General features: G+C 45.0%; 2 protein-coding genes across 2 annotated transcripts; both read right to left on the reverse strand.

Annotated features, from left to right (window-relative positions):
* Positions 1–2,450: 2,450 nt before the first annotated feature.
* Positions 2,451–90,061, reverse strand: CETP (cholesteryl ester transfer protein). The gene is made up of 16 exons (XM_089689794.1): positions 89,878–90,061; positions 85,710–85,824; positions 73,526–73,657; positions 70,657–70,727; positions 60,083–60,170; positions 50,995–51,064; positions 43,431–43,491; positions 42,961–43,052; positions 40,911–41,090; positions 14,508–14,558; positions 12,015–12,167; positions 9,083–9,150; positions 7,667–7,709; positions 5,562–5,631; positions 4,105–4,190; positions 2,451–2,633 (listed from the first exon to the last, which is right to left on the reverse strand). The coding sequence occupies exons 1-16, from the start codon at positions 89,999–90,001 to the stop codon at positions 2,559–2,561; spliced, it is 1,479 nt and encodes a 492-aa protein (XP_089545920.1). The 5' UTR covers positions 90,002–90,061; the 3' UTR covers positions 2,451–2,558.
* A 6,566-nt stretch (positions 90,062–96,627) lies between these two features.
* Positions 96,628–119,489, reverse strand: HERPUD1 (homocysteine inducible ER protein with ubiquitin like domain 1). The gene is made up of 8 exons (XM_089689795.1): positions 119,260–119,489; positions 105,717–105,794; positions 105,564–105,608; positions 103,183–103,301; positions 102,981–103,082; positions 101,054–101,389; positions 98,885–98,996; positions 96,628–97,250 (listed from the first exon to the last, which is right to left on the reverse strand). The coding sequence occupies exons 1-8, from the start codon at positions 119,392–119,394 to the stop codon at positions 97,104–97,106; spliced, it is 1,074 nt and encodes a 357-aa protein (XP_089545921.1). The 5' UTR covers positions 119,395–119,489; the 3' UTR covers positions 96,628–97,103.
* Positions 119,490–131,084: the final 11,595 nt, after the last annotated feature.

The following is a 131,084-nucleotide window of genomic DNA, read 5'->3' on the forward strand; positions in this document are numbered from 1 at the left end:
ATTTCCCTTTACTTTAAATCCATAGCCAAAACAGTAAGTGAGCAGACCATCAGAACACACGTTAAGACCATGTCACAGTTGCTATGACAGTGTATTTTGGAGGCATGGCCTCCTTTGTCAAGTCTAGGTCGTGACATGTGTTCCTACATTGTGATCCACCCTCCCTGGGAGCTACCAGATGCCTACGTAGCATTGCGCTGGCTGGAACGAGCGCATACGCGGTGGGGAGGAACGCAAGCAGTCTGTTACTGTGCCTCCAGCATAGCCCTCGCTTGTTTGCGGTCGGCAGTGGATCACCTAGAGGTTTGAGATCCTACAGGGACCACGTGGTGGATCACTTTACATGCAGACATGCTTGATACCTATGTGAAAATGTGAGTGCAATCTGAAAAGTTTTTAATCCTTATTACAATAAAACGGTATTACACTAGGGTGCTTGTGCGCTCTCTGTCTTAGTATGTTTTATAAACCTTCTTTGTAATTTTTTCCCAAAAGCTTGTTCTTGCTTGGGCGAGAAAACCATACATGAATGTAGTCTGCTCTGCATCCACTAGCTTTTTAAGACAGGCATTTGAGGAGGTGTACTGGTGAGACATTCCCTTAAAGCACATATCCCTTTAGCCTTCTCTCTCACTTCCCCTTACCCTTGTTGCTTTGTTACATTTTTATTTTAAAACATACCATTGTAAGTAACTGTATCAAAGGCTGAGCAAGACAAGGCAGTGGAAAGAGGGGACCCAGGAGATGCAGAGTGGAGCTCTTACAACTGGTTTTGGAGATAATCAAGGTGCTAGAGAATGGCCTAACCAAAAGATGGCTACCCAAAACCCACAAATATTTTTGGTGTGCTTAAGCTCTATAGCATAAGTCCAGTCATGTTAGTTTCTAGTTTTGGACAGAGTTGGGGTATGCTAACACCTCTGTAATTTGTTTTCTTTTGATGGTTCCATTAGCTAAACTTGTCCCATTTCCTTTTCCCGGAGATGGAGAATTTTGTCCTCATTTGCTTTTCCCAGAGACAGAGGATTATCTCCTCCGTTTCTTTCCCAGAGACAGAGGATTTTCTCCTCATTTCCTTTTCTCAAAAACAAAGAATTGTATCCTCATTTCCTTTTTCCAGAGACAGAGGGTTTCTCCTCCATTCCTTTTCCCAGAGACAGGATTTTGTCCTCATTTCCTTTTCCCAGAGACAGAGGATTTTATCCTCATTTCCTTTTCCCAGAGACAGAGGATTTTGTCCTCATTTCCTTTTCCCGGAGACAGAGGATTTTGTCCTCATTTCCTTTTCCCAGAGACGGAGGATTTTGTCCTCATTTCCTTTTCCAAGAGACAGAGGATTTTGTCCTCATTTCCTTTTCCCAGAGACAGAGGATTTTGTCCTCATTTCCTTTTCCCAGAGACAGAGGATTTTGTCCTCATTTCCTTTTCCCAGAGACAGGATTTTCTCCTCGTTTCCTTTTCCCAGAGACAGAGGATTTTGTCCTCACTTCCTTTTCCCAAAGACAGAGGATTTTCTCCTCCATTTCTTTTCCCAGAGACAGGATTTTCTCCTCATTTCCTTTTCCCAGAGACAGAGGATTTTATCCTCATTTCCTTTTCCCAGAGACAGAGGATTGTGTCCTCATTTCCTTTTCCCAGAGACAGAGGATTTTGTCTTCATTTCCTTTTCCCAGAGACAGAGGATTTTCTCCTCGTTTCCTTTTCCCAGAGACAGAGGATTTTCTCCTCATTTCCTTTTCCCAAAGACAGAGGATTTTCTCCTCCATTTCGTTTCCCAGAGACTGGCTTTTGTCCTTATTTCCTTTTCCCAGAGACAGAGGATTTTCTCCTCATTTCCTTTTCCCAGAGACAGAGGATTTTGTCCTCATTTCCTTTTCCCGGAGACAGAGGATTTTATCCTCATTTCATTTTCTCGGAGACAGAGGATTTTATCCTCATTTCCTTTTCTCAGAGACAGAGGATTTTGTCCTCATTTCCTTTTCCCAGAGACAGAGGATTTTCTCCTCATTTCCTTTTCCCAAAAACAGAGGACTTTATCCTCATTTTCTTTTCCCAGAGACAGAGGATTTTGTCTTCATTTCCTTTTCCCAGAGACAGAGGATTTTCTCCTCATTTCCTTTTCCCAGACACAGAGGATCTTGTCCTCAATTCCTTTTCCCAGAGACAGAAGATTTTGTCTTCATTTCCTTTTCCCAGAGACAGAGGATTTTACCCTCATTTCCTTTTCCCAGAGACAGAGGATTTTATCCTCATTTCCTTTTACCAGAGATAGAGGATTTTGCCCTCATTTCCTTTTCCCAGAGACAGAGGATTTGTTTCCTTTCCCACTCCAATCAAATCGATGCAAAAACATTTTGGCTTTACAACTCAAGTGAATATGGCATATGTGATCATTATATACTACAAAAGAAGAAAAGAACATGAATGAGTCATGAAACTTAATGGAAATATTGCATTAAATCTTGTTTATTGTCTAGTCAATTTAGAGGCAACATTTTCTATTTTCTTTGATCTTGAGTCTGTTGTGATGATGGATATGTTCGCTGCTACTTTGCCTTCTACATAGCCTTTTTCAGGAAGTCTACAAGCAAATGCTGAGGAAATCCAAAATCCAACTGGACTATTATGTAACCCTGTAAATGCAAAAACAGCAGTGTTAAATAAATGTTAGTTGAAAATGCATCACCGATAGTGTGCATCAAAGGTGTTCCTATAAAATAAAAATGCTTGGGTTGGCCTTTGCAAGTAGTCACATCTCGTCTGAAAATAAGAATCTTTTTTGTTGCTATGAACAAAATAAATCACTTTATTTGAGGCAACTTAGATCTATAGCATCCATTGTCATGGGATATCTCTCAGAAGGAGACATTCCCAGAGCATTACAAGTACTATACATGTAAATCCATACATGGATACACCCACTCCTGCTAAAGATTCATACAGCCACAGTGGAAGTTATGATATGATAAAGTGGTCCAGTTTCCTCTTTCTTTTACTCCTAGCCTACAAAAAGGCAAGAAGAAAATAAACAACTAGTCACCATTATTGCCTGTGATTCCCAGGCAGCTGATCTTTTCTATACTATTTACTAACCATACCTTGCTCTGTACTGTGTCTCTGTGTCTGTGGCCGCAGCTGTTTTGGTAAAGGCAGGGCTTTGCTTCCTCAGATCAGAGCCTCCAGTGAGGAGAATAGTGAGCAATGGAGTAGTGATGTCACCAAATCTCTTGAGACTAGCAGTCAGAGGCAGTAATGCCCTAGACCTCATGCTTGCAGATATACAGCTATGAGACTATAGACTCAGGAATGCCTAGGCACCCTCACATACTACTATTTTTTGGGAGAAATTACACAAAAAAAGACAACTTTTAAGGGTACAGGCTATGCACAATTAATTAATAGTAGTTTCCTATGACATAGCAAATCTTCACTTTTTGAGTATAGGTCCACTTGTAGGTAGGTGCAGCTTGGTGCGGGTAGTAAATATACAGTCCGGTTGCAGCAAAACTTGAAACTTGTGCTAATCAGAATGCCAAGGTTACAGACACCCTGTAGTTGGAAGTGTAGGAGGAGAGGTGCCGACAGCGTCTGTTTCAGAGGCTCGGCTTGGCCTGTCCTGTCCCTAGAGGGAAACTCCTTACCAGGATAGTGAGTCTCTACTCTTTTCTCCAGTAACCTTTCCTTACTACTAGTTACTAACAAGTGGATCTCTTTCCTTACACTAGCCACACGCCAGAAGCGCACCAAAACCTTGGGACAAGGGCTTAAGTAGATCCTGCGGACCCAAGATGGCTGCTGAGAGTCACATGGGTGCAGCATAGCCAACCGGAACGCTGCTCCATTGACCCAGGAAACCATAAAGAAACGTTGTTTCTCCTGGACTTCCTCTCCAGGCTGAGGTGTCGCTCGTTATGAGTGCCACCTGCAGTGGAGAAAACAAACTGCACCTGCCTACACACTTTAATGCATTGGTAGGATTGATATTAGATCCTTTTTTGTCTGCAAAAAAAAAAAATAAGAAAAGCCTTGCTAATTGACACATTTGATCAAAAAGATGTGTTATTTAGTTTTTATCTCAAATATTCTTCACTATATATTCCTTACCTCGTGCGGTATGACTTCCGGATTTATAATTTCAAATAAATTTAGCCCTTTGGTGTTCATCATTGTGGTCAAAGCTGGACCCAAGCCTGTACAAAAATAATTTGCAAAAATTATATAGAGTATTATATACTATGATATAAAATAGGAGGAAAGGTGGCAGTTACTTCATTGTATACACTAAACATATTGTATTGTGATTGCATGTATTGCCTTTGCACACTCATACTGAAGGCCTCTTATTTCCATGTTAAGAAGAACCTGTCAGGTTTGAAAAATGATGTTTTACATATTGCTGTATATATTAAGATCATCCATAATTTAGATGCTGGAAAGATGGAATTGCCTTCCATTACTATGATCAGCCTGACCATGGAGCTCAAATCCAGACTTTAGCTGTTCCTATCCTAAATGTTTTTTTACTGTACAGACTGTGCATGGGATAAGCATAGAATAAAATATTGTTAAAACTATTTCTACATCTGTTGCTACTGGAGTTGGTTAAACATAAATGCTTGTTATAGCTGGTCATCACTAGCAAAAACCATAGTTTGTGGTGGAGAAAATACGGAAGAGCTGTAGATCTCTTTCGGTCCGTGAGACGGCCCTGAAGGTTTTAACCCTCTGGTACTTTACCCCCTCTAGACTTCATGTTATGTTTCTCGGAACATCGCACCTTTGCTTTAGTGGGTGTGGCTTGGCTGGTACCCTTGTACATGTATTTTGGGCTTGTCCTGGTCTTTCCTTGATCTGGAGTAGGATTTCAGAGGTGGCTTCCGCTTTGGCGGGTTCTCCGGTGGAAATATCCTTGCAAATTTGCCTATAAGGTGTATCTCTTTTGGTGATCCCAGTTAACCAAATGAGACTAATTCACACTATCTGCAATTCCACCCTATGGGCCATTGTCCTTTATTGGAAGTCTCCAGTGGTCCCTTTGGCTTCTGTCTTACGGAGAGTTGATATGGTTGTGTTTATGGAAGGTATTCAATATACGTTGCTGGATAGGATGTATTTATTCAACAGGAAATGGGATGGTTGAAGAACGCATCGACACTTATTATTCGATTGATGGTCTATCATGGGTTGTTACTGTATGTATCGAACCTTTTATTGATCTTGTGGTTGTTCTGCCGTTATTATTGACTACCTCTTTTTATACTTTCATGATTGTACTTTGTATTTCTGTTCATTTCTCAAGTTTTTTCAAGCTGTTTATTCTACCTCACTAAACGGTGCGGTTTTTGTAGTCTATCTCCTAATAAAACATTTGTAAAAAAAAAACATAGTTTCTGGACAATAAGTTGTACATATATGAAAAACCATTCTGTTTAACACACTTGCTTCTAGAGTTCTACTATAATTGCAAGGCAGGGAGTGTCGCGAGTAAGACAAGATATCACTGTGGTAAGAAAGAGCCCACGTATCAGAAATGTCACTTTCCATTTATTTAAGAAACTTACGTTTTACAACAGCTGGAATTCCAAGGTTGGCCACTGTCTCCTGGAGAAACAGTCTCACCGATTCTTCATTCTGAGAAAGAAATAACATTTCTGAAAGCTTTCTATAGCTTTTATGGCATTTTCTACCTGGACATGATTAAACGGTATAAAAGGACAATGTCTAGAATAGGGAAAGTGAATATACTACAGTATGTAATAACATTTACTTTCTTTTCTAACAAATAAAGTCATGGTCTAAATCAAAAGTAAGAATTTCTTTTTTGATACCTATTAGTCCAACATCTATTGAAGCCAGATGAAGGAGAAAGGTGACAGGTCGTATAGGTGGATGTCATCAAAGCCAATTTGAGGATTAGGGACACAAAGGTAATTGTATTTACATAAAATACTCTCCTCTCCGCATCACAATTCTCAGGCTCTGATACATTCAGTAATGCAAAGTAGAATAAGTGTAACAATTACATTTCTGATAACGGCCTTTTAAATTAGATAGCCATTGCAATTTTTTCTTCCTGAGTCCAGATTACATGCCAGACCAGCTAAGTAAAATTATGGGGTCAAACGCAACCCTGGTGGAGGATTAGGCTAGGTAGTGATGTGGCATTGCAAATTCACACTCAACTGTGATTATATGTGTACCGGAACCAGACCCCGACTGCACTAGGGTATTTCTGTTAGACTCCCACTTCCCTGTCAAAACACAGATGCACGGACACCACTCTTGAAATAGACTGCTTTATTTTAACACAGACACAAGATGTAAACATTCAAGGGAGCAACCCCGCTCTCTGCATATGGACAGAGGGCGTGGCAAACCAAATCTAGCAACCAAAGACACATCAGCAGACACCCCACACCAAGCCAATACACAAACACATACATCCCATAATAGTTTGCTCCCAAGCAAGACACACAATAGAACAATGGGATGCACCACATGGCAGTAAAAAATGAACAACCCCCACACCCCACCTATACATGTCTACACAATATCAGGACATTCCACCCTGTACCCCTAACAGGCACAGGGTGACTTACACATAAGAGGGATATGGGGAGCTGAGACAGGGGTCTCCCCACCCCTCCAAAGGGGGCTGTGTTCCATGGGCCCCCCACCCAAAGTCACTCCCGCCACAATATGATTGTGTGAAAATAAAACCAGGTATAAATTGTGTGATAAGGGGAATTCAGCTTAGTGCTAGAAACATTTTGTAGTCCATGCCAGTCCAAGCTGTGGTTTTAAAGGCTTGCCAACACGCTTTTAGTTAAAACTGGAACTAAAAGTTCACAAGCAGTTGCCCATGCAGGGGATTTTAGTTTCACATAGCAAAACAAGTAATGGGGAAATACCAAACCACCTAGCTCTCTCTTCTGGTTTTACCTCTCTCTTTTGGATTACTGGTCCCTCAGGTGATCTCACTCAGCTTTTCCTGGCTCTCAGTGCTTTCCTGTCTCACTCAGTCTGTAGTTACAGCTCCCCACTCCTGGCCTCTTAATAGGGGTTCTCCTGACACATCTGGGCCCTTTCACTCCTCTGAGACTTACATATTTCCTTAGTCCCCTGGACTCATCTAGTTGTCCCGGCAGTCTCAGTCTTCCAGAATCTTTCTAGGTCTCTTTGACTCACTTAGCCACCTCAACTCTCAGCCCAATGCCCAATGGACATGGCATTTATCCAACATGGAGTACTGTCTCCTGATTAGACCACACCGGTCTGCTAACAGGAGCAGACAACTGTCTTTAAATGGGAGCACACCTCTTGGCTGGAGCCCTGAGCTTTACCCAAGACTTGCATGCACACTCACATAACCTGCAGGTCTCTAGTAAGAGCTGGACAGAGGATTGAGGGCTTCATTCCACCCTTGAAGCCTTCAAGCTCCAGACCCTGACCTGGGATAATAAAACCTGGAGAAAACTGAATACCCCATTTTCTTTGCTCAGTCACAACACTCCAGAGCCCCGCACTCGGCATTAGTGTGAACCCTGTATCACTTTTCCCTATGCTCGCACAGTGGCAGAGTGCAGCACTGTCACAATTGGTTGCATCATTTTTATTAGTTAGGTAATGTATATAGTCATCAGGTTTCGTTTTTTTATATCCTTACCTGACTTAGTGTCAATGAGCTCCTGAAGTCTGTTACTTGAACTCTGATACAAGGAGAGAAATAATGTAAAATTAAGTATACTTTTTTTTTCCAGGAACATTTACAGGCGATGTACAAAGAAAGGAAATGATTGTTTCCTTGATTAGAATGATATCTCCAATTTATAGAAATTTTTGGTAGATTTGTGTTTACATGTTAAAAACCAATTGAGACATGGGGGAATTGAGTCATATTTTTTTTCATTTAACTAGCTGGTTGGACGAAAATAAAAATTAACTAAAAAATCCCAGCGCCAATCAAAGAAAATATACAAAGAAAATATACAATTATGTAGCTGTGTCACAGCGTTTCGCCCCACCCACAGGGCGTTCTCAAGACGGGGTGGGTCTGTGAGTGGGGCAAAACGCGTTAACGCACTTCCGGTCTGCCGTCATCTTGGCCTATGTCACTTCTGGTATTTGGAACGCACGCCGACTTTTGCGGTTCAAGCGGCCATTTTAGAGGTGGAAAGCTGGTCATCCTCTACAGTGATCCTTAAAGCGTGAGATCCCTATATTTACAATTTGGAAACTTGTTCCTTTGAAGCCTTTGAGGCTATTAAACAAGGCCTGTTATTTTATTGAAACATGTGAGTGTCCTTATTCTATTGATTTATATGGTATTGAGTGGCAGTATTACACTATGTAGCCTTTCTTTCCTTGCACATTATTGAGGACTCAATGGAGAAGTAGAGTGGAGTCGATTGCTGTATCTAAGCAGGGTGAAGAAGGTGATTTGAGTTCCTCTTGAGGGGCTATAGGATCCCTTATATCCTATGAGGCTTATTACTCACCTCCATCTGGTGAGTGCGGTCAATATTATTTTTCACGTGGTGATTAGGTGGAAGCACATTGTGGAACATTGTCTTGAAAATCCTTTTGGGAAAATAAGGACTTATGTTTGAAATATTATATATATATATATATATATATATATATATATATATATATATATTTGCACTGATATTTATTTATTTGTGATTATTTTTTATTTATTTAATTTTTGCGCTGTTTTTTGTGTTATAGAAAATAAAAATTACTTGATTCCCCCATACACACATGGGGATGTGGGAATCTTTCCACTGTGCTATTGTATTCTGACAGCATGTCCTATAACCTCCTGGGACATCAAATGTGTCCTAAGCGGCTGCAGGAGGGGAGGGAGCGGGACAAGGACGTTATCCTTGTCTAGGCAAGGATTGCAGAAGTGGGAGCAGATACCAAAAAAATGAGTATTTGCCCCCCCAAAAAAAACCTTTTACAGTCTGGGGAGGAGCGAACCAACCGGACTTCATATTTTGAGTGAAGATCCACTTTAATCTTCTTCAGCCAAAAATCTAGCAATCAAAACCACTGTTATGAATATGTTGCAACTTACATTGAATCAGTTGGCAGCAGTGTAAGTTTCTTTTCACCATAGGAAGTCTGAATCGTGGTAACAGTTTCCTGTAAAAATGCAAAGCAGGAGAATCATATGCGCTCTCCCATTGTGTTCTGTGTTTATAATAAACTCAGAAAAAATATCAAATTCAAGTGAGCGCTAGGGGAAACCAACTGAAAAGCAGCTAGCACAAATGGTGAAACCACTTCGTCCACAGAAAAAATTAATATACAAAAGTGCAGCGCTCTGTGTTAAAAATTATATACAATCAGATACATAAACAACCACTATGCGTTAACATATTACAAACTCTAAGTATATAGCTGGTGTCAAATGGATAAAATAATATTAGTAAACAGATATAAAGTCCAAAGTAAAGTATCCTTCGGTGTAAATAAAATGTGCTCCTTAAAGTTAAAGTTACATCCACAGACGTTAATGACCCGCAGCCATAAAGTGAAGTGACATCCGTGATGAAAAAACATCCATGACAGTCCTCCACCATTGTGAACTCACCAGAAATGAAAACAACCAGGCTTTAAACCATGAGTGTCAAACTAGCAGCCCTCCAGCTGTTGCCAAACTACAAGTCCCATGAGGCATTGCAAGATTGACAGTTACAAGCATGACTCCGAACGGTAGAAGCATGATGGGACTTGTAGTTTCGCAACAGCTGGAGGGGCGCCAGTTTGACACCCCTGCACAGAAATCCCACTAAGGAATATGTAGCTCCTCCACTGCGGGAATGACATGCGACCTTGCGATGGTAAATCCTAGAAAAGGGAGCTCACAATACAGAGCCTAGAAACAATGGAATATAGTGTAGTATTTACTGAATAAGAGCAAATACATCCACGTGGAGAAAAATATACAACAAACGGCCGCACTTACAAATATGGTCGCCGAACCATCGACATGGACTCAGCGGCGTGACATCAGTACATAGGCTCCCCACTGACGCGTTTCGTGCACACTCATATACACAAAGGAACCCACCTCCTACTAAAGCCATCACAGTCAACATCTTAAATAGCCCTCAGGCGCATGGAGTAACGGGCGCCATTTTCTTGTAGACCATAAAATCTCATCATTACACAAGATCATGTGGAACGGGACACCATTTTCTCAGAGATTAAACAAGCGGCAATTTGAATAACAGAAAAGGTACCAAGCCGCAAAGATGTAATACTCACCTCAAATAAATAAAATAAAAAATACAATCCTAATGAAGATGAGATTAAAAGGAATAAAAATAGTAAAAATAGATAAAAATGAAAAAGCAGGCTATTTAAGAAAACATATTGAACCAAATCAATAAAAATGAATCTACATTAAACCTAAAAACATGCAAAAACATATATAGGCGCTATAAAGGAACAGTCAACACATATCTTATGGGTATATCCCAACCCTATAGACACACAGCCCCCATGGGCCATACTGATATACAAATATGAACCACCTGGTGAAAAGGTCAAAACATATCTCAAATATATTAACTGTTATCAATAAAACAGTTAATGTCTATATTAATATTAAGCCCTAAAGGGGATAAAGTCTGCATCTCATAAATCCACCTTGTTTCGGGCATAGATACTGCTATATGCTTATTATTTCCCCTCCAGTGAGGGCGAATGAGCTCTATCCCCATAAACTTAATACCAGAAGGATTTTTGTGGTGACAATCCCTAAAATGTTTGGACACAGAGTGTTCCTTGACTCCCTTCTTGATATTATAAAGGTGTTCCCTAAGACAATCCCTCAAGCTCCTAGTAGTTCTTCCTATATACTGTTTCTTACAAGGACATTCAAGGAGGTATACCACATATGTACTGTTACAAGTAATCAAAGAATCTATATTCTAATTTTTCCCAGTAGAATGAGACATAAAGGAGTCCAGCCTCCTTTTCCGGGTACCATCACAATTACAGATCATACATTTATTACAAGGAAAAAAACCTTTCAGGTTGGAGAAAAATGAAATTTCATTTGGTGGATCTACTATATTGGGAGCTATTTTGTTTCTCAAGGAGGGTGCCTTGCGAAAAATGACCTCCGGGAAGTGAGGTAAAATACCTGCCAAAACCGGATCATTTTTAAGGACACCCCAATTTTTCTTAACTATTTCTGTGTTGAATGGAGAAATTAGTGATAAAAGGGCAAACTTTATCAGGCCTCTTCCTACTTTCAGCAGCGAACAAAGATGATTTATCCACATCAGCTGCCTCTCTGATAGCCAGCTCTAACGAAGTTTTGTTATATCCTCTTTCAAGGAATCTACTTTTAAGAACCTCCGCTTGAGAATAATAATCATCTAGGGTGTCACAATTTCTATGTATTCTAAGAAATTGACCTTTAGGTATATTTTTAAGCCAAAGGGGGTGATGGTAGCTATCTATAGGAATATAACAATCGGTGGACTTAAAAAAAGATTATTGACAATCCTTGACATTATTGACCAATCCAGATCCAAAAAAATTGACCTTGTCATGGCTATATATATAAGACAACGTAATATTGAGGTTATTATTATTCAAAGTGACAAAGAAGTTAATTAATACTTCCTCACTCCCTTGCAAAAGGAGAAAGACATCATCAATGTATCGCTGGTAAAAACACAATTCAGGCCACTCCCTCGAGAAGATGATGTCTTCTTCCCATCTTGCCATGAACAAATTTGCCAAACTGGGGGCAAAATTAGCTCCCATGGCTACCCTCCTAATTTGTAGATAGAATAACTTATCAAACCAACTTGGACAACCAAGAGTGTGCTACCCAAACTTAAAATGACTCCACAAAGAAATGTCAAAGAGAAGACTATGTCATATTAACTCACTTAGGACACATTAAAACAAAAAAAAAAAATAGATGTACACAGAATAATAAAGCTTGGCAAAATGACTCATGTTTTGCTTTGCTTCTCACTTACTGCTTCAAAATACAAATCTTCAGTAGCAGATACGTCTATTTGGACAGCTACAGATGCTTTAACAATTGTCCCCTTTGGCTTGACCGTGATTTGAGGTCTGGTGAGGCTCCATATTTTAGCCACAGTGTTACTCATTGGAAGGTTGTGGAGGATCTAGCTCATTGAACACCCAAAATAAAAAGAAAAATTAGTACAAGTAAATAACTGTTGTAATTCTAGAAGAATTAAATAAAATTTTATAACTGAATTACTGTGACTGCACAAAGGAGTCATTAAGTACCATGACACAGAGAAAATTCCACTCTAACCTATGGCAAATACCAATTTCCACCAGGCTGTGAATACTTGGATAGGAACACACTTTGATTCTGTATCAGTCCAGGACTGCAGTGATACTTATCTTCACTAAAGTCTGATATGCTAAAGGAGCCATTTTTACACTTATGAGTTAACTTCAAATTCCCATTCAGCTTCGGGGAACTCAAAGAAGTAATGCCTCCTAACTCTGACACAGTACTTGAAGAACATTGTTAGGGTTGTATTACAGATTACTAAAAGTGGTTGTAAACCCTTACATATACCCAGTGAACTGACTGGCCTCAGGTGATACACAGAGATGAAACAAATCCTTCTACCTAAGTTGTACCTGTCTATCTGCAGTCTTCTCTTCTCTACATCCATTCAAAGTGCTGGATTTATAAAGTTTGCTTGAGAGTTCAGAAAAAAGGGGGCAGAGAGCTGAAATTACACACTACAGAGCTCAGTGAAGAGAGCTCTGAGAGCTGATTGGAGGGAAGGGAGCCCCCCCCCTTCACACAGCTCACAGGCACAGAGCTGAAGCTGTCACTCTGCTGGATGTCCTTCTCCTGTCACCATTATTCTGTTGGTGTCAGGAAAACTTGTCAGAAGTGATTCCTACTGATAGCAGAGGAACAAAGCAGCAGACAGAAATGACATTTAGTGCTCTAGATTGAGACAAGTACACATTATAGAGCCGGGGTCTCCAACTTTGTAAACAAAAGGGCCAGATTATTGTCCTTCAGACTTTAGGAGGGCCGGACTATGGGAGTAGAAAATGCCCCAGCATCAGTGGGAGTCCACGATGTCTCAGAGTTGATGGTCAGTGGGATTTAAAAAAAATAGCACATGTGGTCAGTAGAAGGAGTAATAGTGCCTCATTGTTGGTGTCAGGGGAAGGAATAGTGCTCCATCATTGGTGTCAGTGGGAGGAATAGTGCCCTTATTGGTGTCAGTGGGAAGGATGGTGCCCCATTGTTGGTGTCAGTGGGAGGAATAGTGCCCCATCAGTGGTGTCAGTGGGAGGAATAGTGCCCCATTATTGGTGTCAGTGGGAAGGACGGTGCCCCATTGTTGGTGTCAGTGCAAGGAATAGTGCTCCATCATTGGTGTCAGTGGGAAGGATGGTGCCCCATTGCTGGTGTCAGTGGGCGGAATAGTGCCTCATCAGTGGTGTCAGTGGGAGGAATAGTGCCCCATCATTGGTATCAGTGGGAAAGATGGTGCCCCATTGTTGGTGTCAGTGGAAGGAATAGTGCTCCATCATTGATGTCAGTGGGAAGGATGGTGCCCCATTGTTGATGTCAGTGGAAGGAATAGTGCCTCATCAGTGGTGTCAGTAGGAGGAATAGTGCCCCATCATAGGTGTCAGTGGGAGGAATAGTGCCCCATCAGTGGTGTCAGTAGGAGGAATAGTGCCCCATCATTGGTGTCAGTGGGAAGGATGGTGCCCCGTTGTTGGTGTCAGTGGAAGGAATAGTGCCTCATCAGTGATGTCAGTGGGAGGAATAGTGCCCCATCATTTTTATTTATTTTAGGTACTTACTTAGCGCCATCAATACACAGCGCTTTACATATATATTGTACATTCACATCAGTCCCTAACCCTCAAGGGGAGTACAGTCTAAGGTCCCTAACTCACATTCATACATACATATACTAGGGCCAATTTAGACAGGAGCCAAATAACCTAACAGCATGTCTTTGGAGTGTGGGAAGAAGCCGGAGTAGCCGGAGTAAACCCATGCAGGCACAGGGAGAACATGCAACTCCAGGCAGGTGGTGCCGTGGCTGGGATTCGAACCAATGACCCTAGTACTGCCAGACGGAAGTGCTAACCATTTAGCCACTGTGATGCCCATCATTGGTGTTAGTGGGAAGGATGGTGCCCCATTGTTGATGTCAGAGGGAGGAATAGTGCCCCATCAGTGGTGTCAGTGGGAGGAATAGTGCCTCAAGGGCCAGACAAAGGCAAGCAAAGGACAACATCTGGCCCTTGGGCCATAGTTTGGAGATCACTGCTATAGAGGGATATGCTTTGTTCATATTTCATGTCTGAGGTTTACAATTATTGAAATCCCCCTTTATACAGAAGGAGTGGTGCAGTGTTCTACATGTATAGTCTACAATAATCATACTATAGATAGCAATGCCACATCAGCATAAACATCATTTGTTGGTTTAGGATGAACTTACCTCGCTGATGATTTGCTGATGTGATTCTGTTTTGTCATCCTTCAAGATATCCTGAATAGATAAAATTCAACCAAGACGCCATGTTAGCTGCTATTCTGTATTGAAGGTTCATTAGATGACTGCCATAAAAAGCTCCATGTGGACAGCTTTAGCTTACCAACCTCTGATGGTCCAACACGTCATTGTTCTTACCAATCAGTATCTTTGGTTTAATTTGAGAAAGAGGAGTGGAGCCAGAACATTTGGGTTTAGGCCGGCCATACATGGGTTTAAAATCGACCGATTTTTCGCCCAAAAATGAGACCTAAGGATAATCGGACGATTTTAGCTCTGTTATTAGGTCAATAGCACCAGCCGATTTTCGTGGTTCCTCCCCTTTTCGGTGATCAGGCATGTTGGAAAATTTGTGAAAAACGTCTGATTTTCGACTCAATGATGGTCAAATCATATCGTTTTTCCGAAAAGAATGTGCGCATGAGCCATGACCTGGAAGGAACAGAAGTTTTACCTGTTATATGGGGTGAACTTTATGACTTGGTCGGCCGATTTTCAAAATCAATGATGGCACCAATCTTCAGACGAAAAATCGTTTGGAATTCGAACCATGTGTGGCCTTGCATTAGTATCCTACCCTGTAGCAGTTGTTCCCCTAATGTCTCCATACAGTAACAGATCTGCCTCATTAATGTAACCATTGGAACCAATTTTATATGCAAAAATATAACGTATTATTTGTTTTTCTGGCATTGATGAACTTCCTCTGCAGAAATCATCTAATTACACAGTTTAACCAACTCAATACCGGGCAATTTTACACCTTCCTGCCCAGGCCATTTTTCAGGTTTCAGCGCTCTCACACTTTGAATGACAATTGCACGGTCATACAACATTGTACCCAAACTAAAATTTTATCATTTTCTTCACACAACTAGAGCTTTCTTTTGGTGGTATTTAATCACCGCTGGGGTTTTTATTTTTTGCTAAATTAACAAAAAAGTCCGAAAATTTTGAAAAAAAACACATTTTTCTTTGTTTCGGTTATAAAAGTTTGCAAATAACTAATTGTTCTTCATGTATTCTGCTACATGTCTTTGGTGAAAATAACCCAAATTAGGATGTATTTTTTGGTTTGTAGGAAGGTTATAGAGTTCACAAACTGTGGTATAGATCTGAATATTGATCAGTCCTGAAGTACTGACAGCCAATCTAATTTCTTGAGATCCAAGAATGTCAGAACAGTACAGATATCCCCCAAATGACCCCTTTTTGCAGAGTAGACAGTCCGATGTACTTCAGAAGAGGCATGGCGAGTTTTTTCAAGTTGTATTTTTTTTGCCATAATTTTTCGGAAAATGAAAAAATAAAAAAAAATATTTTCACTATTTTTTTTTTACATACTGTCACCAGTGCAGTACAGCGTCATCATTAGAGATGAGCGAATCGAAGTATCCGAAGTGGAATTCGAGTCGAATATCGGAAAAATTTCGATTCGTGCCGAATCCGAAAAACAGCCTAATTCGGACGCGCGAATCGAAATTTTTCCGAAAATGGCGGCTGACATGTGCGGCGACGGAGCGGGGATGTCGGGGAAGGCGCGCAGACAAGGCGCGCTGCCCCATAATGCATTCCTCAACGACGTGATCGCATCAGCCAATCAGCAGCCAGCCAGCCAGCACTGTGTAATGGTCGAGGTATATATAGCGGCCATTTTGGAAATCTTCATTTGCCTGCAGTCATTGAACAGAGGCAGACCGCTCTGTACTAGGGACAGGGACAGAGTTAGGGCCACAGAAACGAGAATTGGGGACAGAGAGAAGTTACTTAGGGACAGAGAACCATTACTCAGGGACACAGACTTGTTAATGAGGGCCACAGAATCGTTATTTAGGGACAAAGAAACGCTAGTTAGGGCCACAGAATTCATACTCAGGGACAGACAGAATTGTTACTCAGTGCCAGAGAATTGTTACTTAGGGCCACAGAAACGTTATTAGGGCCACAGAATTTTTACTCAGGGACAGACAGAATTGTTACTGAGTGCCAGAGAATTGTTACTCAGGGACAGACAGAATTGTTACTGAGTGCCAGAGAATTCTTACTCAGGGCCACAGAATTCATTCTCAGGGACAGACAGAATTGTTACTCAGGGACAGACAGAATTGTTACTGAGTGCCAGAGAATTGTTACTCAGGGACAGACAGAATTGTTACTGAGTGCCAGAGAATTGTTACTCAGGGACAGACAGAATTGTTACTGAGTGCCAGAGAATTGTTACTCAGGGACAGACAGAATTGTTACTGAGTGCCAGAGAATTGTTACTCAGGGACAGACAGAATTGTTACTGAGTGCCAGAGAATTGTTACTCAGGGACAGACAGAATTGTTACTGAGTGCCAGAGAATTGTTACTCAGGGACAGACAGAATTGTTACTGAGTGCCAGAGAATTGTTACTCGCACAGACACAAAATTGTTACTTGCACAGACACAGAATTGTTACTCGCGCAGACACAGAATTGTTACTCAGGGCCACAGAATTCATACTCAGGGACAGACAGAATTGTTACTGAGTGCCAGAGAATTGTTACTCAGGGACAGACAGAATTGTTACTGAGTGCCAGAGAATTGTTACTCAGGGACAGACAGAATTGTTACTGAGTGCCAGAGAATTGTTACTCGCACAGACACAAAATTGTTACTTGCACAGACACAGAATTGTTACTCGCACAGACACAGAATTGTTACTCAGGGCCACAGAATTCATACTCAGGGACAGACAGAATTGTTACTGAGCGCCAGAGAATTGTTACTCAGGGACAGACAGAATTGTTACTGAGTGCCAGAGAATTGTTACTCAGGGACAGACAGAATTGTTACTGAGTGCCAGAGAATTGTTACTCAGGGACAGACAGAATTGTTACTGAGTGCCAGAGAATTGTTACTCAGGGACAGACAGAATTGTTACTGAGTGCCAGAGAATTGTTACTCGCACAGACACAAAATTGTTACTTGCACAGACACAGAATTGTTACTCGCACAGACACAGAATTGTTACTCAGGGCCACAGAATTCATACTCAGGGACAGACAGAATTGTTACTGAGTGCCAGAGAATTGTTACTCAGGGACAGACAGAATTGTTACTGAGTGCCAGAGAATTGTTACTCGCACAGACACAAAATTGTTACTTGCACAGACACAGAATTGTTACTCGCACAGACACAGAATTGTTACTCAGGGCCACAGAATTCATACTCAGGGACAGACAGAATTGTTACTGAGTGCCAGAGAATTGTTACTCAGGGACAGACAGAATTGTTACTGAGTGCCAGAGAATTCTTACTCAGGGACAGACAGAATTGTTACTGAGTGCCAGAGAATTGTTACTCTCACAGACACAAAATTGTTACTTGCACAGACACAGAATTGTTACTCGCACAGAGACAGAATTGTTACTCAGGGCCACAGAATTCATACTCAGGGACAGACAGAATTGTTACTGAGTGCCAGAGAATTGTTACTCAGGGACAGACAGAATTGTTACTGAGTGCCAGAGAATTGTTACTCTCACAGACACAAAATTGTTACTTGCACAGACACAGAATTGTTACTTGCACAGACACACAATTGTTACTCAGGGCCACAGAATTCATACTCAGGGACAGACAGAATTGTTACTGAGTGCCAGAGAATTCTTACTCAGGGCCACAGAATTCATACTCAGGGACAGACAGAATTGTTACTCAGGGACAGACAGAATTGTTACTGAGTGCCAGAGAATTGTTACTCAGGGACAGACAGAATTGTTACTGAGTGCCAGAGAATTCTTACTCAGGGACAGACAGAATTGTTACTGAGTGCCAGAGAATTGTTACTCTCACAGACACAAAATTGTTACTTGCACAGACACAGAATTGTTACTCGCACAGAGACAGAATTGTTACTCAGGGCCACAGAATTCATACTCAGGGACAGACAGAATTGTTACTGAGTGCCAGAGAATTGTTACTCAGGGACAGACAGAATTGTTACTGAGTGCCAGAGAATTGTTACTCTCACAGACACAAAATTGTTACTTGCACAGACACAGAATTGTTACTTGCACAGACACACAATTGTTACTCAGGGCCACAGAATTCATACTCAGGGACAGACAGAATTGTTACTGAGTGCCAGAGAATTCTTACTCAGGGCCACAGAATTCATACTCAGGGACAGACAGAATTGTTACTCAGGGACAGACAGAATTGTTACTGAGTGCCAGAGAATTGTTACTCAGGGACAGACAGAATTGTTACTGAGTGCCAGAGAATTCTTACTCAGGGACAGACAGAATTGTTACTGAGTGCCAGAGAATTGTTACTCTCACAGACACAAAATTGTTACTTGCACAGACACAGAATTGTTACTCGCACAGAGACAGAATTGTTACTCAGGGCCACAGAATTCATACTCAGGGACAGACAGAATTGTTACTGAGTGCCAGAGAATTGTTACTCAGGGACAGACAGAATTGTTACTGAGTGCCAGAGAATTGTTACTCTCACAGACACAAAATTGTTACTTGCACAGACACAGAATTGTTACTTGCACAGACACACAATTGTTACTCAGGGCCACAGAATTCATACTCAGGGACAGACAGAATTGTTACTGAGTGCCAGAGAATTCTTACTCAGGGCCACAGAATTCATACTCAGGGACAGACAGAATTGTTACTCAGGGACAGACAGAATTGTTACTGAGTGCCAGAGAATTGTTACTCAGGGACAGACAGAATTGTTACTGAGTGCCAGAGAATTGTTACTCTCACAGACACAAAATTGTTACTTGCACAGACACAGAATTGTTACTTGCACAGACACACAATTGTTACTCAGGGCCACAGAATTCATACTCAGGGACAGACAGAATTGTTACTGAGTGCCAGAGAATTGTTACTCAGGGACAGACAGAATTGTTACTGAGTGCCAGAGAATTGTTACTCTCACAGACACAAAATTGTTACTTGCACAGACACAGAATTGTTACTCGCACAGAGACAGAATTGTTACTCAGGGCCACAGAATTCATACTCAGGGACAGACAGAATTGTTACTGAGTGCCAGAGAATTGTTACTCGCACAGACACAAAATTGTTACTTGCACAGACACAGAATTGTTACTCGCGCAGACACAGAATTGTTACTCAGGGCCACAGAATTCATACTCAGGGACAGACAGAATTGTTACTGAGTGCCAGAGAATTGTTACTCAGGGACAGACAGAATTGTTACTGAGTGCCAGAGAATTGTTACTCAGGGACAGACAGAATTGTTACTGAGTGCCAGAGAATTGTTACTCAGGGACAGACAGAATTGTTACTGAGTGCCAGAGAATTGTTACTCAGGGACAGACAGAATTGTTACTGAGTGCCAGAGAATTGTTACTCAGGGACAGACAGAATTGTTACTGAGTGCCAGAGAATTGTTACTCAGGGACAGACAGAATTGTTACTGAGTGCCAGAGAATTGTTACTCGCACAGACACAAAATTGTTACTTGCACAGACACAGAATTGTTACTCGCACAGACACAGAATTGTTACTCGCACAGACACAGAATTGTTACTCAGGGCCACAGAATTCATACTCAGGGACAGACAGAATTGTTACTGAGTGCCAGAGAATTGTTACTCGCACAGACACAAAATTGTTACTTGCACAGACACAGAATTGTTACTCGCGCAGACACAGAATTGTTACTCAGGGCCACAGAATTCATACTCAGGGACAGACAGAATTGTTACTGAGTGCCAGAGAATTGTTACTCAGGGACAGACAGAATTGTTACTGAGTGCCAGAGAATTGTTACTCAGGGACAGACAGAATTGTTACTGAGTGCCAGAGAATTGTTACTCAGGGACAGACAGAATTGTTACTGAGTGCCAGAGAATTGTTACTCGCACAGACACAAAATTGTTACTTGCACAGACACAGAATTGTTACTCGCACAGACACAGAATTGTTACTCGCACAGACACAGAATTGTTACTCAGGGCCACAGAATTCATACTCAGGGACAGACAGAATTGTTACTGAGTGCCAGAGAATTGTTACTCAGGGACACCTAATCGTTGAATTAAATAGTATGTCAGACAACATGCAGAGGAGTGGCAGAGGAGGCAATGTTTTAGGAGCGAGCAGACGTGGCAGCAGAGGAAGGGGTCGAGGCAGCAGTATTCGCAGCCAGAGGCCAGTGCTCCCGGTGTCATCCAGCGGTCGTGTCTCCACCGACAACCCTGCCGTCATTGATTGGTTGGCTCGGTCGTCTTCCTCTTCCCAGGTCACCTCTGACACCTACAGCCAACGGTCGGTGGGTACGTCAGACACAACCGTTAGTTGGCATGGCCCGGGACCAAGCCCACTGAAATCACGTGTCCTCTACCTGCCCCTGTCCTTTGCTGTTCCCTCACCAAGCGAAGTATCGCATGCTGTGGGCTCAGCCCCACTGTACAGTGAGGAAGAGCTAACAGAGGGCGGTCAGGAACGGGGGGAGACATCGGCCTTTTCAGCAGCCAAGCGAACAAGTACTGGCGAGGAGAGTGGCTCGGTAGCCGGTCTAGAGACAGGTCTGTCTCCTGACCCAGACGCAGCCGAGGGGGCTAGTAGTGAGGCGGAGACCCTACTTGATGATGAGGAGGTTGATCGCACTTGGCAGCCTCGTCGTCATCAGGCAATTTCTTCCGCATCATCAGGAGAAGAGGGTGGCAGCTTGGCAGCGAGCAAAACAGTCGGTGGGTTGCCCAGGAGACAGCAGCAGGGTCGCATCAGTGTCAGTGGAGCCAAACGTCCACGGAGTAGAGCACCAGCTCCACTGCAGCCTACCACCACGGCCAGTAGTGGTGCCGGTGCGCACGGAGGAAGTAGCAGTCAGCCAGTGAAGAGTAGCGGGGGCAAAGTTTCCTACTCGGTGGTGTGGCAATTTTTCCTCAAGCCGCCCGAGGAAGTAAACGTAGCCGTATGTCGACTATGTGGCCAGAAATGCAAGCGTGGCCAGGGGGCCCATGTTGGGACTACAGCGTTGCGTCAGCATATGCAGCGTCACCATTCGGTGGCCTGGGAAAACCGTGATAAACATACGGCGGTTCTGCCTGCCCCAGCCCCCGCTCCATCACCCGCTCCGTTACTTGCTCCGTCACCCGACGTCGTCAATCGCCCTCTATCAGCCAGTCAAGGCTCCAACACCTCTGCTGAGGGGAGTTGTCGCTCATTGGCATCTTCCGCTCGTTCAGATGCTCCTTCTCCTGCTACTCCTCTTCTCGGATTCCGTCAACAGTCTTTCTTGGAATCCGTATCCAAGAGACAACAGTTTGCGAGCACGCACCCGACGGTGCAAAAGCTGAACGTCCTCCTGTCCAAGTTGCTGGTGCTGCAGTCCCTCCCTTTCCAACTGGTGGACTCAGCACCTTTCCGAGAAATGATGGCTTGTGCCGCGCCGCGGTGGAGAGTGCCAAGCCGTCATTTCTTTGCCCAAAAGGCAGTGCCAGCCCTGCATTCACATGTAGAAGAGATGGTGGGCCAGTCTTTGAGCATGTCGGTCTCTGCCAAAGTGCACGGCAGCGCCGACGTGTGGAGCTGTAACTACGGTCAGGGACAGTACATGTCATTTACGGCCCACTGGGTGAACGTGGTGCCGGCACAGCCGCACCAGCAACTTGGACAGGTCACGACGCTTTTGCCTCCACGTTTGCACGTCCTTGGTCCAGCAAGCATGTCCGCCTCTACCACCTCTTTTTCCGCCGTGTCCTCAGCCGCCACCCCCGTGCCAAGTCCCATTACCCGACCGGCATATCACATGTGCAGGGCGCAACGGTGTCACGCTGTGCTGCACCTGGTATGCCTTGGCGAACGTAGTCACACAGGGGAGGAACTGCTGAGTGTAATGAACAGAGAAATCGACAGATGGCTGTCTCCGCGCAAACTAAAAATCGGAACCATGTTGACTGACAACGGAAAGAACATGGTGTCTGCTCTGCGTCAAGGAAGGTTGTGCCATGCGCCATGCATGGCTCACGTGTTCAATCTGGTTGTCAAGCGGTTCCTAAAATCCACCATCCCACTGCAAGACATCCTTAAAATGTCACGTAAACTGTGCATGCATTTCAGCCATTCCTACACCGCAAAGAACACCCTCATTGAGCTGCAGCGGCAGAACGGAATTCCACAGCATCGCCTGATCTGCGACGTTGCAACAAGGTGGAATTCAACCCTACACATGTTAGACCGCCTTTACGAGCAGCGAAAGGCCATCACCGATTTCCTGATGTTACAAGCGGATAAAGGTACTCCCCTGTGTAACTTAGATGTCAGCCATTGGCAGCTCATGCGTGACACCTGCCGCTTGCTCAGGCCCTTTGAGGAGGCCACGCTATTCGTGAGTCGGCAGGACTATGGGATGAACGACGTCATTCCTCTGTTGCACGTCCTGGAACAAATGCTGTTAACAATGGCTGGTCAGGGTGCGGTAGACGTGGCGCACAGATCTCAACGCCACATGACCCCTGTGGGGGCAGGACAGGAAGAAGAGGAGGAGGTAGAGGAGGACATTTGTGCTCAGGAATTATTGAGTGAAATGGGTGGTTTTTCCACTCAGCGGACAGGAGTGGAGGAGCAGGAGCATCTGGTAGAGGAGGAGGAGGAGGAGACAGAGGACCCAGACGCACCGTGGCAGTATGCTGTGGAGATGGAGGCAGGGAGTCCCTCGCATTCCTTGGCACAAATGGCCCATAGCATGCTCGGTTGCTTGCGTAGCGACAGCCGAATAATAACCATCAGACAGAGGGATGACTTTTGGCTGTCCACCTTGTTGGACCCTCGCTACCGGTCCAAAATGGTGGCCTTTTTCACACCTGCTGAGAGGGAGGCCAAAATTACGTACTATAAAAACCACCTATGTAGTCAGTTGGTCTCTGCCTTTGTGCGCCATCGTCCATCCTCAGACACTGTGGGCCCTGTGCGCTCGCGTTCCGCTGGCATGGCAGCAGGGGAGGGGTGGGGTGGTAGGAGCAGTGGCAGCTCCACCAGCAGCGGCTGCCTCAGTCTGCAGTCGATGATGAGTAGCTTTCTTCACCAGCGCAGTGAGGAAACTACTAACCAGCCGCAGCAGCAGCAGCAGCATCAGGTGGACCTGGAGCAGGAGCTCAAACAACAGGCTTGGGCCTACTTGGACAGCACCCTGCCAACCGAGGTAGACAATCCCCTTGACTACTGGGCAACGAAACTTGACCTTTGGCCCCAACTAGCTGAATTTGCCCTTGAAAGGCTGTCATGCCCGGCCAGTAGCGTGGCATCGGAGCGCGTGTTTAGTGCGGCAGGAGGTATTGTAACTCCGCGGAGGACACGACTGTCCACCCAAAGTGTGGAGAGACTCACGTTTGTGAAAATGAATCAGGCGTGGATTAGTCTGGATTTCAAACCACCAGTTCCTGACACAACTGACTAAATCCGCCATGAATCATGCCTCAAACATGTGCCACTTTCAGGTCTCCTCACACTGCTGGTGTGTTGAATTTTTTGACATAGGGTGCTGGCAGATTACGGGCCTCCTATAGCTGCTGCCAGGCCCCTAATCTGCCATAGGCCCCTATATACCACCTCCTCCTGCTGCTGCCAGGTCCAGAGTCTCTCATGGGTCCCTGTACGGCCTCCCATTGCTGCTGTCTCCATCGCCACACTCTGCTGCCATGTGCCACTTTCAGGTCTCTTCACACTGCTGGTGTGTTAAATTTTTTGACATAGGGTGCAGGCAGATTACGGGCCTCACATAGCTGCTGCCAGGCCCCTAATCTGCCATGGGCCCCTATATACCACCTCCTCCTGCTGCTGCCAGGTCCAGAGTCTCTCATGGGTCCCTGTACGGCCTCCCATTGCTGCTGTCTCCATCGCCACACTCTGCTGCCATGTGCCACTTTCAGGTCTCTTCACACTGCTGGTGTGTTAAATTTTTTGACATAGGGTGCTGCAAGATAACGGGCCTCACATAGCTGCTGCCAGGCCCCTAATCAGCCATGGGCCCCTATACCGCCTCCTCCTGCTGCTGCCAGGTCCAGAGTCTCTCATGCCATGTGCCACTTTCAGGTCTCTTCACACTGCTGGTGTGTTAAATTTTTTGACATAGGGTGCTGGCAGATTACGGGCCTCCCATAGCTGCTGCCAGGCCCCTAATCTGCCATGGGCCCCTATATACCGCCTCCTCATGCTGCTGCCAAGTCCAGAGTCTGTCATGGTCCCTGTACGGCCTCCCATTGCTGCTGTCTCCATCGCCACACTCTGCTGCCATGTGCCACTTTCAGGTCTCTTCACACTGCTGGTGTGTTAAATTTTTTGACATAGGGTGCAGGCAGATTACGGGCCTCACATAGCTGCTGCCAGGCCCCTAATCTGCCATGGGCCCCTATATACCACCTCCTCCTGCTGCTGCCAGGTCCAGAGTCTCTCATGGGTCCCTGTACGGCCTCCCATTGCTGCTGTCTCCATCGCCACACTCTGCTGCCATGTGCCACTTTCAGGTCTCTTCACACTGCTGGTGTGTTAAATTTTTTGACATAGGGTGCTGCAAGATAACGGGCCTCACATAGCTGCTGCCAGGCCCCTAATCAGCCATGGGCCCCTATACCGCCTCCTCCTGCTGCTGCCAGGTCCAGAGTCTCTCATGCCATGTGCCACTTTCAGGTCTCTTCACACTGCTGGTGTGTTAAATTTTTTGACATAGGGTGCTGGCAGATTACGGGCCTCCCATAGCTGCTGCCAGGCCCCTAATCTGCCATGGGCCCCTATATACCGCCTCCTCATGCTGCTGCCAAGTCCAGAGTCTGTCATGGTCCCTGTACGGCCTCCCATTGCTGCTGTCTCCATCGCCACACTCTGCTGCCATGTGCCACTTTCAGGTCTCTTCACACTGCTGGTGTGTTAAATTTTTTGACATAGGGTGCAGGCAGATTACGGGCCTCACATAGCTGCTGCCAGGCCCCTAATCTGCCATGGGCCCCTATATACCGCCTCCTCATGCTGCTGCCAAGTCCAGAGTCTGTCATGGTCCCTGTACGGCCTCCCATTGCTGCTGTCTCCATCGCCACACTCTGCTGCCATGTGCCACTTTCAGGTCTCTTCACACTGCTGGTGTGTTAAATTTTTTGACATAGGGTGCAGGCAGATTACGGGCCTCACATAGCTGCTGCCAGGCCCCTAATCTGCCATGGGCCCCTATATACCGCCTCCTCATGCTGCTGCCAAGTCCAGAGTCTGTCATGGTCCCTGTACGGCCTCCCATTGCTGCTGTCTCCATCGCCACACTCTGCCATGTGCCACTTTCAGGTCTCTTCACACTGCTGGTGTGTTTAATTTTTTGACATAGGGTGCAGGCAGATTACGGGCCTCACATAGCTGCTGCCAGGCCCCTAATCTGCCATGGGCCCCTATATACCGCCTCCTCATGCTGCTGCCAAGTCCAGAGTCTGTCATGGTCCCTGTACGGCCTCCCATTGCTGCTGTCTCCATCGCCACACTCTGCTGCCATGTGCCACTTTCAGGTCTCTTCACACTGCTGGTGTGTTTAATTTTTTGACATAGGGTGCAGGCAGATTACGGGCCTCACATAGCTGCTGCCAGGCCCCTAATCTGCCATGGGCCCCTATATACCGCCTCCTCATGCTGCTGCCAAGTCCAGAGTCTGTCATGGTCCCTGTACGGCCTCCCATTGCTGCTGTCTCCATCGCCACACTCTGCTGCCATGTGCCACTTTCAGGTCTCTTCACACTGCTGGTGTGTTTAATTTTTTGACATAGGGTGCAGGCAGATTACGGGCCTCACATAGCTGCTGCCAGGCCCCTAATCTGCCATGGGCCCCTATATACCGCCTCCTCATGCTGCTGCCAAGTCTAGAGTCTCTCATGGGTCCCTGTACGGCCTCCCATTGCTGCTGTCTCCATCGCCACACTCTGCTGCCATGTGCCACTTTCAGGTCTCTTCACACTGCTGGTGTGTTAAATTTTTTGACATAGGGTGCAGGCAGATTACGGGCCTCACATAGCTGCTGCCAGGCCCCTAATCTGCCATGGGCCCCTATATACCGCCTCCTCATGCTGCTGCCAAGTCCAGAGTCTGTCATGGTCCCTGTACGGCCTCCCATTGCTGCTGTCTCCATCGCCACACTCTGCTGCCATGTGCCACTTTCAGGTCTCTTCACACTGCTGGTGTGTTAAATTTTTTGACATAGGGTGCAGGCAGATTACGGGCCTCACATAGCTGCTGCCAGGCCCCTAATCTGCCATGGGCCCCTATATACCGCCTCCTCATGCTGCTGCCAAGTCCAGAGTCTGTCATGGTCCCTGTACGGCCTCCCATTGCTGCTGTCTCCATCGCCACACTCTGCTGCCATGTGCCACTTTCAGGTCTCTTCACACTGCTGGTGTGTTAAATTTTTTGACATAGGGTGCAGGCAGATTACGGGCCTCACATAGCTGCTGCCAGGCCCCTAATCTGCCATGGGCCCCTATATACCGCCTCCTCATGCTGCTGCCAAGTCCAGAGTCTGTCATGGTCCCTGTACGGCCTCCCATTGCTGCTGTCTCCATCGCCACACTCTGCCATGTGCCACTTTCAGGTCTCTTCACACTGCTGGTGTGTTTAATTTTTTGACATAGGGTGCAGGCAGATTACGGGCCTCACATAGCTGCTGCCAGGCCCCTAATCTGCCATGGGCCCCTATATACCGCCTCCTCATGCTGCTGCCAAGTCCAGAGTCTGTCATGGTCCCTGTACGGCCTCCCATTGCTGCTGTCTCCATCGCCACACTCTGCTGCCATGTGCCACTTTCAGGTCTCTTCACACTGCTGGTGTGTTTAATTTTTTGACATAGGGTGCAGGCAGATTACGGGCCTCACATAGCTGCTGCCAGGCCCCTAATCTGCCATGGGCCCCTATATACCGCCTCCTCATGCTGCTGCCAAGTCCAGAGTCTGTCATGGTCCCTGTACGGCCTCCCATTGCTGCTGTCTCCATCGCCACACTCTGCTGCCATGTGCCACTTTCAGGTCTCTTCACACTGCTGGTGTGTTTAATTTTTTGACATAGGGTGCAGGCAGATTACGGGCCTCACATAGCTGCTGCCAGGCCCCTAATCTGCCATGGGCCCCTATATACCGCCTCCTCATGCTGCTGCCAAGTCTAGAGTCTCTCATGGGTCCCTGTACGGCCTCCCATTGCTGCTGTCTCCATCGCCACACTCTGCTGCCATGTGCCACTTTCAGGTCTCTTCACACTGCTGGTGTGTTAAATTTTTTGACATAGGGTGCAGGCAGATTACGGGCCTCACATAGCTGCTGCCAGGCCCCTAATCTGCCATGGGCCCCTATATACCGCCTCCTCATGCTGCTGCCAAGTCCAGAGTCTGTCATGGTCCCTGTACGGCCTCCCATTGCTGCTGTCTCCATCGCCACACTCTGCTGCCATGTGCCACTTTCAGGTCTCTTCACACTGCTGGTGTGTTAAATTTTTTGACATAGGGTGCAGGCAGATTACGGGCCTCACATAGCTGCTGCCAGGCCCCTAATCTGCCATGGGCCCCTATATACCGCCTCCTCATGCTGCTGCCAAGTCCAGAGTCTGTCATGGTCCCTGTACGGCCTCCCATTGCTGCTGTCTCCATCGCCACACTCTGCCATGTGCCACTTTCAGGTCTCTTCACACTGCTGGTGTGTTTAATTTTTTGACATAGGGTGCAGGCAGATTACGGGCCTCACATAGCTGCTGCCAGGCCCCTAATCTGCCATGGGCCCCTATATACCGCCTCCTCATGCTGCTGCCAAGTCCAGAGTCTGTCATGGTCCCTGTACGGCCTCCCATTGCTGCTGTCTCCATCGCCACACTCTGCTGCCATGTGCCACTTTCAGGTCTCTTCACACTGCTGGTGTGTTTAATTTTTTGACATAGGGTGCAGGCAGATTACGGGCCTCACATAGCTGCTGCCAGGCCCCTAATCTGCCATGGGCCCCTATATACCGCCTCCTCATGCTGCTGCCAAGTCCAGAGTCTGTCATGGTCCCTGTACGGCCTCCCATTGCTGCTGTCTCCATCGCCACACTCTGCTGCCATGTGCCACTTTCAGGTCTCTTCACACTGCTGGTGTGTTAAATTTTTTGACATAGGGTGCAGGCAGATTACGGGCCTCACATAGCTGCTGCCAGGCCCCTAATCTGCCATGGGCCCCTATATACCGCCTCCTCATGCTGCTGCCAAGTCCAGAGTCTGTCATGGTCCCTGTACGGCCTCCCATTGCTGCTGTCTCCATCGCCACACTCTGCCATGTGCCACTTTCAGGTCTCTTCACACTGCTGGTGTGTTTAATTTTTTGACATAGGGTGCAGGCAGATTACGGGCCTCACATAGCTGCTGCCAGGCCCCTAATCTGCCATGGGCCCCTATATACCGCCTCCTCATGCTGCTGCCAAGTCCAGAGTCTGTCATGGTCCCTGTACGGCCTCCCATTGCTGCTGTCTCCATCGCCACACTCTGCTGCCATGTGCCACTTTCAGGTCTCTTCACACTGCTGGTGTGTTTAATTTTTTGACATAGGGTGCAGGCAGATTACGGGCCTCACATAGCTGCTGCCAGGCCCCTAATCTGCCATGGGCCCCTATATACCGCCTCCTCATGCTGCTGCCAAGTCCAGAGTCTGTCATGGTCCCTGTACGGCCTCCCATTGCTGCTGTCTCCATCGCCACACTCTGCTGCCATGTGCCACTTTCAGGTCTCTTCACACTGCTGGTGTGTTTAATTTTTTGACATAGGGTGCAGGCAGATTACGGGCCTCACATAGCTGCTGCCAGGCCCCTAATCTGCCATGGGCCCCTATATACCGCCTCCTCATGCTGCTGCCAAGTCTAGAGTCTCTCATGGGTCCCTGTACGGCCTCCCATTGCTGCTGTCTCCATCGCCACACTCTGCTGCCATGTGCCACTTTCAGGTCTCTTCACACTGCTGGTGTGTTAAATTTTTTGACATAGGGTGCAGGCAGATTACGGGCCTCACATAGCTGCTGCCAGGCCCCTAATCTGCCATGGGCCCCTATATACCGCCTCCTCATGCTGCTGCCAAGTCCAGAGTCTGTCATGGTCCCTGTACGGCCTCCCATTGCTGCTGTCTCCATCGCCACACTCTGCTGCCATGTGCCACTTTCAGGTCTCTTCACACTGCTGGTGTGTTAAATTTTTTGACATAGGGTGCAGGCAGATTACGGGCCTCACATAGCTGCTGCCAGGCCCCTAATCTGCCATGGGCCCCTATATACCGCCTCCTCATGCTGCTGCCAAGTCCAGAGTCTGTCATGGTCCCTGTACGGCCTCCCATTGCTGCTGTCTCCATCGCCACACTCTGCCATGTGCCACTTTCAGGTCTCTTCACACTGCTGGTGTGTTTAATTTTTTGACATAGGGTGCAGGCAGATTACGGGCCTCACATAGCTGCTGCCAGGCCCCTAATCTGCCATGGGCCCCTATATACCGCCTCCTCATGCTGCTGCCAAGTCCAGAGTCTGTCATGGTCCCTGTACGGCCTCCCATTGCTGCTGTCTCCATCGCCACACTCTGCTGCCATGTGCCACTTTCAGGTCTCTTCACACTGCTGGTGTGTTTAATTTTTTGACATAGGGTGCAGGCAGATTACGGGCCTCACATAGCTGCTGCCAGGCCCCTAATCTGCCATGGGCCCCTATATACCGCCTCCTCATGCTGCTGCCAAGTCTAGAGTCTCTCATGGGTCCCTGTACGGCCTCCCATTGCTGCTGTCTCCATCGCCACACTCTGCTGCCATGTGCCACTTTCAGGTCTCTTCACACTGCTGGTGTGTTTAATTTTTTGACATAGGGTGCAGGCAGATTACGGGCCTCACATAGCTGCTGCCAGGCCCCTAATCTGCCATGGGCCCCTATATACCGCCTCCTCATGCTGCTGCCAAGTCCAGAGTCTGTCATGGTCCCTGTACGGCCTCCCATTGCTGCTGTCTCCATCGCCACACTCTGCTGCCATGTGCCACTTTCAGGTCTCTTCACACTGCTGGTGTGTTTAATTTTTTGACATAGGGTGCAGGCAGATTACGGGCCTCACATAGCTGCTGCCAGGCCCCTAATCTGCCATGGGCCCCTATATACCGCCTCCTCATGCTGCTGCCAAGTCTAGAGTCTCTCATGGGTCCCTGTACGGCCTCCCATTGCTGCTGTCTCCATCGCCACACTCTGCTGCCATGTGCCACTTTCAGGTCTCTTCACACTGCTGGTGTGTTAAATTTTTTGACATAGGGTGCAGGCAGATTACGGGCCTCACATAGCTGCTGCCAGGCCCCTAATCTGCCATGGGCCCCTATATACCGCCTCCTCATGCTGCTGCCAAGTCCAGAGTCTGTCATGGTCCCTGTACGGCCTCCCATTGCTGCTGTCTCCATCGCCACACTCTGCTGCCATGTGCCACTTTCAGGTCTCTTCACACTGCTGGTGTGTTAAATTTTTTGACATAGGGTGCAGGCAGATTACGGGCCTCACATAGCTGCTGCCAGGCCCCTAATCTGCCATGGGCCCCTATATACCGCCTCCTCATGCTGCTGCCAAGTCCAGAGTCTGTCATGGTCCCTGTACGGCCTCCCATTGCTGCTGTCTCCATCGCCACACTCTGCCATGTGCCACTTTCAGGTCTCTTCACACTGCTGGTGTGTTTAATTTTTTGACATAGGGTGCAGGCAGATTACGGGCCTCACATAGCTGCTGCCAGGCCCCTAATCTGCCATGGGCCCCTATATACCGCCTCCTCATGCTGCTGCCAAGTCCAGAGTCTGTCATGGTCCCTGTACGGCCTCCCATTGCTGCTGTCTCCATCGCCACACTCTGCTGCCATGTGCCACTTTCAGGTCTCTTCACACTGCTGGTGTGTTTAATTTTTTGACATAGGGTGCAGGCAGATTACGGGCCTCACATAGCTGCTGCCAGGCCCCTAATCTGCCATGGGCCCCTATATACCGCCTCCTCATGCTGCTGCCAAGTCTAGAGTCTCTCATGGGTCCCTGTACGGCCTCCCATTGCTGCTGTCTCCATCGCCACACTCTGCTGCCATGTGCCACTTTCAGGTCTCTTCACACTGCTGGTGTGTTTAATTTTTTGACATAGGGTGCAGGCAGATTACGGGCCTCACATAGCTGCTGCCAGGCCCCTAATCTGCCATGGGCCCCTATATACCGCCTCCTCATGCTGCTGCCAAGTCCAGAGTCTGTCATGGTCCCTGTACGGCCTCCCATTGCTGCTGTCTCCATCGCCACACTCTGCCATGTGCCACTTTCAGGTCTCTTCACACTGCTGGTGTGTTTAATTTTTTGACATAGGGTGCAGGCAGATTACGGGCCTCACATAGCTGCTGCCAGGCCCCTAATCTGCCATAGGCCCCTATATACCGCCTCCTCATGCTGCTGCCAGGTCCAGAGTCTCTCATGGGTCCCTGTACGGCCTCCCATTGCTGCTTTCTCCATCGCCACACTCTGCCATGTGCCACTTTCAGGTCTCCTCACACACTGCTGGTGTGTTGAATTTTTTGACATAGGGTGCTGGCAGATTACGGGCCTCCCATAGCTGCTGCCAGGCCCCTAATCTGCCATGGGCCCCTATATACCGCCTCCTCATGCTGCTGCCAAGTCCAGAGTCTGTCATGGGTCCCTGTACGGCCTCCCATTGCTGCTGTCTCCATCGCCACACTCTGCCATGTGCCACTTTCAGGTCTCCTCACACACTGCTGGTGTGTAGAATTTTTTGACATAGGGTGCTGGCAGATTACGGGCCTCCCATAGCTGCTGCCAGGCCCCTAATCTGCCATGGGCCCCTATATACCGCCTCCTCATGCTGCTGCCAAGTCCAGAGTCTGTCATGGGTCCCTGTACGGCCTCCCATTGCTGCTGTCTCCATCGCCACACTCTGCCATGTGCCACTTTCAGGTCTCCTCACACTGCTGGTGTGTTGAATTTTTTGACATAGGGTGCTGGCAGATTACGGGCCTCCTATAGCTGCTGCCAGGCCCCTAATCTGCCATGGGCCCCTATATACCGCCTCCTCATGCTGCTGCCAAGTTCAGAGTCTGTCATGGGTCCCTGTACGGCCTCCCATTGCTGCTGTCTCCATCGCCACACTCTGCCATGTGCCACTTTCAGGTCTCCTCACACTGCTGGTGTGTTGAATTTTTTGACATAGGGTGCTGGCAGATTACGGGCCTCCTATAGCTGCTGCCAGGCCCCTAATCTGCCATAAGCCCCTATATACCGTCTCCTCATGCTGCTGCCAAGTCCAGAGTCTGTCATGGGTCCCTGTACGGCCTCCCATTGCTGCTGTCTCCATCGCCACACTCTGCCATGTGCCACTTTCAGGTCTCCTCACACACTGCTGGTGTGTTGAATTTTTTGACATAGGGTGCTGGCAGATTACGGGCCTCCTATAGCTGCTGCCAGGCCCCTAATCTGCCGTAGGCCCCTATATACCGCCTCCTCATGCTGCTGCCAGGTCCAGAGTCTCTCATGGGTCCCTGTACGGCCTCCCATTGCTGCTGTCTCCATCGCCACACTCTGCCATGTGCCACTTTCAGGTCTCCTCACACTGCTGGTGTGTTCCATTTTTTGTCATAGGGTGCTGGCAGATTATGGGCCTCCCATAACTGCTGCCAGGCCCCTAATCTGCCATGGGCCCCTATACCGACTCCTCATGCTGTGACGTTGCAACAAGGTGGAATTCAACCCTACATATGTTAGACCGCCTTTACGAACAGCAAAAGGCCATCACAGATTTCCTGATGTTAAAAGCAGATAAAGGTACTCCCTGTGTAACTTAGATGTCAGCCATTGGCAGCTCATGCGTGACACCTGCGCTTGCTCAGGCCCTTTGAGGAGGCCACGCTATTCGTGAGTCGGCAGGACTATGGGATGAACGACGTCATTCCTCTGTTGCACGTCCTGGAACAAATGCTGTTAACAATGGCTGGTCAGGGTGCGGTAGACGTGGCGCACAGATCTCAACGCCACATGGCCCCTGTGGGGGCAGGACTGGAAGAAGAGGAGGAGGTAGAGGAGGACATTGGTGCTCAGGAATTATTGAGTGAAATGGGTGGTTTTTCCACTCAGCGGACAGGAGTGGAGGAGCAGGAGCATCTGGTAGAGGAGGAGGAAGAGGAGACAGAGGACCTAGACGCACCGTGGCAGTATGCTGTGGAGATGGAGGCAGGGAGTCCCTCGCATTCCTTGGCACAAATGGCCCATAGCATGCTCGGTTGCTTGCGTAGCGACAGCCGAATAATAACCATCAGACAGAGGGATGACTTTTGGCTGTCCACCTTGTTGGACCCTCGCTACCGTTCAAAAATGGTGGCCTTTTTCACACCTGCTGAGAGGGAGGCCAAAATAACGTACTATAAAAAACACCTATGTAGTCAGCTGGTCTCTGCCTGTCTGCGCCAACGTCCATCCTCAGACACTGTGGGCCCTGTGCGCTCGTGTTCCGCTGCCATGGCAGCAGGGGAGGGGTGGGGTGGTAGGAGCAGTGGCAGCTCCACCAGCAGCGGCTGCCTCAGTCTGCAGTCGATGATGAGTAGCTTTCTTCACCAGCGCAGTGAGGAAACTACTAACCAGCCGCAGCAGCAGCAGCAGCATCAGGTGGACCTGGAGCAGGACCTCAAACAACAGGCTTAGGCCTACTTGGACAGCACCCTGCCAACCGAGGTAGACAATCCCCTTGACTACTGGGCAACGAAACTTGACCTTTGGCCCCAACTAGCTGAATTTGCCCTTGAAAGGCTGTCATGCCCGGCCAGTAGCGTGGCATCGGAGCGCGTGTTTAGTGCGGCAGGAGGTATTGCAACTCCGCGGAGGACACGACTGTCCACCCAAAGTGTGGAGAGACTCACGTTTGTGAAAATGAATCAGGCGTGGATTAGTCTGGATTTCAAACCACCAGTTCCTGACACAACTGACTAAATCCGCCATGAATCATGCCCCAAACATGTGCCACTTTCAGGTCTCCTCACACTGCTGGTGTGTTCCATTTTTTGTCATAGGGTGCTGGCAGATTACGGGCCTCCCATAGCTGCTGCCAGGCCCCTAATCTGCCATGGGCCCCTATACCGCCTCCTCATGCTGCTGCCAAGTCCAGAGTCTCTCATGGGTCCCTGTACGGCCTCCCATTGCTGCTGCCTCCATCGCCACACTCTGCCATGTGCCACTTTCAGGTCTCCTCACACTGCTGGTGTGTTCCATTTTTTGTCATAGGGTGCTGGCAGATTACGGGCCTCCCATAGCTGCTGCCAGGCCCCTAATCTGCCATGGGCCCCTATACCGCCTCCTCATGCTGCTGCCAGGTCCAGAGTCTCTCATGGGTCCCTGTACGGCCTCCCATTGCTGCTGTCTCCATCGCCACACTCTGCCATGTGCCACTTTCAGGTCTCCTCACACTGCTGGTGGGTTCCATTTTTTGTCATAGGGTGCTGGCAGATTACGGGCCTCCCATAGCTGCTGCCAGGCCCGTAATCTGCCATGGGCCCCCGTACCGACTCCTCATGCTGCTGCCAGGCCCGTAATCTGTCATGGGCCACTGTTGTCGCTTGTTGGCATATTCCGCTCGTTCAGATGCTCCTTCTCCTGCTACTCCTCTTCACGGATTCCGTCAGCAGTCTTTCTTGGAATCCGTTTCCAAGAGACAACAGTTTGCGAGCACGCACCCGACGGTGCAGAAGCTGAACGTCCTCCTGTCCAAGTTGCTGCTGCCAGGCTCGTAATCTGTCATGCGCCCCTGTACCGCCTCCTCATGCTGCTGCCAGGTCCAGAGTGTGTCATGGGCCCCCGTACCGACTCCTCATGCTGCTGCCAGGCCCGTAATCTGTCATGGGCCCCTGTACCGCCTCCCCATGCTGCTGCCAGGTCCAGAGTGTGTCATGGGTCCCTGTACGGCCTCCCATTGCTGCTGCCAGGCCCGTAATCTGCCATGGGCCCCTGTACCGACTCCTCATGCTGCTGCCAGGCCCGTAATCTGTCATGGGCCCCTGTACCGCCTCCTCATGCTGCTGCCAGGTCCAGAGTGTGTCATGGGTCCCTGTACGGCCTCCCATTGCTGCTGTCTCTATCGCCACACTCTGCCATGTGCCACTTTCAGGTCTCCTCACACTGCTGGTGGTTTCCATTTTTGTCATAGGGTGCTGTATGGCCTCCCATTGCTGCTGCCTCCACCGCCACACTGTGGCTCCACACTCTGGTTTTGGCCCCGTGACTGCCCAAATGAGTGAAGTGTGCGGTGATTCTAAGATCGACGGCACTCATCTGCATGTCATACTGACTGACAGTATTATTTCTCTTCCCCAGCAGACTCCAAGGGCATTTAAATTAAAGGTACAGTGTTCTGCACTAATATTAAGTCTCTCTGAAGCCTAGAAACACCCTTTTTTAAGTTAAATTCACAGCGAATTTATTCGACTCGAATCGAATATTGTCCACGAATTCGCCGAATCAGTCGAATCGAATTTTTCATTTCTTCGCTCATCTCTAGTCATCATATAACTGGCATGGCGGTGATCAGGGACACTGGTGACAGTGTGAAAAAAAATATTTTTTTTTTTATTTTTTATTAATTTTGTTTTCTTTTTTTTAAGATTTTTTTTTTCATATTTCACTATGTCCAAAGTAGTACAGTGTTACCATAGTAACATTGTACTACTTTGGGGAACTGATCAGTATTTTTTTTTTTTTACACAATTTGCTTATAGCAAAGAATTACTTTGCTATAAGCAAGCATTTACCTGAATGACATCGATTCATTCAGGGTTTTTTTTTTTTTTTTTTTGTGCTTAGCTGTGATTTGGCCACAGCTAATCACATGACATGTGCATGTGACCTGCTGTGACCGTTCAGAGCTAGACACTAGTATACAATGGATGGCATGAATGAAGCCATCCATTGTAAACAACTGTCATGTGACCTGCTGTGATTGGTCACAGCAGGTCACATGGTACCGGCAACAGGGGCCGGTACTCAGATCTGTCATCGGCCGTGTCCGAGGTACACGGCCGGTGACAGATCGCGCCGCTGTGCAGCTCTACAAGCGCGCGAACTGCACTTGTGCGGGAGGACGCCATATGACGGCCTCCGGGAAAGCCAATACATTTTTACAAATGCCATTCGGCCATAGGCCAGGCGTCAAATGGTTAAATACATACAGTATGAGTTATATTTCTTGTAAAAGTTTTTGTAAATCTGTCTATCCAGTCCTGCAATTTACATAGTCCTTCCTGACAGCAGAACAAGATTGAAGAGTTGTTCTACAGTTTGATCCCTTCTCTGCTCCTAGTCTGCTGACTGATTATTCAAGGAGCAGCAGAACACCGACCAGGTCATCCCTCTGCCCATTCTATTCTCTCCTCCCTGGCATACAACACCTGATTGGCCTCTAGACATGTGCAGTTCTTTTCGTTCCGAATCGAAATTCAGATGAATGTGTCGTTATTCGAATGTTCAGATGTATCCAAATTTCCAAATTACAACGGTAACGGATTTAAACAAATCCAAAATAACAAAATTACATTATGTCCGAAATTAGAATTGAGATTAAATACAAAAACTAAATCAAATTTGAAAACAAGAATAGAAAAGAATAGAGTAAAACAGAACAGAATAGAAAATAAAATAATAGAATAAAATAGAAACTAAGGGAAAAAATAGAAAATAATAGAGTAAAACAGAACAGAATAGAAAATAAAAGAATAGAATAAAATAGAATATATCAGAAAGGAATAGATTAGAATAGAATAGAAAATAAAAGAACAGAATGGAATAGAAAAGAACAGAATAGTAAAAAAATCGAATAGAATAGAATAAAATATAACCGTCTTCTGAAATTCAAATTTCAAAATAGAATAAATTTGAGGTTGAATAGATTAGAACAGAATAGAAAATAAAAGAATAGAATAAAATAGAAACTAAGGGAAAAGAATAGAAAATAAAAAAGTAAAACAGAACAAAATAGATTAGAAAATAAAAGAATAGAATAAAATAGAATAGTATCGAAATTAATCGATTAGAATAGAATAGCAAATAAAAGAACAGAATGGAATAGAAAAGAACAGAATAGTAGAAACAATAGAATAGAATAGAATAAAATATATCCGTCTCCTGAAATTCAAATTTCAAAATAGAATAAATTTGAAGTCGAATAGATTAGAACAGAATAGAAAAGAATAGAAAACAAAAGACTAGAATAGAATAGAATAGAATAGAAAAAAAACAATAGAATAGAATACAGTAAATATAACCATCTTTGTAATTTTGAATAGAATAAATTTGAATTTTTCAAATTTGGTCACATTGAATTCAATTTGACCGAATTAGGAAATTTGAACTTGAATAAACGAAATTAAACTTATTCCGAAAACGAATTAAACGAATTTAACTAAACTAAATTATTTAAATAACGAAGCGGAGCAAATTTTTACATTCTGCATGTCTATTGGCCTGTAGTGCTGCCTCTCCTAGTTTGATTTGTATTGTACTGTAGAGGTTAATAACAAGTCAAATTCAGTTATACTAGCGGAAATTTAAAAAACATTTATTGAGTATATAACTGTAATAATTGAAGCATTTTATGTCTGCCTGTAGATAAAGTGTTACTAAACCCACAACAGTAAAATCAGTCTGTATATGCAGTAAATCATACTTGTTATACACACTGTGGAACCTAAGGGGTTAATCCTCTGTGTAAAAAGAGTGTTTGATCCTGTCTTCTCTGATCCTCCCCTTTTTCCACTGTCCCCAATCCATCTGCTGATAGTACAGAGCTCTAGGAGTCACTTTGCACATACTCAGTTTAGTGTGTTTTTTTTTCATTAGGGAGTGTACATGTGATAGGCACAGGGCCAATTAGCACTGTCTAGACAAGGGGTCTGCAACCTTTAAGACATAAAGAGCCACTTGGACCCGTTTCCGAGAGGGAAAAAAAGACTGGGAGCCGCAAAACCATTGCAACATTTAAAACAAATCCGACACTGCATATATTGCAAAAAGCGCTCTGGTCATGAAGGGGGTTTAAGGGCCCAGTAAGCAAAGGGTTAATCAGGGCCACAGTGTATCGTCATAATCACAATCATAGCCTTAGGTCAGTGGTGGGCAACCTTTTTTTTCAACTGAGCCAAATCTCGCCAAAACCACGATTGAAATTTATTTTGAGAGAAACATTTTTAAAACTGAAAATACATCCCCCATATAGTAATTCATCCCCCATATATTAATTCATCCCCCATATAGTAATTCATCCCCCACATAGTAATTCATCCCCCATATAGTAATTCATCCCCCATATAGTAATTCATCCCCCATAGTAATTCATCCCCCATATAGTAATTCATCCCCCATATAGTAATTCATCCCCCCTATAGTAATTCATCCCCCCTATAGTAATTCATCCCCCATATAGTAATTAATCCCCCACATAGTAATTCATCCCCCATAGTAATTAATCCCCCATATAGTAATTCATCCCCCATATAGTAATTCATCCCCCATAGTAATTCATCCTCCATATAGTAATTCATCCCCCCTATAGTAATTCATCCCCCATATAGTAATTCATCCCCCACATAGTAATTCATCCCCCATAGTAATTCATCCCCCATATAGTAATTCATCCCCTATAGTAATTCATCCCCCATATAGTAATTCATCCCCCATAGTAATTCATCCCCCATATAGTAATTCATCCCCCATAGTAATTCATCCCCCATATAGTAATTCATCCCCCCTATAGTAATTCATTCCCCATATTGTGTCAATTCACTTACCTTTGCTCCGCGCGTTCCTCTCGCCGTGTTCCCGCGCCGTTCTGGTCTTCAGGGCGGACTGTGAGAGGAGAGGAGTTCGTCACGCTGCCCCGCCTACATCCTGACAGCCAATGTTTGCCAGCGGGCGCCCGGCACACAGAAGAGCTGCATTAAAAGAGCCGCGGCTTGCTGACCCTATTGCCTGTCACCTGGTGGGCAGTGTGCTCCGGAACCGCAGCAAAGGTGAAAAAGAGCCGCATGCGGCTCTGGAGCTGCGGGTTGCCGACACCCGGTCTAGACAGAGGGTCAGGGGTTATGCAGCCTCACAGGACAATCAGGGGAGAATGAAAACTACGCCTACAAGTTTTAACCAGTGCTCATTGCATTTTCATGTTGTGTGTACTGTGGGAGACAAGATATAGTGAATGCAGGGTCCGGGAAGACCAGATCTAGTGAATGCAGGGTCCTGGGAGACCAGATATAGTGAATGCAGGGTCCGGGGAGACCAGATATAGTGAGTGCAGGGTTCGGGGAGACCAGATATAGTGAATGCAGGGTCCAGGGAGACCAGATATAGTGAATGCAGGGTCCAAGGAGACCAGATATAATGAATGCAGGGTCCTTGGAGACCAGATATAGTGAATGCAGGGTCCAGGGAGACCAGATATAGTGAATGCAGGGTCTGGGGAGACCAGATATAGTGAATGCAGGGTCCGGGGGGACCAGATATAGTGAATGCAGGGTCTGGGTAGACCAGATATAGCGAATGCGGGGTCCTGGGAGACCAGATATAGTGAATGCGGGGTCCGGGGAGACCAGATATAGTGAATGCAGGGTCCTGGGAGACCAGATATAGTGAATGCAGGGTCCGGGGAGACCAGATATAGTGAGTGCAGGGTCCAGGGAGACCAGATATAATGAATGCAGGGTACGGGGAGACCAGATATAGTGAATGCAGGGTCCGGGGAGACCAGATATAGTGAATGCAGGGTCCGGGGAGACCAGATATAGTGAATGCAGGGTCCAGGGAGACCAGATATAGTGAATGCAGGGTCCAGGAAGACCAGATATAATGAATGCAGGGTCCTGGGAGACCAGATATAGTGAATGCAGGGTCCGGGGAGACCAGATATAGTGAATGCAGGGTCTGGGGAGACCAGATATAGTGAATGCAGGGTCTGGGGGGACCAGATATAGTGAATGCAGGGTCCGGGGAGACCAGATATAGTGAATTCAGGGTCTGGGGAGACCAGATATAGTGAATGCAGGGTCCAGGGAGACCAGATATAGTGAATGCAGGGTCCAGGGAGACCAGATAAAGTGGATGCAGGGTCCTGGGAGAGCGGATATAGTGAATGCAGGGTCCGGGGAGACCAGATATAGTGAATGCAGGGTCCTGGGAGACCAGATATAGTGAATGCAGGGTCCTGGGTTTAGTAACACTTTAAGCTGCGTAATCTAAAACTGTCACTGTTTTTCAGTTTTCACAACCTGAGAAAATACCTATCAGTAGGTCCTGATGCATTTGAATACAGGATGTGCACTTGTATCTGAGTAGTACCTTTAGTTCAGCACCTGTCAGTGTCAGGACCAGTCGTTCATCAAGGTAATAGCCCAGCACTAAATAGTCCAGGACCTGCTCTGAGAACCAGAAGTAGAGCATCCTGTCCTCTGTCAGCAAGGGGGGTGCATACAGCGAGCTGTTATAATATACACTATGGTTCTTGTATTCCAAGAGACCCTAAGGAAAAAACAAAAACAGTTGGGTTTTAAAGATGCACCGTTTGTATTAACCACTTGCCCTCTGGAGGAATTACCCCCCTTCCTGACCAGGCCATTTTTTTGGATACGACGCTGCATTACTTTAACTGACAATTGCGCGATCATGCAACTCTGCACCCAAATGAAATTTATGTCCTTTTTTCCCCACGAATTGAGCTTTCTTTGGGTAGTATTTGATCGCCTGTGCATTTTTTTTTTTGCGCTATAAACAAAAAAAGACCTTTTTGCTATAAAACATATCCAGTAAAAAAGTTTAAAAAGAGAGGAATAATTCCCCACTGTTGGTGTCAGTGGGAGGAAAAGTGCCCCATCATTGGTGTCAGTGGAAAGAATAGCACCCCATTGTTGCTGTCAGTGAGAGGAATAGTGCCCCACTGTTGGTGGAATAGTGCCCCACCATTAGTGTCAGTGGGAGGAATAGTGCCCCATCATTGGTGTCAGTGGGAGGAATAGTGCCCCATTCTTGGTGTCAGTGGGAGGAATAGTGCCCAATGTTGGTGTCAGTGGGAGGAATAGTGCCCCATCATTGGTGTCAGTGGGAGGAATAGTGCCCCATCGTTGGTGTCAGTGGGAGGAATAGTGCCCCATCATTGGTGTCAGTGGGAGGAATAGTGCCCCATTATTGGTGTCAGTGGGAGGAATAGTGCCCAATTGTTGGTGTCAGTGGGAGGAATAGTGCCCCATCGTTGGTGTCAGTGGGAGGAATAGTGCCCCATTGTTGGTATCAGTGGGAGGAATAGTGCCCAATTGTTGGTGTCAGTGGGAGGAATAGTGCCCCATCATTGGTATCAGTGGGAGGAATAGTGCCCCATCATTGGTGTCAGTGGGAGGAATAGTGCCCCATCATTGGTGTCAGTGGGAGGAATAGTGCCCCATCATTGGTGTCAGTGGGAGGAATAGTGCCCCATTCTTGGTGTCAGTGGGAGGACTAGTGCCCAATGTTGGTGTCAGTGGGAGGAATAGTGCCCCATCATTGGTGTCAGTGGGAGGAATAGTGCCCCATCGTTGGTGTCAGTGGGAGGAATAGTGCCCAATTGTTGGTGTCAGTGGGAGGAATAGTGCCCCATCATTGGTATCAGTGGGAGGAATAGTGCCCCATCATTGGTGTCAGTGGGAGGAATAGTGCCCCATCATTGGTGTCAGTGGGAGGAATAGTGCCCAATTGTTGGTGTCAGTGGGAGGAATAGTGCCCCATCATTGGTGTCAGTGGGAGGAATAGTGCCCCATTGTTGGTGTCAATGGGAGGAATAGTGCCCAATTGTTGGTGTCAGTGGGAGGAATAGTGCCCCACTGTTGCTGACAGTGTGGGGGGGATAATCCCCCAAGGGCTGAATGAAAGCAAGTGAAGTGACCACTGCTATAGAACATAATTGAAAAGCAACTGTGGTCAGGGGACACATTATTTGACACACCAGGAATTGTCAGATAGCAGTGGGTCCCCACACTTTATGAAAAAAAAAAACAATTGTCAAGGTGGTAGCAGAGACATAAGGAAGAGATTGTTGTGTATCATACACAGAGGGTGAATCAGACCCCAGAATTGTTCCAATAACTGGTACAAGGGCTGACAAAGTACCACATATCAGTGCCAGTATTTTAAGGCTGATCACAACAAATTACAAAAAATTCAATAGAGTTGGAGACTGTGAGATTGATTTACTAAAACTGTAAGAGTGGAAAATCTGGTGCAGCTCTGCATGGTAGCCAATCAGCTTCTAACTTCAGCTTGTTCAATTAACCTTTGACAATAAAAGCTGGAAGCTGATTGGTTCCTATGCAGAGCACTTGTAGTAAACCTCCCATTTTGCAGATGGCTCCCTGGCACTGACCTTATGATGAGACTCCATGTAGTTATCTTTTATGACCGGAAAGGATGTTAAATCAATATTTACTCGAATATCTCCAATGCTCAAAAAGTCAACTGCAACAAGATTTTATAGGTTATAACTTTACAAAAGTGGTAAATTCACAACATAAAGCAAAAATGTATCTAATAAAATATATCAAGGTATCTTAATAAAACTTCGTACGGCTAAGTGTAGTAGCCATGACAACCAATCAAAATTCGATTTTGGCTGATTTAATTAAATTAAATTCTGATGTTGCTATGGACGACAGCACTGCACCAATTGGCCGTTTGCTTCATACTTCTTTCTGTTGTATAAGGCGAATAGATTTCCATTCCTGGGAGTCTGCCATTCGAATTGCTTACAATTCTTCAACATGGACAGCGTTCTCTTTGAGCTATTAGTCAGCTGATCTACAATTGGAACAACATTTTCTGTTTGGTACAACTTACCTGCTCTCTCCTGAATAAATTCAGCCAGTAAATTGGCCACATAATTAATTTCTTTACAAATCTGAAAAGAGCAGACAAAAGAATAGTTTTAGAAGTTCATATTTATAGTCTCCAGTCACTAGAATACAGTACCATGCACACATATCACCCCTTCATGCCTAAGGGTAAAACAAATCTAAACGCCTAAGCACAATTTTGCAACGTTGACATGTGTTAGTAAAGCCGTACATATCATCACAACTACTTTGTACATCCAGGTGAATTATACCGCGTTTTCTTCAGGAGAAATTGGGCTTTCATTTGGCGGTAAATGATAATGGATCTCTTCTGATTTTTTTTTTTATTATCAAAGGAAAACTGGCCCAAAATAGTAAAAAAAAAATAATTTTTTTCTATTTAGCTGTGTGTTTCTTGTTACTACCATAACCTACCACCAAAGAACAACCCAAAATAAATTCTACAGCTCTTGATGATCGCAGTGATACCATATATGTGTCTGTTATTTGTTGTTTGTACCCGTAGTACAGCCCAGAAACAATAGTGAGCATTTTTTTTTGTCTTTTTTTTTTTAACTAAAACACACTGACACTGACATTGACACTAAGGGGTTTATTTACTAAAGCTGGAGAGTCCAAAATCAGACTCCCTTCTGCATAGAAACCAATCAGCTTCTAACCTCAGCTTGTTCAATGAAGCTTTGGCAATGAAACCTGGAAGCTGATTGGTTTCTATGCAGAAGTGAGTCTGATTTTGCACTCTCCAGCTTTAGTAAATAAACCCCTAACTGAAACTGATACCAGAATTATTTTTAATCATGACCTTTGACTCTGACCTTTTTACATTGACCTTTGACCCTGACCTTGACCCAAACACTAACCCTGGCACTGAACTAGATCAAACTTTGATCTGGGTATTTTTTCTTTATTTTTTCTTTTATTTTTTTATTATTTATTTATTTTAATTTTTTACAAATTTTTTTCCCCCTCTATGCCAGGAGTTAGAGAGATACAATGTATCTTTCTTCTCCATTCATGAGAGAAAAAAAAACAAGGGGGGCTGGGCTGCACAGTGACTGATCACTGTGATAGCCAATCAGAGGCTATCACAGCGATCATGTGACCCGGAATCAGGAGTCCCGGGTCCTGATCGTTAGAACGGGACCCGGGGCTCTCAGTGACACCGCGGTCTTTGTGCTGGGAGTGCAAGACAGGTACGCAAATTTACACCCCATGGAAAAAAGCCCATTTTGGTGAGGCCGCATATTTGTGTGATGTCGGCGTCAAGGGGTTCATAATAAAAACAGGCAGGGCTTTTTTTCAGCAGGAACGTGGGGGAGTGCAGTTCCGGCAACTCCAGCACTGAATGTATGTAATGACAAGAGGTGCTCAGGTGTACTGGAGGGCCTGTTGATGCTGTTTGGTGATCTATTGTTGCTGAAGGGGTTCTATTGTTGCTGGTGGGGAATCTAGTGTTGCTGGGGGAGGACTCCTATGTTTCTGGAGGGGTCAATTGTTGTTTGGGGAGATCTACTGTTGAGGGACAGGTCTATTGTTGCTGGCTGCTGGGAGTCTTCTGTTGCTGGTGTGGATCTATTGTTGCTGTTTTGTTGGGGTCCATTGTTGTGGGGGGGGTTTGTTGTTGCTAGGGGAGTCTATGTTGCGGAGGGTCCATTGTTGTGGGGGGGTCTATTGTTGCAGGGGGGTCTATTGTTGCTGGGGGAGTCTATGTTGCGGAGGGTCCATTGTTGTGTGGGGGGTCTATTGTTGCAGGGGGGTCTATTGTTGCTGGGGGAGTCTATGTTGCTGGCTGCATGGGATCTATTTTACTGCTTTTCCTAGTTTTTCTAAACCCTGGACCCTGCATTCACTATATCTGGTCTCCCCAGACCCTGAATTCACTATATCTTTCCTCCCACAGTACACAGCACACAGAAGTGCAATTATTTTAGTAAATATAAATGGCTAAATACCTTTTCTCATCAGCAGTTAGAGCAGTCTTGTGACTTCTATCAGTGTTCAGCAGAGCACTGGTTAAAGCCTGTAGGAGGAATTTTATTTCTGCTCTAGGAGGATGCAAAACCCCTGACCCTCTGTCTGGACAGTGCTGATTGGCCCTGTGCTGATCACATGCACTCTTCCAAGAAAAAAAAACAAACTCTCTGGCAATACACACCAAACTGAGCATGTGCAGAATTGCTACTATTCAATCTGTCTCATCAGGAGATAAGAGGTGGACATCTGAACAAGAGGAGGATCAGAAAAGACAGGATCAAACAGCTTTTTTACACAATGCAGAAGATTACCCCTTAGGTTCCACAGTGAGTATAACAAGCATGAGTTACTGCATATACAGACTGATTTTACTGTTGTGGGTTTAGTAACACCTTAAAGCTAATTCCATACAATATGATACTTGGTTCTGTATTCTCCAAAAGGGGCAGTACTGGGAGGTGGGTAGAGGGTTGAACCAAGGGATGGTGTTTGGAGGTGGGTACAGGGCAGGCACAAGGGGTGACTCAAAGGAGGGAAGTTTCTGCTGAGAACAAAAAGCCCTGAACACAGGTATACGTATTCTATGACACCTAGACAGCGGCATCCCAGCTCAGCATCCTTGACACTGGTATGTCACATGGAGTGTGCACAAGTGGAGGATGGTTATACTTGGGAATGATTTTCATTTTATTTTAATGAAGTTATTTTATAAAAAGTACTATAGGACCTCTCTGTGTCTATGATTATCAGCTCCATCTTGTGGTCAAAATGTGGTACAGTTTTCTGAAAATAGAAACAATTGAGTACTGTCCGTGATACTTTTTTTATTTGCACTAACATACAATTTTGAGGACAAACTTTCGGGGTATGTCCCCTTCTTCAAAGTCCAAGCAGTACTATACAAATCACAAAGTTTCAGATGAAAAAAAAAAGAAGAAGAGGTTAGAGATAAGATACAGCAAAAGCGAGGGGGGGGATACTACACTCACACAGAGGGAGTTAGGGCTCGTTCACACTTGGCTGTTTTACCAACGCTTGGCAAACGCCCCTATAGCGTTTGGCAAGCGTTGGTCCGGCGTTTGCGGAGTGTTTTTTAACACTCGGCAAACGCTGCATGCACGGTTTAACGGCGGTTGCTAGGTGTTTGGCGAGCGTTAAAAACACCCCACAAACACCTATAATGCAGTTTGAATGGTGTTACCGCTCCGAAAACGCCCCGCAAACGCACCGCAAATGCCGGCCGGGCGTTTGCGGAGCGGCACCATAGACTAGAATAGGAAGCTTCAACGCCTCCTGACTCGACCAGAGGCGTCCATTTTGCCACGACGCAACGCAAACGCTCCCGTTAGAACAGCACCATGTGCTGTAATGTGCAGAATTGGCAGAGGCGTTTGGGAAGCGGCAAAAACGCTTCTCAAACGCCTCTCTGCCGCTTGCACACAACGCTAGTGTGAACGTAGCCTTAAGCTTGAGCTAATAGTCAATAAAACTGTTGGATAATGAGTGAGGAATCCCATGTCCAAATTCAGGCCGTTATCTCTTGTGTCAAATAGAATTATCATTCTTAGTTCAGATCAACACTGAAAATAGAAAATATCTTATTTTTGCCATTAGATGGCGCTGATGATCAATGGAATTAATCTATTACAGAAAATAGGGAGAAAATTCATCCAGCCTTCACAAATGTTTTATACACTCACCGGCCACTTTATTAGGTACACCAGTTCAATTGCTTGGTAACACAAATTGCTAATCAGCCAATCACATGGCAGCAGCTCAATGCATTTAGGCATGTAGACGTGGTGAAGACGACTTGCTGAAGTTCAAACTGAGCATCAGAATGGGAAGAAAGGGGATTTATAGCGATTCTAAAGGTTCATTTTTTTTTTAAATAACAAACATATCTATACTTACCTTCTGTGTGCAGTGTTGTTGCACAGAGCAGCCTGGATCCTCCTCTTCTCGGATCCCCCGCAGGCTGTCTTGACTCCTCCTGTCTCTCAGGTGCCCCCACAGCAAGCAGTTTGTGTCCATTCATATACAGAGACCCCCTCTCTCTCTTTATTGGCTGACTGGTTGTGATTGACAGCAGCGGAAGCCAATGGCTCCCGCTTGCAGTCTCAGCCAATGCGGAGGCAGAGAACCAGGACAGTCAAGGCTGTCATTCACATTGCTGGATCATGATGAGTCTCAGGTAAGTATTGAGGGGGCTGGGGGCACTGCTGCTCATAGAAGGTTTTTTACCTTCATGTGTAGAATAGATGAAGGTAAAAAACCTTCAGCCTTTACGACCGTTTTAAGTGACTTTGAACATGGCAAGGCTTCTGGTCTGAGTATTTCAAAAATTGCTGATCTATTGGGATTTTCACACACAGCCATCTCTAGGGTTTACAAAGAATGGTCTGAAAAAGAGAAAATATTCAGTGAGTGGCAGTTGTGTGGATGAAAATGCCTTGTTGATGTCAGAGGTCAGAGGAGAATGGGCAGACTGGTTGGTGAGACATTCAGATGGTAGGGTCAGAAATTGGCATAAACAACATGAGAGCATGGATCCATCCTGCCTTGTATCAACAGTTCAAGCTGGTGGTGGAGGTGGTGCAATGGTGTTGGGGATATTTTCTTGGCACTAGGAAGGTGTACCTAATAAAGTGGCCGGTGAGGGTAAATAAACCCCTAAGGGTGTCATGTCATAGGATGATCTGATGCAAAATTGTTTTTTGCAGAAATCGCATGTGCATATACAAAAGGAGTAGAGCTTCAACTGAACTATATTGTATTCAATTTTGCACTGTGAATATTTACCAAAGAATTACTATATTTTAACACTTTATAATTATTACCTACACATATGCACTTTTATGTGGAGTATATATTTGATAATCAGGAAATATGGCATTCTTTGATGGTATTGCACATAGTTAGATGCACTATTGAGGGTTTCTCAACTAGGGTTCCTCCAGAGGTTGCTAGGGGTTCCTTGAGCAATGAGCAATTTCTGCCTCTCGGATTCTCACTCACTGGTTTCCACTGACACCATTGATTTTTTTTTCTAGCTATCTCTAAGGTTCTTTCCAATGACCACAAGTGTAAGGAGCATTCATTCTCCCTACTGACTATCACACTAATGTATCTTGAGTTGTAGATACAGTCAGGTCCATAAATATTGGGACATCGACACAATTCTAACATTTTTGGCTCTATACACCACCACAATGGATTTGAAATGAAACGAACAAGCCGTGCTTTAACTGCAGACAGTCAGCTTTAATTTGAGGGTATTTACATCCAAATCAGGTGAACGGTGTAGGAATTACAACAGTTTGCATATGTGCCTCCCACTTGTTAAGGGACCAAAGGTAATGGGACAATTGGCTTCTCAGCTGTTCCATGGCCAGGTGTGTGTTATTCCCTCATTATCCCAATTACAATGAGCAGATAAAAGGTCCAGAGTTCATTTCAAGTGTGCTATTTGCATTTGGAATCTGCTGCTGTCAACTCTCAAGATGAGATCCAAAGAGCTGTCACTATCAGTGAAGCAAGCCATCATTAGGCTGAAAAAACAAAACAAACCCATCAGAGAGATAGAAAAAACATTAGGCGTGGACAAAACAACTGTTTGGAACATTCTTAAAAAGAAGGAACGCACCAGTGAGCTCAGCAACACCAAAAGACCCGGAAGACCACGGAAAACAACTGTGGTGGATGACCGAAGAATTCTTTCCCTGGTGAAGAAAACACCCTTCACAACAGTTGGCCAGATCAAGAACACTCTCCAGGAGGTAGGTGTATGTGTGTCAAAGTCAACAATCAAGAGAAGACTTCACCAGAGTGAATACAGAGGGTTCACCACAAGATGGAAACCATTGGTGAGCCTCAAAAACAGGAAGGCCAGATTAGAGTTTGCCAAACGACATCTAAAAAAGCCTTCACAGTTCTGGAACAACATCCTATGGACCAGGGGCAGACTGACAACTCATGGGGCCCCTGGGCAATAGGAGATCATGGGGCCCCTGTGTCCTTGCCCAAACTCAAAAAAGCCAACGAAAAAGTGACCAGGGGCATCTCATGGGGCCCCCTAGTGACCCCGGGCTCTCGGGCAGTGCCGAGTTTCCAAATGGTCAGTCCGCCCCTGCTACGGACAGATGAGACCAAGATCAACTTGTACCAGAGTGATGGGAAGAGAAGAGTATGGAGAAGGAAAGGAACTGCTCATGATCCTAAGCATACCACCTCATCAGTGAAGCATGGTGGTGGTAGTGTCATGGCGTGGGCATGTATGGCTGCCAATGGAACTGGTTCTCTTGTATTTATTGATCATGTGACTGCTGACAAAAGCAGCAGGATGAATTCTGAAGTGTTTCGGGCAATATTATCTGCTCATATTCAGCCAAATGCTTCAGAACTCATTGGACGCCGCTTCACAGTGCAGATGGACAATGGCCCAAAGCATACTGCAAAAGCAACCAAAGAGTTTTTTAAGGGAAAGAAGTGGAATGTTATGCAATGGCCAAGTCAATCACCTGACCTGAATCCGATTGAGCATGCATTTCACTTGCTGAAGACAAAACTGAAGGGAAAATGCCCCAAGAACAAGCAGGAACTGAAGACAGTTGCAGTAGAGGCCTGGCAGAGCATCACCAGGGATGAAACCCGGCGTCTGGTGATGTCTATGCGTTCCAGACTGTGATTGACTGCAAAGGATTTGCAACCAAGTATTAAAAAGTGAAAGTTTGACTTATGATTATTATTCTGTCCCTTTACTTTTGGTCCCTTAACAAGTGGGAGGCACATATGCAAACTGTTGTAATTCCTACACCATTCACCTGATTTGGATGTAAATACCCTCAAATTAAAGCTGAAAGTCTGCAGTTAAAGCAAATCTTGTTCGTTTCATTTCAAACCATTGTGGTGGTGTATAGAGCCAAAAATGTTAGAATTGTGTCGATGTCCCAATATTTATGGACCTGACTGTATAATAATTTATAGCAGGGGTTCCCTGAGACCTGGAAAGTTATTTCAAGGGTCCCTCTGTGTTAAAAGGGTTGAGAGAGGATGATCTATAGCAGTGGTCTGCATACTGTGGCCCTTTTCTTGCCTTTATTCGGCCCTTGAGGCATTATTCGTGCCACTGACATCAAAAATGGGACACTATTTCTTCTACTGACCACCAATGATGGGGCACCATTCCTCCCAATGACAACAACTATTTCTTCCCTTAAGACCAAAGATGGGTCATGGTCTATCCCCACTGGGCACAGTCTGGCCCCCCTAAAGCCTGAAGGATGGTAAACTTGCCCTTTATTTAAACAATTTCTGATCGGGATGCCTATCCCATCCCCCAGACATACAGACTCATTTAAAGAGATGCCAGAGCTGTGTTGAAGGAGGTAAATATAGTAACTGAAAAAGAAAAGCAATAGTCCATTGCTTTCATTGTTCAAACTAAAAACTGATTGGCTGTCGTGGGCTATGAAACGTTGGATGTAATCTCTGCTTTATTTGCAATGCTTTATTAATTAAACCCCCTCCATATTATTTTCCCATATGGAAAACTCTGGAAAACTTGATCTCACCTGACTTTTAACAATATGTTTTACTGTGAATGAAATAAAGTCGTTAAAGATCTGTTTCAGCCCTCCAGGTCTGCAGGAAAAAAAAACAAGCATTACTTATTATCAAAAGGTTGTTATTTTTTATTGTATGGATTAATATTTACAATAATAATGAGTTATGCATAGTAAGTTTGCGTGAAGAAAATGTACAGTGACTTTGCAGATATTTTCTTTCTTTACTATGGTCAGAACTGAAAAAAAAGTATCTTTCTTGCCATGAGTGAAAAAAAATCCATAAAATGACCTAAAGCTGCCCATACAAGAGTCTTTTTTTTTTTAAATGTATTTATTCAAACAGTCAATGAGCAAATAAAACTTACCTGATTACCCCATCCACTCGCTCCTTGTAGATGTGGGTTCCCCGCCGTCATTGTTTTTTGACAGCAGGGAGACTCTTCTGCTGTCAGGATACACAGATCAGTACTGCAGTGTATAGCCTGCACTGCTGGTCAAATGAAAAAAATAATACCAACAGGGCGGCTGAACAGAAGTCGATCTGTTGATCTGTAAATCGACTTCTGTTCAACCACAGTGGGCGCACATGAATAAAAATTAGTCCCTACTGAACTGGTCGAATTCGATCCATGTATGTCCAGCTTTAGCAAGAGATCCCACTTTCTACTGGCTATTGAATTTTTATAGAAAGAGATAGCATGCAAAAAGCCTAATGCAGGCCATAGATGGGTCGAAAATTGGCCGATTTTTCGGCTGAAAATAAAATCGGCCGATTTTCGGATGGTTAGTGGGTTAATAGGTCGGCCGTTTTTCGGTATTTTGGCAGATTTTTTTTATCGGTAAAGTTTGAAAAAAATCGGCCGATTTTGACAATCGACCGATTTTCACAGCAATGACGGGCAAATCGGCTGATCTTTTTACCGATAAAATATCTGCGCATGAGCGGTGACCTGCAAGAGGAAGACAAAAAGAAGAAGAAAAAGAAGAAGAAGAGGATGAAGAGGAAGAAGAAGAAGAGGAAGAAGAAGAGGAAGAAGTAGAAGAAGATTAAGAGGAAGAGGAAGAAGAGGATGAAGAAGAAGAGGATGAAGAAGAAGAGGATGAAGAAGAAGAGGAAGAGGAAGAAGAGGATGAAGAAGAAGAGGATGAAGAAGAGGATGAAGAAGATGAAGAAGAAGAAGAGGAGGAGGAAGAAGAAGAGGATGAAGAAGAAGAGGAAAGAGAAGAGGATGAAGAAGAGGATGGAGAAGAAGAAAAAGAATTCCAGTCAGCCAAAAAGTGTCCCCGCAGAGAGCTCCGCTATTTCTTTGACAGTTCTTTGACATTTATAGTGGCTGCAACAATGTATCTATTTGTTTCCGAATAAAAACATCTGTATCCGAAATGGATACAAATAGATACAATGTTGCAGCCGCTATAAATGTCAAAGAACTGTCAAAGAAATAGAGGAGCTCTCTGCAGGGACACTTTTTGCCGGCTGTAGACGGGATGAAAATCAGCCGATTTTTTTTACCGTTCCTGTTTTTTGAGGACAAGCTTTTTTAGTGAAAATAAAAAAAGTATCACGGACAGTACTCAATTGTTTCTGCTGCAAATGCACTAATACGGCTACAATCACCTCAAGCATATTTACCTGCAGTAACTGAAAAAAGGGAAACTTTTTTTTTAATTGTATTTTTCTTTCTAGACAGGTTTATTATTTGGTAATTCTGACGTGTCCACTTCTTATTCATGAAAATTTTTAATTTTAATGAGAGTTCTATTTAAAAGTGATCTTATGTTCTCTATAACAGTCCAAGAGGAACTGTGCTCTGGCAGCTGTGCCCAAAAAAGGCTGCAGATGGCAACGAACTAAGACTAGCTTAAAGTGGCTGTAAAAGGCAAGACGTTTTTTACCTTAACCCTCTTTTTTCACTATGTGATGCCTGTTTATGTGTCCTTGCTTCATAAGCCAGTTATAGACTTGGGCGGGTGGCCACTTTTATGTATGTTTGATTTTTTGGTACGTGGGTGCACTAGGACCCTGGTTGCCATTGTGCTACATGCTGGGGTCCAGTGCGCTCCTTTGCCTTTAAGAGGGGTGGCTCCCTCAGGTCCACCTGCCCTTGATCTATCCATTAAATGCATGTGCCTCTACTATGGGGGACTCACAAATTTTAGAGTTAGGACCACAGATGATCAGGGTGCCGTGTCGTGGCTCTGTGGCTTACGTATGGATTTGCAAATGTGTGCTAACTAAACCCCTGTTATAAACGCATACTGTTAGACGGGTTAATTCGGTTGTTAGCAAGCTGGCTGGCAAGTTGTGCAACAACATTGTTCTCTCCCTCTTTTTTCACTATGTGATGCCTGTTTGTGTCCTTGCTTCATAAGCCAGTTATAGACTTGGGCGGGTGGCCACTTTTATGTACGTTTTTTACCTTCACCCCTTACTGCCTAAGGGTAAAACAAATGTTAATGCCTTAGCACAATTTTGCAACTTTGACATGTGTTAGTAAAACTGTATATATCATCACAACTACTTTGTGTATCCAGGTGGATTATACTTTTTTTCAAGACAAATTAGACTTTCATTTGGTGGTAAATAGTAATGGATATATCCTGATTTTTTTTATTAATATTATTAATATCAAAGGAAAATAGGCCCAAAATAGATTTTTTTAAAATATTTAGCTGTATACAGTATTTCTTGCTAATACCATAACCTACCACCAAAGAACAACCCAAAATAAATTCTCCAGCTCCTGACGATCTCAGCGATACCACATATGTGTATGTTGTATGTACCCATAGTACAGCCCACATTTTGCTTTTTTTTAATTCAACCTAAAACACACTGTCACTAACTGACACTGATACTAATTTAAAAAGAAAACTTAAAAAAAAAATCCTGCCCCCAAAAAATACTGACCCTGACCTTGACACAAGCACTAACCCTGGCACTGACCTAAATCAAATCTTTTTTTATTTTAATATTATTTATTTAATTTCTTTTTATACACAGTTGTTGTTTTTTTTTCTGTGCAAGGAGATACAGATACGATGTATCTCTCTCCTACATTTAGAGAGAGAAAACATGGGGGCGGGCTTCTCAGTGACTGATTACTGTGATAGCCAATCAGAGGCTATCACAGTGATCAGGAGGGAGTGGAGGTGGGGCTGAGTAACTCTGCATGTGTTTATGGATGCGCACAGCCTGGCTTGGGAGGGAGACTGCAGGTGTGCCACCACAGCAGTTTCCTATGGCGGTGCACAGTGAAACAGAGAAGCTGAGAGTGCCGGCAGGGGACCCCAAAAGAGGAGGATCAGGGCCACTCTGTGCAACACCATTGCGCAGGTCAGATGAGTATAACATGTTTATTATTTAAATTGTTTTTTAAAGTTTATTGTTTACAACCACTTTAACTGCTTCCTGACATACTGCTACAGGGCAGCACAGGTGCGCAAAAGCACGCATATATACGTGTTTTTGTATTTCCAGGTAGGGGGAGCGCGCAGGCCGTGTGCGCACCCTACAAGTGCCGCCATTCACGGTCGTGGCTGTCAATCACCGGGTCCTGGCCGGTAATTACTCGCCGGCGCCCTGTGATTTCTGAAGATCTCCGATGGAGAAGAGAACTGTTTTGTTTACTAACAGTTCTCCGTGTCAGCTCGGGCACACTGCTCTGGATGGCTTGCACAGCACAGCCATCCAGAGCAGTGTGATTACAGTGAAGCACTAACACACAGCCCCCTAGTAAAACACACACAGTTAACCCCTTTGATCGCTCCATATGTTAACCCCTTTCTGCCCGGTGCCATTAGTACAGTGTCAGTGCTTTTTTTTTTAGCACTGATCACTGTATTGGTGTCACTGGGGATGTCAGTGGCAGTTAGTCAGTTCCCCCCCAGTGTCAGAATGCCCGCAGCAGTCCCGCTGTAAGTCGCTGATCGCCGTCATTACTAGTAAAAAAATAAAAATCCCAGTATATATACCGCCATTTGTAAACGCTATAACTTTCACGTAAACCAATTCATTTACACACATTGGGATTTTTTTTAGCAAAGACATGTCACAGAATACATTTTGTCCCAAATTTATGACGAAATTAGATTTTTTAAATTTTTTTACTGACTATGTCTAATAGAAAAAAGTCAAAAATATAGTTTTTTTTTTTTTCAAAATTGTCGGCCTTTTTTTTTTTATATAATTATAAAAAATGCACAGGCAAATACCACTGAAAGAAAGCTCAATTCGTGGGGCAAAAAAGGACGTAAATTTAATTATGGTGCAGTGTTGCATGATCGTGCAATTGTCATTTAAAGTAACGCAGTGCCGTAATGCAAAAAATGGCCTGGCCAGAAAGGGAGGTAAATCCTCTGTAGGGCAAGTGGTTAGCTTTCCCCATTACTGGCTTTCTGTGCCTTTTTCTGTGCTGTCTCTGTGTGGAGGTGGCCATCTTGGTAAAGGCAGAGTTTTACTTCCTTATGCCAAAGCCTAGAACAGAGAGAAAAGTGAGCAGCAGAGTCATCTTACTCCAAGTCTCTGGAGACGTAGCAGTCAGAGGTGTCAGTGCCTTAGATCTCACGCAGCAGAGATATAGCTATAAGGCTGCAAGTACAGCAGTGTGTAGACTTGCTCACAAAGCAGGAAGGACCAAGCTATTTTTTCAGGTGGAATTCCAGACAAAAGAAACTTTCAGGGCACTGCTGAGGAACGATAACAATGTAATATTTCTAGATTTTTATTTTTACATAGAAAATCCTAACATTTTGTTTCAGTTCAAGGATTCGCTGTGAATGGCACTGAAAACTCGCTGTTGCTTGAAAAAACAGGCCATTGAGATACCATTGTAAGCTACCACGTGATACGTGTGCAACCTAATGTATTGCTTGTAGAGAATATACAGAATTTGTCTTCATGCAGACCGTATCTTTGTGTGTGGTCACACTCAATGGCGTCCCAAGGCAGGTGCAGGGGGTGCGATCCGCACCGGGTGACATCTACCGCACGGGGCGACTCCAGACCCTGCTCCACAAAAAGGTAAGTTGTAAAGCAAGCCGACGATCCAAGCAGGATGGATCCGATCCATCCTGAGGGGATTGTCGGCTTTCTTTATAACTTACCTTTTTGTGGAGTGGGTCCGGTGTCACCCCGAATAAATTGCATGCCAACAATCCCCGCAGGATGGATTGGATCTGCGGATTAGGGAGCATAATGGATTGGACTCCGATCTATTATGTTCAATCCGCAGATCCAATGTCACCCCGTATAGGTTGCATGCCGACGATCCCTGCAGGATGGATCGGATCTGCGGATTGGGGAGCATAATGGATTGGATTCCGATCTATTATGTTCAATCCGCAGATCCGATGTCACTCCGTATAGGTTGCAAGCCGATGATCCCTGCAGGATGGTTCATATCTGCGGATTGATCTTAATGGATTGGAGTCCGATCCATTATGCTCCCCAATCCGCAGATCCGATCCATCCTGCGTGGATCATCGACATGCAACCTATACGGGGACCCACTCCACGAAAAGGTAAGTTGTAAAGAAATCCGACGATCCCAGCAGGATGGATCGGATCTGCAGATTGGGGAGCATAATGGATCGGAGTCCGATCCATTATGCTCAATCCACAGATCTGATCCATTCTGCGGGGATCATCGGCTTTCTTTACAACTTACCTTTTCCTGGAGTGGGTCCGGTGTCACCCCGTATAGGTTGCATGTCGACGATCCCTGCAGGATGGATCGGATCTGCAGATTGGGGAGCATAATGGATTGGACTCCGATCCATTATGCTCAATCCGCAGATCCGATCCATTCTGCGGGGATCGTCGGAGGGGGTGTCACCAAGTGTTATCGCACCGGGTGACACCAACCCTAGGGACGCGCCTGGTCACGCTTCAGGGGAATCAGCTCTGAAGAAAAAACGAGCAGATGCTTTGACTCCTGCGCTGGACGATGAACTCCACAGTGACTGTAACCACACATAGATATCCTATGGGATGCATGCCTTGCTGCCCTCAACAAACCAGGGGAATCCAAATGAACTGCATGTAAATAGACAAACAGAGGGCGCACGGGCCCTGTGCACTACACAACAGGGTACAACTCTGACATGTTTCACCCTGAAAAGCGTTTTTAAGTAAAATAGTGCCATTTAGAGAAAATCATGTCAGAGGTGACCCCTGCCGCCATTCAATAAAGAAGAAAACTTGTCGCAGCCCGTAGTACCGTGAATTCTTTTCCTACCTTTACTACTCTTGACTACTCTCCTTTTGACACCTCGGGTATGATTACCCTCAGAGCATTTTCAACACACCTTTTACAAAATCCCAAACCATGCCAACATACCACTTAAGGTACACAGGCCTGATTCCCCTGAACTGCATGCAAAAAAGACAAACGGGGCGCACGGGCCTAGTGCATTACCTTAAAAAAAAAAGGAATAAAAATCAAAGGCATGTCATGAGAAATACAGCAAGGTCCAATCTCCCTGGAAGATGTCTTGTAGGAGACTGTAGACCTCCAAATTTCTGACGTTTTTTCGTCGACTTTGAGGAAGAGGTGTTGCCTTGAAATGCGTTAGTATTTGGAGGTTTATAGTCCCGTACAAGACATCTCCCAGGGAGATTGGACCTTGCTGTATTTCTCATGATGTGCCTTTGATTTTTATTCCTTTGTGAGTATATCACTTTTTATACAATAAACCAATTTTTGAAGGTAATGCACTAGGCCCGTGTGCCCCCTGTTTGTCTTTTTTGCATGCAGTTCAGGGGAATCAGGCCTGTGTACCTTAAGTGGTATGTTGGCATGGATTGGGATTTTGTAAAAGGTGTGTTGAAAATGCCCTGATGGTAATCATAACCGAGGTGTCAAAAGGAGAGTAGTCAAGAATAGTAAAGGTAAGAAAATAATTCACTGTACTATGGGCTGCGACAAGTTTTCTTCTTTATTGAATGGCGGCAGGGGTCACCTCTGACATGATTTCTCTAAATGGCACTATTTTACTTAAAACGCTTTTCGGGATGAAACATGTCAGAGTTGATCCCTGCTGCTTATCAATAAACAGGAAAAGTTGCCACAGCCCAGCGTGCAGGGATTTAATTTATTTATCTATTTCAGGTACTTAGATAGCGGCATCAACTTACGCAGCACTTTAGACAGGGTCCAATTAGCCTACCAGCCAGGGGCGGACTGACAACTCATGGGCCCCCGGGCAATAGGGGATCATAAGGCCCCTGTGTCCTTGCTCAAACTCAAAAAAGCCTATTAAAAAGGTACCAGGGGCATCTCATGGGGACCTCTACTGACCCCGGGCCCTCGGGCAGTGCCCGAGTTTCCAAATGGTCAGTCCGCCCCTGCTACCAGCATGTCTGTGGAGCGTGGGAGGAAACCAGAGTACCTGAAGGAAACCCACGCAGGCACAGGGAGAATCCGTGCTGCTTATCAATAAACAGGAAAAGTTGCCACAGCCCAGTGATTCATTTATTTATTTATTTATTTCAGGTACTGACATAGCGCCATCAATTTACGCAGCGCTTTAGACACGGTCCAATTAACCTTCCAGCATGTCTTTGGAGTGTGGGAGGAAACCAGAGTACCCGAAAGAAACCCACACAGGGAGAACATGCAAACTCCAGGCAGGTGGTGCAATGGCTGGGATTTGAACTAACAACAATAGTACTGCCAGGCAGAAGTGCTAACCATTTAGCCACTGCGCTGCCCGTTTTTCCTTTCATGACTCATTTGCCAAGTGCAACAAGCTAGACCAATACTCATTAAAGTGTAAACCCTTACATATACCCAATGAAGTGTATATAAAGAGACAAAAAGAGGGCGCACGGGCCTAGTGCATTACCTTTAAAGGTAAAGGGGCTCTGAGGAAGAGGTACAACCTCAAAACGCGTCAGCCACCAGCTCTCTAGAGGTCTACAGTCCCCCACCAGACTACCTCCAGGGGTTTTGGACCACATTGCATTCCTTGTGACATGCTTTCCATTTGATTTTATTTCTCTTGTGAATATTTTACTTTTTATCAATAAATCTCATCTTTAAAGGTAATGCACTAGGCCTGTGTGCCCTCTTTTTGTCTCTTTATATACAGTTCTCTTTGGATTTCCCCGATCCGTTGAGGACAGCAAGGCTTGCATTCTTTTCATATACATGTGGGGATACTGACATTGTGGAGGTCATTGTCCAGTGCAGTAGCTCAGGCATTCGGTTGCTTTTTTCTTCATACCCAGTGAAGTGACTGGCCTCCGGTGATACAGAGAGATGACACAAATCCTCCTACATAAGTTTTACCTGTTTATCTACAGACATCTCTTCTCTACATCTATTCAAAGAGCAGACTTTACACAGGATCTCTCAGCTCTGAAAAAGCAGGGGGAGGAGAGCTGAAGTTATACTCATTGAGGAGAGCTCTGAGAGCTGATTGGAGGGAAGAGACACCCCCCCTCCACAAAGCTCACAGGAACAGGGCTAAAGCTGTCACTCCACTGGAGGTCCCTCCCCTGTCACTATTTTTCTCTTGGTGTCAGGAAAATTTGCCAGAAGTGACTAATGCTGATAGCAGAGGAATGAATCTGCAGATAGAAATGACACTTAATGCTCTTAATTGAGACAAGTACACACTATAGAGGGATATGCTTTGTTCCTATTTCATGTCTGAGGTTTAAAACCCCTTTCCTTCTGCACTGGAGCCTGTGATGGTGCTTCAGAGGCCTACACAATTCTTGTAGTAGTATTAGTCATTTTACAAGCAGTGGTTACTTTCTTCAGAGGTGTTCATACACTAAATAACATGCTTCATGGTGCACAAGCCACTTCTTAGGTGTATATCACAATTCCTGGGTCTGCTGAGAGCAGGGGCGGACTGATCATTTGGGCACTCGGGCACTACCCGAGGGTCCGGGGTCAGTAGGGGGCCCCATGAAATGCCCCTGGTACCTTTCATAGGCTTTTTTGGGTGTGGTTTGAGTGTGGGCGAGGAGTTGTCAGTCCACCCCTGGCTGAGAGCTAATCTATCAGTGGTGAGGAGGTATGAGGAAGCCTGAGGCCCCCTTGTAACTAAAAGCTCTGTAATAATATTAGAAATATCTTACTGCTTGTTTCCATGGAGGTATAAATTCAGTCTATGAAACGACAGGTAACAGTCAGATGTGTCTGCGGCAACACGATTCTTCCCGCAGGCTGCACAATGATAAGACACAAAACACATAAAAAAAGTTTTCATTATTAATTTCTTTCACATCTATTATCAGTTATTACGGTATGGACACAATACTGCTGCCAGTGCAGGTAGCCTATGGAATGTTCTTTGGGGACCTTGTGATGACCACAGAGAAGGAGCTCCCTAACCACTTCCAATCATACACTGATCAAAAAAATTAAAGGAACACTTTGAAAACACATCAGATCTCAATGGGGAAAAAACATCATGCTGGATATCTATACTGATATAGACTGGGTAATGTGTTAGGAATGTAAGGATGCCCCATCGTTTGATGGAAATGTAAGGGAAAAAATGATGCAGCAGACTAGTCCATTTTCCATTGCAGCAACTCAAAATGGTACTCAGTGGTTTGTATGGCCCCCACGTGCTTGTATGCATACCTGACAATGTCGGGGTATGCTCCTATTGAGATGATGGGTGGTGTCTTGGGGTATTTCCTCCCAGATCTGGACCAGGGCATCACTGAGCTCCTGGACAGTCTGAGGTGCAACCTGGTGGCATCAGATGGAACGAAACATGATATCCCAGAGGTGTTCTGTTGGATTTAGGTCAGGCGAGCGTGGGGGCCATTCAATGGTATCAATTCCTTCATCCTCCAGGAACTGCCTGCATACTCTCGCTACATGAGGCCGGGCATTGTTGTGCACCAGGGGGAAACCAGGACCCACTGCACCAGTGTAGGGTCTGACAATGGGTCCAAGGATTTCATCCCGATACCTAATGGCAGTCAGGGTGCCATTGTCTAGCCCAGGGGTGGGCAAACTTTTTGACTTGAGGGCCGCAATGGGTTCATATATTGGACCCGGGGGCCGGACCAAGAGTAGATGTGTATGTGTCATCCATAGTAAGTATAGTAATATTCCCCCATAGTAAGCATAGTAATTAATCCCCCATATAGTAATTAATCCCCCATATAGTAATTCATCCCCCCTATAGTAATTCATCTCCCATAGTAATTCATCCCCCCTATAGTAATTCATCCCCCCTATAGTAATTCATCCCCCATATTAATTCATCCCTCATATAGTATTTCATCCCCCATAGTACTATTCCCCCCCAAGTAGTAAGCCAAGTCCCCCCTGTGTCAATTTACTTACCGTTGCTCCGCGCGTTCCTCTCGCCGTGTTTTCCCGCGCCGTTCCGGTCTTCAGGGCGGACTGTGAGAGGAGCCTAGCTCCCCTCCCCTCACGTTCGTCACGCTGCCCCGCCTACACACATCCTGACAGCCAATGTATCACGCTCCGCGGGCCGGATTAAAAGGTCCGCCGGGCCATATACGGCCCGCGGGCCGTAGTTTGCCCATTGCTGGTCTAGCCTGTAGAGGTCTGTGTGTCCCTCCATGGATATGCCTCACCAGACCATCACTGACCCACCACCAAAACAGTCATGCTGAACGATGTTACAGGCAGCATAACATTCTCCACAGCTTCTCCAGACCCTTTCACGTCCGTCACATGTGCTCAGGGTGAACCTGCTCTCATCTGTGAAAAGCACAGGGCGCCAGTGGCAGGCCTGCCAATTCTGGTGTTCAGTGGCAAATGCCAATCGAGCTCTATGGAGGTGGGCAGTAAGCACAGGGCCCACTAGAGGATGTCGGGCCCTCAGGCCACCCTCATGAAGTCTGTTTGTGGTTGTTTGGTCAGAGACATTCACACCAGTGGTGTCAGGAATGGACTGGCCAGCAATGGTGGGACTCACCTGCCTTTTGATCTGCAGTACCAGGGCTGGCCAGCCGGTGCTCCCAGCAATCAGAGACTCAACCTTTCAGCCAGCTAACACCTGGAACTGATGATACTGGTGTATTTAAGGGATGGCCAGACTTGCAGACTCTGCCTTGGTGTTGTGTTTGTCCTGGGCCCTGTATCTGTCCTGCATCCTGTTTCTGTTCCTTTGCTGACCCTGCCTGATCTGAACCGCTGCTGACTTCTCCTGCTCTGATCCCGGCTCGCTCCTGACCATCCCTCTGCCTGACCCTCTGTACTACGCTGCTTGCTACCTGTTCTGATCCCTGGCTTGTGACCCTGACCATCCCTCTGCCTGACCCTCTGTACTACGCTGCTAGCTACCTGCTGAACCTGGCCTGTGACCCCGACCCATCTCCGCTTGCTCCCCCTGTACCTACCTGCCCTATTGATATTGACCCGGCCTGCCTGACGACGCTTGCTTGTATGTACTGTTATCTGTGGGTGGTTGGTTTGGTTTGTTTGCACTGTATTATGTTTAGTATTGCACTGCGTTTATGTTTGTATGGTTAGTGTTAATAAATTATATTGTTTATCACATATCTGAAGTCTGCGTTTCCCTGCGTCAGTCACACACCTCTGGTCACACCTGGGAGCCCTGACATTACACCAAGGCCAATCCTGACCAGAAGTGGCTGCACAGGGAAGCCATCTGTGCTTGTTGCTGGGAAGGATGGATCTGGATGAGGTTGTGTATTTATATCTGCTAGTGCTTGACGACAGAAAATATGCTTATCAGACTCTGAAGGAGTATCCCCGGGATGAACTGCTAGAATGTATACGGCTCGCTCATGTTCTAGTAGATCAGGGCACAGATTTCTCTATGGTGCAGCCATTGATTAAGGTTTGTGTTGAGTTGGTTTCATCTGGTTCCCCCGACTGCAGGGATGAATTTTTGCCACCATTTAGTGCAGACCAGGTAGAGTCCCTGGTGTGGTTATTAGAGGATGATGTGGGCTACTTTCTGGAGCGTTATTCCACATGTTCACCACAGGTACTAAGAGATTGTATAAACGCAGTGCACTCTTTGGTCAGACAGGCTTTGTGTAAGCTCAGCTTTGTTCAACCCATACTGCAGACATGGACAGACTTGTTGCACCCAGCCTCAGTCAGCTTACAAAGACCCAGTCCTGCTTCTAATCTATTTCCTCAAAGCTCTACTCCTGTATTCCCAACAACTCCCCCAGTTACAGCCCAGTATACTTGGCTATCTACCGCATGTCAGTACCCTGTTCCCACTCGCTGCACCTATCCTGCCTTTAACCCTGTAAAAAAGCCCTCTGTAGCAACTGCTCCCTCTTCTGTTCCATCCTCCAGTTCTTCTCTGTCTCCAGCTGCTCCATTCGTTTGCAGACCTGCGTTTACTTGCAGTGCTCCAGTAGTTAAAACCAGAAAAAAGCGAAAATTCTTTCCAACCAATACCATCCTGCCAGTATCCAAACCGGTGAACCTGCCTTCCGTGGTTCAGCCTGAATCCTCTACTCAGCCTGAATCCTCTACTCAGCCTGAATCCTCTACTCAGCCTGAATCCTCTACTCAGCCTGATGCCTGTACGCAGCCTGATGCCTGTACGCAGCCTGATGCCTGTACGCAGCCTGATGCCTGTACGCAGCCTGATGCCTCTCTTCGGCCTGAAGCCTCTCTTCGGCCTGAAGCCTCTCCTCGGCCTGAAGCCTCTCCTCGGCCTGAAGCCTCTACTCGGCCTGAAGCCTCTCCTCGGCCTGAAGCCTCTACTCGGCCTGAAGCCTCTACTCGGCCTGAAGCCTCTACTCGGCCTGAAGCCTCTACTCGGCCTGATGCCTCTACTCGGCCTGATGCCTCTACTCGGCCGGACGCCGGCATTCAGCCTGATGCCTCTACCCAGCATGATGAACTGATACAGCCTGACGATCCTATTAGGCCAGTTGATTCGATGCCCGCTGTTGATCCAGATGATCCGGTACCTGATCCGGGGCCCGCTATCGTGCCAATTAACTCAGAGCCCGCGGTCGTACCTGGTGACTCGGTGCCCACTGCCTTGCCAGATGACGCGGTGCCCGCTGGCGAGCCAAATGACCTGATGCCTGGTGACCCAGGGCCCGCTGTCATACCTGGTGACCCGATGCCCGCTGTCGAGCCAGACGATCCAATGCCTGGTGACCCGGTGCCCACTGTCGTGCCTGTTGACTCGGAGCCCACTGCCTTGCCAGATGACGCGGTGCCCGCTGTCGAGCCAAATGACCTGATGCCTGGTGACCCGATGCCCGCTGTCCGGCCAGACGATTCAATGTCTGCCCCAGTGCCCGCGGTCATGCCAGTTGACTCGGAGCCCACTGCCTTGCCAGATGACGCGGTGCTCGCTGTCGAGCCAAATGACTTGATGCCTGGTGACCCGATGCCCGCTGTCCAGCCAGATGATCCAATGTCTGACCCAGTGCCCGCGGTCATACCAGTTGACTTGGAGCCCACTGCCTTGCCAGATGACGCGGTGCCCGCTGTCGAGCCAAATGACCTGATGCCTGGTGACCCGATGCCCGCTGTCCAGCCAGAAGATCCAATGTCTGACCCAGTGCCCGCGGTCATACCAGTTGACTTGGAGCCCACTGCCTTGCCAGATGACGTGGTGCCCGCTGTCGAGCCAAATGACCTGATGCCTGGTGACCCGATGCCCGCTTTCCAGCCAGACGATCCAATGTCTGACCCAGTACCAGCGGTCATGCCAGTTGACTCGGAGCCCACTGTCGTGCCTAGTGACTCGGTGCCCGCCGCTTCGCCTGGGGGCCCGAGACCTGTCGCTCCGCCTGGGGGTCCGGCGCCCGCCGCTCCGCCTGGGGGCCCGAGACCTGTCGCTCCGCCTGAGGGCCCGAGACCTGTCGCTCCGCCTGGGGATCCGGCGCCCGCCGCTCCGCCTGAGGGCCCGAGACCTGTCGCTCCGCCTGGGGGTCCGGCGCCCGCCGCTCCGCCTGAGGGCCCGAGACCTGTCGCTCCGCCTGGGGGTCCGGCGCCCGCCGCTCCGCCTGAGGGCCCGAGACCTGTTGCTCCGCCTGGGGGTCCGGCGCCCGCCGCTCCGCCTGAGGGCCCGAGACCTGTCGCTCCGCCTGGGGGTCCGGCGCCCGCCGCTCCGCCTGAGGGCCCGAGACCTGTCGCTCCCCCTGGGGGTCCGGCGCCCGCCGCTCCGCCTGAGGGCCCGAGACCTGTCGCTCCACCTGGGGGTCCGGCGCCCGCCGCTCCGCCTGAGGGCCCGAGACCTGTCGCTCCACCTGGGGGTCCGGCGCCCGCCGCTCCGCCTGAGGGCCCGAGACCTGTCGCTCCACCTGGGGGTCCGGCGCCCGCCGCTCCGCCTGAGGGCCCGAGACCTGTCGCTCCACCTGGGGGTCCGGCGCCCGCCGCTCCGCCTGAGGGCCCGAGACCTGTCGCTCCACCTGGGGGTCCGGCGCCCGCCGCTCCGCCTGAGCGCCCGAGACCTGTCGCTCCACCTGGGGGTCCGGCGCCCGCCGCTCCGCCTGAGGGCCCGAGACCTGTCGCTCCACCTGGGGGTCCGGCGCCCGCCGCTCCGCCTGAGGGCCCGAGACCTGTCGCTCCACCTGGGGGCCCGGCGCCCGCCGCTCCGCCTGAGCGCCCGAGACCTGTCGCTCCACCTGGGGGCCCGGCGCCCGCCGCTCCGCCTGAGCGCCCGAGACCTGTCGCTCCACCTGGGGGCCCGGCGCCCGCCGCTCCGCCTGAGGGCCCGAGACCTGTCGCTCCACCTGGGGGCCCGCCGCTCCGCCTGAGGGCCCGAGACCTGTCGCTCCATCCGGGGGTCCGGCGCCCGCCGCTCCGCCTTGGGGCCCGATGCCCGTCGCCCCGCCTGGGGTCCGGCGCCCGCCGCCCCGCCCGGGGGCCCGGTGCCTGCCGCCCCGCCCGGGGGCCCGGTGCCTGCCGCCCCGCTCGGGGGCCCGGTGCCTGCCGCCCCGCCCGGGGGCCCGGTGCCTGCCGCCCCGCCCGGTAATCCGATGTGCCTCTGCCCGGAGTCCTGCCCGGTGTGCCTCTGCCCGGAGTCCTGCCCGGTGTGCCTCTGCCCGGAGTCCTGCCCGGTGTGCCTCTGCCCGGAGTCCTGCCCGGTGTGCCAGTCTTTGATATCCCGCCAGTTACCAGACCCGGGCGGTGGAACATTTTGCCCAGCTAGGACTGTTTGGAGCGTCCTGAGGCCGCTCCTTGAGGGGGGGGTACTGTCAGGAATGGACTGGCCAGCAATGGTGGGACTCGCCTGCCTTTTGATCTGCAGTACCAGGGCTGGCCAGCCGGTGCTCCCAGCAATCAGAGACTCAACCTTTCAGCCAGCTAACACCTGGAACTGATGATACTGGTGTATTTAAGGGATGGCCAGACTTGCAGACTCTGCCTTGGTGTTGTGTTTGTCCTGGGCCCTGTATCTGTCCGGCATCCTGTTTCTGTTCCTTTGCTGACCCTGCCTGATCTGAACCGCTGCTGACTTCTCCTGCTCTGATCCCGGCTCGCTCCTGACCATCCCTCTGCCTGACCCTCTGTACCACGCTGCTTTCTACCTGTTCTGATCCCTGGCTTGTGACCCTGACCATCCCTCTGCCTGACCCTCTGTACCACGCTGCTTGCTACCTGTTCTGATCCCTGGCTTGTGACCCTGACCATCCCTCTGCCTGACCCTCTGTACTACGCTGCTAGCTACCTGCTGAACCTGGCCTGTGACCCCGACCCATCTCCGCTTGCTCCCCCTGTACCTACCTGCCCTATTGATATTGACCCGGCCTGCCTGACGACGCTTGCTTGTATGTACTGTTATCTGTGGGTGGTTGGTTTGGTTTGTTTGCACTGTATTATGTTTTAGTATTGCACTGCGTTTATGTTTGTATGGTTAGTGTTAATAAATTATATTGTTTATCACATATCTGAAGTCTGCGTTTCCCTGCGTCAGTCACACACCTCTGGTCACACCAGGGAGCCCTGACAAGTGGCCTGCTGGAGGTCATTTTGTAGGGCTCTGGCAGTGCTCATCCTGTTCCTCCTTGCACAAAGGAGCAGATACCGGTCCTTCTGTTGGGTTAAGGATCTTCTACGGCCCTGTCCAGCTCTCCTAGAGTAACTGCCTGTCTCCTGGAATCTTCTCCATGCTCTTGAGACTGTACTGGGAGACACAGCAAACCTTCTGGCAATGTCACGTATTGATGTGCAATCCTGGAGGAGTTGTACTGCCTGTACAAGCTCTGTAGGGTCCAGGTATGGCCTCATGCTACCAACAGTGATACTGACCCTAGCCAAATGCAAAACTAGTGAAAAACAATCAGAAAAGAAGAGTAGGAAAAAAAATGTCAGTGGCCTCCACATGTAAAACCAAAAGGCTGCGAATTCCGCACCGCATCAGTGTGAACCAGGGCTTAAGCTCAGTAACCTCTGACATGACTCCGTATTACTTGCAGCACACACAGTGAATGATGAAAGTGAGGCTTCCCACCTGTTAGTTAGGTGTCTCATCACACAGCAGAAGCAAAAGAATGTTACATGAAACATGTCACTTTCACACAAATCATGTAGGGTTTCCATTTTTTTGTCTAACCCCTGAATGTAAAATCCTGGGAGAGGAGCAATTTGTAAGCTTGTTTGCCATACTCAGCAGTTCTGTTATGTTCTTCTTCTGGCCTAAAAGGATAGCTGTGTTACCTTTCTGTTCCGGCTTAGCGTCTATGTGCAGATCTCAGATCAGTATTATACCATCTGCTTGCTGTAACCTGATTCACATCAGCGGTGCTCAACCTTTTGAAGAGTGAGACCCACTTAAAGTGTTACTAAACCCACAACAGTAAAATCAGTCTGCATACGCAGTAAAGCATGCTTGTTATACTCACTGTGGAACTTAAAGGGTTAATCCTCTGCATTGTGTAAAAAGGCTGTTTGATCTTGTCTTTTCTGATCCTCTTCTGTCCCCAATTATCTACTGCTATTACAAAGCTCTCTGAGTCACTCTGCACATGCTCAGTTTGGTTTGTGTTGCTAGAGAGTTTTTTTTTTGTCTTTGGGAGGGTACATGTGATCAGCACAGGGCCAATCGGCACTGTCCAGACAGAGGGTCAGGGGGCATGCAGCCTCATAGGACAATCAGAGCAAAATAAAAACTCCTCCTACAAGCTTTAACCAGTGCTCGGCTGGACACTTATAGCAGTCACAAGACTGCTCTAACTGCTGATGAAAATAGGCATTTTGCAGTTTATATTTATGAAAATAATTGTAATTCCATGTTCTGTGTACTGTGGGAGACTAGCTATAGTGAATGCAGGGTCCTGGATTTAGTAAAAATTTAGGTCACGGGTGTCAAACTGGCAGCCCTCCAGCTGTTGCCAAACTACAAGTCCCATGAGGCATTGCAAGATTGACAGTTACAAGCATGACTCCCAAAGGCAGAGGCATGATGGGACTTGTAGTTTCAACAGTTGGAGGGCCACCAGTTTGACACCCCTGCTTTAGGTGATTTGGGAACCAGTCGAGTGCCACAATGAATGGTTCAAAATTTTGATTTTGTTTTTAATTTTGAATAGCATAATAAATATTTTCCTCCTTTAGCCAGTGGGAGGGAGTGGAGGAGAAGCTGGCTTTCAGTGGATGCAGGAGGAAAATGAAGAGGATTGTTCTTGCATATACCGCCCTACCTATCCAAGTATAAAACAGAATGTGACAGGGAGGCTGCACGGGCACCCTGGAGCATGGGGAGAAGTCACCATTGCAACTCCTGATGCTACACCAGTATTTAGGAGTGTGTGGTAAAAACATGTCTCAATTATAGGGTTATACCACCCCCCCAAACAGCAAATGTAAACACGCCCTTACTGTCCTGAGCCCCCTATAAGGCTGCTTTCACACTGATGCGCTGCGGTTTACCAGCAAAGTGGATGCAGTACAGTGCACCTAGGGCTTTCCTGTGGGTTAGCTGCCCTTTGCAGGAGACTTCTATTATATCTTGTGGGTGTGGTGCACTTTCTGAAAGCTCACCAAAACTCCCACATTCAGGAGCTTTGGTTTGCTTTCAGAAAACACACCAAACCTGCAGGATATAAAAGAAGTGCGCTTCCTTAGTTTGAGGTTGAGGGCCACATCAGAGGGTTGCGATGGCCACATGTGGCCCAAGGGCCACAAGTTGAGTACTCCTGGTGTACATGTCTCATGCAACATGTATAAGCGCACTTCTTTTATAACCCGCAGGATATAAAAGAAGTGTGCTTCCCTAGTTTGAGGTTGAGGGCCACAACAGAGGATTGCGAGGGCCACATGTGGCCCATGGGCCACAAGTTGAGTACTCCTGGTGTACATGTCTCATACAACTGAAGGTCTGTGCAAGCATTTCATCCATTATTACTGAGAGCTATCATTTTTTGTTACAAAATACATCATACATTTATTTAATTCATGAAAGATGGTGATATATTTGAAGCTGAACTCCAGGAATGACCTTTATTGCATGAATATATTGGACCAGCTTGGCACAGTGTCAGGATGCATTACTCACACCCAATAGGCCTCTGGGGAAGCTGTCCTACTGCACACTGACCACAAGGAGTTGCTTGTTCAGCAACTTGTCCAATCACAGAACATTTTGTATTCATTGGAAAAATACTAGGCATTCTGTGAATGGCAAATATGGAAAGGAGGGGCAGTGACCGCAGTTTTATCCTTCCTCTGCACTATCCAAAATCACGTTTTGGCATTAGATATGATTGAAGTCATGCTAGATCATACTACCTCAGGCACTTCACTATTGGTCAGAGAGGTTGTCTATCACAGTAAGGGGTGGGACCAGGGGCGGACTGACAACTCATGGGGCCCCCAGGCAATAGGGGATCATGAGGCCCCTGTGTCCTTGCCCAAACTCAAAAAAGCCTATGAGAAAGGTACCAGGGCATCTCATGGGGCCCCCTACTGACCCCGGGCCCTCGGGCAGTGCCCGAGTTTCCAAAAGGTCAGTCCGCCCCTGGGTGGGACCAAACATGACTTTAGTTCCTGAAGTCACTATTTGTATGCAGGCGTACCTCGGTTTATGAACGCCTCGGTTAACATAAATTTCAGTTTACGAATAAAAATCCTTTGAAAATAATTCCTCAATTTGCAAATTTTTTTCGCAATACGAAGCAAGTTTCCCAAGGATGCATTGCGCCTGGGAGGTTTATAGTGCCTTTAAAGTGCACTTTATAAAGAGTTTTGGATAAACTTTTTTTTACTTCTTTCTGACCTCCGGAATGGATTAAATGGTTTTCAATGCATTTATACATTTTTTTTTATGTCCCTGTACAGTATTTATACCTTTAAAGTGCACTTTATAAAGAGTTTTGAACAGATAAGACTTTTTTTTATACTTTTTTTGACCTCCCTAACGGATTAATTGGTTTTCAATGCATTTAGAAATTAATTTTTAATCATATCCCTGTACAGTATTTAAGCCTTTAAAGTGCACTTTATAAAGAGTTTTGAACAGATAAAAGACTTTTTTTTAAAACTATTTTCTGACCTCCGGAACGGATTAATTGGTTTTCAATGCATTCCTATGGGAAACCATGTTTCAGTTTACAAATTTTTCGCAATACGAAACGTCCCTGAGAATGCATCAAATTCATAAACCGAGGTACGCCTGTATTTAACATTTGGGACACCCAGGGTTCTCTATAACATGATGGTTCGCAAACTATTAACATAAATACACGTATTCATACACATATCCACTCACTTAGTTTGTTGTTCACTTGCAGGTCGACTGAGGAATCGATTTCAAACTCAATAGACTGGTGAACACTGACACTAAAATAGTAAAGACATATTTATTTTAGTTAGATCACTTCTCTCAATTATAAACCTGAAACGTCAAGAGTGAAAGTTTTATCTTACATAAAATGCAGATCACATTACAGGAACAACTTCATCACAGATAACACATTCAAAGTCATTGCAAAATCATGTCCCACATGGAAGAAAAATATATTTTAAAAATATTCTTCCCAAATATATTGACCTATATTTGAAATACTACAATTTTGGACATATTCAATATATTTCAAAATATATTTCAATAAATATATATAAAAAATATATTAAATACATTTTAAAATATACTGTATGTCTTTAAAATTACATCTAATCTACATTTGTGGAATGCATTTACAAGTATATGTAAAAATATATGTTAAAATGACTTTTTATGTTAAAAAAAAATCTGAAGAGTATATTTTACAAAAATATATTTTTAAAAATATTTTTCATATATTTTGTAATATATAAAAAATTTATTTCAACATATATTGAAATATATTGAATACGGCCAAAATTGTAGTATTTAAAATATATTATTAGTGTTATTATTATACAGGATTTATATAGCGCCAACAGTTTGCGCAGCGCTTTACAAAATGAAGGTAGACATTACAGTTACAATACAATTTGGTACAAGAGGAAACAGAGGGCCTGGCTCATTAGAGCTTACAATCTAGGTTATATGTCTATATATTTGGGAAGAATATTTTAAAAATATATTTCAAATATATTTTTCTTCCATGTAGGGTTACTAGGCCAAAAATGTTTTTATTACTGCCTGTGTCCTTGCTAGGTAGATTCACCCACTTTATTTATGCTGGTGACCATTGTCCCTGAGACAAAAAGTGATGGAAAATCCAAAATTTTACATTAGTCCCTGGAGCAAGAGGTAAGGGTAAGGCTAGATTTTACATTAGGCTGCCTAGGCCATGATCTAGCGGAGACTTTGCTGCCCATTTGTCTTCCTTGTTTTTTTAAAGATACTCAGTGGCATCTCACAATCCTGTATTCTTCTATCTTCACTGTGGGCATCTGATGCCCAGCCACACTTTCTTCCGGGATATGGTGAAGCTGGCTAGCCAGCATGCACCTCCCAATCTCGCGCCTGCACAGTTTGAAGAAAGCATGGCGCACTCATTGCAGAGCAGAGGATGCCCGATGACTTCTGGGATTGATGACACATATATCCCAGGAACTAATCAGCGAGAGGATGTGATGTACCTTGTTGCGGCGAGGTACATCGGAAGTGCAGTGCTTCAGGCAGCCTAACCCTAGGTTCACACCTAAGCATTTTCAGCAGCGTGATGGCACATATATCCCAGGAACTAATAGGCGAGAGGATGTGATGTACCTTGTCACGGTGAGGTACATCGGACGTGCAGTGCTTCAGGCAGCCTAACCCTAGGTTCACACCTAAGCATTTTCTGCAGCGTGATGGCACATATATCCCAGGAACTAATAGGCGAGAGGATGTGATGTACCTTGTTGAGGCGAAGTATATCGGAAATGCAGTGCTTCAGGCAGCCTAGCCCTAGGTTCACACCTAAGCATTTTCTGTAGCGTGATGACACATATATCCCAGGAACTAATATGCGAGAGGATGTGATGTACCTTGTCACGGTGAGGTACATCGGAAGTGCAGTGCTTCAGGCAGCCTAGCCCTAGGTTCACACCTAAGCATTTTCTGTAGCGTGATGACACATATATCCCAGGAACTAATCAGCGAGAGGATGTGATGTGCCTTGTTGCGGCGCGGTACATCGGAACTGCAGTGCTTCAGGCAGCCTAACCCTAGGTTCGCATCTAAGCGTTTTCTGCAGCATTTTGCAGAAATTCAGTACAGTCCATTTAACATGATTTCATATGGGACACATATGTTCACACCTGCACGTTTTCACCCGGTGTGTTTTTTGGAAGGGTCGGGGACTTTTTTGAATGCAAAACATTGCATTTTTGGTTCTATAGACTTCAATGGGAACGCTGCAGAAAAGCGTGTATTGCCTTTTTGCTGTGTTTTTGATGCATTTTACATTTAAAATCTGCCTACAAAAAGCAAAAAATGTTAAAAAATAAAAAATAAAAAAAAAACGCAAAAAGGTATCAAAAACGCAATGCAGAAACGCCTCAAACGCAACCTGCTTACATGTGAACCTAGACTTAAGCTATGAAAACTTTGGGAGAAAAAAAATGTGCCAAAAATTGATAGGGCAGCGGGAAACAATACATGGGGAAAAATTTTAAAAATCGGGTGCAACCCCACTGAACTACACTGAACCAAGTGCAAAATCACAGCAGCCTATGGGTTCTAACCTGTCTTGCTCAGTGGTGTATTTAGGTTTTTTGCTGCCCTAGGCAACACAAAAATCAGAGCCTGACACCGACCAACACCAGAACCCCCCACCCGAGAGAGCCTTCCACTAAACACCCCCCCAACAGAGAGAGACACTCACCTTCACAGCTCCGGACATCCCCGGGAACGAAAGTTGGGCTCTGCATACACCATCAAGCAGCCTGCAACCTCTTTCAGATCCCACCTGGTCCCCATGCTGCATATGTCCCTTCTTCCCAGTTGGGTGCTGCCCCCCTGAAAAATGCCACCCTAGGCAAATGCCTTGTGTGTCTTGCGGTAGATATGCCCCTGGTCTTGCTACAAGAGCCTCAGTGGTGTCCAATAATCATGCATAGTTCACATTTCAACCAAGTATCATAAACTGATTACTATATCATACAATATGACATTAAAATGTTTAATTAACAGAGATATTTGAATACACAATATAAACACTTACAACCAGGTCTCATATCCATAAGACAAAACTCCTTTAAAGGACGCGCTGACATTTTTGATCATGATTTCCACTGCGTCATCGCTCCTCAGCTCCACTTCACTGTTCTCAATAGACAGATCGTTGACCTGAAGGCTGGATCAAATGGAGACCAGTCAGTATTAGACACATAGGGGGAGATTTACTAAAACTGGTGCAATCAGAATCTGGTGCAGCTGTGCATGGCAGCCAATCAGCGTCTAACTTCAGCTTGGTCATTTAAGCGTTGGCAATAAAACCTAAAAGCTGATTGATTACTCCTCAGAGCTGCACCAGATTTTGCACCATGCAGTTTTAGTACATAACCCCCACACATGAGTGTCACAATCAGTCAGAGCCATACCTAAGGCTGGCCATACATTATACATTCTTCACGTACAATTTTCATTGGATTTACCCAAAAAATTATAATAGGAGGTCAAACTTAAACACTTTCAATTTGTATGTAATCAGGCAGACCCTTGCACTACACACAGCGGGTATAGAAAAGAATCACCCCCATTTTCTGATTGGCTATTTCTTCTGTCAATCTGAAGGTCACACAAGGACATCTTTCAAAAGACAGCCTACTCCATTTTTTTTAAGTGTCAGCTTAGGCTGTTCATACATTATACAATTTTCTTGTTCAATTTCCCTTCAACTACAGTAGTTGAACCATGTACTTGTAATGAAAAGTATCCTGTTCTCTTTGCATTGTTTCCTTTGTGTGAAATCCTTGGTGATCCTGCTAGTCTTCCTGTTTTCCTATTAAAAACTGACCACCCTAGGCAGGAGACCATAGCGTGGTCAGTTATCTAGCTGTGCTGAAAACTCAGCCTGCTCTCCTCCAATGAAGAGACATTTGTTGACACTCCACCTGCACAGCCATTCACTGGGAAGATCAGTATACTGCTGTTTCTCCTCCTCCAGCTCTCTGAGCTCCTTATACAGAGGGTATGTGATCACTTTTAAAAAAACGTGGTATTTATCATGTTTATCATGTTTTTTTTATATCCATACACTGATGTGTTGCCTTTCATTTCTATTTTAAACTGAATAGGTTGTTTTATAAGGTGAGGGTCTACTTATACTTTAAATGGTAAATCACTCATATTTGTTGTTTTTAGCAGTGTATCATTTGAAAATAATATCATAGCTTACCCACAGCGGTGATTTTTTGCCGCTGTGGGGCTTGATACAGTCGCTGGACATGTCATAGGCACTCGTCAAGAGTGCTGGCTCTGCCCCCCCTTTCTGTCCCCCTCCTCCACTCAAAGCAGCTTTAGTATAGCTTCCATCAATGAAATGAGCTCTATGAATAGAGGAAGGGGGCTTTCACTCTTCTGCCCACCCTCCAGTCACAAAGTGCTTTTCATTGATGGAAAGGAGGCATAGTTGGCACCAGGGGCGGACTGACCATTTGGCACTGCCCGAGGGCCCAGGGTCAGTAGGGGCCCCATGAAATGCCCCTGGTACATTTTTCATAGGCTTTTTTGAGTTTTGGCAAGGACACAGGGGCCCCATGATCCCCTATTGCCCGGGGGCCCCATGAGTTGTCAGTCCGCCCCTGGTTGGCACTCTCAATGAATGCTTTTGAGAGGTCCAGCGGCTGCGTTAACCCCTGCAGCAGCGGTGTGTATGTGGTGGGGGGGGTTGTAGAGGGAGGGGATGTCAGATTTTAACTAGAACAGCCAGCACCATCACAAAGGACACATCTCATTGAGGCTGGGATCACATATATGCAGTGCGGTCCGCACTAGAATCGGATCACATCGGTATTCACCATCAAGCTATCCGATTCTGCACATCGTACCGCATTTTGTGGACCGATTTCAGGGTGTTGTTAACTTAACATGCACACCGGCAGCGGTTTGCATGAACGGGGTGCGATTCTGATGTGGTGCGGAATTCGCGCAGAAAACGCTGTGAATTCCGCACCTCATCAGTGTGAACCCGGACTAAATGTAAGTACCAATCCTTCTGCTGGGTATTTTTTAATTGTTAACTAAACATAGACTTTAATTATAGTAGCAGTCTTCTTTAACAAATTCAGTTTCTAGTATTATGTCTCTTAAAGCGACTCTGTCACTTAACAAAAAGAAAAGCATTTTAAAGTGTTACTAAACCCAGGACTCGACATTCACTATATCTGGTCTCCCCTGACCCTGCATTCACTATATCTGGTCTCCCCGGACCCTGCATTCACTATATCTGGTCTCCCCGGACCCTACATTCACTATATCTGGTCTCCCCGGACCCTGCATTCACTATATCTGGACTCCCCGGACCCTGCATTCACTATATCTGGTCTCCCCGGACCCTGCATTCACTATATCTGGTCTCCCCAGACCCTGCAATCACTATATCTGGTCTCCCCAGACCCTGCATTCATTATATCTGGTCTCCCCGGACCCTGCATTCACTATATATGGTCCCTCACAATACTCAGAACATGGAAATGTAATTATTTTAGCAAATATAAACTGCTAAATACCTTTTCTCATCAGCAGTTAGAGCAGTCTTGTGACTTCTATCGGTGTCCAGCAGAGCACTGGTTAAAGCTTGTAGGAGGAGTTTTCATTCTCCCCTGATTGTCCCATGAAGCTGCATAACCCCTGACCTCTGTCTGGACAGTGCTGATTGGCCCTGTGCTGATCACATGCAATCTCCCAAGGAAAAAAAAAACTCTCTAGCAGTATACACCAAACTGAGCATGTGCAGAGTGTCTCCACACAATATGTCTTATCGTAGACACTGGAAGAAGGGGAGGATCAGGGAAGTCAGGATCAAACAGCATTTAAACACAATGCAGAGGATTAACCCCTTAGGTTCCACAGTGAGTATAACAAGCATGCTTTACTGCATATATAGACTGATTTCACTGTTGAGGGTTTAGTAACACTTTAATAGGTATAAAATGCGCCCAGAGGTGCCTGCACAGGCCTGAACAGACTAAGCACTTCCTTCTAGTCATAATCTTATTAGAGAAGAATTTTATACAACGATTTCCTTGTTTTAATCTGACCAAAGTGCTATAAATCGAACTAAATTTGCCCCACACACTGTGATGGGTGTCATTAGAATTACTTGTCATCAGGTTTGATTTTGTCCACTAGATGTCAGTGCATATCACCTAACAAACAAATTCAGGTACTTGCGTTGCTTGCATTTAGCTGCAATCAGGGGCGGACTGACCATTTGGAAACTCTGGCACTGCCTGAGGGCCCGGGGTCAGTAGAGGGCCCCATGAGATGCCCCTGGTACCTTTTTCATAGGCTTTTTGAGCTTGGGCAAGGACACAGGGGCCCCATGATCCCCTATTGCCTGGGGGCCCCATGAGTTGTCAGTCCGCCCCTGGCTGCAAAAATGTCTTTTATATCTCCAGGAGTTCAGAAAAAGACAATTTAAAAAAGTGTTTGAAAAAGAACATGATTCTTCTCCTAGGTCTCGTTACAGTTGCAGCAGTCATTGCCACCCCTCTAAAGAGCAACCCATGGTAGATCATTTTTTAGAGGCATTCGACAAGGCAGGCTGAAGGTGATAGGTCACCTCCTCACCACCTGTTTGGAAGCTCGTCACACCATGTCACAATGTCGTGCATTGCACACGATGGCAGAATGGTTTTGGGGTAAGCCCCATTTACTTTAATGAGTCACGTTTGGCATTATTAAGTGGTATGAATTATGCCGCACTGCAACCATGGACGTGTGTACCAACATGACTGCTGGCCATGTTAACTTGCAGCTAGGCTGCCAGGGGCAGTAAAACCACATCTCAACTCCCTGTTTTTACCTCCCCACTCACCCTCCCTGGTAAATAGGGCTTTACAATGCGCTGTGTACAGGGTGCACAGCCTAAGTATTTAGTACTTCAGTTTTTCATTCAGACATGTGATGTACCACGTCACCCTAATTCCTTTGCCAGCAGTCTGGGGAGCCTTATTATGTAGGACAGGAATTCCCAAACACACACTGCAGGAGTTTTTCTTTCTCTTACGTACAATGAGACTAATGTAAAACAAATTTCAGCAATAAGACATTTCTAAAAGACAACAGTCAGGTTCAAATTTAGAGGTGGATTGATTTAGGGTAGCACAGTGGCTAAATAGTTAGCACTTCTGCCTGGCAGTACTAGGGTTGTGGGTTCAAATCCCAACCACAGCACCAGCTGCCTGGAATCTCCCCTCCAAAACATATTAATTGGATCCTGTCTAAATTGGCCCTAGTACGTGAATGTGAGTTACGGACCTTAGATTGTATGCCCCTTGAGGGTTAGGGACTGAAGTGAATGTACAATATACAGTGGGGATCGAAAGTTTGGGCACCCCAGCTAAACATTTGTATTAATGTGCATAAAGAAGCCAAGGAAAGATGGAAAAATCTCCAAAAGGCATCAAATTACAGATTGGACATTCTTATAATATGTCAACAAAAGTTAGATTTTATTTCCATCATTTACACTTTCAAAATAACAGAAAACAAAAAAATGGCGTCTGCAAAAGTTTGGGCACCCTGCAGAGTTAATATCTTGTACTGCCCCCTTTGACAAGTATCACAGCTTGTAAACGCTTTTTGTAGCCAGCCAAGAGTCTTTCAATTCTTGTTTGAGGTATCTTTGCCCATTCTTCCTTACAAAAGTCTTCCAGTTCTTTGACATTTCTGGGCTGTCTGTCACGCACTGCTCTTTTAAGGTCTATCCATAGATTTTCAATTATGTTGAGGTCAGGAGATTGTGAAGGCCATGGCAAAACCTTCAGGTGGTGTTTAGGATCATTATCCATTTGTAGAAGCCATCCTCTCTTTAACTTCAGCTTTTTCACAGATGGCATCAAGTTACCATCCAAAATTTGCTGAGATTTTATTGAATCCATTTTTCCTTCTACTCGTGAGATGTTCCCTGTGCCACTGGCTGCAACACAACCCCAAAGCATGATTGATCCAACCCCATACTTAACAGTTGGACAGAGGTTCTTTTCATTAAATTCTGTGCCCCTTCTTCTCCAAACGTACCTTTGCTCATTCCGGCCAAAAAGTTCAATTTTAACCTCATCGGTCCACAGAACTTGTTTCCAAAATGCATCAGGCTTGTCTATATGTTCATTTGCAAAGTTCAAACGATGATTTTTGTGGTGAGGACGTAGAAGAGGTTTTCTTCTGATGACTCTTCCATGAAGACCATATTTGTACAAGTATCTCTTTATAGTGGAATAGTGTACCACAACTCCAGTGTCTGCCAGATCTTTCTGGAGGGATCGTGCAGTCAAACGTGGGTTTTGAATTGTTTTTCTCACAATCCTGCGAGCTGTTCTGTCTGATATTTTTCTTGGTCTTCCAGATCTTGCTTTAACTTCCACTGTTCCTGATGACTGCCATTTCTTAATTACATTCCGAACAGAGGATATTGACATCTGAAAACGCTTTGCTATCTTCTTATAGCCTTCTCCAGCTTTGTGAGCGTCAACTATTTTCAGTTTCAGTTTTCTAGACAACTGCTTAGAAGAACCCATGGTGCTGATTGTTGGGGCAAGGTCAGATGAGTCTGGGCATTTAAAACCTTTGAGATTGACATAACCTGGTCTTCCCAGATGATGATTGAGAACAATCCATGACACTGGCAGGTCTCAGCTTGGCAAAGGGGGCAGTGCATGCTATAAATTCTGCAGGGTGCCCAAACTTTTGCAGACGCCATTTTTTTGTTTTCTGTTATTTTGAAAGTGTAAATGATGGAAAAAAAATTTTACTTTTGACATATAAGAATGTCTAATCTGTAATTTGATGCCTTTTGGAGATTTTTCCATCTTTCCTTGGCTTCTTTATGCACATTAATACAAATTTTTAGCTGGGTTGCCCAAACTTTTGATCCCCACTGTATATGTAAAGCACTACATAAAATGATGGTGCTGTATAAGTACCTGCAATAATAATTCCAGATACAGTAAACAGAGAGAGAAAGATACCCTGCAGAGGCTTCAGAAAGTCCATTTGCAGTGACCCTGTGAGGTGTCCTCTGGATTAAGGTAAACAGAGAACTTTCATTGTTTTCTCATTGGAGATTAAAGGGCTCAGTTCACACTGCTGTGACTCCATTGTTGTGCGAAGTCCAATGCAACTTGAGGAGTCTATGGCACTCAAGTCACATCAAAGTAGTGCAGGAACCTCTTTAAAAGTTGCTGAGCTTTCATTCTCATTGATTGGAGCAACTACAATTGAAATAAATTGTTTTTCAGTTGTCATGCGACTTTATGTGTCGCAAATTGCATACAAAAGGGCAGCAGTGTGAACTAGGGCTTAAAGGAATTGTAAACTGAATTCTTTTTTCTAAAATAACAAACATTGTATACTTGCAGTACCTGCTCTGTGCAATGGTTTTGCACAGAGCAGCCCCCATCCTCTTCTTCTGGGGTCCCTCCGTGACAGTCTTGGCACCTCCTCTTCTCCAAGTGCTCCCATAGCAAATGAGCTGTTTTTGAATTGTGACAGCGGGTGGGGGGAGAAGACCTCCTGCCCACTGTCACACTGTGGGGGGATCGGGGAGAAAAGTGGCAGGAGCTGGAGCACGTTACATGGTCTACCCTAAATACAGCTAGAATATGTAACATTGCAAAGGGTTAACTTATCCTTTATATATCAAGTAGACATGACAGAGGTTCTTTCCCCTCCAGGGGCGGGCTGACAACTCATGGGGCCCCCGGGCAATAGGGGATCATGGGGCCCCTATGTCCTTGACAAACTCAAAAAAGCATATGAAAAAGGTACCAGGGGCATCTCTTGGGGCCCCCTACTGACCTCGGGCCCTCGGGCAGTGCCCGAGTTTCCAAATGGTCAGTCCGCCCCTGATCCCCTCCCAACTGGTGGACGGAGCGCACCATATATAACCACTTGCCCTCCTGAGGATGTACCCCCCTTCCTGACCAGGCCGTTTTTTGCGTTACAGCTCTGCGTTACTTTAACTGACAATTGTGCAGTCATGCAACCCTGCACCCAAATGAAATTTATGTCCTTTTTTCCCCATGAATTGAGCTTTCTTTTGGTGGTATTTGATCCCCTGTGCGTTTTTTAGTTTTTTGAGCTATAAAAAAAAAGGACTGACAATTTTGAGAAAAAAAAACCTATATTTTAGATTTTTTTGCTATTAAACAAGTCCAGTAAAAAAATTTAAAAAATCAAATTTTGTCATAAATTTGCGCTAAAATGTATTCTGCTACATGTCTTTGCTATGGCGGTATATATACTTTGATTTTTTTTAATTTTTACTAGTAATGGTGGTGATCAGCGACTTATAGTGGGACTGCGGTGGACATTCTGACACTGGGGGGAACTGACTTGGTGTCACTGACATCTCCAGTGACACCAATACAATGATCAGTGCTAAAAAAAAAAAAGCACTGACACTGGGCAGGAAGGGTTTGAGGGGCGATCAAAGGGTTAACTGTATGCAGGGAGTGTTTTACTAGGGGGTGGTGTGTTGGTGCTTCACTGTAATCACATTGCTCTGGATGGCTGTGTTGTGCACAGCCATCTAGAGCAGTGTGCCCGAGCTGACAGGGAGGAGAACTGTCAGTAAACAAAACAGTTCTCCTCCCCATCGGAGATCTTCAGAAATCACCGGCGCATAATTACCGGCTGGGACCCAGTGAATGACAGCCGCAGCTGTGAATGGTGGTGCGGGTAGGGCGCACATATGGGTCTCGCACTCCTCCTACACCTGACAATTTTTTATATATGTCAGAGATTCAATTGGTGAGATATTTTGCTTCCGTTCTTGGGTTTTCCCACCTGCTGTGTCCTTTATGAAGTGGTCCCACTCCGTGCATTTTTATTATTTACAGATTATAAAGAATACATTGGAAGGTGCTAGAGCATGGAACACCCCAAACTTCCTGGTAGACTGTAACAGATTCAGCCATGAATGCTGATAAAGTATCCAAGAAAAATGAGAAGCCAGAAGCTTACTCAGCCATCAGACTTCATCTATAATTAAAATATATAAATATATTATTTTAAAATATATAAAGTACACCCCATGGAAATTGGAGACTTGTTCAACAGAAAAACATCAGATCTTTTACACAGTGCCTACAGATAAAGTCTATATAGTTGAATTATAACACACAGAAAATGTTCCTTTTTAAATAATTTATTCAAGAAAAATATCAATAGATGTAATGGTGTACTGTGGAAAAGGCAAGTATACCGTTCACCTCAAAAGCTGTATAGCCCCTTGTAGCAGAAATTATTTATTGTGGGTGTTTTGCATGTTCACTCACCAGTCTCTGATGTTGAGTAAAATTTTTGACTGCTCCTCCATGAAAGAATTCCTTCAGATGCAAGATTTTTCTGTACTTGTTTACATTTCTACCACCATGCTTCACAGTTGGTATGAGGTTTGCAGCAAATGTATACTGTCACTGTGGCCAAACAATTCTGTATTGTAATGTTGCTCTACTTAACCAGAAACAACTTTTTCTTGTTACACCTTCCTTGCAGTTTAAATTGATGCAAACTCTTTCTGATTATACAGTCAGGTCCATAAATATTGGAACATCGACACAATTCTAACATTTTTGGCTCTATATACCACCACAATGGATTTGAAATGAAACGAACAAGATGTGCTTTAACTGCAGACTGTCAGCTTTAATTTGAGGGTATTTACATCCAAATCAGGTGAACGGTGTAGGAATTACAACAGTTTGCATATGTGCCTCCCACTTTTTAAGGGACCAAAAGTAATGGGACAATTGGCTTCTCAGCTGTTCCATGGCCAGGTGTGTGTTATTCCCTCATTATCCCAATTACAATGAGCAGATAAAAGGTCCAGAGTTCATTTCAAGTGTGCTATTTGCATTTGGAATCTGTTGCTGTCAACTCTCAAGATGAGATCCAAAGAGCTGTCACTATCAGTGAAGCAAGCCATCATTAGGCTGAAAAAACAAAACAAACTCATCAGAGAGATAGCAAAAACATTAGGCATGGCAAAAACAACTGTTTGGAACATTCTTAAAAAGAAGGAACGCACCGGAGAGCTCAGCAACACCAAAAGACCCGGAAGACCACGGAAAACAACTGTGGTGGATGACCGAAGAATTCTTTCCCTGGTGAAGAAAACAGCCTTCACAACAGTTGGCCAGATCAAGAACACTCTCCAGGAGGTAGGTGTATGTGTGTCAAAGTCAACAATCAAGAGAAGACTTCACCAGAGTGAATACAGAGGGTACACCACAAGATGTAAACCATTGGTGAGCCTGAAAAACAGGAAGGCCAGATTAGAGTTTGCCAAATGACATCTAAAAAAGCCTTCACAGTTCTGGAACAACATCCTATGGACAGATGAGACCGAGATCAACTTGTACCAGAGTGATGGGAAGAGAAGAGTATGGAGAAGGAAAGGAACTGCTCATGATCCTAAGCATACCACCTCATCAGTGAAGCATGGTGGTGGTAGTGTCATGGCGTGGGCATGTATGGCTGCCAATGGAACTGGTTCTCTTGTATTTATTGATGATGTGACTGCTGACAAAAGCAGCAGGATGAATTCTGAAGTGTTTCGGGCAATATTATCTGCTCATATTCAGCCAAATGCTTCACAACTCATTGGACGCCGCTTCACAGTGCAGATGGACAATGACCCAAAGCATACTGCAAAAGCAACCAAAGAGTTTTTTAAGGGAAAGAAGTGGAATGTTATGCAATGGCCAAGTCAATCACCTGACCTGAATCTGATTGAGCATGCATTTCACTTGCTGAAGACAAAACTGAAGGGAAAATGCCCCAAGAACAAGCAGGAACTGAAGACCGTTGCAGGAGAGGCCTGGCAGAGCATCACCAGGGATGAAACCCAGCGTCTGGTGATGTCTATGCGTTCCAGACTTCAGGCTGTAATTGACTGCAAAGGATTTGCAACCAAGAATTAAAAAGTGAAAGTTTGATTTATGATTGTTATTCTGTCCCATTACTTTTGGTCCATTAACAAGTGGGAGGCACATATGCAAACTGTTGTAATTCCTACACCGTTCACCTGATTTGGATGTAAATACCCTCAAATTAAAGCTGACAGTCTGCAGGTAAAGCACATCTTGTTTGTTTCATTTCAAATCCATTGTGGTGGTGTATAGAGCCAAAAATGTTAGAATTGTGTCGATGTCCCAATATTTATGGACCTGACTGTATATGCAAGTACTGACTGTTGCAAGATTACCCACAATCTTGAGGTTTTTGAAGACTAATAACATATATCAGATGTGGAAATCTGTATTCATCATTACATCCCTTATTTATATTTGTAAACTAATGTCCAGGGAAACCCCGGGTCACACTGGGGCAGGGGCGGACTGACCATTCGAGCACTCGGGCACTGCCTGAGGGCCCGGGTCAGTAGGGGGCCCCATGAGATGCCCCTGGTACCTTACATAGGCTTTTTTGGGTTTGGTTTTAGTGTGGGCGAGGGCACAGGGGCCCCAAGATCCCCTATTGCCTGGGGGCCCCATGAGTTGTCAGTCTGCCCCTGCACTGGGGGGGGGGGGTTATTTACTAAAGCTGGAGAGTGCAAAATCAGGCTCACTTCTGCATAGAAACCAATCAGCTTCTAACCTCAGCTTGTTCAAGTTTTGGCATTTAAACCTAAAAACTTATTGGTTTCTAAGCAGAAGTGAGCCTGATTTTGCACTCTCCAGCTTTAGTAAATAAACACCTGTATGTGATACTTTCAAGGTGGATATTCTCTCAAAGAAACAGTACAAACCCCACATAGATCCATTTTGTAAGTTATGTATTTGTGTCCGGTAATAATGATCTTACTCAGGGGGTCTCCAAACTTTTCAAAGGGCCATTTTACTGTCCTTCTGACTTTAGAGGGGCTGGATTGTGGCCAGTGGGGGTAGAAAATATCTTAGGCCCAGCATCAGTGAGAATATAACATGGCCTCAGTGTTGATGGTCAGTAGGAGGAGTAATACCTAATTATTGATATTAGTAGGAGAAATAGTACCCCATCACTGGTACAAGTGGAAGAGCAATAGTGCCCCATTGTTGGTGTCAATGGGAGGAATTGTGCTTCAGATCTTTGGAAGGAATAGTGTTCCAAGGGCTGGATAAGGGCTATCAAAGGGCCACATCCAGCTCTTGGGCCACAGTTTGGGACCGCTGATCGTACTGTATCTTTAGTGAAATTATCTTTTTAATATTTTCATGGGTAGGTTGGAGGGCCTTGTCAGGTACACTGTTCCTAAAAGCATCCCTTGTCCCCATTCACCCCTATGAAGCTGGGTGGAAAGTGTTATTGTCTGCCAAATGCAACATGCTCTTTTGGTCCGTGGCAATGTCTACGGGGCTGTCTGGCGGCCATCGCCTGGTTTTGACAGGCAGCTGAACTGAATTACAAACTCATCTCAACCTCCTCTTTTTTACCGCCTTAAAGTGGTCATGTGAAAAAGGCCTAACAAGGTTCTAATCATTGGCACCTGATCTGGAGAACGTTAGTCTGTTTTCAAGGATTTTAAAGTGTTACTGAACCCAGGACCCTACTTTCACTATCTGGTCTCCTACAGGACACACAACATGGAAATGCAATTATTTTAGTAAATATAAACTGCTAAATACCTTTTCTCATCAGCAGTTAGAGCAGTCTTGTGACTTCTACCAGTGCCCTGCAGCTTGTAGGAGTTTTCATTCTCCCCTATGAGGCTGCAAGACCCCTGACCCTCTGTCTGGACAGTGCTGATTAGCCTTGTGATCACATGATCACACTGTAGTACACACCAAACTGAGCATGTGCAGTTTGCCCTCAAGGCTCTGTTCTATCAGCAGATGGATTGGGGACAGTAGAAGGGGAGGATCAGAGAAGACAGGATCAAACATCCTCTTTTACACAATGTGGAGGATTAACCCCTTAGGTTCCACAGTGAGTATAACAAGCATGCTTTACTGCATATACAGACTGATTTTATTGTTGTGGGTTTAGTAACACTTTAAGTAGTATGTAGGAGTGTACTTACTTTTCCATGTGACAAATCTGCATTTTCATTATGTGTAATTTATTTAAGTATATCACCTTTATCTGTAGGCACTATTTGAATGAAGAGCTAATGTTTGCCTCTTTAAATATGTTGAAAGCGTCAATAATTTCAAAGGGTTGTACTTGGAATTGAAAGTCATTACCCCTGGTGTCCTTACTTGGTTAGGTTATAGCTGATTCCCCCAAAGAATCTGACAGTCTTCTCTCCGGAGATGTTTGGGAATGTTGCATGTCGGAAAGCAGCCTGGATTACTTCTGTAGTCTTCTCATTCACTAAAAGCACAAGGATGTAGAAGGTGTTCCAAATAAAAAAAACATATAAAATGTTTTAGATGTCACTTTATAACTTCCAGAGCTCAGCATCTTTTCCCTGTGCAGGCGGAGGTGGTGGAGGAGGCCGGGGTGGTGGCCACCTCTTCCCCTCCTCGCACACATGGCCGCTGCTGAAGATGGGGGTGACAATGAGAAGAGATGGCCTTCGACCTCCAGCCATTCCCTATAGGATTCCCCTTGCCCTACCACTACATACCGACTTCTATGGTGACTTTTACAGCTAATTCACGCCAGCCATTGAGCTACAACACAGCTGCTGGTGTGCAGTGCAGTCTAGCGGGATCACTGCAGTGTCGATTTGCCAATCTCGACATATGCTCACTTTTTTTAAAATTACCTTTAATAAAATGAAACATTTCGTTCAATTGCCAGCTGTGTGGAGCGAGGCGGTGGATTGCCTTGCACTGCGCTGTACTGGAAAAAAGTACAAAAACCCAAACGCCACCCCACATCCAGCATAACCTGAGGAGGTCATGAAGGTGGGCTATCCCAAGAAGCCTACAGCTGAGGGGATGGTTGCTTAACCCCCATCAAGAGTGAAACATCAAACTCAAGAAAAAAAAAAAGATGCATGACCAGAAGAGGTGCCTCCTGTTGGCCATGTCCTAGAGGCCAGTGAATGCAGTTGGACAGGGAGGCCATTGCAACAAGCACTGTGACCTGATTCCAGATAAGAAGTGTATGCTGATCCTGTTGGTCCAGAGGAAAGACAATAACTAAGGCATGCAGGTATGTGGGCCCCAAACAATCTACCTGACAGGGCACCCCCTCCTTCACTTTTTTGTGACTGTAGGTGCTAGTGTGTGCGATGTGCAGCTGCAGTATGTAGTGTCAGTGCAGTGCAGTGTGTAGGGAAAGTGCAATGAACAGAATGCAGTGCAGGGCAGTGAGAAGTATGAAATGGCAGTGCATAGCTATGGAACAGGGGCGGACTGACCATTCGGGCACTGCCTGAGGGCCCAGGGTCAGTAGGGGGCCCCATGAGATGTCCCTGGTACCTTTTTCATAGGTTTTTTTTAACTGTGGGCGAGGACACGGGAGCCCCATGATCCCCTATTACCCGGGGGCCCCATGAGTTGTCAGTCCACCCATGCTGTGGAGCATGTGGTATGTAGCAGTAGGAAAGTGCAGGGTCGTGCAGAGGACCTAGCGACAGTGCTGTTCAATGAGCAGTTCAAAGTGCAATGAACAGAATGCAGTGCAGGGCAGTGATAAGTATGAGATGGCAGTGCATAGCTATGGAACAGGGGCGGACTGACCATTCGGGCACTGCCTGAGGGCCCAGGGTCAGTAGGGGGCCCCATGAGATGTCCCTGGTACCTTTCATAGGTTTTTTTTTTGGGTGTGGGCAAGGACACGGGAGCCCCACCGGGTAGTTGATGCAGAGTGGAGTAACAGGGCAGATAGCAGTAGGCAGTGGCAGGTCATGGCAGTGGACAGTGTGTAGTGGAAGAGCAGGGCAGTGAGCAGTATATAGCGGCAGGGGAGGACAGTGGGCAATATGTAGTGGCAGCCTCTTATCTCATGGCCGAAGCCCAACTGCCATTTCTTCTCCCCCTCAGTGTCAACCTCATCTTGCAGGAAATTATCAATTGTTTCCCATCAATCAGCATCAATTAGATACTGGAATGCATGCAGTTTCGCTGGATTTAGACATGTGCATTTCAATCTTAATCGATTTTCAACTGAAAATTTGATTTTCGGAGATTCAGATGTAGACAAATCTACGAATGGACATAGTAACAAATGTCAACGAATCCGAACAACTTATGACGCAATTAACAATTGCATTAGTTTCATTTGGATGAAATCACATGATGCGACAGTAGTTCAGGCCCATAAGGAAATTAATTCCATTTTTTAATTTGTTCGATAATTTAGATTCAAGTAAATTTGTGATTTAAATTTACCGGTAATTTGTAATTGTCGCAGACAGTCAGTGAGCTCAGTTCCATAATCTAATGCATATCTTAGAGTTGAAAACTTCGGAACTGCCGAAAATTTGCATTATTTATTCCATTGCATCCAAAAATATTGAATACTTCCGAATAGTATCGATATGTGAATACCAAATCCGCCTGAAATATATAACGCTCTTCTGAAAAAAAACTACACATGTTTTTGGATCCACTCAGACCAACAAATATACAAAATGAATGCCAAAGATACAAAACGAATCCCAAAAACGAATTGGTTCAACATAATGAAAATGACGAAACAAAAGAATCCGAAATGAAAATTTCTGCTGTGCACGTCATTTACAGGGTTAAAACAGGCAATGAGGAGACAACCTATCACTTTCTCACCACCTGTCAAACTCCTCTCACCATGAATCACTTTCCAGGAGGGTGGCAAGGGTTGCTGCGCACCTAAACTTAGCCATAGAGACCTAACTTAAGTCATTGAGAGAGCAAACAGTAAAAATTCACTCTGTTGTATTACTAGACAGGCAGCAGAGCCTTGGGCATGGCTAGCCCTATATACATATACAATTACATGCAGAGAAACAAGAAATTCAAAAAATATTTATACAAACTTTGTATGCACATCAAAAATTCTTTTATAAGGTATCATTTCCATGTAATAGAAGTTTTGGTACTTTCCATTTGTAATATAGAAGAAATGGTACTTCCCAGGAATGCTAGGCTTGAATGCATCTTCGGGGAATTTCTTAGAAATTTCCTTGTCATATATTCAACATTATTACCATAAAATCACCATAATTAGTGAGTTTAAATAGTGTGACCGCAGTGCCATACCATCAGTCAATGTTGCTCATTTTGATGATGCAGGTCCTTCGCGTAAGTTGCTTTGGGGGTTATTTACTAAAACTGGAGAGGACAAAATCTGGTGCAGCTCTGCATAGAAACCAATCAACTCCCAGGTTTATTGCCAAAGCTTAAAGGATAAGTTCACCTTTGAACAAAAAATAATAAACAAAATTTTGTTTTGGGAGCCTTTATAGCAGTGTACCTGTAATCAACAGATCGCTGATGCCATGCAGGTCTCCTGCAAACCTGTATTTTTTGTTCCGCGGTGGTGCAAAAAAAAAAAAAAAAAACTAAAACCCAATAGGTGAACAAAAAGTGCCAAAACACCACACTAAAAAGTTCACTTAGGCGTGTGTTTTGTCCACCCCCCCCAAAGGGGTAGGACCTCCAAACTGATCCCCCAGGGCACAAGGCTCCTGACAGGGACAAGGTTTCCAACATGGTCCGCCTAGCCAAAAGGCTTGATGGACCCTTCTCCTCGTGGGTGGCCGAAGCCGACCACTGAGAAGTGGGTTGAAGAGTCTCCCAAAGAGAGACCCCCATCCTAGTGAGAGAAAAAAAAACACAATAGAAAGTGACAAAACAATGAGGAAAATAAAAAATATGTGGTTGTGCAATGGTGTACTGGCTAGGCCCTGAGGCCTGGTAGCGTAAATTGCACTGGACTTAGCCAAAAGGTGTAGCTCTAAAAGGCGCAGTGCACATAAAGTGTTTGGAGATATGACCATGTGCCAGTTCACACATTGGGGTCCCACAACCAAGTGTTATGAAGAGCACCCCTGGGGTGACCACTCTCAGGGGGCACAGACACCTTGGATTTTCTGCCTTCCCTGACCCTGGCCAGACAAGGTAGACCCCAGTCAAACCAGAAGGAACTGGGCCCCTCTGGTTTTCCCAGGGCAACTACTCCTGGGCCCCAACAGCCTGTGCGTACCTCAGTTTCTGTTCCAGCTGGTAGTAGCCTTCAGAGCCCCCATCATACAAGGAAGGGGTACTATGTAGCCAGCCATTCTCACCTAAAAGGCAAGAATTAAGGTGGAGCACCCCTTAAGTTATAGTTTAAGTTATAATCTACCCCCTGGTGTACATGTACTGGTTGAGAAGCTGGCTAGTTATTACCAGCACAAAACAAACAAATTTGCATCCATAAGCAATGCTGAGCTATTACATGGAGAACTGTTGTAAGGATGGAAATATTGTCAGAGATGAGGCAAGTACTTACACACCAAGGCGGCTGGCTTCGTCAACCTGCAGACTATCCCGGTCTCTAGAGGGGATGATGGCTCAAACTCGCAGGATGATGAAACTCTCAGAAAGCAGGCTGAGAACACAATAAGAAGCCACATTGTGCCAACCGTGCAGCACTCAGTCACCAGAGATCTAGCAAGCCATGTAGTTTGCGTTGCCTAAAATCCACAAGATGAGTACAGGAAACTGCACAATCCCATCACATCCTGTGCTTCCTTCTCAGTGTAGAAAAGAGGCACAGTGCTTATCTTTTCTCACAATAGCTGGAAGTGGGCCCCAAAAAGACAATAAATCAATATATTCCTCTTCTGCCCTGTTGACGAAAGGTTAGCATCCTAAAAACAAAATGAAAATAGGATTCTGGGAATATAGCACTGCTAAAAATTGAGTTTTCTTCCGAGCTTTCTCTCGAAACCCTGAAGTAGCATTAATCTTGTTTGGTGGGAATTAGGCCATACAAAGTATTATGCAGCATATCAAATGGGCAAATAAGGACAGCCATGAATATATTTAACCACTTCAAGACACATTCACCCCCTTCCAGTCCAGACCAATTTTCAGCTTTCAGTAGTGACAATTACTGCAACACCTTACCCAAATGCAATTTACATATTTTTTTTTTTTGACAGAGCTTTCTTTTGTTGGTATTTAATCACCACTGGGTTTTCTATTTTTTGCTAAAGGAAAAAATACTGAAATTTTTTTTTGTAAAATTTAGCAAATAATCTTTCATAAATTTAGGCCAAAATGTATTCTTCTACATTTTTGGGGTAAAAATACCCAAAACAGTATATATTACTTAGTCTGCGTGAAACTCAGAGTCTACAAACTATGGGATATATACAGTATTTGAAAATTATCCAGTTGAGACCGTAAAATGACAGACGCTTGTATGATGTATGGCAGTAATCAGGATGCTGGTATGGCAGTGATCAGGACACTGGCATAGCATATGGCAGTGATCATTGCGCTGGTATGGGGTATGGTGGTGATCAGAACATTGGCTTGGTCTATGGCAGTGTTATTGTGAGCACTTGGACATGTGACAGGGGGTGGCTGCATTGTTTATTGGTATTACACTGGGGCAGTGATCAGGGACATTGGGGTGGCTGGGAATGAGTGTACACTCATGGGCTACAGAAACGGTTCTCTGCTCTTACAGCCGAGAAAAACGATCTCTACTTTCAGGTTTCCATTGTTTACTATGTGATTGCTGTGATTGGACACAGCAATCACATGGTAAAACACCATGTGATCAGCAGTAATGTGATCTGCTGTGTCCATGTGATACACAGATCACTGGGCTCCTGGGTCTATGCTGTGAGCTGCGCTGGAGTGGCTGAAATGAGCTAAAGTACAGGTACATTAACCCACGTTTATAGGCTGTGGGTGGCCCAGAAGTGGTTAAAGGAAATATTTACTGAGAAAATACAAAGATTGCCATTACCTGATTGTTGTACTGATCAACTTCAGATAGTTCGTTTGGGTTAAGCTGGTCCAAGTAACCTATTTCCTTACAAACGCTGGAAGCGCTATGTAAACTGCATGTATTTTTATGAATGAATACAAGGCTTGCTCTGATTGGGTGGTGTGGAGAGGCAGGTGACATCACATTTATCCAAACAAATACAAAGCTTTCTGTGAATAGCCAAACAGGCTGACTGTTTAGTTTGGGGAACAGGATGATTCCTCCATCCCACTGCTGAAACCGCACTGTGAGTTAGTGGAGTAGAAATAGCACACCTACACACACCTAGATAAGCACATTTAACTATTTTAAACCCTTGATCGCCCTCCAGTTAACCCTTTCACTGCCCTGTCACCAGTGTCATTAGTACAGTGTACAGAGTTTTGGTTTTTTGACTGATTACTCTATTAATGTCACAGGTGTTAGCATCAGTTAGCCTGCCACATTATCGCCATTCACAGTTAACTCTTTGATTGGCCATTACACGATCACAGACACACTATACCCGCCATTACTAGTATAGTGTCTGAACGGATCAGTATATTTGATCTGATCATAACCATACTAGCGTCCTCAATAGTATAGTGTCCCCCAACAGACAAACATTAGCAGGACCAGCCCCGATTCCTGTCAGGACTTGTGTTTAGCCTCCCTGACACCCCCCAACAAGTGCAGTGTCAGTAGATCACTGTCACTTCTGATAAATTGTACACAAAACCACAGCATTAGCAGAATCAGGCCTGATCTCTACTAGCACTAGTAGCAGGTAAATATTTTTTTTTTAGCTGTTCAAGCAGTCACCGACAGCCAGGAGCTTTTTCTCATGAGTCACACTAGGTACATATGAATTTAGTGGCCAAAATGTCCAAAGAAGGTACACTAGTGAAGATGCCTACAAGATTCTGAGTAGGACAGATGAGAGCCAAGCGGAGTCCTCTCTGTCAGAATCAGGCTCAGAATACAAACCTGAAGAAAGCAGTGGCATTCCAACAGGCAGCTCAGATAATGGAGAAGAGGTCCCTGTTAAGATCAAGCGTATCAAATCCCTATAAAGATAACTGCAAAACACAAAAAACAGAGGGCTCACTAGCTTAGCGCATTACCTCAGTGGTACCTTTATTCATATAAAAAACAGATGTATACTCACAAGCAACATAGAATTAATGGCACATCAATCAATGACTAGGAATGACCTTTGCAACATCCAAAATTGGCTCTGAGTAAGAGGGGATCGCCCCTCGAAATGGGTCAGCCTTTTGGATCACCTTGTTCAGGGAGGGTACCAGGTCATTTCTCTTCATTGATTGATATGCCATTATTTCTATGTTGCTTGTGAGTATACACCTGTTTTTTATATGAATAAAGCTACCGCTGAGGTAACACACTAAGCTGGTGATCCCTGTTTCTTGTTTTGCAGTTACCTTTCTGGGTTTCCCCGACCTGTTGGAGGGCAGCAAAGCCGGTACCATGACTGGAATACCTGAGGTCATCCACTAAGTTGTCTGCTTACTTGTGTCAATATACTTCTCTTGAGCGCAGATGGTTTTTGTTTTTGTGTACCCAATCCCCAGGTTGCTGAGGTGCTAAGAACAGATTATTCCTATATGCAGCAGAGTGCCAGTACTAGCACTGCACTACCTTTTGGTGATCTGGCAAGCAACAGCAGACTAGTACATCCTGGCATTTTACACACCAGCACTGCAATATCTCATGGTGATGGGACAACTCCCAGAAGTTGACTAGGTGACTAGCACTTGTAGCGTCCCGCAGCCACCAAGAATTCAAACACAGGCCCGTATAACTCATATTGTCCTTCCAGATATGCTTGCAAATCCTGACTGACAGCCCCCAGATTCAGCAGCACCCATTCACAGCCCAACCAGAAATTCAAGTGGAAACCGTAAATATAACAGCTCTTCTTGATTTTTTTTTTTTTTAGCTGTTTTTCACAGAATATCTGTATCAAGTGATTGTGGACCAAAGCAATCTATATACCAACCAGTACAACGCTGCTCACCCGAATTCAACTCTTACCAGACCATTCGAGAAGAAAGAAAACAAAAACGTATTTTTCTTTTTTCAAAACCTTGTGACAAAAAATGAGATCTAAAAAGTACTCATCATGCCTCTTATCAAGTACCTTGGAGTGTTTACTTTCCAAAAAGGGGTCATTTGGGGGTGTTTGTATTGTCCTGCCATTTCACGGTCTCCAAAGCTGTGATAGGTAGTCAGGAAATGAAGGTGGTCATTGGTTTTCGGCCCCCATGTGCAGCTATCAAAAAGTCTCAGGCCTATGAGGAAGTCGATCCAATGACGAAACGCGTCAGTAGGATGTGATGTCAGACGCAACCGGAAGCGTTGCAGCGGCAATTTTGGAGATTGGTAGAATCAAGCTGCTTGTACTTCGAAACACATGTACAATTTTACACTGTTAAACTTGAACTTTAACCACTTGAGCTCCTGAGGATTTACCCCCCTTAATGACCAGGCCTTTTTTTGCTGTTTGGCGCTGCACTAATTTAAATGACAATTGCGTGGTCATGCAATGCTGTACCCAAACAAAATTTACGCCCTTTTTTTCACACAAATAGAGCTTTCTTTTGATGGTATTTTATCACCTGTGCGCTTTTTATTTTTTGCGCTATAAACAAAAAAAACACAAAAATTTTGAAAAAAAACCCAATATTTTCTACTTTCAGCTATAAAAAATATATCGTAAACTCAAAGTTAGTCATAAATTTAAGCCAAAATGTATTCTGCTACGTTTTTGGTAAAAAAAATCCCGTGCATTAGCGGGAAAACTAGCAGTATCTGGGAGGGGCGCTAACACTGACAGGGCAGTGAAGGGGTTAACTGGGGGGGGAAATCAAGGGGTTAAACGGGATTACTGGTGTACTGGCGGGCAATCTGGCGCTATCTGGGAGGGGCGCTAACACTATCGGAAGTCGCCAGCGACACTGATACAGTGATCAGTAAAAATCGGTTCACTGATCAGTGACACTGGTGACAGGGCAATGAAGGGGTTAACTGGGGGGGGGGGCGATCAGGGGGTTAAATGTGTCCTAGAGTGTTCTAACTGTGGGTATGTGCTGTTTTACTCACAATTTGTATGTCGTCTTCTCTGTCTGGAACGGAATGTGTCCAGGCAGAGAAGAATGACATCATATCCTGTCCTGTGTAAATGTCAACACAGGACAGGATAGGACAGGGACCGATCATCTGATTTCAGCCAGACATCACTGGCTGAAATCGAATGATTGATCCCTCCGGGATCAAATGGTGTTACCCGCGGGTCGGCGGGAGCGCCTGCCGGCGAAAACGTCGGGAGCGCGGAGCCCGTTTTAAAATGTGCTTTTGCGCCCCAGTGCCACCCTGCACACGTATATATGCAGTGGCAGGGCGGCAAGTGGTTAAGTAATACTGCACCATGGGAGTGTTTATCTTTCATGATCACTGAGGCACTTTGAAGTGAGGAGGAGATTGGGCACATTGATACATGATTTTGAAAAGGCTATTCACAAGACTCTCTTAGATTGTTAACTCCAAGGAGCTGGGCCCTCCTAACCCTCTTGTATTGAACTGTATTGTTGCTGTATTGTCTCCCGTTATATTGTAAAGTGCTGAGCAAACTGTTGGCACTATATAAATCCTGTATAATAACAATAAAAGACATGCAGGGTACGGTGCATGTCTGAAGGGGAAGGGATCAAGCATGTTGTTTTGGCTTTGTACACAGGTGGTGGATGAAGGACGGACACACGTGTATTGTGGATTTGATTCACAGTCTAAGAGTGAAACACACATTTTCACCCTAAGAGGGTAAGAGTATTTAGGGGAAGAGTGGTGCACACTTTCTGTATATTGCACACAGTTGCACATGTAGCATAATTTGCATAAGAAATACTACAATATATCAGTTTTTTCTTTTCGAGGTTTTGATCAGTGCACTGGAAGATCACGGGAGAGACTTTATTGGATGCAACACATTCTGGCTAAAGAGATCTTGATGGGAAGATTGGAGAACAAAGAAGTGCGCTGTTGCTGGCATATAAGGACCTTTTGTTTACCCAGGGGGGTATTGGACTGATAGCTGCACTTTCGTTTGTGTTGTTTTGTGGCGCTTTATATTTTACATAAATACTTTGATGGGTTTCTACTTTCCAAAAAGGGGTCATTAGGGGGGTGCTTGTACTGCCCTGGCAATTTAGCACCTTAAGAAATGTGATAGGCAGTCAAAAAGTAAGAGTATTAATATACAGTTATTGGGATTTTTTTGCCAAAGACATGTAGCAGAATACATTTTGGCCTAAATGTATGCTGAAATTTGATTTTTATGGATATTTTTTTAGAACAGAAATTAGAAAATACTGGGGTTTTTTATTTCAAAATTTCCAGTCTTTTTTCATTTACTAAAAATAGAAAACCCAGTGGTGATCTAGAACCACCAAAAAAAAGTTTTATAGGTGTGAAAAAAAATTATATAAATTTCATTTGGGTACAGTGCTGCATGACCGCACAAATGACAGTTAAAAGTAGCATAGTGCTGAATAGAAAAACAAAATGCTCTGGTCATGAAGGGGGTAAAACCTTCTGGCGTTGAAGTGGTTAAAGAAAAAAATGGGTGGAATGGTGCAGTACAGCAGTATATAAACCTGAACTACACAGTAGGTAGGCTGCTACCTGTAAGGTTTAATTTACAGTTCACTGGAGGGTACCCTTAGGCCTCTTTCACATAGATGTTCCGATCGGGTCCGCCTGCCTGTTTTTTTTCAGGCGGACCCAATCAGAACCTCTATGGAGCGGTGGGTGTAAACGGACACATTCAATTTGATCCTCAAAAAAGGGACGGATGGGGATCCAATTCCCCTTCCGTCCGTCCGGATGAAAACGGACAGGCAGTCCATTTTCATCCGACCACCCATTGAGGAGAGCGAGCTGCTCTGAGTCCGCTCCGCAGCAGCGGAGCAGACACAGACCTGCCATCTGCTTGCTCAGTAGGGATCAGCGGAGATCCCCCACTGAGCAAGTGGATCTGCTAAACGGGTCCCACCCATTGAAAGGCCCTTTAAACAGGGCATATCTTTATCAGGGTCCCTAATCTACACAGCAAAAGGGCTGATTCTGTTTTCAGTGTGATGCTACAGCAAAACTGAATACATAATACATGCTTGACTACCTAGTGTGCTGAAGAAAGCAGAGACAAAAAAACCAATCTGTTCTTAAACTAATTTATGAAAAGGTAATCAAACAGCAAAAGACAATACAAAGCTTCTCAGTTTATTGAAAGTATTCTCTAAAGTGCAGGCTTTTGTGCATGAATGGTTAGCACAAGGAAGATTTTGAAATGCAGAGTAGCATACTGCGTCCGGTAATATATCTACTCCACAGCAGGTAGAGCTCAAAGCAAGACTGGCCAGTATGCTAAAGTTGTTACATGTGTAAACGTTAACACTACAATTAGTGTAAATTACCCAGACATTCCACAAGGAATCAAATGCTGTGAGCGGAGAATGCCCACTCACATGTGCATACTGTACACACATCTTTGGACTGGTAGAAAAAACTATTCTTTCTGGAGGAAACATGTCTCAACAAAGAGTCTTCCTAGAAAACTATAAAGCATCAGTTCTCTGAACTGGGCCTGTTCTTGTGACCATGTAAGGGATGGAAGACCGATAGCATGCAGCTGCAAGTCCATTAACCGTACCCAAAATGTCCTTCATGAATGGTCTTCATTGCACCATTGCTTGAGGGCCTTCAGGAATCAAAGAGGCAAAGAACGTTTTGAAGAAGACCCAGGCAGTGGACATGAATGAGTGTGCCTGAAGGGTGGCGGCTGCAGCCTCATTTAGTGCTTCTTCCGCAGCTTGACCATTTTCCTGTAGAAAAGACAGAAAAAATGGTAAATATATTTCTAGAACATCTCTATGGGCCTCAGCAAAGCACCCTTTTACACTCCGTTAGGTAACATGACATTAGAAATCAACAATATTTCTTCCCATAGAGCAGTGTTTCTCAACTCCAGTCCTCATGGACCCCCAACAGGTCATGTTTTCAGGATTTCCATTATTTTGCACAGGTGATTTGATCAGTTTCACTGCCTTAGTAATTACCACAACTGTTTCATCTGAGGGAAATCCTGAAAACATGACCTGTTGGGGGTCCATGAGGACTGGAGTTGAGAAACACTGCCATAGAGGAAGACAAAAGCACAGCTGACCCTGCTTTTTGAGCACAGGTGTGTGAGCTCTATCCTTGTGTCATGTCCCTCTCAAAAACCTAAGATCCTCTGACCCTTAACAGAATTTAAAAAAATGTGTTCGTTTCTAAAGTCTGTGCAATATACACACTTAAACGATTGTGAAAAGTCTGTGTAACCCCTGGAAGACCTACACCCCTTTTCCTTTCAAAGTGGAAAAAAAAAAAGATCTAAGAATCACATTTATCCCTCACAAATGTGGACATGCATTGTACTTCGCCCACAGATTTCCTGTTGGGGATGTCACAAAAGTAGAGGCACTCTTACACACCTTCTGGGACTGTTCAGTTCTGAAACACTATTCATAAAAGACCTATGGCTTATATAGTCCCAGTTCTCAAGCAATAACACATATGTGAAAAAAATGGAGAGAAGGTTAAAAAAAAAAAAGCGTGTGTGACTGCATCACCTCCTTGACATTAAAGCCGTCAATAGTGGGGATAGGCACAGATTCAGCATGGCTCCCAATTATCTTAGATCATGACAGTGCAAGCCAGACCTCCAGTTAAGGAACACCGTTAGGGCAGGGTTTGTTTTCAGTGACTTAAAAACTGTACTCTGGGCCAGCAGGTTGAAATGATTACTTATTGTGAGAGAATCATCCGGCCCCGTGTGTGCTGCATACAGTAAAAGCCTTGCTCTGTTCCACCCAAGTCCTGCACACTTTTCTTGTGTAGCCTGAATGAAACAGAGTTAGTTACGTAGTACTTCAGCCATTCAGGATTCACCTTGTATTTCTTTTTTTTTTTATCAATCAATACAAGGAATTCTCAGATTGGCCGAAATGGAGCTTGACATCATCTGCCCTCCTTTCTGCCTTGGCAAATTAAAGAATTGCCTGTATCCACTGATAAAAATACAAGGCGCTTCCTGAATGGCTGATATGCCATATGACCAACTCTGATTCTTTCCAGTCACACAAAGAAAGTGTGTAGGATTTGGCCAGGAACGCAGCACAGCTTTCTGTATACACAAGCTTCTGCACGGTATTACAGCATATACAGCAACCAAAGTGTTCTGCCACAGTAACTATTCATTTCCACAATGACCCAAACCAAAAACATGAAGTTCTGGTTAAATGCTAAACAATTTCTGACATATTCAATGGGATTTTTTGCACAATACAGCTATTGCATGAACATAGGGGATACCAACTCAGTGGCCCACTATCCCCACAAACCAAACTAATACTGAATCTATTACCAGGCCCTCAAGGTCAGCATTATTTAAATATGAAAAGCCAGAAAAACTCACTTGCAAGTTGTTATTTTGATCCTGTTGATTTGCAGCAGCCTGTGGCTGAGCAACTGCAGCATCTTGGGGGTGCCTTTGCCTTTGCCTAAATTGAAGCCATCCAGCTGTGTGCCTACAATAAAAGCATAGGTTTAGCACAGAGCAATGTTTGGTTCACACAATTACCTCTTCCCTGTAGCAGATATACTGCTACAGGGTGGCATGGGTGTGCAAAATCACATAAATAAATATATATATATATACACGTGACTTAGCATTATTAGGTAGGGGCCATGCCCTACCCGCACCGCCATTCGCGGCTGTCAATCACTGGGTCCCCGCCAGTGATTCACGAGCATCTTTAATGGGGAGGAGAACTGTATGTAAACAATACAGCTCTCCTCCCCGTCAGCTCGTGCACACTGCTTTAGATGACTGTGCACAGCACAGCCATCCAAAGCAGTGTGCTTACAGTGAAACACACGGACACAGCACAGAGTGAAGCGGCGCACAGTTAACCCTTTGATCGCCCCACATGTTAACCCCTTCCTGCCCAGTGCCATTAGTACAGTGTCAATGCTTTTTTTTTTTAAGCACTGATAACTGTATTGGTGTCAATGGGGATGTCAGTGACACCAAGTCAGTTCCCCCCAGTGTCAGAATGCCCGCCGCAGTCCCACTGATCGCTGCCATTACTAGTAAAAATTAAAAAAAAATCCCAGTATATATTCTGCCATTTGTAAACGCTATAACTTTCACGTAAACCAATTAATTTACACGTACCAGGATTCTCTTTTTAGCAAAGACGTAGCAAAATATATTTTGGCCTAAATTTATTACGAATTTTGATTTTTACTGGACATGTTTAATAGCAAAAAGTCAAAATAGTTTTTTTTTTCAAAATTGTCACTTTTTTTTATAGCGCAAAATATAAAAAACGCACAGACGATCAAATACCACCGAATGACAGCTCAATTAGTGGGAAAAATAGAGCATAAATTTAATTTGGGTGCAGCGTTCCATGACCGTGCAATTGTCAGTTAAAGTAACACACGCCGTAATGCAAAAAATTGCCTGGTAAGGAAGTAAATCCTCAGGAGGGAAAGTGGTTAAGATGGAATCGAAAGACACACATTTAATGTCAACAGGGACAAAACTATTTTTTCCTTAAAAAGCTTGAATGCTAAAGAGACTGCAGGAGTCTTTGAAGGACTCATCAGCAAGTACTGTACAGGGTAAATGGTGAGCAACCCCAGAATGCAGAGTAGGATAACACTTAAAGTAGAACTAAACTTAATAAACTACAAGAAAGCGTCTCTTTTTTGCAGAAGAGACATGCTATGTTCTCTTCTACAATAACGCCCACCTGTGTGCTCACAATCTTCTATTAAACTGGACAGCTCAGGTTGTATTCCTAGCACATTTCAGCTGTGCCAGAAGGGAGGATTTCAGTGCACCTACGTGAGATGGCGTCACTCCCCGATCAGCCAATCAAGAGGCCGAAAACCTCCCGAAATTAGTCGGGGAGAGGATGACAGCAGAAAGTGAGAACTGCTACAGAGCTGGAACAAGGAGGTATTTCTGTGTGCTCAGTTCCACTTTAAAAAAACTCAGCATAAATAAGTACACCCTTTGCTCCTGAAAATCAAGTCATCTCATTTTTTATTTTCCTCAATCTGTAGACCCAAAATAATGTAAAGCCAAAACATATACAGAGTGTATAAGCACGGCCCTACATTATTATTATTAAATATGGGCAATTTTAATTAGGTCCCAAGCTGATGACCCATCAGATCCCAACACCTTCATATTTTTCAAGTTAGAAATCTTGGTTGCACAACTCCTGCAAAGCCTGTAGTCTAAATAAAAACAGAATTGGGACAGGACATTTTTTTCTGGTTAAAATAAGGAGCAAAGACCTAAACATTGAAGTATATCTAAAGCCAAAATATTTTGATTTTGCAGTTAGTGCCACCTTCATTCGCAGTGTCATTGGCAATCAGCACAGGTAGAGAGATTGACTCTCCCTAGCAGGGATAAAGGTTCTAAACCCTTCACCACTTTATACAAATCTAAAAAAGTTTTGCCTTTAGTTATACTTCATGGTAAAAAAAAAGTCATTAGAGCCTTCACAAGAGATAATTGAATGCATGCCTTCATATACAAACAGGCGTTAACTAAGGCACTTACAGATACATTAGGATCATGGCACCAAGGACCATCATGAAACGGCTCAGGCTGGAGTAGAAATACAATATACTGAGGAAGATTGAAAAGCGTGCAGCAGTGTACACCCAGTCCAACCAGTCTCTGTTCACTTCATCTTCTTCCTCCACCACTCCTCCTTGTGCATTCATACGCAAATTCTGATTGGCTACAGGGTTTACAGGGGCTTGAACTTCAGGGTTGGGAGCCTGGTTGGCAGCAGGAAAAGGATGAGGAAGTGGGTCTGGAGCAGCAGGGGGCACAACAGGAAGTTCCTGTCTTCGTTGAGAGGGAGAAGTGGTGGCAGCAGCTGCAGCATAGCTAGTGGAGGACATAAAGAGTATTATTCATATATTCTATACAAAATGTTTCTAAACTGTCATAAACAAAGAATTATATTGATAAAAGGACCTGTCACTGGCAACAGCAGGTGGTTATTTGAAGATGGACCTGGCAACAAATATTCCTAAAGTCTGCCTAGCACTAATCCACTAACTATCCTATACTAATGGCTAATGAACAACGAGACTGCATTTATCAATCTACTAAAAAAAATGTGACCTGCATGTACAAAATTTTAGTAACAAAAAAAAAAATCTTCATAAGTTCCCCAACCCACCCTGAATGAAGGCTCCTGGCCGTATTATTACCTTTAACCATGATTAAATGACCTTACTGCTGACATGGACCCAACCGACTACCCTTTATTATGCACATTCATTTCAATAGATAACTGTACTCATGGCAGTGTTAGTGGTTGTTTGGAGTATGGCTCTCACCACAAGAACAAACAGGCCACAATGCACATATGGAGAATAATGAGTTGGCCAAGTGTCAGCAGTAAGCTCACTTGATCAGGGAGGTTGGGTTTCATTAACGGACAACTTCATCAAAGGTGATGTTGTTCTTTAAAGTGGACCTATACGCACCTCGGCTCCAGTGATGCAAGGCCTAGAGCTCCCTGCTGGTCACTGTCATCTTCAAGTAACCCTCTTCCGGGTATCGACTGCTGGCTGCTCTCATTGGCTGGATGGGGATGACATCACTCCTGTGCATAAACGGGAGTTCTGTTGGCTTCAGAATTGCGGTCTTTCTTCAGTGAGCTGTGCGTGTGCAGCTCGCTATACAAGGGCAGACAGGCAGGTGGGTAATTTTAATGCAGAAGAGACAAAGCATGCCTCTTCTATATTAAAAATCTTGCCTGTCCGCCCATTTTTGTTTTTCATGTAATGTTCAACTTTAAAGGATTCTGTGGTTTACACACAAATTTCAATATTAATATATGCATTGCTAAGCCTGCAATACCAGATGTACGAGTGGTACAACTGAATTGCAAGGCAGTTACAACTGTTTGCTCACAGACAGGTGGGTGAATCAGAGGATGGATCCTCCTGTGGTATGTGAATTATTTTCTCACATTTCATAATGTACCACCATATTTCACAGTGCTGTAAAAGAGGAAAAAGGGGGTGAACAAAAAAAAAAAAAAAAAAGGGGAGGGGGTGAATAGAAAGGAAAAAAAAAAAAGACAACGTGTGACCCTAAGTGGAGCCCTGAAACATGGGTGACACCAGTACTACACGGATGGATCCTCCTGTGGTATGTGAATTATTATTTTCTCACATTTCATAAGGTACCACCATATTGCACAGTGCAGAGGAAAAAGGGGGTGAACAGAAAAAAAAAAAGGAGAGGGGGTGAATAGAAAGAAAAAAAAAAAGACAAGGTGTGACCCTAAGTGGAGCCCTGAAACATGGGTGACACCAGTACTACACGGATTGCTTATATGCTGCATAATTCAGAGTATAATATAAAATAACTTGACTCATACATGTTTACCGATGACGTATGTTACTCTGACATTCTATACATCCACAAGTGGTTTCATATTACCTAGCAATAGGAAACTTACTATTGCATGTAGTACTGCCGGGCATACATCTGCTGCCACCAAAGAATCTGCTGAGGGCTGTATATAGAGTAGGGAGAGAGGGTTGGACTTGTTGCTTGAGGCCTATAAAGAAATCAGACATCAGTACACTATTCGACATATATAATGATAAATGCACTACATGATTATGTGAGGAATGTCAATTGAACGTGACCATTCATACCTGGGTGTGTTTGCTTGTGCTGGTGGAACATTCTGTAATAAATTCCGCTGTCTAATGCCATCTGTCTGAGAAGCAGCAGGTTGTGTTGTACTGCTTGGCTGTGGCTTGTATTCTGCAGCCTAAAGACAAGATATCCATGTATGTTACTTAAAGGAACCACCCTGTGTTGTGCAATCATTTAGGCACACAGCCTCAACAAATTTCCATAAACATTTATACTCGAAACCCAGAAGAGCATGAACTTTGTGCAAAGCGGGATGAGTACTATGTACAAACCAGATTTTACTGGCCCAGTGTTCTTAATGTGGGTATAGCTCTAGCCAATATGCCAGCAAGTCTAGCATTGGCTTCCTAAAACATCTGAGGCCTTGACAATTCCAATGCAAGCCCTTTGGCTTTGACACAACCACATACTGAGCAAAAGGCCACAGCTGGATTTGCTATAAAAAAGCTACAGGGGCCCCAGGTTGGTCTTACATTTCTGCTGTGGACCGGTTTGTTCGACGATAACTTTGTTATTACTCAAGACAAGGCAATACATACTTTGTTTTTTAAGGACAAAGATATGATATTGTCTTACAACAATGATTTTTCTTCGGAATCCTTAGACAATAAAATCCAACACAATTAAACAAAATGCCTGTTTTTGAGCAGTGTTATCTTAAAAATAAACAGTGTTACTGTGGATAAAATGTGTGCATTTTATTCTGTAATTTGTCCCATTTAAAATGACACTACAATTATGATTCTAGTTCAAAGCATTTCAAAGTTAGTGTTTTTTTCAAAGTTGAGGTTTTTTTTTAAGTGGGAAATGTGTAAAAATATCAAATTAAACAAAAAAATTGAAGTATTAATAGCTAATAAAATAGAAAAAGAAAAAAGAAAAATGAGCAGCAAATCACAATTGAAGAGAGGAGACTAAGGAGGTTATTAGGGCTGATTTTAGTAAATTAACTGTTAGTACTGGGTCAAACAAAGGAACACTTTATTTAAAAAAGAAAATAATAATTTTACTTGTCAGGTTACTTTAACTGACATTTGCAGATCTAAAGTTCATATCTTTGATCTACAGATTATTGAACAGAAAGATGCAAATGTCACAATATGTTGCTTTATATAGTCTGAAGCAGTAATGTCTACAAACACTGATTCAGAAGGCTTTTTTGACAACTAGAGCTACTGACTTCTTTGATCATACTGTAATGCCAGCTGTGATTAATCAACAACAATTACAGTATATGGGGAAGGGGGGGGGGGGGTGTAGAAGCAGGGCAGAGAAGACTGGACATGCTACACATACCCTGTGTAAAATTATTTTTTTTTTCGGCGTGACTAGCATGCCCAAAGCTAGTTAAATAAAATGGCTGAAGGTGAATGAATCAGATCAGCCATTCTCAACCTAGGGTTCCTCCAGAGGTTGCTAGGGGTCACTTGAACTGTGGCTGATTGACCTTACATCTGATAGTCTATAGAGCAGCAGCGTGACACCAATTGTCTTGTACCTGTTTGTAAAGGGGGCATTCTTCTCACTGACCACCATAGAAAAGGCATTTTTCTCCCTGACCCTCAATATATTGGTTTTAGCAGAGGTTCCACCTGAGACTTGAAAATTATTTCATGGTTGCTCCGGGGTAAAAAGATTAAGAAAGGCTGCGTTAAGCTGGTCATAGATGGATTGAAATTTGGCCAGTGCCTGCTAAATTTCGAGTTGGTCTTTCCTGTTTGAGAGGAGTCAACCTAGTGTTCAACTCTTCTCAAATGGTAATCTTGGAAAATTTGTGTTCAATCAACACATGCAGCGGTAATCAGTGTATTATGACAGCGGAGGAGTCCTGCACAGTGGGGATGATTCCTTCATCCACCTCAAATGTGTAGATGCAGGGATCTGTTCATTTTTATTTTTTTGATCATCCTCCTGGCTGATCAAAAGAATCCAAATCATCTATGGCTAGCTTTAGAGAAAAAAAGCCTTAAATGTCCCTAAATAAAAGCTCCTGAGTACACAGACAGGAAATGTTTACAGAACATTAGAATATATTACTAGCAAGTCTGGCTTGTACAATGGCTGCCTGTACTCAGCACAGTAAACAGGAACAACACGAGGGAAATGCAAGAACAGCATGACCTTCAACCCTCACTGTACACACTTCCTGTAGTACACAGGTGTCAAACTGGTGGCCCTCCAGCTGTTGCCAAACTACAAGTCCCATGAGGCATTGCAAAATTGACAGTTACAAGCATGACTCCTAAAGGTAGAGGCAAGATGGGACTTGTAGCTTTGCAACAGCTAGAGGGCCGCCAGTTTGACACCCCTGCTGTAGTAGATAAAACAAAGCTTTCATGTTCTAAATCTATCTGACTGGTACTGCAGAAAATCATACCTGGCTCCTCATAGAGAACACAAGGTGCAACACGTGTCTGTTCTCCTGGAATGCAAAAAATATGTTTACATTAAAGCATGTCAATACCAGCAAAGCTTATCACAAAATGCTGTTTATTTAATCATTAACAATAAGCTGTGCTGCAATATTTACCTTGGAAAGAACCTCACTGAGTTTCAGATTGTCAGGGAGAAGTTTTCCTGAGTAGATCAGCCTCTGGTCTTGTTCCATCTGCACAACACAAAGCATGAGATCAGTATAGTTCCAGAAGGCTTTAATACAGAGGAATGTGCAACTGGGAGGCCGGGCAGAGGGGAGCAACATCTGTACATGACACAGCTGTATGACTGAAAGCAAACTGTTAACTAGCTCATCACCAACTTCAGACCACTGCAACCCAAGAAAACCAAAATCAGAAGGCTTTTATTTATGATCAAAAGACACGTTTTACCTTTCAAAACAAGGTAGCAGAGCATTTTATTAAGTGGCGTTAAAGGGCTCATTTACACAAGAGTTAAAAACACTGCGTACAGGTCAGTACAGCATAGAGATTTCTACACATCTGTACACAACTGTAAAAACAATCTGGCACAGCAACACCCAGGGCTGTAATGTTAGCATTATGGCTTAGGGCTCATGTACACGGCAGCTGATAAACTCATGTTTAGGAGCTTTTCTGCGTTTTTTTTTCAGCAGCCCTGAACTCTCCCTAATGTTTTCCTATGTGTCCATGTACACATCTTTGTTTACAGGCATTTGAGTTTACAGCCTTTTTTTGAACGCAGAAAACTTGCGTTCAGCAGTCGATTTTATCAGCGGTCTAAACGCAAAACGCTTGTAAACACGGCAAATCGTGTTTATAAGCGTTTTGCGGTTGAATTTTTTTTTTTTTAACGCTTCCAGTTCCCAATGCTGTACAGAGCCTTTTATCATCATGAAAAATGCATGCAAAGCATTTTCAAGGTACTCAGATGGACAAAACACTGAACACAGGATGTTCCTACCAAGCTTGTCACACATTGTAATGACCAATTCACACCTCAGACCACTCCCACCCTTGGAAACAAAAGATATGTTAATGACCATTCACACCTCAAATTCCTCATGAAGACCCCCTGTCAGGTGACCTTAATGACTCCCTCCACCAGACACCTTTCACACCCTTGGAAACAAAAGAAATAAAAAATAATGTAAGGGGATTCATTCCTCTCCGTCTGGGTGGAGAGGATGGCAGTCGGGTGTAAATGGACAGTTGGTCCGTTTAAACCTGGCCGCCCATAGAGCAGAGTGTCTATGTCCGCTCTGCAGAAACTGAGGGGGCACGGACCTGTCATCCGCCCGCCCTGCTTTGCTCAGCAGGGATCAGCGGACAGATCCCCCCACTGAGCAAAACAGGATCTAGTGGAGGCTTTCTTGTTTTTTGATTTTCTTTTCAATCCACTTTGTCCTGTTTCATTGCTAACATTTTCTCCAGTTTTAAGTTACATAAACTGTTCAATTTAATTGAACAAAAGGGGAAATAATACAGGAAAAACTTGTTAGTATATTGAACAGAAACCTAACACGAGTTTGCATAACATGTTTGTGTTAGGGAAGATACATGTTTGCATGAATGTCATGCCCTTAGGTTTGTTTTATGACTGCTGCTACAGTATTTAGTTTAGCATCATGAAAACATCTGAAATAAGACCGTCTAAGGGGAATGTAGACATACTGTGGTGTCACTGAAGCATAACAATCATCACTGTAAACAATCTGCACTGCGCTCTTCATTTGCATACCTCAACTTCCTGCACACGTGTATTATCCTCATCGGTGGAAATACTTGTTCTGAACAGGATGCATCTGGCCTCATAACTCACAGCAAAAAGTACATGTATGTACAGAGATTTTCCACTTCAGATCAGGAATAATGCACAGTAGTTCAGTCTTCTTTCTTCAACTCCCCTCTATTCTGTTAGCACTTCCTCTGGTGGGCTCAACTAATCTACACCTTGTCTTCATTTAGTCAACATGAGTTAAACTTAAAAGAAAAAAAAATTTTAAGGAAAACTTTCCTGCTGAAGAAAGATGACAGCGGCTGTCACTGCCAACTATCTGGTGGAAGCAGCTGGACAGCTGTATAGCCGCCTGAACACTTCCACAGACCGAAAGTGCTCCTTCCACAGCGGGTAAATGAAGAGAGACTAGTGAACATTTGTTCATCCATCTCCCATAGCTATGAATGAACACAGAAGTGACATGTATTGTGTCACTTTAGATATCTTCTACGGGTGGGAAAGAACCTAATGGAGTGCGATGATTTAATCACTTGCCAACTGCGCTATAGACGAATAATGGCTAAAGCGCGGTTGTCCAGTTCTGAGAGGGCATCATATGACGTCCTCCCAGAACGCGTCCTCCTGCACACCCCCAGCGGCACGCACCCGGCGCTCTGCATGTTCGCTGTGTCCTGCGGACACATCTGATCACATGATGAGGTAAAAGGCAAATCACAGCGCCTTTTACCACGTGATCAGTTGTGTCTAATGACACAGCAGATCACAATGTAAATACAGTTGCCAGTTATTGGCAGCACTTTCCTTACGCTGTCACAGCATACTGCCAATAACCGGCAAATGACACAGAGGACATCTGCACCGATCATCAGGGCACTGATGATCAATACCGCCCAGCAGTGCATTCTTTCAGTGCTGCCCCTCAGTGCTGCCTATCCGTGCCACCTCATCAGTACCCATCAATGCTGCCTATCCGTGCCACCTCAGCAGTACCCATCAGTGCTGCCTATCCATGCCACCTCATCAGTACCCATCAGTGCTGCCTATCCATGCCACCTCAGCAGTACCCATCAGTGCTGCCTATCCGTGCCACCTCAGCAGTACCCATCAGTGCTGCCTATCCATGCCACCTCAGCAGTACCCATCAGTGCTGCCTATCCATGCCACCTCAGCAGTACCCATCAGTGCTGCCTATCCATGCCACCTCAGCAGTACCCATCAGTGCTGCCTATCCGTGCCACCTCATCAGTACCCATCAGTGCTGCCTATCCGTGCCACCTCATCAGTACCCATCAGTGCTGCCTCATCAACGCACACCAGTGAAGGAGAAAAATTACTTGTTTGCAAAATTTTATAATAGAAACACTTTTTTTTGCTCTTTTTGTTTATAGTGCAAAAATAATTAAATACCACCAAAAGAAAGCTCTGTGTGTGAAACAAAATGATAAAAATGTCATATGGGTACAATGTTGCATGACCACGCAATTGTCATTCAAAGTGTGACAGCGCTAAAAGCTGAAAATTGGCCTGGGCACAAAGGGGGTAAAAGTGCCCTGTAGGCAAGTGGTTAAAACTGTGTATAAAACAAAAAAAGGGCATAGTAAAATGAATGCTTTCTGGCTAATATAAAAGAAGGTATATTTGTAGAGTCCGATCTTAGGCAGGACCTTTCCTTATACAAGTTTAAAATTAAGTATTGGTTCACTTTATGACTTAATGCAAACTAATTGTAGTATAAATCCTTCTGAGAAGACTAATTGCTATATTCTTAACAAAGGCTTTTCAAATAATCCATTCTTAGGATGGCAGTTGATGTAACAGAGAAGCTTCAGGCTAAATGCTTATACATCGCTATCCATACAATTCCTCTGAACTATGGATTCATGCATGGCGTTATTGATCATACAATGTAAATTGAGTGCATGTTACCACCTGGGATACAATGCTGCTGCATAGAGTGGCTCTTAGCAATGATTTGCTGTATGTGAGTTGACCAATGTAGCAGAAACCTGAGCATGCGTACGGGTATGCAAACCTGGATGCAGACTGTCTGTGTCCAGGGGCGTATAGCTTTACGAAATTAGCAGTGTACACCAGCGTACAGCCAATCATTACTATGGGCAGCTGTATGCAGCAGCTTTTTATTCTAGGTGCAGAAACACCCCTGCAATTTACATTGAAGGCCGAAAAGTGTCCGTGTGCAGGAGGCCTAAAAGTCGCAGAATATTCCACCACCAGGACACGCTTAGAGGATGTCTCTTTGAGATGTTCCTGTCATGGGGAAATGACGCAGTTTTATTCTCCCCCCTGCTGACTGTCATATGCTGTGCCTGTGTAGTACAAGATACATCCCTTTAAAAAGAAAAATGACCGGCTACTGGCTGCACAGAGACAAATGAGCTGTAAACATCTTGGGGCAATGAGTGCTGACGGAAATCAGATCTGATAGTTACAATATCTCTACAAAGCCCCACTCTCATGTGTTCAAACACTCTGTCAATGTGTGCATTAGGCTACGTTCACACTAGCCTTGTTAGCAGGCGGCAGACAGGCGTTTGGGAAGCGTTTTTACCGTTTCCCAAGCGCCTGGGAACATTCTGCACATTGCAGCACATGCTGCTGTTCAAACGGGAGCATTAGCGTCGTGTTGAGTCGCGGCAAAACTGACGCCTCTGGTCGAGTCAGGAGGAGTTGAAGCCCCCTATTCAAGTCTATGGTGCCACTCCGCAAACGCCCGGCTGGCGTTTGCAGTGCGGTTGCGGAGCGTTAACACCATTCAAACTTCATTATAGGCGTTTGTGGGGCGTTTTTAACGCTCGGCAAACGCCTAGCAACCGCCGTTAAACCATGCATGCGTGGTTTGTGGAGCGTTAAAAACACTCCACAAACGCCAGACCAATTCTTGTCAAACGCTATAGGGGCATTTGGCAAGAGTTGGGAAAAAAGTCAACTGTGAACGAGCCCTTATACATCCAAACTAATGCAGGCCATAGCTGGGTCGAAAATCAGCCGCTTTTTCGGCCGAAAAAAAAAAAAATCGGACAATTTTCACACTGTTAATGGGTTAATTGGTCGGCCGTTTTTCTGGATTTTGGCACTTTTTTTATCGGTAAAGTTGGAAAAAAAATCGGCTGATTTTGCTGATCGGCCGATTTTCGCAGCAATGATGGGCAAATCGGCTGATCTTTTTACCGATAAAAAAATCTGCGCATGAGCCATGGCCTGCAAGAAAAAGAATTCCAGTCCGCTGTTATATTTAACATGAAAAAGTATTGCGGTTGCAACAATGTATCTATTTGTGTCCAAATAAAAACATCTGTATCCGAAATGGATACAAATAGATACAATGTTGCAACCGCTATACTTTTTAATGTCAAATATAATAGCGGAGCTCTCTGCAGGGACAGAAGGAATTAAATGGCGGCCGTAGATGGGACGAAAATCGGCCGATTTTGTTTACAGTTGGTGGCAACGTCGGCCTATTGAACGACTGATTTTTCTTTTTTCTTTTTTTTAAAAAAAACGGCCGGTTTTCGACGCGTCTATGGCCTGCATAAGGGACCCATAAGCATGAACTGGCAGTTCTCAGGTAACAACTTTTGTCTATAAAAAGTTCCAAACCAACCAGCTGCTGTTGAGAAGAATGATTAGAAACTCTGCCCTGATGATCAGTATTGATCCCCACCCTAGGAACAATCATAAGCCTGGCGGCCATTGGTAGTAATTGCAAATACAATTTGCATAAACATTATTTACGCTTCAAGTACTTTACAACCAAAGACCAAACAAAGGCTGTCCCATCCTCACACACCCACTAACATGGTGACAGTGTCCACTTTGACATAAGAACTGTTGTATGGGTTACCTAAGACAGGAGACGGAACTGAACTTACAAACATTTGCCATGTAAGAACATAGAAGGCTAATGGACCGTTTTGAAAAGCAGAAACACATTGAACCCTCATTGCACACAAGTGCAGGAGGATGTACAACCTCAATTGTGGGTGTATTTCTAGCAGACCCGCTGCAGCACACAGTCACCGTAGTAATGAATGGCTGTACAATAGCTGTACATGGGCATAAGCTGTACATGTGAACACAGCACATGCTCCTAAATCCTGAGTACTTAAAGTGGCAGTAAACTGTTTTTTCTGAAAATTGCTGACACAGACCTATTGGTCTCATCATAAATGCTTACTCCTACCTGTCAGCCATCATGTACACTGAGCCGCGCATTCCCAGCTCAGTGAACATTTACCGCCCCAATCTGTGCTGATGCGTTGTGACTCCTGTGCGCAAGCGTGGTAGGCACATATTAGCGGCCCGGTCAATCAAGTGGCAGCAGGCACAGAACCCGGAAAGAAGACACAGCAAAGTCGGAAGCGCTCAGGAGCCGCCGAGTTGATTACACCGCAGCACTGGAGGGCTCGGTTTGAGAGGTAAGTGTGCCATAATGTGCTAATATGCCCTGCATCTTAGTACATTAAGGCATATCCCACCTGAGGGCCCCCAAAAAGAACTGATAGCGGACTTTACTACCGCTTTAAAGCCATATGCAGGCCATAGACGGGTCGTTTATCAGCCGAATTTTCGTCCGTACGAAAAATCAGCCGATAATCACGCCGTTAGTGGGGCCAGTCTGTCGGCCGTTTTTTGCGGATCTCCTCATTTATTTTTATCAGTCATGCTGGACAAACCGTGAAAAACGTTCATTTCTTGTGGACATGGGTGGCAGCATCAGCAACGGGGCCGATAAAATTCGGCCGATAAATGGCCCATCTATGGCCTGCCTTAAAGTTTTCAGAAACGTTTTAGGTATTGTCTGCTTTGATTGCATCAGAACGGTTTATTAAAAACAAATTACAGACAAACCCCTGGTGTTCCATTTCATACAGAAAAGAATTAGGCCCATCAGTGCCACAGCCCTATTTAATTTGAAATGTGTAAAGAGAAATTGATCGTAAGTGAAAGATTTTTCAGATGTATAATAAACTTTACTGTTTTAACTGTAAGCTTGCATGGTGCCTTAAAAATCCCACCAAAGTAAACTAGTCCATACCATACATACCTGGGGCGGACTGACCATTTGGAAACTCGGGCACTGCCCGAGGGCCCAGGATCAGTAGGGGGCCCCATGAGATGCCCCTGGTACCTTTTTCATAGGCTTTTTTGAATTTGGGCAATGACACAGGGGCCCCATGATCCCCTATTGCCCGGGGTCCCCATGAGTTGTCAGTCCGCCCCTGATACATACGTATATACAGATTTAGAAATTCCGGCTTAAAATAGAATTTGATGGTATCAGTGAGGATCCGGCTCCTGAGTCAGGGGAATTACATTAGACGGCGGTATGTCCCTGATCAGGCACAGATAATTGCTGGTTAAGCAACTGATGGAACCGGCTTAATTAATGGTATAAGTAACTGAGCCTAATTACCATAGCTATATTTATCAGACTGGGATAACCTGACAAGGAACCTAGGATGGCAATCTCTGCCAAACCTAACGGTCTAGTTTACATAAATGACACAACAGTGACTTCTCACCATTTAAGGCAGTTGCTAACTACAAGCACCAGAAAGCCCAGCCTGCATCTCACAAAACCCGGGCCAATCCATCCAGCTACATTACAAGGCGTTCCAGCAAATCTCAAATGTTGACAGCTTTTTATTGAACAAGCGTAACTGACGACATTTGATGCATCTAAGGGCCTGTTCTCATGGAGGCGCTTTACTGTGGGCCCCATGCAGGTCTGTGTTTCCCCACCTAATAGATTGTAAGCTTCCAGGAGCAGGGCCCTCCTAACCCTCTTGTATTGAACTGTATCATTGCTCTACTGTTACCCTTTATATTTTAAAGCGCTGAGTAAACTGAACGCGCTTTATAAATCCTGTATGATAATAGTAATGTGGATGAGTGCAGGTCCCGAATGCATACAGGTTGCATTTAAGGAACTGCACCTGCACTCACTTGCATGTCATACTACAACACAGTGTGTCCATGCAGCTGTGTGTCCCAACAGAAATGAATTGGATGCCAGAATGGGGATGCATGCAACACCTGAGCATCCTCATGCCGGAAAACACAGTCCTGCACTCATTTCTTAGATTGTAAGCACTAACGAACAGGGCCCTCTGAATCCTCCTGTAATAATTTGTACTGTCTGCCCTCATGTTGTAAAGCGTTGCATAACCTGTTGGTGCGATATAAATCCTGTATAAGAAGTAGAAGAATTTGGCCAATTTTTCTCCTTTAAATTCCCATGTATGTTAAGGCATCATTCACATGGGGGTTGGATTGACTTCTGTTGAAAAAAACAAGCTGGAAAACTTTTCCCAGTCAGCAGCTGCAGACACGGAGTCCTGCTGCCAGAACACAGGGGGGATGGGGGGCTAATTCCTCCATCCAGCCTGTTTTTTTTTTTTTTCATTTGCCCATTGACTGAATGAAAAACAAAAACAAATCAGCTTTGGCCTGCTTAAAGTGTTACTAAACCCAGGACCTTGCATTCACTCTATCTGGTCTCCCCGGACCCTGCATTCACTCTATCTGGTCTCCCCGGACCCTGCATTCACTCTATCTGGTCTCCCCGGACCCTGCATTCACTCTATCTGGTCTCCCCGGACCCTGCATTCACTATGTCTGGTCTCCCCGGACCCTGCATTCACTCTATCTGGTCTCCCCGGACCCTGCATTCACTATATCTGGTCTCCCCGGACCCTGCATTCACTCTATCTGGTCTCCCCGGACCCTGCATTCACTATGTCTGGTCTCCCCGGACCCTGCATTCACTATATCTGGTCTCCCCGGACCCTGCATTCACTATATCCGGTCTCCCCGGACCCTGCACTCACTATATCCGGTCTCCCCGGACCCTGCATTCACTATATCCGGTCTCCCCGGACCCTGCATTCACTATATCCGGTCTCCCCGGACCCTGCATTCACTATATCTGGTCTCCCAGGATCCTGCATTCACTATATCTGGTCTCACACAGAATATGGAAATGCAATTATTTTAGTAAATATAAACTGCTAAACATCTTTTCTCATCAGCAGTATAGAGCAGTCTTGTGACTTCTATCAGTGTCCAGCGGATTACTGCTTACCGCTTGGAGGAGGAGTTTTCTTTCTGCTCTAGGAGGATGCATAACCCCTGACCTCTGTCTGGACACTGGCCCTGTACTGAGCACATGCACTCTCCCAAAGAAAACAAAAAAACCTCTCCAGCAATACACACCAAACTGAGCATGTGCAGAGTGACTCCACACAATGTCTCTTATCAGGAGATAAGAGGGAGACGCTGAAAGAAGGGGAGGATCAGAGAAGTCAGGATCAAACAGCCTTTTCACACAAAGCAGAGGATTAACCCCTTAGGTTTCACAGTGAGTATAACAAGCATGCTTTACTGCATATACAGACTGATTTCACTGTTGTGGGTTTAGTAACAGGATTTATCACATTTACCCAGAACTCTGTCAGGTTTAATACAAAGAATTACCAGAATCTAGAATGCCAAAATGAAAAAATCTGACATCTGCCCAGGAATCAGGGAGACAACTTTATAAAGAGAATCAGTCACATCTGGGTTTATCCAACTGGTCTAGGATTAAGTCTACGGGCTTTCCTGTGAAGGATTTAAGTGTGTCCCCTTAAGTCTCCTAGGTTGTCCTCCAAAGCTCACCATACACAAATGTCAACAAATCCGCTCGTTTGAAAAAAAAAAGCTGCATTAAGTGCACAGACTATAATGGAATAAAAACACTGAATCCTTGATCTGGGGAATATCCAATGGCTAGAGAAGAGCAGGAAGGATTCTTTTCCCCCCCCCCTGCAGCAAATTTGGACCACGTTCTATACGGGGGGGGGGGTGTCTCCCTTCCTCAGGATTGGCTGTGTTTACAGGGTTCTATAAGAGGAGCTTTTCTGTTTACTATGTCTATTGCTTGAACTCAAACTTGTGTTTTTTGTTTTTAACTACGGGTGTACTGGGGGTGGGTATATTGTGGTGGAGCATGTTGACCCCCAAAGGGCCAATTCCTTGACTAGTTTGATCACTCCATACCATGCCCTGGCCCGCTTGACAGAGGTGGTGTCTGGAGCACAGTACATACCTGTGTGATCACTCATTGAGCCTGAGCAAGGAACTCAAATAATGGAGGAGATTAAACATCCCCACCCAGGTAGACGACGTATGCATGCTTGAGCCCAGGACACTGGGGGAGGGTAGATAATCATGCTCGGGTGCTGTACATGGAAAATGTGTGACTACCATCTGACCATACAATCTTCATACAACCAACTTCAGATTTACCTAAGCTTTGTCATAGGAGGATCTATTAAACAGTCCGATTAGGCAGGCCCTTGCACTACATAGTTGACAGATCTAAGGGAGATTGTTAAAATCAGATTGTAGAGTGCCCCCAAGCTAACCATACACAGTACAATCTCCTGCAGATTTACCAAATCTGTGTTAACCCCTAAACAATCCATCTACCTTGTATCAGGCGGGCCCTTGCACTAAATAGTTGATAAGATTTAAAGGCGATTGTACAATCAGACTGTACAGTGTACTTAAAGCAGAGTTCCAGTCGCACTGTGAAAACATAAAAGTCAGCAGCTACAAAAATTGCAGCTGCTGACTTTTAAAAAACAGCTACTTACCTGTCCCACAATCCTGCGGTGTCTTCCCCGCAGCCCGGTTCACCAGCTGTCTGGTGTTCCAGGTGCCGGCATCTTCAGTGTGGTCACCCAGCTGTGACAGCTTGCAGCTTCACAACCGGGTGCCCACTATGCATGCGCGAGTAGCAAGGCACGCGAGACTTGTCACATGTCCCAGAAGACTATGGAGCGAGGGTAGGGGGACAAGTTCCGCTTCCGATCGCCTAGGCAATTGCAGCAGACGTGGGAGGGGTTACCTGTCAATTTCGGGTACCCACTCCCCTAAGGTGCCAATCCTTCATGGAGAGCGGGGGACCAGTCTTTAAAGCGGAACTTCCCCTTTGGGTGGAGCTCCGCTTTAAGCTGACGATTCACTTTACAATGTCTGTTAGCTTTACCATCATCTATGTAGTACAAAAGCCTGCCTGACTAGATACAAACTGCACAGGTAGGTTGCTTAGGCTTCTGTAAATCCAAAGAAGATTGCATCAGATTGTATACATTATGGCAACCCTTAGGGTCACCATACACAATACAATCTGACCGTACAATCCACTCTAGACTTACCAAAACTGTGTAATAGAAGGACCTACCTAAACTACCCAATCAATTAGTATCTGATCAGACAGGTCATTCCATTACACCACTGGTGGTAGACCTAATGGAGATCACAGTTTATGGGGAGGAGCAGGTTGGAGGTGAGAGGTCATGTCACCTGTCTGAGCTCAGGCTGTATTTACAGGATCTTCCAACATCCGAGTAGTCCCAAACAGGAAGTCAGTAATTGCCGACATCCTTCTCAGTCATGTGCTGCTGTTAGGCTGCCAATACGCCTTACAATCTGATTGTGTGATTTTTTTTTTGTTCCAAACACATACAATGAGGGCCTGTCTGATTGTACAACACGGAGTAGACTGTACAGGTAACCCTCATATTACATAGATTTGGTAGAGATGGTGCCAGTGTCAGGACAGGGTCATCCAGTGCCCAGGGCAAAGATGCAAAAGTGCGCAACCCCCCCCCCCCCCCAACCACGATGATGCAAGCATAGGGGATCTTACACCCAGCAGTCACTCGATTGTCCATATCCCTGCCACTACTCCTGCCAGTCTGGTAATAGAAGGAAGGTGTCCCCCTCCCCACAGCAAACCATTGCGCCCAGGGCAGCTGCCCCTTCTTCCCACCCCTAGCTCCGGCCCTGGATGTTACAATCAGACTGTAAGGTGTATAACCAGATTGAAGCTCCATTCCAGGGGCGGACTGACCATTTGGAAACTCGAGCACTGCCCAAAGGCCCGGGGTCAGTAGGGGGCCCCATGAGATGTCCCTGGTACCTTTTTCATAGGCTTTTTTTTAATTTGGGCAAGGACACAGGGGCCCCATGATCCCCTATTGCCCGGGGGCCCCATGAGTTGTCAGTCCGCCCCTGCTCCATTCACATTTGCATGTTCTGAGAACACACACAGAAACGCAGGTTTCCACATGCATTCTGGGAACATGTGAAAGGTCCTGTTCACACGAGTGACGTTACCATGTCGCATTTTTGCATGTTTTTAGAGCGGCACTATGTATTTCAATGGTCCTCCCTCTGTTCCAAAAACGTGCTAAAGAAGCTCCTGTGCCAAAATCTGGCACTAAGCCAAGTGTGTTCTTTGCGCAAAACACTCAGAAACCGTGCAGCAAAACGCATGACCGCTACCCCAAGTTTGGGGGCGCAATTATGAAACAAAAGCACCGCAAGCGCGTCACGTCTGCAGAAATGCTCACTTCTGTTTGCTTGCGTTTCTGCTATGCCCAGGTGTGAACGGGGCCTAAACTGCGAGTTGCACGCTTAATGGCACCCCAAATGCAGTCAGCGGATGCAAGTTAGGAAAAAAAGTCTCTAGTTCCGGTGTCACCTCCTCCCATGCTCAAATCCAGGACTTCCCGAGCTTCTCCCATCCTATGGAACTCTCTACCCCAACCTGTCCGGATGTCTCCTAATCTATCCACCTTTAGATGATCCCTGAAAACCTCTCTCTTTAAAGAAGTCTATCCAGGGGCGGACTGACCATTTGGAAACTCGGGCATTGCCTGAGGGCCCGGGGTATGTTTTGAATTACAGCGATGAGGTCATGAAAATTCAATTAGACTTTCTCCTAAATGTTAAGGATTGTCACAATTTCACTAACTGTTTAGTGTTTTGTGTAGGGGGTGTACTAATGGATGATCTTTTTGCCTAGCCTGGACTTCTTTAACTTTTAGGCTGCCTGTACACTAGTACCAGGGGCGTCCCTAGGTTTGGTGTCACCCGGTGCGGTAACACTTGGTGTCACCCCTCCGACGATCCCAGCAGGATGGATCGGATCTGTGGATTCCAATCCATTATGGTCAATCCGCAGATCCGATCCATCTTGCGGGGATCACAAGATCCAGTGAGGGTCCGGTGTCACCCTGTGCGTTAGGTGTCACCCGGTGCAGTGCGCACCCCCTGCACCCGCATAGGGATGCCACTGACTAGTACCAACATTCAAACCAAAAATCTCATCAGTATATTTAATGACATAATGAGCATTGTTAGAAAGTGCTTTAAAAAACATTTGCCTTTAACATTTGGTTTTGGAGTGAATGGACCAGGGGCAGACTGACCATTTGGAAACTTGGGCACTGCCTGAGGGCTCGGGGTCAGTAGGGGGCCCTATGAGATGCCCCTGGTACCTTTTTCATAGGCTTTTTTGAGTTTGGGCAAGGACACAGGGGCCCCATGAGTTGTCAGTCCGCCCCTGCGTCTATCCTGCTTCTACCTAGTAAACTGCCATTTATTTCCTCCATCAGCTCACCCCCCCCCCCCCCCCCCCCACAGCTATTACCTTTTGTATCACTCAACCCTTCCTCCTAGATTGTAAACAAGCTGGACCCTCTGTTTCCTCTGTATAATAATAATTAAAAAAAAGTATCTATACGCCCAAAAAAAGTGCAGGAGCTTCTTTGCCACGTTTGTTACGATTAGGGTTGCCCTAAATGCGCACAAAAAGTACATTCCCACTATGCTGGGTGTTAAATGAGGCCCTAGGGACAGTGTGGAGCTGGAAGAATGACCTCTGACCCCTTCAAAGTGTAAACATAACCTTTGACCTGTGACCCAGGTGATCTGTGATTGGCCTGCACACTGTAGCTGTACACAGTGCCAGGTCCTCGCTGGCACATTACCTGACCTGAGGTCACATGACACCATCCAGCTTCCCCCTCCCTTTTCTCCGGACACCGCCCTGTGCTCACCGGCTGTGCGGGCAGCTCCCTCCTCAGCTGGCTCTTCAGCTCCCACACCGTCCATCCGCGGAGCGCCTTCATTTCCTTCTCTTCCTGCTTCAGGCTGGGGCTGCGGATCAACAAAGTCACTTCTCCGTCCGCCATGTTGTTCTGTCCCGGACACGCCACTTCCGTCCAGCCAATCACCTCACAGCTCTGTGTATACAGACTACGACCGCGCGGCCGCCGCTCTCCGCTACTTATACCCCGCTCCTGTTACCAAAACACCGTGTGGCCGGCTGCTATTGGCTATTGGAGGGAGCGAGCGCCCCTGCCCACACGTGTACCAATGAGATACTGCGGTGTTGGTGGGAGGCGGGGCTAAACTGATGCAATCCGCTGAGAGAGGAAAATTCCGGACGGTATGTGCTGGCTGGAGAGGCGCGTATGCGCTGTGCTGCTGGTCGGAGGCGGTAGTCCTTTCAGCCGTAGTGAATTCAGAGAGAAGATGCCAGAAATAAACATTGTTTTGCCGTCATTCCAGTTTACATTTCCATTACTCATGAAAGTAGAAGGAAAGGCAAACTTTTTTCGTTTTGGAGAGGGATTAGAACATGTCAGGTTTTATTGCAGTCTGTGTCCACATGAGGCACATTCTCTCTATATATTCTGGTGACACATCACTTAAAGTGAAGGAAAATCCCTAAATATGGGTTGTCTTCAGAACAGGAACAGAGGGGCACTAGTTCTAGTCACGGCCTGGGATTCCCTCATTTTGGAGGGATTTTCTCTCACTTCCTGTTGTTATGGGACAGGAAGCGAAGGGAAATCTCCTTCTTTGTCACCGAAAGTGGCAAAAAAAAAAGTTTGACAGGTTATAACTTGGCACTTTCGGTGACAATGGTTAACAGAACAAATAGAGAGGGTGAATCTCCCTAATGGGGACACAGACAGCAATAAAAACTGACCGGTCTTCCAATCCCTCTCCACTCTGTCCTATACTAAAGGAAAAGTACATGTCTACGCGACCTCATGGAAGTGGCTCTTGACCCATGGGGCCCCATATGTGCACTATTGTGTTTGTGCTGAGAGAGCGCAGCGCACTCACCAAAGCCCCAAGTCTCCTACTAATGAGCAGGAACCATTCCCAATGACCTGATCACTGTCATAGGCTATCATAGTGATCAATCACCATATACCTCACCCTGCGTTGTTTTCTCCTCTTCAATGGTGCAAAAGTTACATTGTGTTTCATACCAGATACATTATATTATTATTATACAGTATAAAGCACCAACAGTTCGCTCAGCGCTGTACATTACAATGGGAGACAGAACACGAGACAGCACAGTAACAATACAATGCGATACACGAGGGGTTCGAGGGCCCGGCTCCTTGGAGCTTACAATCTAGGAGAATATATAATAGATAGTCTTTCAAAAGAGTAAAAAAAAAAAAAAAAGTCTGGAACTCCACTTTAAGTATCCTGTCATCTGCCTTGTCTGTACCTCCACTTTATGAGGAGCTTTTTCCTGTCATTAATATGGGAGCACAGGTATAGGTCATATCCAGGGGCGGACTGACCATTTGGAAACTCGGGCACTGCCGAGGGCCCGGGGTCAGTAGGGGGCCCCATGAGATGCCCCTGGTACCTTTTTCATAGGCTTTTTTGAGTTTGGGCAAGGACACAGGGGCCCCATGATCCCCTATTGCCCGGGGGCCCCATGAGTTGTCAGTCATATCTCACATTATTGCATGCATGGAAGCTACCTAGGTGCATATTATAGATCGGACATATGCTGGACGGTGAAGTATCTCCATGTTTGATATGAAGTATCTTAATTGGGACTCTGAGGGCTGTTGCTCATTGTAATATTTACAAATATTCAGCTGGATTTCTGTCATCTGTAACAAATATCTTTATCCAAATAAATAAAAGAATCGTTGGACTAGTTGCTGTGGGAAAAGTACATTTATAAATATCCACTGGTCGTACGTTCTCTATCATTGATATAAGACAACAGATTTGTCTTATGAACTGTTTCTGTGTGGACCTCATAATTTAGAAGACAACATCTGGTTGAGGTCAGGACTCTGTGCAGGCCAGTCAGGTTCCTCCATCCCAAACTGGCTCATCCATGTCTTTATGGACCTTGCTTTGTGCACTGGTGCGCAGTCATGTTGGAACAGGAAGGAGCCATCTCCAAACTGTTCCCACAAAGTTGGGGCATGAAATTGTCCAAAATGTCTTGGTATGTTGACGCCTTAAGCGTTCCCTTCTCTGGAACTAGGGGGCCAAGCCCAAACCCTGAATAACAGCCCCACACCATAATCCCCCCAGCACCCAACTTTACACTTGGCACAATGCAGTCAGGCAAGTACCGTTCTCCTGGCAACTGCCACACCCGGACTGCCAGACAGAGAAGCGTGATTGGTCACTCCAAGGAACACATCTCCACTGCTCTAGAGTCCAGTGGCAGCGTGCTTTACACCACTGCATCTGACGCTTTGCGTTGCACTTGGTGATGTAAGGCTTGGATGCAGCTGCTCGGCCATGGAAACCCATTCCATGAAGCTCTCTCTCTGAAGGCCACATGAAGTTTGGAGGTCTTTAGCTCTTGACAGTCGGCAACCTCTGCACACTGTGCGCTTCAGCATGAGCTGACCACGCTCTGTCATTTTACGTGGCCTACCACTTGGTGGCTGAGTTGCTGTTGTTCCCAGTTGCTTCCACTTTGTTATAATCCCACTAACAGTTGCCCATGGAATATTTAGTAGCAAGGAAATGTCACGGATGGACTTACTGCACAGGTGACAACCTATCACAGTAGCACGCTTGAATTCACTGAGCTCCTGAGAGCGACCCATTCTTTCACAAATGTTTGTAGAAGCAGTCTGCATGCCTAGGTGCTTGATTTTATACACCTGTAACCATGGAGGTGATTGGAACACCTGAATCCAATGATTTGCATTGTATTAGTATTGTTCTGTCACATGTTCTCTCCCCCTTTGTAATGTACAGCGCTGAGCGAACTATTGGTGCTTTATAAATACTGTATAATAATAATAATAATAATAATTTGGAGTAGCATCTCAATACGTTTGGCAATATAATGTATAATACATTGTATACATACAGGATATATTATATAATACATTGCATCTTTTTTTCCTGTCTAGAGGAGAAAAGTGTAAATAAAGAAGTGTGTGTAAAAAAAGATAAAATAGCTATATCAGGGTTTGGTCAGGGTTAGAGTCAGGTTCAAGTATAGGTCAAGGATTATATCTGGGGTCCAAGGCCAGTGTCAAAGGTCAGGGTCAGTGTGTTTTAGCCATGGTTCACACTGATGCGGTGTGGAATTTGCAGCGTTTTTGGTGCAAATTCTGCACCGCATCGGAATCACACCCCGTTCATGTGAACCGCTGCGGGTGTGTATGATAAATTAACAACACAGAAATCCGCAAAACGTGGTACGATGTGCAGAATCGGATCAAATAGGTGCAAATAACTATGCGATCCGATTCTAGTGCGGACCAAAAAAAGGGTCCTGCACATTTTTGGTGCGGGTGCAGTGCGATTAGAGCCATACAAGATGTATGGCTCCGATCGCACAGCGCACTCCCAGCACAAAGACTGTGGTGTCACTGAGAGCCCCGAGTCCCTTTCTAATGATCAGGACCTAGGACTCCCGATTCTGGGTCACATGATAGCCTCTGATTGGCTATCACAGTGACCAGTCACTGTGAAGACCACCCCTCTTGTATCTCTCTCCTTGCAAAACAAAACAAAACAAAAACACAACTGTTGTAAATAAATATTAAAAAACAAAGAAAAAATACCTAGATCAAGGTTTGATCTAGTTCAGTGCCAGCGTTAGTGTTTGGGTCACAGGCAGGGGCGGACTGACCATTTGGAAACTCGGGCACTGCCCGAGGGCCCGGGGTCAGTAGGGGGCCCCATGAGATGCCCCTGGTACCTTTTTCATAGGCTTTTTTGAGTTTGGGAAAGGACACAGGGGCCCCATGATCCCTTATTGCCCGGGGGCCCCATGAGTTGTCAGTTTGCCCCTGGTCACAGGTCAGGGTCAAAGACAAAGGTCAGGTTCAAAGGTATTTTTTTTTTATTAGTATCAGTGTCAGTGTTAGTGTTTTTTAGGTAAAAAACAAAACAAAATGCGCAAGATTGTTTCTGGGCTGTAGTACAGGTACAAACAACAAATACCATACACATATACAGGTGAAACTCCAAAAATTAGAATATCATGCAAAAGTTAATTTATTTCAGCAATGCAACTTAAAAGGTGAAACTAATATATGAGATAGACTCATTACATGCAAAGCAAGATAGTTCAAGCCGTAATTTGTCATAATTGTGATGATTATGGCTTACAGCTCATGAAAACCCCAAATCCACAATCTCAGAAAATTAGAATATTGTGAAAAGGTGCAATATTCTCAGCTCAAAGTGTCCCACTCTAATCAGCTAAGTAAGCCATAATACCTGCAAAGGGTTCCTGAGCCTTTAAATGGTCTCTCAGTCTGGTTCAGTACGAATCACAATCATGGGAAAGACTGCTGACCTGACAGTTGTGCAGAAAACCATCATTGACACCCTTCATAAGGAGGGAAAGCCTCAAAAGGGAATTGCAAAAGAAGTTGGATGTTCCCAAAGTGCTGTAAAAAAGTGCTGTAAAAAAAAAAACAAAAACACAACTGTTTGTAAATAAATATTAAAAAACAAAGAAAAAATACCTAGATCACACATGAATAGAATGTTTTGTGGGAGGGAAAAGTGTAGAAGAAAAAGGTGCACAAGCAGCAGGGATGACCGCAGCCTGGAGAGGATTGTCAGGAAAAGGCCGTTCAAAAGCATTGGGGACTTTCATAAGGAGTGGACTGAGGCTGGAGTCAGTGCATCAAGAGCTACCACACACAGACGGATCCTGGACATGGGCTTCAAATGTCGTATTCCTCTTGTCAAGCCGCTCCTGAACAACAAACAAAGTCAGAAGCGTCTTACCTGGGCTAAAGAAAAACAGACCTGGTCTGTTGCTCAGTGGTCCAAAGTCCTCTTTTCTGATGAGAGCAACTTTTGCATCTCATTTGGAAACCAAGGACCCAGAGTATGGAGGAAGAATGGAGAGGAACACACTGCAAGATGCTTGAAGTACAGTGTGAAGTTTCCACAGTCTGTGTTGATTTGGGGAGCCATGTCATCTGCTGGTGTTGGTCCACTGTCTACCAGGAGATTTTGGAGCACTTCATGCTTCCTTCCGCAGATGACCTTTATGGGGATGCTGACTTCATTTTCCAGCAGGACTTGGCACCTGCCCACACTGCCAAAAGCACCAAAACTTGGTTCAATGATCGTGGGATTACTGTGCTTGATTGGCCAGCAAGCTCGCCTGACCTGAACCCCATAGAGAATCTATGGGGCATTGCCAAGAGAAAGATGAGAGACATGAGACCGAACAATGCAGAAGAGCTGAAGGCCGCCATTGAAGTACCTGGTCTTCCATAACACCTCAGCAGTGCCACAGGCTGATAGCTTCCATGCCACGCCGCATTGAGGCAGTAATTGCTGCAAAAGGGGCCCAAACCAAGTACTGAGTACATATGCATGCTTATACTTTTCAGAGGTCCGATACTGTTCTATGTACAATCCTTGTTTTATTGATTGCATGTAATATTCTAATTTTCTGAGATTGTGGATTTGGGGTTTTCATGAGCTGTAAGCCATAATCATCACAATTATGACAAATCACGGCTTGAACTATCTTGCTTTGCATGTAATGAGTCTATCTAATATATTAGTTTCACCTTTTAAGTTGCATTACTGAAATAAATGAACTTTTGCACGATATTCTAATTTTTGGAGTTTCACCTGTACATACACATATATTATATCGCTGCGATCATCAAGAGCTGGAAAATTTATTTTGGGTTGTTCTTTGGTGGTAGGTTATTGTAGTAACAAGAAATACATAGCTAAATTAAAAAAAAATGATTTTTTTTTTTACTATTTTGGGCCAATTTTCCTTTGATAATTACAAAAAATCTCCATATCCATTACCATTTAACATCAAATGAAAGCCTAACTTGTCCTGAAAAAACAAGGTATAATTCACCTGGAGGGACAAAGTAGTTGTGATAATATGTACGGTTTTACTAACACATGTCAAAGTTGCAATATTATTATTATTATACAGGATTTATATAGCGCCAACAGTTTGCTCAGTGCTTTACAATATAAAATTGTGCTTAGGCGTTAAGATTTGTTTTATCCTTAGGCATGAAGGGGTTCATTAACATATAAGGCCTGTTCATGATGTGAACAGCCAAACACAGGCAGAGCAATCCCCATTCAATTTTTTTTGCTAAACGGATTTTTATAAAGAAAAGGGCTCTATTCTTTCATTTTGACTTTACAAATGGATTAGGGAACATTTTACACCAATGTTTGCAATAACAGGAGCCTGCAGAAAGGTTTCCCCTCTATTATTGTTGTAGTGTTAACACATGAGACACACACATAAGATATTGCATCAAATTGGTGCGTGGTTGCACAGCCAGGTGCTGATGACAGCATTGTAACACATTGCAATGCACTCGTCCCTAGAGTCCTCCCAGAGCTCACAATGTGGAACTGGCTGCACAGCGCTTGTCCTTCACTGACAAACAGCTATTCCAAGTACAAACAATATTTACAGTGTACACCCATGTCACACGGGTAGGGCAAAGGCAGTTTCTGCTGCAGAAAAAGGACAGATAAGTCCTAAGGACAGGTTGACTCATTCATATCTGATTTAGTCCTCATACACACTGGATGTTTTTACAGCGGCTGTTTTTGGCTTTTGACTTTTTTTTCTACAGCCAGTAACTCCCCAGCATGTTATCCTATGTGTCCATGCACACATAGACTGGAATCAACATTTTTTGGCTGGGATGTTTTTTGGCTGGAAAAAAACCCAGGATTAGTGGGTTTCTAGAGGAGTTTTTTAGCTGTAAAAACGTGGTAAAATACCACAAGCCAGCATTTTTGGACATTTTTTTGACCCCCGCCCAAATTTTTTTTTTGGTAAAAAAAAACGCTAAAAAATGCAAACGTGGAAAAATGCGGGAAACGCCGCAAAACGCTAATGCAAGAACACTAAAAAAAGCTGAAAAACTTACATTTTTAATGTGACTTTACACAGCTAACATTGCCAGCGTCATCTCTGCACCCTGTCTGCGGCTCATCTCTGCACCCTGTCTGCAACTCACCCCTGCACCCTGTCTGCAACTCACCCCTGCACCCTGTCTGTGGCTCATCTCTGCACCCAGTTTGAAATTCACCTGTCAATTCACCTCTGCAACACCTGACTGCAGCTCCCAACTGTCATCTGTCATCAGCCGGCCCTCTCTTTAGTAACCCTCATCCACAACTGCCTGCAGCTCACCTCTGCACCCCCTGTCCACACCTGGACATTAAAAAAATAAGACCTACCCCGAAAATAAGACCCTAGTGTGTTTTTTTGAAGCAAAAAAATATATAAGACAGTGTCTTATTTTCGGGGAAACACGGTAAGTATATTATTTTTAAAATGGTCCTTGTGTATGGAGTTAAAAGGATTTATCAGATCTTGCAATTTGAGTATAGGATTTCCCATGAAGCAGTTTAACCAGTAGCCGCCCTGCCTATGGCCGAATGGCGGTCTGCAAAATCCCTTAGTGTTCTGGGTGGACGCCATATGGAGTACTCCCGGGCATGCTCAGTTTGCGCGCCTGCAGAGCCGTGCAGCGGCGCAATCTGTCACTGGCTGCGTACCTCGGACACGGCCGATGACAGATCTGAGTACCGACCCCGTTGCCGATACCATGTGACCTGCTGTGACCAATCACAGCAGGTCACATGACAGTTGTATACAATGGATGGCTTCATTCATGCCATCCATTGTATACTAGTGTGTGTAGCTGTGATTGGTCACAGCGATCACATGCACAAGCTGGGCTAATAACGCCCCGGGGGTGTCATGTGATTAGCTGTGGCCAAATCACAGCTAAGCACAAAAAAAAAAAAAAAGAAGAAAACCCTGAATGAATTGATGTCATTCAGGTACAGTGGGGCAAAAAAGTATTTAGTCAGCCACCAATTGTGCAAGTTCTCCCACTTAAAAAGATGAGAGAGGCCTGTAATTGGCATCATAGGTAGACCTCAACTATGAGAGACAAAATGAGAAAAACAATCCAGACAATCACATTGGCTGATTTGGAAAGAATTTATTTGCAAATTATGGTGGAAAATAAGTATTTGGTCACCTACAAACAAGCAAGATTTCTGGCTCTCACAGACCTGTACCTTCTTCTTTAAGAGGCTCCTCTGTCCTGCACTCATTACCTGTATCAATGGCACCTGTTTGAACTTGTTATCAGTATAAAAGACACCTGTCCACAACCTCAAACAGTCACACTCCAAACTCCACTATGGTGAAGACCAAAGACCTTTGGAGGGAGTTGAAAGTCCGTGTTGCCCAGCGACAGCCCCAAAACATCACTGCTCTAGAGGAGATCTGCATGGAGGAATGGGCCAACATACCAGCAACAGTGTGTGCCAACCTTGTGAAGACTTACAGGAAACGTTTGACCTCCGTCATTGCCAACAAAGGATATATAACAAAGTATTGAGATGAACTTTTGATATTGACCAAATACTTATTTTCCACCATAATTTGCAAATAAATTCTTTCCAAATCAGCCAATGTGATTGTCTGGATTTTTTTTCTCATTTCGTCTCTCATAGTTGAGGTCTACCTATGATGCCAATTACAGGCCTCTCTCATCTTTTTAAGTGGGAGAACTTGCACAATTGGTGGCTGACTAAATACCTTTTTGCCCACTGTAAATGCTTGCTTATAGCAAAGTAATTCTTTGCTATCAGCAAATTGTGTAAAAAAAAAAAAAAAAGATTACTTCCCCAAAGTAGTACAATGTTACTATGGCAACATTGTACTACTTTGGTCATAGTGAAATATGAAAAAAAAATTGCAAAAAAAATAAAAAATGTAATAAAAAATAAAAATAATAAAAAAAAAAGTTAAAAAAATGTAAAAAAATTATATATATATTTTTTTCATACTGTCACCAGTCAGTGTCCCTGATCACCGCCAGGCCAGTTATATGATGATGCTGTACTGCACTGGTGACAGTATGTAAAAAAAAAAATTGTGAAAATAATTTTTGTAATTTTTTAAATTTCAGAAAAATTATGACAAAAAAATACAACTTCAAAAAACTCGCCATGCCTCTTATGAAATAGGTCGGACTGTCTACTCTGCAAAAAGGGGTCATTTGGGGGATATCTGTACTGTTCTGACATTCTTAGATCTCAAGAAATTAGATTGGCTGTCAGTACTTCAGGATTGATCAATATTCCGATTTATCCCATAGTTTGTGAACTCTATAACTTTCCTACAAACTAAAAAATACATCCTAATTTGGGTTATTTTCACCAAAGACATGTAGCAGAATGCATTTTGGCCTAAATTTATGAAGAACAATTATTTATTTGCAAACCTTTATAACAAAAGCAAAGAAAAATGTGTTTTTTTTTCAAAATTTTCGGCCTTTTTTTGATAATTTAGCAAAAAATAAAAACCCCAGCGATGATTAAATACCACCAAAAGAAATTTCTAGTTGTGTGAAGAAAATGATAAAATTTTAGTTTGGGTACAATGTTGTATGACCGCGCAATTGTCATTCAAAGTGTGAAAGTCTGAAACCTGAAAAATGGCCTTGGCAGGAAGGGGGTAAAAGTGCCCGTTATGGAAACGGTTAATCTAACATTTTTAGTCACCTAAGGCCCCAGGATCTGACACTGTTACATGCCTGATTGCACAGTTGGTTTGTGAGTATCCATTTGTCTTTTGTATTTAATAAAACTCATTTATCACAATAATCCATGAGGAGTCTGCGCCCTCTTGTGTACGGTTTTTTAGTGCTTTGAGGATTTCCCGATCCGAGGAGGGCTGCACTGACCAGAGAGACTTTTGTTGTGAAATTGTATCCAGCATCCTGATTTGAGCATGGTTCAAATTCCGAACGATTTTTCATCCGAAAATTGGAAACGTCGTTCCCTCGGTAATCTGATGGTGCCATCATTGATTTTGAAAATTGGCTGACCAAGTCATAAAGTTCACCCCATATAACAAGCAAAACTTCTGTTCCTTCCAGGTCACGGCTCATGCGCATATTCTTTTCGGAAAAATGATCGTACGATTTGACCATCGAGTCAAAAATTGGTAGTCTTTCACGAATTTTCCAACATGGCGGATCACCGAAAAGGGAAGGAACCACGAAAATCGGCCGGTGTCATTGACCCACTATCAGAGCGAAAATTGTCCAATTATTCTTAGGTCTGATTTTCTGATGAAAAATCGGTCGATTTTTTACCCATGTATGGCTGGCCTTAGTTTAGAGAGTGATTAGATACTCTCAGAAGGGAGGATGGCTATTGTGCAAGGAGGGAAGGGGCTGTGCTAGGAAATTGACTCTCCTGTACTAGTCAGATTTTCCAGCAAGTTCAAAGGCACATTTCAAGTGAATGAAAAATAATATTAGAAAGGAAAATACCGTAAGCAGGCATTTCAAATACTTGATTTCTTTGTGCATTTACCTGCATTATTTTCTCTTACGTGTATTTTTAATTTTACAATACAGGAAATATACATTGGAATAATGAAAATAGAGGTGTGCTGGATACACAATGCCTATATAACACATTTCATATATCATTTTCTTTCTCTCTCTACTGATTGATTCTGTACAATCAGCCTGTTGGATAAATGGCGCTCCATGCCATCAGCTATAGTCATCACCGCTGATCATTGTATGAGGACAATGGGGAAGACTCCCCGCTGTCAGAATACTATAGCTTAGTGGGAGTGATTCCCCAATCCACATCAAATGTGTGGATGGGGGAATCTGTTCAGTTCAGTTCAACCGCCTCAGTGGGAGAGATTTCCCATTCCACATCAATTGTGTGGATGGGAGAATCTGTTCAGTTCAACCTGCTCAGTGGGAGTGATTCTCCAATCCATATCAAATGTGTGGATGGGGGAATCTGTTCAGTTCAGTTTAACCGCCTCAGTGGGAGTGATTCCCCAATCCATATCAAATGTGTGGTTGGGGGAATCTGTTCAGTTCAGTTCAACTGGCTCAGTGGGAGTGATTTCCCATTCCACATCAAATGTGTGGATGGGGGATTCTGTTCAGTTGAACCAGCTCAGTGGGAGTGATTCATTTAATTTTACAATACAGGAAATATACATTGGAATAATGAAAATAGAGGTGTGCTGGATACACAATGCCTATATAACACATTTCAGATATCATTTTCTTTCTCTCTCTACTGATTGATTCTGTACAATCAGCCTGTTGGATAAATGGCGCTCCATGCCATCAGCTATAGTCATCACCGCTGATCATTGTATGAGGACAATGGGGAAGACTCCCCGCTGTCAGAATACTATAGCTTAGTGGGAGTGATTCCCCAATCCACATCAAACGTGTGGATGGGGGAATCTGTTCAGTTCAGTTCAACCGCCTCAGTGGGTGTGATTTCCCATTCCACATCAAATGTGTGGATGGGAGAATCTGTTCAGTTCAACCTGCTCAGTGGAAGTGATTCCCCAATCCATATCAAACGTGTGGATGGGGGAATCTGTTCAGTTCAACTGGCTCAGTGGGAGTGATTCCCCAATCCATATCAAATGTGTAGATGGGGGAATCTGTTCAGTTCAGTTCAACCTGCTCAGTGGGAATGATTTCCCAGTCCACATCAAATGTGTGGATGGGAGAATCTGTTCAGTTGAACCTGC

The sequence above is a fragment of the Staurois parvus genome, unplaced genomic scaffold (assembly GCF_062004578.1).
Source record: "Staurois parvus isolate SC_StPar_1 unplaced genomic scaffold, SC_StPar_1.0 ptg000498l, whole genome shotgun sequence".
Classification (NCBI taxonomy): domain Eukaryota; kingdom Metazoa; phylum Chordata; class Amphibia; order Anura; family Ranidae; genus Staurois; species Staurois parvus.

Excerpts from the sequence above, each read along its gene's own strand:
- HERPUD1 (XM_089689795.1), bottom strand. The coding sequence starts at position 119,394 with ATGGCGGACGGAGAAGTGACTTTGTTGATCCGCAGCCCCAGCCTGAAG. Across the intron at positions 105,795-119,259 it reads GGGAGCTGCCCGCACAGCCG|ATGGAACAAGACCAGAGGCT; the intron begins GTGAGCACAGGG and ends TGTGTTGTGCAG. Across the intron at positions 103,302-105,563 it reads TGTTCTCTATGAGGAGCCAG|GCTGCAGAATACAAGCCACA; the intron begins GTATGATTTTCT and ends TCTTGTCTTTAG.
- CETP (XM_089689794.1), bottom strand. The coding sequence starts at position 90,001 with ATGTGGCTTCTTATTGTGTTCTCAGCCTGCTTTCTGAGAGTTTCATCA. Across the intron at positions 70,728-73,525 it reads TATGGATATGAGACCTGGTT|TGTCAGTGTTCACCAGTCTA; the intron begins GTAAGTGTTTAT and ends TTACTATTTTAG. Across the intron at positions 9,151-12,014 it reads AAGATTTGTATTTTGAAGCA|GAAACTGTTACCACGATTCA; the intron begins GTAAGTGAGAAG and ends GCATTTTTACAG.